This window comes from Ursus arctos, unplaced genomic scaffold (genome assembly GCF_023065955.2).
Source record: "Ursus arctos isolate Adak ecotype North America unplaced genomic scaffold, UrsArc2.0 scaffold_17, whole genome shotgun sequence".
In the NCBI taxonomy this organism is placed as follows: Eukaryota; Metazoa; Chordata; class Mammalia; order Carnivora; family Ursidae; genus Ursus; species Ursus arctos.
Window position 1 is genome coordinate 4,673,660 of NW_026622841.1, and position 144,179 is coordinate 4,817,838.

A 144,179-nucleotide genomic window follows, 5' to 3' on the forward strand; every position below is an offset into this window, starting at 1 on the left:
ACCGAATTGTGTGTCTGTGGGGGGGGGGCACTTTGGCCCACGTACATGTTCCGTTCCGCATGAAGCTTTCCGTTGCTTCATGTACTGATCTGTAGCAGTGTGGACCCGAGTTCCCGTCCCCCACTCCTCTTCACTTTGTTGTGCACACGGTCCCAGATCTGGCTAGTGGGGGCCCCTTCCAGCTGCTGCTGTGTTCTTTTCACGCATCCCCATCAGTCAGTGTGTGAGCACTTTCTCGTGTTTTGGCATAAGATGATGTAGGTCTCTTGCATGCATCCTGGCCCAGTCCTGGAATCACCCAATTCTCCAGAGAACCTGGTTCCTTTTAGTGGGAACCAGACCCTGGGAGGTGAGTTAGGCAATAGATGTACACACACACACACACACACACACGCACACACACACACGCTTACATCCATATTTGTTTCTCCATCCATCCTGTGAATTAGCAGCCATGGTTCTCCTTGCTGCCTCTGCACTGGTCCAACAGTGCAGGCTCACTCCCGGCTCCTTCTTTTCCATACCTGATGCTCTCTCTCCAGCAGTGAGAACTTGGCTCCCCTCCCTTACGTATGTGACAGCTGGATCACTTCCCCACAGGTGACCAGTCTCTAGCCGCCTCCTCGCACAGCCCCCCTGACCCACCGGAGCTCCAACACCTCTCCCAACAGGCCAGTGGAGCAGCAGCCTCCTTCCTCCCTATCTGCACTCCAGCCCCCGAGGCAGCATTGCCCCTGTACTGACGTCCTCCTCCGGCCTTGAGCTCTGACACCCTCACCTCCCTAGACACTCTTCTCGCTGTGCTCAGGGACTGGCCCCCCACGCCGGGCACAGTGCCACTGTAGGCATCCTGCTCCCCATCACTCTGCCCTGGGCCCCCCATTCTCCTCCCCCACCCCCACTCCCACCCCGATTTAGGGAGACACCTATCGTGTTTGGTCACAACAAATGGCTTTTTCTTCACGCTGATTTGTTTCTGCAGCAATGGGGCCATGTTTCCTTGAATAAGAATTCCATGCTGGCCTCATGTCATTTTACCTTGTCACGTCTCCTTCAAACCCGCAGTCTCCAGAATCCTGTGCCTGTGTTACAACACTTGCATAAGACATGGCGGAGCTATGCTGCCTTCCAGGGCTCCTACCTGCGGCCCCAGGACTGACACGCACCTCTAACTTCCTTGCCCTCCTTCAACCACAGATGAAACCCGGAGCCACTAACCCTTCCCGGACAGCCCGGTCTTCACGAGAGGTGAGCAGCCCATCCACAGCCCTTCAGGGAGCTGAAGCTCGGGTGCCCTTTGTGGGCTGAGCTCCTGGTTCCGTGAGATACAGCATTGATCCAGCGCAAATGGATTCTTGCTTCCGTGAAGTAGCGGCCTCCCCCAGCCCGAGTTTCAGGATTGCTACCATTCTTAGAGTGACGACCACAGATATCCTTCGCAGCAGTCCAACAGAGCAGGTCTTCTCTCCCTCAAACTCCCTTTCCCCCCTCCCCCTTCTGTGTTCTGTCATTGTAGCTCCTCCTTTTGCTGCCTCATGTGTCGGCCTGTGGTCCCACATCAGTTGATTTGAACTCACTGCCCACCATCTCGTTGATTACTCCCTCTGCTCTCCTTTCACGTGCTTCCTTGAAGGTCTCCGGTAACGTTCCTCTCTGTGCTTCTCTTGTTCACACCCCTGAAGGACCTGCCACTGCTCCCCATTCACTGTTTGGAGAGAGCACCCCTATTTGGGCTTCTGGATTCATTTCCTGGGGCTCCCATCACAAATCCCCACAAACCGTGGCTTGACACATCACGTGCATTCTCTCAGCGCTGGAGACCGGACGTCCCAAACCAAGGTGCTGGCAGGGTTGTCCTCCCTCCACAGGCCCAGGGGAGGGTCCTCCCTTGCCCCTCGCAGTTTCTGGTGGCTCCAGGCACCCCTGGCCTTGCAGCTCTGTCCCTCCAATCTCTGCCTCTCCAATCTCTGCCTTCGCTTCACATGGCCCTCCTTCTTCCATGTGTCCTTTTGTGTCTCTTATAAGGATGCTCTCATTGGACCTCGGGCCCACCCTAACCCAGTATGACATCATCTCAATCCTTACCTTAATTACGCTGCAAAGACCCTCTTTCCAATTAAGGTCACATTCTGAGGTTCTACATGAATGTGAACTTTGGAGGACACTCTCTAACTCACTACAGGGTCAGTATTGAGGCTTGTCTTTGCTTCCCAACATCCATCCTGATCATGGTGTCTATCAGGCCATTGTTCTCCACCCACAGACAACCCTCAGAAAGATGGCCATGTGCATTCTGCACTCAGGGCTCAGCAGATACTTGGTGTGTGCATATGAATGGCCTATGGTTCTAGTTTCCAGGCCTGAGTTGTGCAAAAGCCCAGCAGCTTCAGCTGGCTGACCTCTATCGCAGCATGGCTGACACTGAAGTTCAGCGTGTCTGTTACGAACTCATTCTTACTCTGTCCCTCTGTCCATCACTGCCATTCAAGTCCACTTCCCATCTCCTCTGGGGTGTCAGACGCATGTGAGTTTTGTAATTGTGGAGGCTGAAATTCTTAGGCTCATCTATGGTATAGCAATTTGGGAATTTATGGCAATAAAAGAGAAGCCGCATTCTATTATAGGCTGATTGAGGAAGGACATTCCAGGGGATCCTTTCCTTTTAAGGAATATTCCTTTTGGGTAAATTACGAAGTTAGACCAGAGTAGCTAAATAATGTATTATTGTAAATTATTATGTTGTTCACAGAAAAATTAATTTTTTTTTTTTTACTTTCCAAGTATGGAAAACTCCGGACACATGGCTATCACTAACTAGAGGGAAGGTCATTTATACAGGGCAAATAATAAGAAAACAAGATAGCTTTTTAAAAATGCTGTTTGACAAAGCAGGAGGCGGATGAAGGGCCCACTTTTTCCTTAAAAATAGTTACATATTATTGTGGTGGTGTTGAGATTTCTCCTATTTTCTCATTTCTACAGTATTATTTTGCATTTTGACATTGCATACCTGGGTTACATGCATTAAACTGTCCTTGGAAAATAAAATTGAATTCTTGTTCTCACACATTCCTATTGTATAGAAAAATGTGACACTGCTTTTAAAACTTGTAGTCCTAGGGGCACCTGGGTGGCTCAGTCAGTTAAGTGTCCAGCTCTTGATTCGGCTCAGGTCATGAGATCAGGGTCGTGAGATCGAGCCCCGCGTTGAGCTGTACACTCAGTGCAGAGTCTGCTTGTCCCTCTCTCTCTCTGCTCCTCCTCCCGTTCACACTCACTCTCTCTTAAATAAATAAATAAATAAATAAACAAATAAAATCTTTAAAATAATTAAACTTCTAGTCCTAGTCAATGTGAATAGTTATTTTTGAGCAAAGTCATGTACGTAGCTAGAAGCAGTAATTGAAGATTATGTTTGAGTCATGAGCTTCCCATATTCCAGGCCCCATGCTCAGCTCGACATGTGCATTTTGCCTCTGACCCTCACACTTCTTGGTCCTCATGTCACCTGGAGGTAAACAGGTCACTCAAACAGATTGAGTGACATTATCTCAGCCCCGTGAGTGGCAGAACAAGGATTTCATTCCTGAGTCTGGCTGGCTCTAAAGCCCATACCCCTAACTACTTGACTATAATTAATTAAATTAATTAATTTAGTAAAGTCCAAATCGTAGTTTAATACTATCTTGATTTTTACAGTACTGTCAAGATTTCTCAGAAGGCTTCTTTCCCTAGCGAGTGGGAGTGTAGGTTGTCTGATAATTGATTTCTACAATGTTCCTGCAGCTATGCCTAGAAGGGAAGCCACACCGAGGGCCGTCTTTCTTTGTCCACTGGATGGCCCTGTGCTCCTGGTGTCGTCCTGCTTTCTGAGTGGGAGGGTGAGGTCGGGACCCTGTCCCCGACTCCTCATGCTCCTGGGCAGCAGCTCGTGTCCTCTCACACGTGCAGACAATCACAGGGCAGGAAAACAGGACTTAAATCGCAACCATGCACTAGAGTCATGGGAGAAGAGAATGATGGCAAGAGAAATGTTATATGCGGAGTGCTGAGTGTGAGGATGGATTTCACAGCAGAAAAAAAACCCTTCCTCCCATTCAGGCGGTAAGTTTTGGAACGTACTTGAACCCTATGACAAGGCTTTAAAGCAGACGTGCTAAACGACTTTAGTACTTCTCCAAATCTTTGTGCTCATTATAATCTCAAAGGAGGGCTTTGAATGGCATATTAAAAATGCTTCAGAGCTAAGGACTTATTTCCTTTCTGCTATGTAAATTATTTTGACCAAAAGACAGAATCTAATTAAGCTAAAGCCTTTATGCACATTAAACTAGTCAATCTTCCTTCTCATTCTTCAAATATGCTCAAATCCGAAGGCTGGTCTCCCATAAATTGTAACGTACTGTTGGTTTCTACGAATACAACTTAATGTCGCAATTTCCATAAAAGCCAAGGGCGTTTCTAAAGCCCATTGCAGGTAAGCAGAAAAATCACACATGGGATATCCCTCTGGCAATCATGTCGCGGGGTCTTCATGGCCACATCTGTAAAAGGCGGACAAAGGCCTGGATTGTGTTTTTGAACTCGAAAAATTCCACTGCGTTTTAACCTTGAGCAGATGGGTGACGCTGGCTGTCACCAAACCATCTTTGGTGGTTTCTGACCAAGCCTCTCTCGTGGTCTCCGTCCTGGTCCAGCACGGTAATTGTGGACTGGTATCATCTGTGTTTAAATGGTTTTCAGGCGAGAAAAGAGGCAGCTCTATTAAAGTCGAGGTTTTGGGGGGTAACTTGTGAATTATATAGTTCATTACACACTCTCTATCACTTTTTGACCCTTGGCTCTGAGTGGCTTTTCCAGCACCTGGAGCTCAGCGAGGCTCAGCGGGCGGAAAGTGGCTCTGGAAACCTCTCCTGGCGCACAGTGCGCAATTTCCCTTCCCGCGTACCCGGCGCTCCGCGGAAGCTGCGTTCATGGCAACTTGTTTTGCTCTCACCAGGTGTAGCGCAATAATTTACCTCTGCGGCAGGTAAATGTCCTTCCGAAACGGAGTTACCTTCTGCGCGCCGGTTTTTATTCAATTACCGCTGACGTGGTGTGAGCAGAGGGGCGCAGACCCCTGAGCAGGTGGCTGTGGGGGGAGTAGGACCCGCCCGGTGGCGTTCTGGAGAAGCTACAGAGACCCTGGGCCGCCTCTCTCAGAGATGTGCATCCCGCCATGGGGAGCTCCTGCAATCCCAGCCAAAGTCCTTGTCCCCAGGAAGAAGACTGGCCAGTTGGAGAGACAAAACCAACAGGGAAACCCAGAGACAAAGAGCTTGCTAAGGCAGTAGAGCCGGTGGTGGGCGTGCCCTTGGCCAGTTGTTTCTAATTCATCCATATTACGGAAGGAATCCATTAAAAATGACAGATTCTTGGGCCCTGTAATGTTTGATTAACCCCTCAAAAAAGATGTCTGTGTTCTAATATCTGGACCCTGAGATTGTGACTTTATTTGGAAGAACTCTTCTGCAGGTGCAATTAAGGATCTTGAGATGGGTCCCTCCTAGATGATAGAGATGGGCTCTAAATCCAGTAACGGTGTCCTTCGGACACACAGAGAGGAGGCATTGTGACAAGGGAGGCAGAGACTGGACGGGTGCCACGGGAACGAACTCAAGCATGCGGACCACCGGACCACAGCCCGAGGCGGAAGGAGACAAGGTAGGGTTTTCCTCGGTGGGGCAAGCCGTGCCGCCCGGCCCCGCCTGGATCTCGCACGGCTGGGCTCCGTTTCCGCCGCCGCAGGCCAAGTTGTGCGGATAGGTTTCAGCAGCCGCAGGAGACCGTGCGGCGCCACCCTCGGCCCCCTGGAAGCCTTCCCGTTTCAGAAAGCACTAAAGCTCTTCTGATGATCCGGTGGTTTTGAGAAATACCCTCGGGGTCATTGGTCTGGCTCAGACGTTCTTAACACCTATTGTACATTGATTCCCCGGAGATCCTAAAATCAGGGATGCCCGGCCACACCCCAGACACCGATTCGGGTGGCCTGGCGTGGACCTGAGCCCCCGTGACTATGACACGCTCTACTCTGTGATGTGAGCCTCCGGCTGCCGGGCCGCTGCAGGTGTATGTGTCCTTGAGGTGGAGCCCCGGGTTCCCGCTGGACTTTGACCCCAGCCCTGCCCCAGCCGACCTGGGAAACCGCCCAGTGCTGGGTCTCCCCGGTTCCGACCACCTTGCTTACCTGCTGTTTCCTGCCCTTTCTCTCTTACCCCTTTACACGGAGGTACCATTTACATACAGAACGAGCAGTTGGTAAGAATTCTTGAGTTTTACAGTTGCGTATTATCTATGCAATCATTACCCCAGAATGTTCTGGATCCCCTTCCGGTCACTTCTCCCATCTCAGACAAGTGAACAGTGCTAAGATCTCTATCAGTACACGTTCGTTGTGTGTGTTCCCCTCCTGTAATGTGTCTTCTTTTCTCTGCCTAGTTTAAACCGTTCCCTTTGCTTGGTTTCCATCGAGTTGAGCCTGACATACCCACGTGTAGCTTCTTTTTAAAAAATATTTTATTTACTTACTTTAGAGAGAAAGAGAGAGTGGTGGGGAGGGACAGAAGGAGGGAGAATCTCAAGCGGACTCTGCCCCCAGCAGTGAACCCAACTCGGGGCTCCATCCGGTGACCTGAGATCATGACCTGAGCTGAAATCAAGAGTCCACTGCTTAACCTACTGAGCCACCAGGCGCCCCCCCATCCGTAGTTTTCTTGGACTTTTGTCTCTCCCTGAGCTTCTTGGATTTGCGGGCTGTTGCTTTTCACTAAATTCAGGATTGTTTTTGGCTATTGTGTCTTCAAGTATTTTCATTCCTTCCCCTGTTCAGGTCTCTCCTTCTGGGTCTCTAATTTTCCGTCTTTAGAGAATCATCTCTGTGCTAACCAGTCCCAGAGCTGTGTCTCCAACCCTGACCTTTCTTCTGAGGTCTGAATTTGTGGCGCAATGCTGGATATCTGTGTATCAGCGGCATTTCAAATTCCAAAACTGAACTTAAAATTGTACTCCCCAAACCTTTTAACCTTTGTATTACAACTTTTATATCCAACTCTGACACCATCCTTCTCCTCAAATGTAACATTAGACACTTTAAGGTAGTACTTTCCAGACCGTGTTCCTTGTGACTGTTCCTCGAGTTGTAAACACGTATATATTTTGTGTGTGTGGGGGGGCTGGTGTGTGTGCATCTGTTGGGAGAGGTTCTATCCTCGAATACATTTGACACTCTACATTCTAACTTTCCCTTAGATGCTGACCATTATAAACTGCCACATAAACGCCCTTAGAAGTTCTGCAGTCGAGAAGTCTTTTTTAACTTTGTTTAAAAGTTAAAATATCATTCAGCATTTTTCAAAATTATTTGACCAATAATTTGGGTCAAAATCTGACCAATTTTTTAAAAAAATAAAATAGAAAATCTAATAAAATCCATGGAGTGAATTTTGAGAAATATTACCATAGGACTGTCTTTGGCTAATCTCCTACTATGTTCCAGTCCTCATAAATTCTACTTTCTAGAATCTCCCAGCTCTGTTTCTGCCTCAGTATCCCCATTTCCATCACCTCTTATGACCATCACACAGCCTCTGAGCAAGGGCCTCCCCTCTTTTAATGTCTTGCCTCTTGAATCCAGTCTTCCCTTGGCTGCCAGAATCATCTTCAACACCAGTGTGTTTCTTAAAAGCTTTCAGTGGTTGCCCTTACCTGGAGAAGGAAACCCAGTGTCCTCAGCCAAGGAGCAACTACTCTTCCTTCATTGGCAGCCCTCGCATCTTTTATCCAAGCTCCATCCCCAGGCTGTTATGGGCTGAGTGGGGGGCTTTGGAGGGAAAGCAAGTGGGGCCACAGGTTTCTGGGTAGGGGTGAGTTGGGCAGGACAATGGGGTGGGGTTTGTGCCTGGGAGAGCAGCCTTGGGAGCACAGGGCTGAGGGAAGAAAGGACAGTACAGCCTGAGACTAGAACCACCACCAGGTACAGAAAGAACAGGAGGATGAGGGCTGTGCAAGGACAGGGTAGGAAGGAGGGAGGAGCTGGGCGGAGCTGGGCGGAGAAGTGGCTCCTGCAAGGGCTGAGACAAGGCGGTGACTGAAGATGAGCTGGGCTTTGCTGGGCACTCCTGCGTGCAGACTCTGACGGTGGTGACCAGGCAGACATTCCCACCCCCACCTGCAGCTGCTTCCCTCCCCTGAGCTTGTGGTCCAGCCCACCGATGGCATAGGGCCCCATCACTTCATTTCCACATGGAAACAATGTGAAGCCTTCCCCAGTCCCACCCCTGACATGTTTGATGGTAGAGCTGCATTGCTTCTCTTAAGAAAACTAGACCGAGTCCCTGGTTCTATTATTTTGAATAGAAAATAAACATTTAAGGAGCTGGTCTGAGAATGAGATGGGGTCCTGGTGTTGGCATTAGGGCATCGTGGGGTGCTCTGGATCCCTTAGCTGACTTCAGGAATTCTGTGCTTCTTCCAACTGGCGAGATGAATCCTCACCTCTCCTGATCCAGTGAGACCCACAAAATTGAGCTTTCCTGATTTCAATCGACAAGAAGGAACATAAATGTTTGTCAAGAGGGTCTGTGGCTTGACATAAGTCTTTGTTATAGTCTGTTAAGGAGAGAACAGGGAGAAGACGAGGAGGTAAAGGAACAGGAGAGGAGATGAGAGAGAAGAGAAGGAGAGGGTCAGAGGTAGTGATGGAGAGAAGGGGACGCAACAGAGGAGAAAACGTGGAACCTAGGGCTTGATGGACTTTAAACGAGAGCAGTCGCATCCTGCTGTTTCCTTGGGGGACGAGCTTCTGTTTGAAGTCACCTGGATAATGAGGTATTTGGCTCCTGTTTAACTATTCTGCAGAGCTCTGTACGCACCGGAATCCTGAATCTCTCGTCGAAACTCAGTCAGTCTGCAGGTGCCCTTTGTATAGCAGGAGTCCCGCAGCCCACTTGAGAAGCGTCTGCAGGGTTGCAACCACAGGAGCCAAATCAAGAACACTTCAAAGACGGATGCAGTCAAGCCAAGCACTGCACTTGCTCCCGTGGTCAGATGCCCCCACTGGTATTCCCTCACGAGAGCGCCGAAAGCCACAGCCTCCAGGTGGCACAATTAACGAGAAACTTCTGCACAGGTCCTTAGCAAACGCACCGGCATTCCTGGATTAAGTAAAATAGCAATAAAGCTAGTCAATATTAATAACACAAATAATGATGCAATTGCATTTGGTAAGGACAAACATGAACATTTTTATAATGCTTTGAAATGAAAAATAATGAGCCTATTATAGATGTATATTATTTTAAACTACTGAAATGGCATACATTATTTTTATGTATTTATGTCCATTTCATATATCTATAGGCTAAATACAAATTTATAGCAATGACTGTGACATTGAGCTTAATTACGTTTATCGTTTTTATCTGAACTGTTGCTGAGGAAGATTAACAGCATTTACTGGCGGTCCGTCACGACAGCAGCCCACAGCTTCCAGGAAAAGCAGTTGATATTCATCATCTGGGCCAAAGACAAGGGGTCCTGTTTGGTTCATCGAGAAATCAATATCTTCCTTTAGAGTCTCCTCTGCAGACAGAAAGCCATAGGCCTCACTCAGCATTTACTTGTTGATAGCATTTACTTATCTCCAGAACAATACTGACAATTCTGGTGAAATAAACGAGCATTCCCACTGCTGCATTCTCGTGTGATGGGAACAGTAAGTGAACATGAACAATGAGTTCTCATAAATGAGACCCCTCTTGGGACTAGAGCATCATTACTGACAAAAACCATTATGATCCTTCTCTTCACTCATCACGCCACTCCCATGACTCGACGCCACAGCTCACGCCGGATGACAGTCGGCGTGCAGTCAGTGCGGGGCTGGACACCCAGGGCAAGGAATGAAGTCTGCGTTCTCTATTTGATGAATTTGACCTTTTCAGCTTTACTTTTTTTTTTTTTTAAAGATTTTATTTACTTGAGAGAGAGTGAAAGAGTGCGAAGTGCAGAGGGAGAGGGAGAGAGACTCTCAAGCAGACTCCAAGCTGAGTGTGGAGCCCAACACAGGGCTCGATCCCACCACCCCGAGACCATGACCTGAGCTGAAACCAAGAGTCAGATGCTTAACCAACTGTGCCACCCAGGTGCCCCAGCTTTTTTACTTTTTTTTTTTTTTTTTAAGATTTTATTTATTTATTCGACAGAGAGACAGCCAGCGAGAGAGGGAACACAAGCAGGGGGAGTGGGAGAGGAAGAAGCAGGCTCATAGTGGAGGAGCCTGACGTGGGGCTCGATCCCGTAACGCCGGGATCACGCCCTGAGCTGAAGGCAGACGTTTAACCGCTGTGCCACCCAGGCGCCCCCAGCTTTTTTACTTTTTAATCCCTCATTTCTCAAAGTAATAAATGGAATTGATACATGTTAAACATTGTTTCATTTATTTGCATTTCTGTTAACTGTTTTTGATAAAAGCTCTTCACAGATTCTGGGAATAAGGGGAAAGGATGGAAGAAGGAGGAGAAAGAGGCATTTTATAATTTATCAGAGATCTTAGTATTATGATTATAAACCAGAGAAGCGCTGACTAATATTTTTCTCAGTTGGGTGGGGAATCTGGAAAAAGGATATTGGTGGAAAAGGGGATACAGTGCCCCAGCAAGTCATCTGGGGGTCAGGGAAATTTTGGGGGAAACTTCCCTACAAGTTACACATAAATAACTGACCGCTGGTAGCCTCAGAGGAGACGTGGGGTCCCCAGGTGGGGTCAGGATGCCGCTCTGGACAGTCAGTGGGTAACTGCAGAATCTCCATCACATCTGACAAATACAAATGGTTCTTCTGAGCTGCTTCTGCAAGAGTTTTCAAGTAAACGTTCACAGCATTTGCACTGCGGTCAAAGAAATGTTTTACCATGAAAATAACAGAACTGTCTCGGGTCAAATCAGTAGATAGGAATGCAGCCATTTACTGTGATTCTAGTATTCTAGTATTGATCAGAATAGTACTTTCTTTTCTTTGCATTTTTGTTCTGTCATGTTGTGAAGTAAGATGTCTTACAAGTTGCTTGTCCCATAAACCATGTTTGCTGCCATATATAGATATACACCCTGAAGAGCGGTATGTCTTCCTTCTGCCAGTCCTGCTCCTGGAGGCATATCAACCTTCTAGAGGCATCAGGTTGACGTTATTTTGATTGTTACTGTGTTTTCTGATGCAGGGTTGCTTGTGGACGTTAGCGGACAGCATCTGCAGGTTTTGTGGTTTTCTCTTTGTTAGAGTTGGCTTACCAGGAATTCTGCAACTTTTCAGCTGCCTTCTGAGTAATGTGTTGCATTAGAACTATGGATGTTTCTTTTTTTTAAAAGATTTTTTAAAATTTAATTTTTAGAAAGAGAGAGCGTGCATGTGCACGAGCCGGGGGAGGGGCACAGGGAGAAGCAGGCTCCCCACTGAGCAAGGATCCTGATGCAGGGCTTGATCCTGGGACTCCAGGATCATAACCTGAGCTGAAGACAGGTGATTAACTGACTGAGCCATCCAGGTGCCCTCGAGCTATGGATGTTTCTAAGGCTTCAGTGTAACAAACATTTTTCGAAAACCTACTATTTCCAAATAGCCCAAGAATAGGAGGTCCAAGAATGGCAGTGATGCCTTCTCTAACTGGCAGCTGCAATATTGTTGAAACACCTTCCACACGGCCTCTTAGAATCCTTACAAAACCCGTAGGCAGTTGTGTTGTCTTCATCTGAGAGACGAGGTAGCTGGACTCTAGAGGTAAAGGAGCATGAGCGGCAGCATGAAGTAATGCTTGAACACCAAGTGCAAATCCCTGGTCCCAAGGTCACACAGAGCAGATGACTCTGGCCGACGCTTTTGGTTGCCTCCAGAATGGCGGGTCCCAAAAGATATGTCCACGTTCTGATCCCCAGGACCTGTGAGTGTCGTCCTATCTGACAAAAGACGTGATAAGTTAAGGATCTTGAAGCAGCAGATTATTCGGTTCAGCCTTGAACGGGCAGCACCGAGGATTCTCTGTGCTGGGCCCCCGTGGGATCGAGCACCGCCAGCCCCGCGCTTCACGCACCTGCTGTGGGGGTTTGGTCACGACCTCTCGCACGCGAGGGGCCCGGCATTGACCAGCTGCATGGCGATCACATGGAGCAGGAAGGAAAGCATTATTTCCTTAATGGTTCTCCTCAGTCTGTCACCCACTCCTGTTTTCGGGCGTATTGTCTATATGCCGCGACTGTACGTGACAAGGGCTGGGAGATGCAGAGGGAGGTGAACCATCATGGGAATCCCTGCAGGTTGGTTCCAAACCCCTAGAGGGTAGCAGCCTCGCTCCCTTGCTCCGCACAGGTGGACCCAGGAGGTGCAGGAAGAGTGAATTGAGTGAGAATTCCTGTTTCTGGCTACTGGGACTAAAGAAGCCCCATGCCACCCCCCCCCCCCCCCCCCGCCAGTTCCATGGGAGCCCCGGTCAGCCCACATGGCTGTGAGGCCCAAATGAGGTAATGCGGGTAGGAGATGCTTTCTGCTCCACAAAACTAGGGCCTGCAGCTGTGGGGGATTTGGCTTTTTCTGCGCTGTACAGGCATGGCCATAAAATATGCCTTGTGGCCCCCGTTTTTGTGGAATTTTATGGAATTCTGTAGGTGGCTTTTGAAAATGCCCCCAAGGAAGGAGACATCTTACCCAGTAAAAGCATAGCTTCCGTGACCTCTTTGGTAGGAAAGGGATGTGCACATGGCCCGCTGTTGAGCATGAAGAAAATTCTGCGTAGCCGAGAATATTTACTAGTAACACACACACACACACACACACACACACACACACACACGTCTTAAAACAACCTGTCAGCGAAGCTTGAACGTAAGGGCGTGAAGCAGTGAGCCCGCGGAGGAGGGGCTGGAACAGACGCGGCATGAACGCAATAGCCAATCGGCTGGTCCGGGGGAAGGAGCCGTGTGGGGAGCTGGGGAGACTCAGGCCGAGCTGGTTTTCGGGGAGGGCAGGAACTAGGGGCACAGACATTGAGGAGATGATTCTGACCGCCCAGCTGACGGCTGCTAGGAGCACCTACCACGGCAAGGGGGCCGTGGGAACAGGGGGTAGGAAGTGGATTAACACTAAGGAGGAAGGGGTTCCTGGGTGGCTCAGTCGGTGAAGCAGCTGACTCTTGATTTCGGCTCAGGTCGTGATCCCCGGGTCCTGGGATTGAGCCCCGTGTCATGCTCCCTGCTCTGCGGCATCTGCTTGAGATTCTCCCCCTCTCCCTCTGTCCTTCCCCCTGCTCACACCCACACACTCTCTCAAATAAATAAAAACCTTTAAAAAACAAAAACACTAAGGAGGAAGAACAGATATGTCACCGAACTTGTAGCAGCAGATACAATTCAGGATACAGAAAGGACAACAGCGAAAGAAACAGCTATAAAGCTATTACAGTGAGGAAGAACAGAAAACAGGGTCTTCGCGTACCTGCCAGTGCCTGGGGTTTGGGGAGACTCCAGGATTTGGCTAACAAGGTAAATCGAATCGAGGGCTGAGACTAGGCTGAAGGACCCACTCAGGCCTGGAACACAAGCCTGGTGGGGGAAGTGGTCTCATGTTTCCATCCGGAAATGTGTGACAGGCACGGCCTCCTCTGCTCCGGGGGCCGAGGTGCCTTGGCCGGTGGGCCCTGCTCGAACAACATGCCACAGATCGGCGCAGAAACGGCAGACGTTCATTGCCCGCCTCTCTGCAGGCTGGGGGTCTGAGATCAGGGAGCCGCAGGGCCCAGGGAGGCTGTCTTCCGGGCCGCAGACTTCTCGCTGTGTCCTCACACGGTGGGTGGAAGGCTTTAGGAGGCTCTCTGGGGGCTTTTGTAAGAACGCTAACCCCATTCATGGGGCCCACGCCCTCCCAGCCTAGTTGCCTCCCAAAAGCCCCACGGCCTAACACCGTCACCTCGGGGGGTTACGATGTCAACATACGAAGTCTGGGGCACACGAGCATTCAGACCGTAACACAGGGTGACTGGAGTTGTGTATCAGTGTCTTTCTTCAGGCTTCGGTCCAAACCTGCCCGTCTTTTGCTCTTACTGTTACGGGTGTGTGCGCCCGAGGTGTCTAGACGCCCAGGGGGAGGAAGGCCTGCGTGGGGGACGGCATGCGTTTTCCACTTTTCTGAGCAGTGCAGAGCGCGCCCCAGCAGCGGGGAAGAGCTCCTGCCCTCCATTCGCTTCTTTACTGATGTCGGAGTGTTTCCCGATTTGGCAGATGGAAACCAGGAACCCATGCGGCATGTTCTTGATTTGGGTGAGGCTGAAGGTGACCTCAGAAGCTCGTTAGCTCCACGTTCTCCTCTTCACTGCGGACTGTTCTGGGATGGCGCCCACTTTCACGCTAGGCTGCTGCTTGTCCACTGGTTGTTTTGGGGTTCGTTGTAAGTAATCCTTTCTTTGCTATAAGGGCTGTAAAGTGTTCTCATTAGTGGCTTTTTTTCCCGGTTAGGTTCTTTTTTTTTTTTTTTTTAGAGATAGAGCGCGAGTTGGGGGAGGAACAGAGGGAGAGGGACAAGCAGACCTCGTGCTAAGCGCAGAACCTGACGTGGGGCTTGATCCCGGGCCCCTGAGATCACAACCTGAGCCAAAATCAAGAGTCAGACGCTCAACCGACTGAGCCACCCAGGTGCTCCCCTAAGTTCTGAATCTTAAGATCAATCTTTTTCTTCATGGTTTCTAGTTTTGTCTTACAAAGCCCTTCCCGCAAACGTCCCAGATAATGTAAGTTGTAGGGTGTTCATCTACGTGGAATGGAGGCTTGTGTGGTGTGGAGCAGGGAGCCCACTGCCTTTCTTCCCCCCCGGGTACCGGATGCCCCGGCGCGGTTGGTTGAAGTGCATCCTTTCTGGCGCGTCACCGGCTTCCACGTGCTGTAGGTGTGAATAGGCCCGTGGCTGCACGAAAGCGTCACTGCACTGCTCACTGCCCCCTTCCCGAGAGCACTGCCTCTGGCAGGCCAGCCCCTCCCTGATCTTCGTAAGGGCTCACCATCTGCGGGGAAACAAGCCTGCTCTCCTGCAGTGCTGCGGCCTCACACTCACCCACCCGTCTGCCTCGTCCGTTCCGTCCCTGTGACTGTGGTTGCACGTCTGGCCGGCTGCCATTTTACACACTTTCCGGGGCTGGTCTCACCCTGGCCACCACTCCCTGGTCAGTCTCTCTCTTGTCCTTTGGAGGCTATGGCAAACCTCCTCCCCCTCTCCAAGCCCCAGCCCCACCCTGAGCATTTTCTCAACTTATGACATACTCAGGCTAGCCAGCTGGGGGTGCCTCCAAACTTGTCCCCCGCACAGACGCCCGGCTCCCCCCAGGTCTGCGCTGAATCCAGTCCCCTGGGACTTTGCTCTATTGTTGTCCCTTCCTCCCTGCATTTGTGTCTCCTCCCTTGCTTCCTTTTCTTTTGCATGTCCCAAAATTTCTTTCCTCTTTAGCAACCCAAGAAAAATAAAAGACAAAACAAGTTCAAAATTCAAAGCAGAAACACGAATCTGTTCCTTAGTGTCTGTTAACCATGATAGGGGGTGGGGGGATTGCGAGGTGGTGCGCCCTCCCCACTCTGCCCCTGCGTGCTGTCATAATAACTGTCCTGCTGGCCTCTTCCCCGGCTCTCATTCTTCAGGCAGCTACCAGTTCTTTCTCAACTGGAGACACAGTACCTTCCACTCCTGCTCATTTCTGATGTTGTCCACTGCTACTGAAAAAAGCCTTAACCCTGTTGTCACAGGATGGACCAGGCCCCCCCCCCCCCCGCACCCGCCTGCCCCACAGATAAAGGGCATTTCTAGATCTCTCCCAGTGCAGTTACTTCACAGTCACGTGATTACACTCTCGTGAGGATCACTTTTCTAGGTTGCTCGTAAATACTTGAGGTAAAAGAGAGTTGTCATCTCCCAGAAAGACGCTCTACATACAGGTGCACCAGGCCCATTGGTCTCCACACTCCTTTGGGAGTTGGGAGGGACGTCTGTTCTAAAGGATGTGGGGACACTCCATGATGCCATCTGTGGTCAGATGCTTGCACCTGTCCTCTCGTTGTCATCCTAACCAGCCAGGACGGTGAGGTCTGACACGCACCTGCTGAGGGCCCAGTCCCCCCGACCAGCGGGCGTGGGCTCCTCCCACTGCACACAGCGTCCCCACGCACTGAGGACGCAGTACAAGACACACGGCAGTACTACAGCCTTCCTGCAGGCATTGTGTAGGGTATGCTTATCATGTGAACTTGTCGTTCGAACGTCCTGTCCCCAAATGTCAGACTCCGGTCTACGGAAGCAAGCTGCTTCTGACATCTTTTTGTTAGTTTTGACTTTATTTCACAGATTTTATATAGTTATACAACATAAAAGCATAAAATACTCTTTTCTGTTATTTACATGGTGTAAAGTTTTTAATAACAAGGATTTCTTATCATGAAAGAGGATATTAACTAGAGCAGAAATACAGTCCATGATTGATTCAGGGATAGCATAAACTGTGTTCTATTTCGTGATTTTGCCCTCTACAAGAGAATCTCCAGCTCATCTAAATGCAGCGACTGCCCACTTCCATTCACTTTTCTGTGCTACACACTCTGTCCTGACTCATTCTACAGACTCGGGAGGAGCGGGGAAGAGCAGAGCTGGGGGTCCGCCCCATGCCACATCCGCCCAGAAGCCGTGCTTGCTGGGGTCCTGCAATCATCTCAGGATCGATTATCTTCGATGACAATAGTTCTTCTAGGGTAGGGCTCAAGTTCAACAAATATATATCGAAATTCATACTCGCCACTTTCTGGGTTCTGAAAAACAAACATATTTCCAGGTGTAGCTTTTGTCCCGCTGCCCCAGAGCCCTCGGTCCACCCGGTCCCCACACGATCCCCCACCTCCTTCACTTCGAGATGCACAGTTCCTTGCTTCCCAGGCTCGGAGCCCTGGATGTAGAACTTCACGCGCATGTGTTTCAGCCCATCCTTTACATATTCGATAAAACTGTCAAGAAAGCCAAAGAGCACAGCCTCAATTCCTGTCGTTTAAAAATGACCCCGAGCTTCCGGAAGGCGGGTGAAGTGTGGTACCTGACGTGCTGCCTCCGCCCGCGGCGCGTCACCTCCCCGTAGCCCTTCACGGGCTCGCCGAAGACACTGATGACCTGCGGGACAGACGCAGCGCGGGACTCAGTAAGGCCTCTGCCTTTCAAGCTTCCCGGGGAAAGATTTTGACAAACCAAGTGATTTTTTTAAGCAAACAAATCATTAAGCCTGGGACCCTTTCAAAATGACAACTCCAACGATGAAAAAACTGCTCCCCTAAGGACGGCTTTCCTGCAGACACCGAAGTCGGTGACTCCATGCTGTGACCCACGGCTTCACGACAGGTGTTCCTACTTCCCTCACAAACACCCGGCACAACAAAGCAGGCAAATGGTTAAACACACATCGGAACGTTTTCAGTGAGATGTATCTCATGGGGTCTAATACTCAGAGCTACAAGGACAAGACAATTCTCTGAGTCGCTAAAGACGGTGAAAGAAAACGAGCACAGGCTTCACCACTTCACTCTAAAGAACCTACGTTAGTACCTGTGTTTGCCAACTGAACAAAACCCAAGGCTTCTTGCTTTCAGGAAATGGTGGCTGCGCCCTCGCTTCATGCCCTTGACTCTCGAGAGCTTTCGAGGGAGCACGCCCCTTTCAGACGCCGGGGGAAGCCTGCAATAATCACCTCAGATCCAGAGGTATGGAACCATGATTCCTAACAGGAAAACTCACGACAGGGAAATGTAGTTCTTCTTGAGTTTAAAATGCAAATACTTTGGAGCCTTTCCAAAAAAACCACATAACTGGAACCTTCCTTGTTCCCTGCTCATTTCCCACTTACTCAGAGATGTGTCTCCCTGACTCCTCCTTCATGGGTCTCACGGACGGCCCAGAGTCCAACGATAAGAAATCAAGAGAGTTAAAGCACAAGGTGCTGCAGACCGTTAGCCTGCGGACAGGACTGGAGACTCGGGAGGACCAAGCGGAGATGGGGCCCCAGGGAACCCAGTCAGGGCACCTGCTCTGAGGGCACCTGTGGCTTCACACCTCTCCCCTCACAGAGTGCTGTGTGTTTCTCACGCACCTGGGTCTGTGCGAGAAGCCGCCCTGATAGTTTCTGGTGCTATCTGCTATTTTCCTTCCAGGCATGAGGATTAAGATTTCAATGAGCACTATTTTCCCATGCTGAAGCCCTCCACCCAGGGCGTAGGAAGTCTGGCGCTACAGTGGCTGTGCTGGCTTTCTGTGACCAGAAAGCCTTCCTTCTGGCAGGACCCCTAAGAGACGTGAGCAGCTGTTCTACATGGCAGCCTCCTCCTGGGGAATGCTTTGGGCAGGCTGTGCTTAAGAGCATAAGCTTTGGAGTCACACAAACTTGGGCTCAGGTCCTGGCTGTCCCGCTTTCAGCTCAGCAATTGTGGTTGAGCTCCCCCATCTCTGACGTGTCAGTGTCTCCTTCTGTGAACGGGAGAGTCATAGTATTGAACACAAATGGCTTCCGTGAGAGCCAAGAATGACGATGCACTGAGTGTAGTGCCTGGTCACAATGTGCCTTTAGTGAGTGTCACTAACTACTATCGTGATCGCGAGGTCATGAATCAGGTGTTTCACAGGGCTAGGAACTTACTGCAGGAGTTTAACACTCTGGCAAGGTCTAGGCATTTACTATCTATGACAGTAAGTGACTCTCTAGCATAATTAGGATGAAAACACCGCTACACAGACCTTTGGGTGGTCCTAAAGCATTTCAAGTACAGAACCGAGAGCTAATAACAATCACAATCCAACCGTCATGACTTTATTATCACATAAACATCACTAGTCTCAGAACCAATATGTATGTTCTGCCCCCACCTCCACCCCGGCTGGCATTTTTCCCCCCGATATTCACAGTGTGTGTGACTCCATCTGGAGGACTAACCTCGGGGTGTGATCTGCATTTTTCTAAGGCTTTCCCATAGATCTTATTAGGACTCGATGAAGAAAAAAGTTCTTTGAAAATTGTGTAAAACAAGCCACCTGCAAATTACAGAAAAAGAAGATCAAGCAAAGCAAGAGCAAGACAAGTGTTAAGTTAAAAAAGACTTGCGGGGTAGCTATTATACTTGCTGTGATCAACCTGTGACGGTGATTCCAAACAGCACCACTATCAAATAGGTAACATCTCTTCCAGCTTCTTTCACTGTAGAGAGAAAGCACGGCTGAGTCAGACGTGTGCCCGACAGGCGGGAACGCTCACGGCTTCACCACTTCTAGCGGGGGGACATGTGGAGTCGGGACCCCACGCGGGGGTCTTCGTGTGTTCCAGGGCGGCTGATCTCAAGCCTCCCTGTGAATCAGAACCACCTGAGGAAAGTTTTCAAAAGAACCTCAGAACTCTGGTCCAGGGATAATTGTATTTAGTATTATAATTTTAATACCTCTTTACTTTCTAAGACAAAGAAACACTTAAACAAGTGATCCAGGCCCTCGGCGTGAAAACACAATACAGACTGAGCAGCACCGGACACATTCTGCTGCTCACAGATTAAGTGTCTGCTTTGTCAACTTCCGTCCAAGGGATCGAAACAGGCCTTGACTCTGACAGTCACTTTCCCACCCTGCCGCCCCCACTGGCTGTGCACACAAACAGAATGGAATTTAGAACAGGAATTCACTTGGCCACAGATTTGTGAAGCGAATAAACTTAGAAAATGAAGAACCTGTCCAGATCCGGCTTCTTGACTGAGAAGGAGCTGCAGTGCTCTGCAGGAACGTGACAGAGACAACAGCATATGTGTATGGCCTCGATTAGGGTTTGTTAGGTCTCCCACATGTTATCACCTCGTTTTAAGGGACCTGGACCTTCTGGATTTTGGCTGTCCTGTACAGTAACCACACACCACACACGGCTATTTGAGTTTAAGTTTACAATTAAGTTAACTTTAAATTAAATAAGCTGTTCCTCAGTCACACCAGCAACACCTCAAGTGCTGAACAGCCACACGTGGCTAGTGGCTACCACACTGAGACCGCATACAGACAAAACATTTCCATCACTGCATCATTTTATTTGGACAACGCTGTTGTGGACATTCTGCAAAACATCACACTTGTCCATTCTATTTATGCCATCATATTAGTCGGAGGCAAAAGTAACAAGGGGCATGTGTGTTGGATAGCTTGGTAAACACATGTACTCCAAGTGTGGGGGATGAGCCCAGAAAACAGATCCAGGGCTCATTGAACACGTAAGCAAAACTTGTAGGGGTACAGTGCATGGGGCATGCCAAGACACCCATCCCTAAGAAAAGAAACTCCTGCATCCTGTACATCCTACCACGATGTGTGATAGGTCCCTCTGGACTCTGTCGCCTTTGAATGGGGTCCAGATGAGGACAAGACTCTGCAGCAGGACCCATGTGCAGTATAAGCAGCACTGTTGCTGGAGCCTGAAGGCTTGACAGACGCTGTTTGACAGTCTGTGCCTTTGTCCTCTGCACACAGGCTGTTCATTCGAGCTGAACTTTGAATTGTCCCTCACCACGCTGTTCAGGCTATTATGAATGAATGAGTCTGTTTTTTACGTATTCAGCAGATTACAAAACAATTGATAGGATACAGTTTTTTGTTAATGTTGTCAAAAACTGTATGTACGAAATGACACACAGCAAAATATTAACAATAGTCATCTTTGCATGGTATAATCATGGATGTCTCAACCATTTGTTTCCTTTTACTTATTTTTTCTACAGGTTACTTGTGAAATGAAGAAATAAACAATAAACACTAAATTCGTTAGCTCATCTATGAAAATTTCTCTCACTTTCCCTGACAGAATTACATTTTGCTTTTCCTATTATCTATGTTCTTTTTATTGCTGCCCGTGTCACCCGGAGGTAAACGATGCTTTGAACATCTTTAATTCTGTAGCATGAAGAATCTATCTCAACATCTGGGTACAGTAGTCATTCAAAAGCAGTGCTGAGTTGACCTACATGAACTACTCCCTATGGATTACGCCTCAATAATACCTATTTATTCCACCCAATTACTCTGTATCTATTTTACACTCCCTGCTACTCTCTCTGCAGCACAATTACTGTGTTTTCACTGTTTCAGACTCTGTATCTACTTTCTTCCTCACTAAATGCTAACCTATTTGTGTGCAGGAATTCCTTGGCACACCCATTAGCATCTGTTCAAGTGTTAAGCATAGAGAAAATGGAAGCTCAAGAATACTCATGAATGGTTGTTCTGAAGAGCACTGACCTGGCTATTAGGAAATTAAGATTAGGAAAATGTGGTTTTAATTTTCAGTTGTGTGAAACGGGTAGGTGTGCCTCATACATATGAGTTTTAATGTCTGACGGAGTGAATAGTTAATTCAACTGAGATGAAAGGACATCTCTGAAATCTAACTTATTATAAACTTCTAAACAATGGTTAAGTTTTATACAGCTCCACGCTTAAACTAATAAAAGTTGACAAAAATTTTCTAGACATAATTCAACGAAGTTATGTAAAAATCAACTTTGAAATCTGAGTTCAAGTCTGTGAAGAAAATTGTAGGTCTATATTCTCAAATTCTGAACTGTGTTGAAGGGTCCTACCTTTTAATTTGTGTGAACTGTTTTTCTATCTTTAGCACTGAACCTGTGTGAAAGGACAGTGGTAGCTCTCGTCACGTTTGTTCAAAGACTGATCACTCCCATTACCTTTCTGTGACGTTGAGACGACGGTTTCCCCTCTCTGACTGTGCACAGACACTTGTTTGCTGCTGTCGTTCCCTGCCCTCTGGGCGCTCTGCCCCTGCGTCCAGATGGTTTTCTGGGTGACTCCAAGGATACACTTGGGTGGCACCGCTTTCTTTCGCTCTTGCAGACCCCAGCTCAAGCTGGGCGCAGTCTTCAAGCAAGCTTTGTTAAGCACTAAGTGTGGCGGGAACAGCCGCTTCCCCGACGACCTGCGCAGCTTCTCCGCACACTGTGCAGCTCGTAAAAAAGTACAAATCATGATCACGGAAAACTGCTCCGCTTTGGAAAGGTGCCAATTTGGAACAGCAAAGCTTCACTACCCAATACACACGCGCAGCCGGAGTGTACTCAGTGCTACACATTCACACGGGTGATTCTGCACGGCGTGTTCGGCAAAAACGTTAGCTTCCTAAAGAAGCTGTGTCCACCTCCTCTTCCCTTCCGTGCTCTTTTCACTCGAATTAAAGTGCTTTAATTACCTTCCGTACTGACATTCACACACTACCCGCCATGCCTCTGCAAAGTAACCTGGGAAACCTTGAGGAGTCTTGGGAATAGTAGTTTGAAGCCCTCACTCCTCCCAGAGTTACCGCAGCGGGAAAGGCAGAAGGACTACATCTCCCACAGTGCAAGGCGGCCAGAGGGCACGCGGCCCTTCCGCATCCTTCTAGAGCTCCCTACGCATGCGCTGCACGTATTTGGCGCCGCACGGGTGGGAAAGGAGTGATCGCGCAACAGGCAAAAATCGAATTAGCGATTACAAACTGGGTGTTCTTGTAACCCTTAGAGGGCTGTACGCTGGGAAATTCTCAGTCTTATTGTAGCTTTGCCGTTCCTTACGGGCAAATGATGTAGCCTTTGCGTTTCAGTTTCTCCCCAAGGAAACCGGACAGGAAGCAGCACAAACTTCCCCAGAGCCAACAGGTGGGGAGGGACGAGGCCGGCGCAGTGCCCAAAGCCAGTAGCCAAAATTCAGCGGTCCACTTGCTACGCGGCGTCCTCGGCATCAGGCCGTGGGGCGTGGGAAGAAGCAGGGCCCCAGAAGTTTCTAGAACCGCTTCTGGGGCCGGCGGGAAGGCGGTGTCGCCCTTCGCCCCGCCCCTACGCACACGCGCCGGCGAGCGAGCCGGCGCCGAGAGGGCGTGGCGCGGGCGGTGCGCTCCTCCCCCGGGCCACCGCTCCGCCTCAGGCGCTCCCGCCGGGTGTCCATGGCGACGGGACGCGGCAGGCTCCTGCAGCAGCACTGGCTCGGGCTCCGGGCGCTGCGTATGCCGCCCGGCGGCGTCGGCGCGGCCCCGGGGACCGCCGGGCCGGCCGAGTTCAGGTGACTGTCGGGGGGCCGCGGTCGGGTCAGTACCCCGCCACCCTTCTCCCTCTAGTTTCATTCGTCGGCATGGCGCGGCGCTCGCGGCTCTTCTTAGTGTGGGAGAGGTCTGAAGAACCGCGGGAGGAAATTTCGTTAACTGGAAACGTGCGGTTACCTCAAGTCCCGATACAAGTAGAGTAGCTTCAACGGGGAACAGTCTTCCTCCTTCCCTTCATTCAGTTCTAGACAGTGGGGGGAACTGGGAATCCTGGAGCAGCGCCTCGCCACCTTCTGCCGCGCGGATGCGCTTCACCTGCGAGGGCACTTGCCCATCACTGGTCTGCACTTGCAGGTGGCGGAGAGGGCACCAGTTCAGAACGAGCCCCCCCTTTTGTCCTCTTTATGAGTTTGTAAGTTAGGGAAGTAGAATCTACTCATCAAAACGTTACCTATATTCTTTCCCGCCCACGGTTTCCCGCCCAATGGACACAACCCCTAAGCAGATAGTTGGGGTGGGTGGGTTGGTCTGGGAGTGTGTTTTCCTGGGGCAGTTTCTGCACTTCTAACTTCGAGGCCTTCTCTGCGTTTTTCTTTTTCCTTTCCTCCCCTCTCCCTCTTTTCCTTTTTTCTTTCTTTCGGAAAGAGAGAGGTGGAGAGGGAGAGAGAGAATCTTAAGCACGTTTTGCGCCCAGGGCAGAGTCCCACCAGTCCCACCACGGAGCTCAAGCTCACAATCCTGAAGTTATGACTCAAGCTGAAACCAAGAGCTGGCTGCTTAGCAGCTGAACCACCCAGGCGTCCGGTGGGTCTGCGTTTTTAAGCAAACCCTGAAGGGATGCCTAATGATAGCCACCCATTGAAGTTCAGCCCCTAATCCCCTTCTGCCTGTTCCTGACAAAGTGCTGGGCTTGTGTTCTTGTCCTGGTGTCTAGAGCCCTGTCCCTACATTTCTCTTGGGCACCCTGGTTCTGAAGGGTGGTCCTCTTCTACAGTGAGAGAAGGCAGCTTTGAGGAGATGCGGGAGGGGCGGGAGGCAGGAGGCTGCCGCTACATCCCAAAAGATCTTTTAGCTGGACTCCAAGGGTAATGGTTCATTTCACAGTGAATGATCCAGTCTGTTAGAGGTATCAGTGTGCTATCATGGTACCTTATTAGGTTCTTCTCATTTTATGGTGAGTGGTTCCTAGCTTTATACCCATCATCTCAATTGGTTTGCCAGGTGCAAGGACAGTACAAAGAACAATTTGCATTCTTGAGGATTCTTTTTGCTGCAAGTCCTCATGATTTGTAAGATACAAAAAACTCATGCTTATTATGCCTTCTAATAAACCAAATGTCTATGTTTACATATAAAAAATGATTCTGTTATTTAGCAGTTCAATACCTTAAATTACTTTTTGTTTTTCCGAATCTCCAAGACGTTTTCCCATGTTCGTCCTAGGGTCCGTTATCCTCTTACCCTGGTTTCAGAAGTGGTTCTCTGCACCTTAGTATTATGGTAATAGTTGGTTCTTGAGAATAGCTGCAATGCTAGACGTACCACAAGCCTCGTGACAACCAAAACGGTGACAGTGCCTTCAAAACTTCTGTAGGAGAGAAACAGTGGCATTTAAATTGGAGCCTCGAATTTTAAATCAATTTGCCATGATTACTAAAATTAGTCTTTATATCTAGAGCTCTGCAAGTGGGGGGCAGAATGATTTTTATGTGATGAATCTTCTGTTACTTTGTAAGTTGAGTGAACTTCCTGGTGATGACGTAATTGGAGTGCCTGGCATGGGAGCCTGCATGTCAGCCTGTGATTTGGTGGTGAGGTCTGCATTCTTTATGGGAAAGAAAAATCAGCTTCCAAGAATGATTGCAGATGGTCTAAGTAGGTGGTGATTTTTATTGTTTCACTGCAGAAAAATTAGATTTTAATAAGGAATCAGTAGCTCCCTTTTTAACGAAAAAATGTGAACATGTGTAAATGTCATAAACTGTGAGAAAAATAGCAGAAGACTATCAGGTTGGCTTAATTTCTACTTGATCTAATTTCTTTGGTTTGTCAAATATCAAAAATCAGGCTCAGAATATAATTTTTTTCTTTTTTTAAGGTAAATTTTTTTAATATTGAATTTATTCAAAGCTATTAGGTGAAATCTATTACTTAAAAATAGTGTTTTTAAACTAAATGTCATCTTACTAATTATGTCAGCTAAGTATGCACTTAATTTTGTCGACACACAAACCTACATGAGGACATGCATGGAACTTACGGATTTGTTAATTGTGTGGCCATTGAAAATGTGCAGTTGGTTTATTTTATGGAGAAATGGAGATGTACTTTCAATAATACCAAAAACCATACTGATAAGATATAGAATATAATACGGTTGGAAGAGCTCTGGAAGGACAGTCAGGAGATGAGAGTCTCTGAAGCTCTTGGTCTCTAGCTTGGGACCTTAAATGAGTCACTATTAGACTCATTAAAACTATAGTCTTCTCTGATTTGTGAAATAGGGACTCATGAGGTCTATTTTAATTATGGAAAAGTAAAACAGCAACAGGTAGGCTGCACTGCTCAAACAGATAGGTGCCAGTGGGCAGGGAATGCATGGAGCATCCTCCTGACATGTAAAATTAATGCGGTGGCTTTGGGGGAAAATGTTAAGTAATTTAACTGGTAAATAATATAATACATTTGTATCGTAAGACAACCACAGATAAGTTATCCAGTAGAATGGAACATTTGCATTACTGTTTAAGACAAATAAGAGACTTCAAAGACCTTTTGAACTTTCTGCCAGCTGTGCCCCCAGATTTCAGGGCAGCTGGTACACCAGAATGGTGTGAATGCCTTTGGAACCACTGCTCCTGCCTGAAGGATTGTGCTATCAAACTGTGAGTCCAAACCTTCTCATGTATAGGATTCTCAGTTTTGAAATTAAAACAACAAAAATCCCACAGTTTATTGCATATTCAACATATTAAGAAATAATAGAAAGTGCATGGAGTTCTGTCCCTTCAATTCTCCAGCCCCCATTTGAAAAGAACCACCACGCAAAAAACTTTGTAACCTTGTAATTCTGTGAATCAGACGTATTACTGGTTAATACCTTGTCTTTCCTTCCAGACCTTTTTCCTTTGTGTGTGTTTACTTTTTCTCTTAAGAGATAAATTCAAAAATACACTATAAAAATGTAGTGTATCCCGATACAGCCTGCTATTTTCAACTGATGTTATTAATGTAGCAGGTATTTATTGACTGTATGCCAGGCATGTTGTGGGTTAAGAATCAGGAGTGAACAAAACTTATGCAAAAGACCTGCGGATGTGGAGCTTACAATTCCAGTGATGTGAGCAAAGTGGATAAGTAAGATGTGTAGTGATGAATGGTGATATGTGCTAAGGAAAAAATAGGAGGGGGCCTAAAGTGCGTGTGTGCACATGCGGCTTGTGTGTGTGTGTAGTTGGGTTAGAGTTTGAGAGAGAACGGCCAAAGGAGTTGTCAGTGAGATGGTGATACTTGCATGAATACCTGAATGAGGTGAGGGACCAAGCCATGCAGACATCTGGAAGACATCATGAGCTTGTTTCTATCTCAGACACTTTTCACCTGTGTTGAAACTGTCCCTTTAATTGGCTGAATGTTGTTCACTATTTGGAGCCAGGCTGTTGAACCAATCCCTGTACTGGCTTTGGAAGTTCGTCAGTGCAGACAACTCTGAGGTAGATTTTCTTGAGTCACATTTTTGGGCTCATTTTCTAGCTTTGGGATACATTTTGTGTAAGTGAAATTCCTGGCTTAAAAAAATACATGTGCCTTTTAAGGCTCTTGGTAAACACTACCAGATTTGGCTTTCCATACTGTTTATACCAATTTGTGCTCCCAGCAGTGAATGAGATGTTCTTTATTTGGTCTTTGCCAGTTTGCTAGATTGAAATGGATCAATACAGCATATTAATTTACTTTTCTTCGATTCCCTTGGAACGGACTTAGGGTGTAATAGATTTTATTATTTTTTTTGACACTTTTTGATTGCAGAAATATGTTTGGCAAAAAGATATTATCAATTTATTAATCCTTTTTTTTAAAAAAAGATTGTATTTATTTGTCAGAGAGAGAGCATGCGCACACAAGCAGGGGGAGTAGCAGGCAGAGGGAGAAGCAGGCTCCCTGTTGAGCAGGGAGGCTGATGCCGGGCTCATTCCAGGACCCTGAGATCGTGACCTGAGCCAAAGGCAGATGCTTAACCAACTGAGCCACCCAGGCGTCCCAATTTACTAATGCTTTTAAACAAATTTGTATTTGAGGACCCCAGCAGTATTCATTTAAGTTAAGGAAGCTTTCCTCAGTCTTCACATACAATGTCTATATATGGATCCCCAGACTTCTTGGCATGACCATTCATACTGGCAGGGTCTAAGTGTCACTGGCTGGGAAATCCGGGCAGATAGTATTATTTGAAGGAGTGGTAATAGAAATGCCTCTTACTTAAAGCTTATGTGTTAGAAACCTCTGTCAACTAAAGATATTTGATCTTTGAATATGCAATACAGATTGGTACAGAATTTACAAGAAGTTAACCACTTAAAATAAGGAGTGCTTTTAAATCATTTAAAAATGTATATGTTTAAAATTTGTGTATTGTGTTGAATGGTGCCCCCCAAATTCACGTTCACCCAGAACCCTAGGATGTGATTTTATTTGGAAATAGGGTCTTTGCAGATGTCATTAGTTACTATGAGGCCACACTGGGTTCGGATGGATCCTAAATCAAATGTGACTGGCGTCCTTATAAGAAGAGATGGAGACACACACAGGGAAGATGGTTGGGTAAAGAGCGGGCAGAGGTTGGAGTTGGTCACCTTAGTCGCCACAAGCTAAGGAACACCAAGGATGGTCAGCAACCACCAGAAGCTGGAAGGGGCAAGGGAGGATTCTTCCCTAGAGACTGTGCAGGGAGCATGGCCCTCCCAACACCTTGGCTTTGGACTTTTGACCTCTAGGACTGAGACAATAAATTTCTGTTGTTTTAAGCCACTAGTTTGAGTCAGGTTGTTAAGACAGCCCTAGGACACTAATACAATTAGGAAATTGTGTTTCACTTCTTATTACTGTGTTAGAGCCAGGTCAGTGGAGTTGAAGCTTTTCTGTTGTGGAAATCTTTGCTTAAGTAATACTTTGAACAGATATTCAAAGATCTGTTGCATAGGTAGAATTCTCTGAATAAAAGGGGAGGCACTGCAGAGCTTTCCAAATGAGGGCTTCTTCTGCCCACTCTCCCTTCTTTCCTGTGCTGCAGAGCACAGATTGGGTACCCCTGGTTCTGCCTAACTTCTTTGCATTCCCAAGAACTCACTGGCACATTGAATGTCATTTGCTGGAGCTGGCATGCAGAGGCCTGGGTAGCCAGTGTTTCTTACGTGGTGAATTTGTTACCTCCCAGGATCTGGAAAGGTTTCCTGCGTCCGCCTCTCCCAGGTTGAGGTGTCCTCATGCAGCTGCTAGCTAATGTTTATGGTGGGCTTGCCATGACTAGCCGTTATGCAGCTTCTGAAGAGAAAAACCTATAAAAGGAGCACAGACTATTCTCTGGCTGCTCAGAAGCACATGGGGCATCACCAGGCAGTTTGAGTGTTTACGGATGTACACGTCGTGGGCCCATTTCCACAGCGGGTTTCAGGCTGTGCGGGGTTGTGGACCACACGCTCCCTGGGCCCCCTGCGGTAGGCGTGTTGGGGATCTAGCACCATCCACTGTTCAGATCCATCCCTGGGGATGGATCTTTTGTTCTTCCACTTCCAGAGAGACTCTTGCCCTTCCTTCCAACTTCTCATGACCCTCAGTTTGTCCCCAATTGTTGCCCATATCCTTTTTGATTGTTAGTCCAAATATATCCAGGCAATCGGTTTGGTAGGAAAAATGGGGAGTGCTAAACTTGGCGAACAACTACACACTCAGCAGTGGCATATTGGTGAACGGGGCACGTGGAAGCTCTACTCTAGATTTTAGTCCCACGCTGGGTGGGAGGCGGGTCAGGAATTGATGTGTGTGGTAGAGAAGCAGCTTCCAAACCTGTCCAAGAGAACCAGCACATCCTCCAGTAGTCCTGTCTGGGGGCTGCTGCCTAGAAACGGAAGGCTGTGGGCCCCGTGGCTTCCTGGGTTTCTGGGTAGGTTTCAGTCCCTACCAAGCTGCCATGGAGCAGTGGTGGTTTTGAGGGCTGATTTTAGTAAAAATTTATTTTAGGAACTTCTGAAAAGAGCTAACTGCATAAAATATTAAACCTTATTTCATTAACTTAAAAGCCGTTGATTGTAAGATTTACTATTTTTTTGTACCACTAAAATAATAGATGGCCAGTTAAAATATATTCCATTGAACGTAAGATACTTAAAATGTGAAAAAAATTGGAGGATTGGTGTTTCTGTGGCTGTGATGGCCAGAGCTAGCGTTGGAGCCAGTTATCATCCCTCAAAGACCAGCAAGGTTGTAGATTATGTGGGCAGTTCTGGTTCACAAATCTCAAGTTTTTCTTACTTGATTGATGCTGTTTTTTTGTTAGGTTTCTGCTATTGTATGGTTGAAGCTGGCCAGTTGATAACATTTTATTTTTATCCTTTTATTCCCTTAAATAAGTTTTATAGCACCTCATTGATATGCTGACAGCCTATAAAAGCAAATATTCAGTCTTCTAGTTTACTACACTTGAGCTTAGCTAAAAGGCCAGAAGTGATTAATCTTATGTTTAAAGCACATCAGAATAAGTCCAGTTTTTAGGTTTACTTACTCAGGACACATGGAATGTTTCATAGTCCCTTGCCTGTCCCTCCCCACTTCCTTCTTTCTTTCCTTCTTTCTCCCTTCTTTCTCCCTTCCCTCCCTCACTCCCTCCCTTCTCCTTCTTGTCTTCCCCTTCCTGAGGTGAAATTTCACAATGAGTCATTTTTGGAGTTTATGAACCCTTTACGGTTTTGTAGAGGGGCCTGGACAGGTCACTTGTCATTATAACTTGACTTTTCCGTCTTTTTTTCAGAAAGGGGCTGGGTGCCCAGTGTGCTGGAAGCACTCCCCTGAGACAGTGTGCTGGGCGGGGAAAGCGCTGTGAGCTGCCCTCCACTATGAGTCCCGTGTCTCTGGAGAGGTGAGTCGCAGTAGTTGGCGCTCTTCTGGGGGGCTATGGGGTGGAGTTCTTAGAGAAAGTTCCAACGCTGTACATACCAAGCTGCTGTTCTGAGCTGAGAATAGAATTGCGTGGGAAGAAAGTACAACACGGAGAGTTTGCTATGAGTCATCAGCCTGTCAGCACTGTCATTATTAGACTAGGTTTATGAAGCGAACTTCTGAAAGTGACAAGTAAATTTTCCTTTTTAAAAAATGTGCTTCAAAACTATTCACGTTCTAGTTGATAAAGACCCTTGAAACAGTGGAAAGGAGATTGAAGTGTGTTCTTCTAAAAGCTCCAGAGGTCTCTCGGTCTCATAGCTTCCAGTGCTTTGGGAGCTCATTTTGCCCTGGCAAGGTTCTGCAGAATCCTTTTTTTGAACTAATTACTTGAAATTGATGCTGCATTGCCTGTGGGTTTGTGCTGTACTGATGCTTCTGGGGCCCCAACTCTCTCCTAAGCATTGTATGGTGTCCTGAATGCGTGGGGTCCCCGCAGACATTTACAGCGGGGGAAATAGGGTACACATAATCTGCGTATCGCAAAATCCAGATTCAAACCTAAGTTACCTGGTTTCAAGTTTCGGGCTTTTGATACTATAACTCAGCTAACAGAGTACATACTTTCAGTGTGTTTTTAAAAAGAAATGAAAACTAAAAAAGAATTAAGGACAGCAATTTAAGCTTTAGACCCTATACTCTGAGAACTCGATCTGTCATACAATAATCTGATACGGGAAATAGAACGAATACTCATTCGGTTCATACATCCATCAAATATTCGAGGACCTTCTCTGTACCAGACACTGTGCTCTGACACTTTGAGCTTCTTGGACTGTCCTGCCTCTCACTTTCCAGTCTCCTTCCCCATCCTCCCCCACCTCCATCCGCTGCAGTATGAAATAATTAGAATCGCACACAAAGTGACCCAATATGGGTGTGGATAGTGATTGTACTGGCCTTGAGGAAACCTCATGAACAATAATTAAGAATGTCTTTGATCTCTGCTGTTCTAGCTATAAAGTGGGGGTTTTCTGCTTTTGCTAGAAGTACAGGGAGAGCACCCCCCTTCATTATGTTAGTCTGCTGGGTAGGAGGGTGAACCTCTCTAATGGCCTTTGAATAGGATTTTAGTGCAATTAAATAATTCTTCCTGGATAAGATTTGCCAGATACTTTTCTGAAATGTTTTCTTTAAGCCCAGCTCTACATTTTTTTGGATTATGATGATTTAAAAAATAACAACTGAATTTTTGTGAAACAGTTGAGTCAAAATATGAAGCCTGTGTGCAGCGGGTTATCCAAGTGCTCACAAAATGTGTTTTCTTGCAACTTTGCCGTCTACATTAGCAGCCTTTTGTCACTGAAAGTGTCTAATTTATTGACTCTGAATGTAAGGAATTTCATTTGGCAGGAGGGATTTAATTAATCCCTAAGCAAAACCGTTTGTTTAACAATCAGGGAGTCCCTGGCTAAATCTCTCCAAAGCTGGGGCGCCTGGGTGGCTCAGCCATTAAGGGTCTGCCTTTGGCTCAGGTCATGATTCCAGGGTCCTGGGATCAAGCTCGCATCGGGCTCCCTGAGGCTCCCTGAGGCTCCCTGAGGCTCCCTGCTCGGTGGGGAGGCTGCTTCTCCCTCTCACACTCCCCTTGCTTGTGTTCCCTCTCTCTCTGTCAAATAAGTAAAATAAAGTCTTAAAATAAAAATATCTCAAAGCTTTTGAGTAGGGGTAGCTCTGACTAGTGACAGGGATCAGGCATGTCTTGCATTCATCATCTTTTCTCTGAGGAGACACTTCATTCTTTCTCAGTATTATCAGAATCTTAGGACTGATTATTTCCCTATGAAACATTTGATAACCTGATTTTCATCATAATTTAAAAATTTAACATAGTTGAGATCACAAATGGAGAGTAGGGACAAGCTATTTTAAATTGGCCAGAGGATTTTTACTGCCTCAGTTCTCTACCCCCCCCCCCAGTCTTCTCTGGCTTGATTTCTTCCAGCCTCAGGTTCAAACGTGCCCATCCCTGACTTCCTAACATTGGGGAGGCTTTCTGGACACATTCACATTCTGATAGTTGTTTTGTAAAAGTGTAAGGTCATAGAAATACATGGGGTGTTGAGAATGCAACTCAATGTCATTTATTTAGGCAATAAATGAGAAAGGAAGAGAGTTCAGACAATCTTAGAGGGCTTGGTGTCTCCTTAAAGTCCCAGAGGAAGGTTTCAAGTGTGAGGACGTGCAGGAAGAGGGTGCGTGAGGGTGGTATGGGTTAGGTGGAAAATAAGTGGATATTTCCTATTCCATTTTTTTTTTAAGGAGGAGGAAGATTCTGTGTTATTTTTTAATTAAGAGCTAAGAATGCATTCTTTTTTCTTACTTCCTTTATCTCACCGAAGAATGATGCATACTTTCATGAGGGAGGTAGGGAAATCCTGCCTGTGGATTCACAGCGTGTGAATATGAGTAACGTGCCAAGGAGGTTAGCTTCCCATGCCCTTGGGTCTCTGGATTCCTTTAGGTCATGAGGCTTGTGATAGCAGGGTGTTTCAGTTGAGAAACCACTGGAAGATAACAGCGCAGTTTGCCTCTCGGACAGGAGGGGTGCTGGTCACCTTCGGTTTGGAGGTGAACAGCCATTGTTTTCTGGGTAACTTTTAGCTCAAATGCTTGCCCGCTTCTCTGATCTCTTCCCTTCTCTCAGTATACCTTCAGAAATCTTGCTGAAGATCTTTTCCTACTTGGACGCCGTGACCCTGCTGTGTACTGGATGTGTGAATAGGCACTTTTATCATCTGGCCAATGACAAGTAAGGAGAAAACCAAGTCTCTCTTTCGTCTTTTCATGTTTTGGTGGCAGTCATGAAAACTCGTAAGACCATTTTAACCATTTTTTAAATTTAAAAGAATTAATTTTGAAAGTATTTTTGGACACAGAGGTAATATGTCTAATGGTCAAATGATATTTTCAGTGATTTGTATTTATATGCTTAAAGAGAAGGAATCTCTTTGCATGAACTGAAAAAGATCAAACTTACTATTGGCGTAGCTGTTGTCTCCTGTATGGAAGAATATGTTTCTGTCTGTGTCAGTAAACACACAAGAAGGTTCAGTGTGGATTCAAGGGAAATAAGCCTGTTCTTGACAGTAGTTCTAGAATGGATGTAGAACAATTTTTGTCTCTTTTTTATGACTCTTAATAAGAGGTGAAGATATTCACTAAAGCAAAGAGCAGTAAGGCATTTTTCATGAAAGAGGTCAATTAAATATCCCAAACTATAGCTTTTTGGAGGGTTCTTACTTTAAGGATAGAGCTCCAATTACTCAATAAGCCGATAACTTATAAATTTCTTAGTTTCCCTAAATATCATGTCTCCCCACTGACCTTCACAGGTCCAGATGATGCAGGCACTGGGCCTTCCGCTGGATTTGGGGCCATACCTCCAGTAATGTTCCTTGCATATGTTTACTATTAATTATGCGCCCATCCCACCTTCTTGGGAGTTGTCCTTTAAAAATCTGAGCTTCTGATGAAGTTACCCTTATGTTTGTTTTCTTGTTATAGGAAATATCTTAATTGCACACATTGAATTTTATTTTATTTTTAAAAATTTTTATTTATTTTAAAGAGAGAGAGCAAATGTGTGTACAAGCAGGAGCGGGGGAGGGGGGAGGAGGAGAGAATCTCAAGCAGACTCTACCCTGAACATGGAGCCTGACAGGGGCCTCAATCCCACTCCCCTAAGACCGTGACCGGAGCCAGAATCAAGAGTCAGGCACTCCTGCTACTCCTCCTGCTTGAGTGCATGCTCTCTCTCTCTGTCAAGTAAATAAATAAAATCTTAAAAAAAAAAATAGGAGTTAGGTGCTCAACCGACTGAGCCACCCAGGTGCCCCTGCATATGTTGAATTTCATTTTTAAGAGTCATTGTCTGATTTTATAGTTAGACTTCAAAAGGGGCATATAAACACTGTTTATCAGAACATTAAATTGGCCCCATTCTGTCCACAACTTGTTTGATTGAAGTTTGCGTGTGCCTGGCTGGTAGTCAGAAAGCTAAATATGCTCTTGTCCTCAAATCCACCTTAGTCTTTTAACAGGATGGGTGATCAAGAAATGAATGTGTTTGGGTTTTGAGTACTTGTTAGAAGCATCTTGTACTTGACATTTGTATTTTATAAATAATCAAGCGGAACAGCCTGCACAGGATTTTCGTTCTATGAAATGTTCTTTTTAGGCTTCACTTACGGTGAATACGGGAAGCTGAGGTGTGTGAAAGTGGTTCTCATGCAGACGTTAGGTGTGGTCATAACTGAAGGTGTGTGGGGTTTGGGGCTCGCGCTCTGCTCCCCTCCGCCGCAGCGTTCGCTCTGGGAGTTGGGAGTGCTGTTTGTGCACAGGAATAGATCGGCTGCCGTTCGTGCAGTGCCAATGTGAGAGATCTGCGAACACTTACGTGGAGTAAAATGACGAGTAAAATAAATTTGAAGAAAATATGAACAAGCTTTTATGTGAAGGGAGTTTTTAAAAGTGCCTACTCAAGGGATTTTGGCGAAACAGTTTCAGATTTACCTTGATAGACTCAAATCATCATCATTTTGCAACTCTTAGCTCACATATGAAAGGCCAGACATTTCAGAACTGGGAAAATAAATACCTGAGGGCAGAAAACTTGGTGGTAAAGGATTCGTGGGGTGAGAAATGATTTGAAAGTGCAGACTAGAAAGGGCGTTGGTAGGGTAGGCATTGATTCTGGGTGAGTTGGCTGGGAAGTCTGTGTACTGCCTGCATCAAGGAGACGCGTGTGCCAGTGGAATGTCTGCGAGGTGCTCCTTGCTGCTGCGGTGGTGACTGGCTGACCGAGCACGGGCTAGGCTCTGGAGCGTGGGGCATCGCCAGCGGGTCTCCGCCAGTGCGGGGCATGCCTTCTCCTGCTGGCCACTGGCCAGTTCATCCCATACCGAAACAGAAATGTGGAGACATAAATTAGCATGTCATTACATTTATTTATGTAAAGCTCACCTTTCACCGTAGGAAATTGATTGTAACCCTACCTCAGTTTCCCCCAAGAGAAGTTTCTTTCTGTCCCTGAAGGAGAGCATTGGCCGGGAGAGAGGTGCCTTGGGCTCCCTTCAGCCCCTGCTAGCTGCCACTGCTCCTGTGACTTCTCCTAGGCCTCTGGGTGTGATGGGCGGGAGGGGCACAGGCTGTGACTCAGAGGTGAATTTGGATTCAACCTTGTGGCTCGCTGGCTCTCTGCATTTGGAGAAATTATTTGGTTTCCTCAAGTTCATTTCTCTGTTAACTAAAGAGGCTGAGAAGCACAGGGGATGGGTGTGTGAGCTGGTTGAGTCTGCGTGCGACAATCCTGGGTCTACCGTTTCTTCAACATACACAGACTGGCTGGGGCCAGATCTTTGCATCAGGGCCTCACTGCATTGTCTGTTCAGTGGGGACAATAATAGTAGCTACTTCATGGGTTTGTTGGTAATTAGTTAACATTTACAAAGTACTCAAATAATGCTTAACACAGTACTTAAAAAGTACTAACTGTTGTTGGTTTTTTCTTCATTTTTTTCATTCATTATGCAGTGAATTTTTTCACTTCTCTTTGTGCAAGCATAATGTGTTCCTTGTGGAAAAATTAAGACAGAAATCAAAAATAGCATACAGTTCCATTGCTGCTGACATTTCTCTGTGTGTGTATGTATATATGGTTCCTTTCCAATCTTTTAAAAATGTATATACTTAAAATAACACAATAGGAATCACCTTGTATATTTCTTGTTATTTTTCTATAGTCTGTTCCATTATTGCTGTAGGATGGCAGTGGTTTGGATGATGCCAAATACCGTGAGATCACTCATTTTAACTTGATCCTGGGAAGTAAGCTCTTCCTTTTAGTACGTGTTTCTGGGGTTGGTGAATCTGAAACACTTACCTCAAACTGCAGTTCACTTTAACACATGAGCAGCTGTAAAATGTTCAGTGTGATTTATTCATGGACTCGGACTATTTAAAAATGATCGTGCATCTCTAAGCTAATGCATTGCTACTGCAGGGGCATGACAATGTCTCTTAGTTAATGTAGTTCCTCTTCTCCCCCAGTTTTATTTGGATCAGAATCTATTCAACTGCATTTTCACCTAAAAGATCTAATTGGAAAGTTAACTCAGCAGAGAAGACCGCTGTATCTATGAACTCACTGTCGGTTGAGGATAAAGAACCTGGATATTGGAAGAAAGAATATATTACAAAACAAAGAGCATCTGTAAAAGCAGCGCTAGCTCAGGTTCTCAAACCTGTCAACCCTTACACAGGCCTTCCAGTTAAAACCAAAGAGGCCCTCAGGTACCCAGCACCCTCTTGAGCCATGGGCATGTTCCCATTTAACACTTCCATGCATGTCGGTGTAAAAAGAAGGATGGCGTAAGCTCAGGGTATTGAGTGTATAAGGACAAATGTACGGTTTATGCTGTGAGGGACTGTCTTTTGATGTATTCGTGTGGTCCTGTGTGTCTGTTAGCTGTATACCATTTCCCTATTCCATATACATGGTCTGCAGTTTTTATGAAAAGCAGAAATAACCTAGTAATCTGCTGTAATAAAGCAATGGCGTCCAGAGCTTCCTTCCTTCTGGGCAGAATGGGGTCTTGTCTGTGTATGCTAGTTCTGAGAACATGGTTGATGTTCAGTGAATGTTTGTGAGGTGAGGAGAAAAGCTCTGTAGAGAGGACCATTGATGAACTGAAAATTTATGTCAGGCACTTTCTGAGAACTTCAGCTTGGACTTTTCAGGAGCTAGCAACTTTAGAGATGATACGTGAAATTGACTTTAGCATTTTTTTTCTGCAATGAGGCAATCATTTTTAGCTTTTCTTTCTCCAGAATATCTGGTTTAGGTTGGGTAATTATATTGAAAGAAAAAAATGGAAGAGAGTACATCATGGAGCACATTGACCTTTCCGTAAATGATTCATCAGTGACGGTTATGTGGTATGGCAAAACTTGGCCACAGCTAGCCACGTTGTCAACCTTAGATTTGTGTGGTGTGACACCAGTTTTCATGGACCGATCTAAAACCCCCTCCAAAAATGGGTAAGTACTAATTCAATAGAACCTTTGGGTGAGAACATCTTATGCGTAAATACTAGTCGCCATCATTCTTGTAATTTAAAAATACCATCAGTGTATTTTAGTTCGATTGCATCTTAAAGACTTCTCTTGCATTCTGGATCACTATAGAGCAGAAAAAGAATGGATTTATAACATTTATGATTAGATCTAAATTTAGGTTCCTCATACCTTGGTTGTCTATAACAGAATAGTATTCTAGTTAACAAAATTCCTAGGTGATTGATGGCTAACCTTTTGAGCTTTTTAGTTTTAACCATTTTAACACAAAGATATATCTTTCTTCTTTAGTAAATAGTACTGTAATCATAGTTTAAACATTAGGTTATAAGATAATTATTCTTATTTTTATATTCCTTTCTGTTGAACTGACTGGATGTGTAACCTTGTGCAAATAGCTCAGTCTCTGTGTGCCTCAGCTTTCCCGTGTGTGGAATGGGGTGATGATGATGGCGAGGAGTATTTAGCATGCACGGCTGCCGTGAAGAAGATCAGAACGTTTCACTGTTAAGTGCACCAGTCAGATCCGTGTGTGTCACCTTGCTGATGTGCATGGGGTCCATACTTAGGGGCTCTGTGCTGCGTCCACATGCATTACTAGTCTCTCCTGCTCACTCTTCTGGTCATTAGTCGCTTTCTCCTAAAAGCCAGGTGCTGCCTGCTGTAGCATCCTGACCTCCTGAGCAAGCAAGTGCACCTGCATAAAAGGCACAGTGAACACGGAGGTACAGAGGTCCTAGCTGCCTTCTCCAGGGTCAGTTTCCTGCCCTCGACTGCCTCCTTTACTGCCCAGCATCCTTTGACGTTGCTATGGCATGTACCACGTCATTGTTCCTACCAGCCTGTGTGCTGTGTTCCACCCCTGGTTTCTCTCACACGTCCCATGTGTCCTTGGGATGGGAAGTGTTGGCATGCTGGGGCAGCGTTCTTTCCTGGCTTCCCTGGACATGGACACATTTTGGCAGCTTTGTAACCCAGAACCTTGTTTTAGCTTCTGCTCTCTGGTGCTGATTCTTTGAGGATTGTTTCAGTGATTAGGTTTCTACTTTTTGTGCTGGGAACACAAGAGCATTGGGCTTCTTAGTGATGACAAAGCCAGGTCTTATCATATTCTGAAAATAACTTTAATGCTACGAAGAATAAGATGTGAATGATTTTCCCTGATTATATTACTGAAGATATTTTGGAAGCATGCTTACATTTTTAAATGGTACCTTTATTTGGATAAATCTCTGAAATTTCTTATGGTATCATGATAGACACCAGATTTTTTAAATGTAGGATTTAGGTTTTATGCACTATGAAATGATGTTTGGAGAATCAGTCTGCCATCTTTGTACTAATCTCACTGAACGATATATGACTTGACATATCATGAAATATTATTGATAGGCATTAGGACAACATTATTAACATCCATTAACATGGTCATGGAAGACGAAGTGGATAGTGTTGAATTGTAAAGCTCAGTTAAAGATACTGTGCTCCCGAAAACTGCCATCCGGGTCAGAAGTACTACACTGCACAGTGAGTGAGGTGCTAGAATTCATTGGGAAAATTGATTTAGTGTAATTTATTTCCATTAAAACTCAGTGGACTTCGGCTAGCATTTTATAACCTGTGGAGAACAGACACTGAAAGTGTTTTTTAGGAATCTCTTTTGATGGGCTCTTTTATTGCAAGTTGGAGAGCAAATGCCCCATCTGTGTGACAGCAAAGGAGAAACTTGGTGATTGTTATTTGGGTCCTTTTTCTTTCCTCCATGAGAAGTTTTTCAAGAGCAGTGAAAGCCTTATTTATGTAATTTGCAATCTGAATTTTCCTGTAATTTATACCGTTCTAGTCAGACTCATTAAATTTTCTCCTCTGCAAGTGTTCTCCATTCCGTGATTTATGCTATACTTCTCCAGATTTGGGATGAATGTTGAGTAGATATCAGCCTTTATTTCTCTCTGTATGGCCTGTGAGGCCAAGACACGTGAGCTCTTAGCTGGTTCTCTGTTTAAACTGCTCTGGAGCCAGGGTGATGAGTATTCTCCTTTCGGGCCCACTGAGGAGTGGGAGAGGAGGGTTTTCACGCTCCGCCTGGCCTCGTCTGTCCACACTGATAATCGTAGACGCAGTGGCTACCATTTCTGAGCGCCTTAGGGTTGGATCTAAGGTTTACTTGATGGTAGACTTAGGTTCCTAACCCTGTGTTTGGCTTCCTCCCCGCATACTATGCGGGGAATATTTTTAGGTCACACATCACACACGTGCTCGCTGACCACCTCTTCCTAACTGCTGTGGTTTTCAGCACAAAAAGTCCTTTGAAAATTGAGGGGGAGACCAGGGTAGTGTGGAAGCTGCAGATCTGCTTCTGTTGCTTAAAGCCTCCCCCTCTCATGCTCCCACTTGGAAACAGTGCCACTGCAGAACTCCTTAGTTTTCTGATTCTTTTACCTAGTGAACATTTGAATACCTGTCTCCTGACAGCTGCTGTCTTAGGTGCTGGAGGAGAATGCTTGAATACCATGTGGCCCCAGCTCCTTAGGGACTTGCCTTTAATGCTGAGCTATGTTAATTCACCACTGAGATCTCATCTCCTTTATAATTTCCTGAACTATCTCTAGATCCCTGGAAATGACAGACATCTATGTTTACCATTATAGTGCTTATAGAATGTTTCCTTCTGTTTTGTTTTGTTTTGTTTTTACCTCTTATGATGAATAGCAGAGTTGTGTTTCCTTACACATCTGAGTTGTTACTTACTCTTAGACACTAATTCTAATACAGAGTTCACCATGGATCTCCTTCATGACAGTACTCAGGATTTTGGTTTAAATTCATTTTCTAATATTAAAATTTTCACCCTGAGTTATCCTTGATCGTAACTTTGAAAGGTATGTATATCTGCTGTCAGACAGCCTACTGAGACCACCTGCTTTTTTTTGTCATTTAAAATATTTCATCTTTGCTTAGGCATTATTTCCCTTGATTAGGAATACACATGAGAATCTACTTTTGATGATAGCATTGTGCTGGGCTCTGAGGGGAAGAGGAGAAAAGATGATTCTTTCTCACCCTTATGATTCTTCTACTTACTTCTGACTGGGCTGTTGAGTTGACAGTAGGAGCGAGGAGGAAGGGAAGGAAAACAGAGTTGGGCGAGAAATTTGAGTGTGTCCATTTCCCTTTGATTTATAGGAGTTGTTTATGTCCCCTGACCCTCCACACACCATTTATTAGCAAGGTGCACATTATTAGCGCGCTCTTCTTCGAAAGTATTTTTAGATACACTAGACAGAATTGATAACACTCCAGATGTGAAAGCTCATTTCTCTCTTTCCTTTCTTTGGCATGGATGTTCAAAGACCTCGGTGGCATTCTTTAATTGCAAAGTACAATCTGAGTAACATAACTGAATCCACCATGATTGGCTGGGACAGACTCATTCGGATCTTCTGTCTACACCCAGGCCTCCTGGTGGGCCTGTGGAAGGTAAGGTTCGAGTCCCTGCCTGTACTGCGCCATCTCCCTCTCAGCTCCATGCTGACTCACCAAATGTGAGGTCCCTCCAACTTCCCACTAACCACATTCTGGTTTACGCTCTCACAACTTCACTTTCCTAGCTAAATGACCCCTGTTCTGTGGAGGCCACTTTGCTGTTCTGCCGTCACAAATGACAGGCGACCTGTTCCTGCCTGCATGGTTTTGTTCGTGTTCTCCCTCTCACGTCATGGGAGTCTCCCCCTTTGTCCTTCCCGGCAGTCCGTGTTCCTTCCTCCTCCTTTCCCATCTCATGTCTGCCAGAGTGTCTCTTACCAAGTGTTTACCCAGTCTCCACATGGGTTTCTGATCCTGTACGTGTGGCCTTGAGTGTAATCTGCCCTTCAGGGGACAGTGTCTAAAGAGTTCTTTCCCACTAGATGAGGTTTCTTTTCACGGGGTGAGGCTGTTGGCTCGCTCCCTCCTCTGGGGTTACTTTCTGGGCCATCACTTCAGTGAAGAGCGTTGACAGTGTGATGTTCGTCTATACACCACATGTGTGTGGAGATCTGTTGACCTTGGTCTGTGGGGGTTTTAAGATAGAAGTTCACAGATGTGATGCTGAGAAGAACAGTCCGCGAGTCTGAATGATGCTAGACAGAACGAAGATCTGCGGCATCATCCTCTCATCATGCCTTTGTCTTTCTCAACCTGCTGAAGCAATCAGTTTGTCTATCCCTCCCTCGCTCTCTGCGTGAGGTTGACTTGTGGCCCAGGCAGCAGCTGGCTTGCTGGGCATTTCCTTGACTTGAGTTCATCAGTCTGTGTTGGCCCACGTAGTTATGAGGACCCAGGTCAGTCCGACTGTCCTCTGGCTGGCTTCTGGAGCGTGGTGCCTCAGACCGACCATTCTGGGTTACCTCCACCAGTCAGTGTCAGCTGTGAATTTGGGGAGAAATGGATGTCTGTTCCTCTACAGTCACATTCCCACTGGCTTTGCCAAGTCAAGCAGGTACTCAAGAGAGGGAGCTATGCCACTAACGTTAAGTATTTGTGGAATTAATCTCGTGTATGTGAAGTCTTAACCAGTATTGCCTTATCTTGGGAAAGAGTTTGAGAGAACCTGTTACTAACAATGTGTATTTTCACAATCGTGTATAATAGAGTATTTTGGTATTTCACAAGTGCTAGGATGTTAACGTTTTGGTACTGCATGCTCTGTATTTGGGTGAATTGTGGTCCTGCTGTCAATACGACATGTAAGTCTTACGGGATAGTAATAATGTATTAGCAGTAATAATGCATTAGTACTGTGGTAATCTTGCAGTTGTAAGAAACTGCATCTGTCTGTAAGATGAATGTGCTATGATCTTCACAACGACTTTTGAAAAATTAATATATTTCAGTTGAAAATGTATTCTTTCTAATTAACTTTTCAGAGGGAGGAAGAACTGGCTTTTGTTATGGCAAATCTTCATTTCCATCACCTTGTGGAGAAGAGCACATTAGGCTCAGCCACTGTGTATGTATTTATATGTGGGTGTATTAAATTTTTGTAGTCAGTGTAAAGGATTAGAAGTTGATACCATCTTAATATCCTGAGAATAGCTACAAAGATATTCTGTTTTTAATCAGTAGCCACAAGCCAACAGGCATAATTACTTAGCTGTTGTTAAAATAATTGGATTATTCATGACTACATATTTGCTTTATTTGTTCTGGGTTAAGGATTATGTCCTCAGTAGAATGTTATTTATGGGGGCAGGATAATGTCATTACTGCAAGATGCCAGTGCATCAAGATGCTTCCCATTCTTTGCACTAATGTGAGTTTTCATATCTTGCAAGGCACGCAGACCCATGGCTGAGTCGGGTCTGCATATGTGTTTTGCTTGGTCAACACAGTGTGTGTCATTCAGTGAATTTGAGGGTCTTCAGATGAGGAATATGCTTTTCATTTCTCGACTGCTCTCATACTCATTTTTAAAAATTATCTGAAAAGTTCCTGAATGCTTTTGAGTTTGTTACCTTACATAGTAAGGTTTTTCTTACTGAACAGATCTTCATTCGTCATCACTCTGGGTCTTCTGCCTGGGCTTCCGATCTGTAGGTCTGCTGTGTGGTGCACTTCCCTGCTGAGCAGCTCCATCCTCTGGTCACTGAGACCTCCAAGGAGCAGAGCTGTCTTGCAGAGCTGCTGTCCCAGGGCAGATCCCAGAGACATATTCATCCGTGGTCCTCTTGTGGATACTTATGGAACTCATTCCTTCACCTGTTTTTATAGAAGTTGGTGAAAGGAACACAAAGTGGTTCTCTTGAGTTCCTGGTGTGGGACATTATTGGGAGCCCTGCAGAAGATTGATGGGAGCTGGTGTTAGGATGGATGTTAATTTTTTTAAAGAGTATTTTCAGTTTAAACATTTTATCTCTGGTGTTGACAAACTTGTGTGTATGTTTTGTTTTGCTTTTTAGCCCCTACGAGCTACCTCCTCATACCCCTCTTTTGGATGACAGCCCAGAGTACGGACTGCATGGCTACCAGCTCCATGTTGATATGCACAGCAGTGGGATTTTCTACCTGTGTGGTACATTTCGCAATCTCTTTACCAAGAAAGGTGAAACTAATTGAGTTTTTGTTTCAGTATGAAATTAAAAGGTTGGAGACAACAGGGGACCAGTTTTTCTATCTGAGTTAAGAATTGTCTCTTCACTGATCATCTGTTGGCACTGTCTTCCCATACCCATACCTCATCGTAGGACTTGTAAAATCCCACGGCTGGATCTAGTCTCTTTAGCCTTGGGCTCCGTCTCCTTCATTACCATCTCTCTACCTTCTGGAATATTCTCTACTCATCTTTTCTGCTGATACTTTCCTTACTGTTTTGCTCTGCTGTGCCTCCTCCCCCTACCCAAAACTTCTTCCCTTCTTTCTCAAAGGAATTCAGTAAACTTGCCCACAGGGCCAGTGTGGTATCTGTCCAGGATAAGAATAAAGAGAAACCACCCTTCTGTATATACTGCAATCATATTTATCATGCTCACCAAAGCTGAGACAGAGACAGGAGTAGGCTAAGAGGGAGGAGACCTCAGTTGAGTGAAAGGGAGGAAGGAACATAGAATGCCCCCTGTTCTGCTTTGTCTCATTGTTTCCTCCTTTTTTTTTTTCCCCCTTAAAGATTTTACTTGAGAGTTGAGAAAGGGAGAGAGCACAAGCAGGGGGAGCAGCAGAGGGAGAGGGAGGAGCAGGCTCCCCGCTGAGCAGGGAGCCCGAAGTGGGACTCCATCCCGGGACCCCGGGATCATGATCTGCTGCGCTGAAGGCAGATGCTAAACTGACTGAGCCACCCAGTCGCCCTTCAAGTTAAACATTTTTGGTAATATTTTATAGGGGAAATTTTATACTTCATTTCTGAATATCCTGATCCCTGGAATTCTTTCATTTAATAGATTTGACATCCATTACTAATCCTTGCCTGACTCAGTTTCTGTTAGAGTTTAAAAATTAGTGATTTTCTAATTTTTGGTGATTTTCTTATTAATGGTGATTTTCTCATATTTCTACATTTATTAGCTGGGATTTTCTAAGGAAATTCCCCACATCAGCTGGTGAACTCCTGTAGTGGCAGGGTAAATGACCTTTCTCTTTTGACCACCAATGCTCAGATTAAGGAATTGATGTTATCTCACCTCCTGTGGTGGAAATTATTTTGAGTGCACGCTCTCTCTTCTGTCTTTGTTGTTTAGTGTCATTGTGGACTCTTGGTTTTTTATTTATTCAATAATTTATCGACAGTTACCGACATTATTCTTTTTGAAGCTAAAGTTGTCCCATAGTTTGATCAGTGGGATCTACTTCAAGCTGGCTTCTGTGCCCTTTTGATACGCCCCCTATTAGTCTTTGAGTCTTTGTTTTTTGACTTAGGAATTCTAGGTTTTTCTATACTTGTTGGCATTTTTATTAGAATTATGTCAAATGTATATGTTGCCCTGAGGTGAATTGACATCTTTGTTGTTGAATTGTCCTGCCCAAGAATGTGGTATGTCTTTCATTTTGTTCAAAAATACTTACATGTCTTTCAGGGTATGTCAGAATTTTCTTCATACTAGTTTTGCACATTTCTTGTTAAGATCTTTAGTATTTTATCTTTGTTACTTCTCTTTCATCGTATCTTCCAGTTGTAATGTTTTATGTGGCTTTGGTCTCAGGCCACTTCATAGGGTAAGTTGGGAAGTATTCTTACCTCTTGGATTTTTTGGAGGCTTTTACATTGAATTGGTAGTTCTCATTAAATTGTTGGTGGAATTCACCTGTGAAGCCATCAAGGCCTGGAGCTTTCTTTGTGGGAAGGTTTTTAACTACAGCTTCAATTTCTTTTATCAATACAGGGCTACTTAAGTTAATCTGTTTCTTCTTGAGTGAGCTTTGTTATTTGTGTCTTCTAAGACATTTATCTAAATATTAATATGTTAAGATTGATCAGTGGGTTAAGGAGTTTTTTGGCTTGCTCCTATTATAGATTTCTCCATGAACGTTCACCAAATAATGGCACCTATATCCATTATTTTATTAGAGGTTGCAAAAATGATGTTTCCCTAGTTCAGTCATTCTCTCAGTGTGCATTATCTAGGATCCTTCTGTAAAGAAAAGTTTTCTCTTATCAACTATTTAGTTAACTGAAATATGATTAGTACAGGAAGGGCAGGGCACATGCTTGAGTCTTTCTCTTTACTTACAGAATAGTGATTAATGTTCTAACAGTCTTCAAAGATGACTTAGAGGGTTTTTTTTTGGGGGGGGGAGTATTATTATGAACTAATAGATTAAAAAATGTAGCTAATGTATTTTAGTCTATTTTTAGTCATTACTCTTTTTATAGTTATTGAGATGCTCAAATTGTCATCTTCTCCTGTGTTCTTTTGACATGACTCTAGTCATCTTTGGTAGCTTGCTTGTACTCTAACATGACCAGATACCTCAAACTGATCTTGTTTGTTTCTTGTGCAGATCTGAAATTATCCATTTTTCGTAGGAGCTCTGGTTTCTTTTAGTTCTACTACACTATGGTATTTAGAAACCAGGCTCTGGATCCTGGAGATGCACGTTGCTCTTGGGTTTTCATTCCTTTTAGCATTTTCGGGAGGCAGTGCTAAGAAGTTTGTAAATTTTATAATGGGAAGAAATAAATCATGCATACATTTAAATGAAAGATTTTAAGGTTTTTAATTAACTTCCCTGACTATATACTTGTATCTCTTTCTCATGCTGAAAGTCTTTGTCCCAAACAACATCAAAATATATAATAATTTAAAAATAGCAGTATTGATATTGTTACTAATAATGAACTCACTGAATGTTCTTTTAATTAAGATTTTCCTGTGGCTCTTTATGGGCTTAAGATACATCATGCCAGAGAGTTAAATCACCTAAAGTAATTCTCTGTGTGGTTATGCTACCACTTTGACATACAATCAGAGTGATTTGTTTCAGTTGATTTTTTATTTTTCAGGATTGCTTTCCTTCTATTTTTACATTGAAAACATTTACATTCCACATTTACATGGTTTATAGTTGAAACTATAAAGAGAGTTTCAAATGAGAGAGGTTTACTTCTACCCTTGTCCTTCATCCCTTCCTCCAAAGGTGACCCTGTATATTGGCCTTTGGTTTAGTCTTCAAATGCTCTTTTCTGAGTATATAATGCTATACATCAGTGTATTTATATTTCTCCCAGTTTTTCTAAAGAGGGCATACTATACTCCTTTTTAAAAGTTTCTTGCTTTTTTCCAGTTGGTAATATTTTCTGGAGATACTTTTTAGAACGACATAGAGATTTTTCTTGTTCTCTATTTTTAAACCCAGCTATATAGGTAGCCGGTTTGTTAATGGTTTCTTTCTGTGGTTTCCAGTCTTTGCTATTACACATAGTGGTATAGTAAATAAATGGCCTTTTTCATACATCCTTTTATATTTTGCCAGTTTGTCTTTGGAATACTTTCATTGGAATAGGATTGCTAGGTCAAAGGGCAAATGCTCATATGATTTTTTTTTTTTTTAAGATTTTATTTATTTATTCGACAGAGATAGAGACAGCCAGCGTGAGAGGGAACACAAGCAGGGGGAGTGGGAGAGGAAGAAGCAGGCTCACAGCAGAGGAGCCTGATGTGGGGCTCGATCCCACAATGCCGGGATCACGCCCCGAGCCGAAGGCAGACGCCCAACTGCTGTGCCATCCAGGCGCCCCTATTTGGAAAGAGACTGTCAAGTTCCTTTTACGTGGGGGGATTTCTTTTCTTTTTTTTTTTTTTAATATTTATTTATTTATTTATTTATTTATTTATTTATTTATTTGACAGAGAGAGAGACACAGCGAGAGAGGGAACACAAGCGGGGGGAGTGGGAGAGGAAGAAGCAGGCTCCTGGAGGAGGAGCCTGATGTGGGGCTCGATCTCAGAACGCCAGGATCATGCCCTGAGCCGAAGGCAGACGCTTGACTCAGCCACCCAGGCGCCCCAACACGGGGGGATTTCTAACCCGATGGGGATAGGAAATTAATAAAATATTTTATTACTGGGGATGTTTGTTCTAGGTTTGTATTATGTATTCATACAAGGTAGTTTAGTTAAGGAACTTTCTATTCCTAAAGTAGTTAGATTAAAAAAAATATTGGGAATGGTTTTTAGAAGTTGTCAATACATCTTTAGGCAACTATTGATGATCATGATTCTGTCTCCTTTATGCTATTAATGTAGCAAATTTCCTCAGTGTATCTTCCAATGATAAACACCCTGGAACCTCTGACAGAAGCTTCTCATGTCATATGGATGCTCATTTTTAAGCTACTGTTGGCATTTAGTGTTTTCCCATTTACACTCACAGATTATTTATAGTTTCATTTTTTAAATCTGTTTCTGATCTGGTTATAATCAGGTTTTCCACTTTTCATTGAATCAGTTTTTAGTATTTATATGATTTCCTAGAAAGTCATCTGTTTTCTTCAGGTTTATTTTGATCTTTTTCTGGCTTTTTGAGTTGGCTGCTTGTTTAATTTTCAGGGTTTCTTGTTTTTCTTCAGCACCCTTCCTGCTATGCCCAGAATCTTGGTGTCTGAATCGGGGAGGAACTGAGAGGTGATGTAGACAATGAGTCTTGGGCTTGAGTGTGCTCTGCAGCCTCTGCTCAGGGCCCTGCCTGGGAACAACCTGCCCCGCTTTATAAAGGCGTGACAATTCTGCCTTACTTCTCCGTACTTCAACCCTTTTAACTTTATTCTGTTATTTGAAATAGAGAATAAAATCTCATCCCTCTTTCTGGTATATACTGTTGAGGGGGCCACTAACGTGTGGTGTTCTAGCCTCAGGGTGCAAGTGCGGGTGCCCTCTGGGCCGTGTTAGTGGAGAGCTTGTTCTGTCTCTGGGAGGATGTCCTCAAGTGCCCTCTCACTTCCAGTCTTTCTTATCTGACATGATCTTTGCTCTCTTTGAGAGCCTGTGCTGTGTCCTCCAGGGATTAGGGCTCCTAGGTCCGATCTGTTTTAGGGAAGTATGTAGAACTTCAGGAGAGGACTCACCCTCTCCTAGTTCTGAACAAATACAGCATAACCTCAGTTAAGCGTTGTATGCATTCCTTATACCTGAGCTGTGCCCTTAATAAGGAGGACGATAGCACGGGGGAGACTTGTGGGCTCTCATTACAGGTTCTTGCTGAATGTTTTATGTTTATATTAATTATTCAACTTAATCTTCATAGCAAGCCTGTGAGTTGGGTACTATTTTCTCTCCCGTGTTATTGGTGAAGTGGCTGGAGCTGGTAGTGTAGGTCAGTTCTCTAATGACACGCAGCTCACGCCTGGCGGAGCGCTGTCTGCACCTGCACGGGCCAGTCTCCAGAGCGTGGGTCTTAAACACTGGGCTGTGCTGTCTTCCGTGTATTTGTACTTTCAGTGGCATGCTTCTAGAATACGTGTTGTTGTGTGTGTTACTCGGTCTGTCTTTTCTAAGTGTTGGCATCCTAAGGGCAGTCAGGAAGGGGCCTTCTCTGCGGACCTGTGGGGGCAGCTTGTAGCCACTTTTCTGTTAATGCTGGTAGCCCGCTGGGAAGGCCAGGTGATTATACAAGACCCAGGACTGAGAGAGATGGAGGAGGTTGGGAAGCTGAGATGGGGATAATTAGAAAACGGATTTCCTCCTTGAGAAGCCTACACAAGCGAGAGGCATTTCCTCTGCGTGTGGTTCTGCGCTCAGGAGTCAGCAGAGGGCGCTGCTGCCATCGGCGTCCTCTCACATTTTAGGAAAGTACAAACTGGTATGTCCTCTACAGTTTTTGAGAAACTCTCTTGTGGTACCATGTGGTATATTTAGTAAATTCAGCCTATGTCATTGCAGTTGGGATGACAGCACTTTGCTCTGCGTTTTAAGAACACTTTCTGTCCCTATCAAGGATAAAATGTTCTATCATCATGTCCCTAACTTTGAGGAGGCTCTACCCACTGTGTGTTATGAGTGAGACCTGAGAAACCTGGCCTGATTCTAATGAGGCTGTCTGTAGGGAGTGGAGGAAGTAAAGGGGGCAAGGTAGGATTTATCCGATTCATTCGTCAGCAAACAGTTAGTGAATGCACGTGTGCCAGGCATAGGGCACAGATGTGTCAGATACGGTGCCTGCCGTCCTTGGGTTGTACAGAGAAGCCTGCTGAGCCTGGAGACAGGCACATGCGGGGCGCTAGGGATTCCTGGAGGGTCCTCCGAAGGGCAGACCAAATGACCAGTGCAGTGTTCAGACAGGGTAATGGGCCCAGACCAGTTAGCGGGAGTCATGGGGCATGGAAAGGGCACAGCTTTAAATATGACATAACTTATAAACGGAGTCTGAATTTCATGATTGTGTAGGGTCATTTCCAGCGTTCCATCTTTAAATAAGAATTCTGAGGACATATCATTTTAGTCCACAAATTCACTGCAGTTTTATTAAAAAATCCCAGTGGGAATTTATGATGCAACTTGCAAAGTTGAATCTAAAATCTATTTAGACATACTCATACGCATATGGAATGGCTGACAAAATTTTTGTTTTAAAATTTTAATTGTGAGATAATATATTCTTTCCTACATGTGACGTGTGTACAGGCTATGGAAAAAAAACAGTAAAACCCATGTAGCCACCCCACAGAGTAAGAAATCGACCATTACCAGTAAGTAACTCTGAACCTACCTGTGTGTCCCTTCCTACTGGTTCTATATATTGTGTTAACCACTGTTCTCTGTATTAACTGTTCCCTTGCTTTTCTCTTTTTTGTAATTAAATTCTTTGTATTATGCACTGACACAGAGAAATGCATAAAACAGATTATCGTAAAGCAAGCACCTGTGTGATCACCACCCAGGTCTTGATTAAATTTTGAAAATGGATACAGAGACCTGGCCTTACCTCATGTTAAACCCACTAACCAAGAGTGTGTGGTGTCACTGAGGCGGAGCAGAGTCCCCGTATGCACATCTTTTGTGGCTCCAGAGTCTTTTATCAGATTATTCTCACAAATGTGGGGCGCAGAGCACAGCAATTACTAGCTGCTTTAATGAGTTGTACCGTGATATCCTGGTGTATCTGAGCATATCTTCATCTTTAGAGAATGTGTGTGTGTTTGTCTAGAGTGGTGGTGTAGCGTGCGTTGTATAGAACCATTTGCCTAAGATTGGCTGAGAGGCTCTTTAGAACGGACTCTGCAGGGAACACACACAATCAAAGGATTCGCGCCAGGTTCATATTCAGACGGGCACAAGCCCAGTGAAACAGCAGAGTGAGCTCTGGCCAGTTGAGACGCTCTTCCTCTCCATCGCAGTGTCTTCTCTGAACACGATATCCTTTGTTCTGTTTCTTAACTCTGTCTCATGGACTTTGCTCCAAGGTCCTTTAGTTTTTTTTTTCTTTTTACCATACTTGTTACTGCAAACAAAACAGAAGACCCTGGTTAGTTCTTGGTGCCTGGAGTGAGACTCCTGACACACGGAAGAGATCAGGCCTGAGCTCGTTTCGCGGGAGATCCCCAGGATGAGCAGTACCTCCGTGGCCCCCCAGCAAGTCCCCTGGGTTCGGCAGGGCTGTCCTCATTCATTTGAAGCCATAGCTAATGCTCCTTGGCTCTGGATCCCAACACTGGTCTGGTGGGCTGCGTTCCCAGGCTGGTGGCCACCCCGCCCTGCTGTATTTTTCACTGGCCTTCTCCCTTTCAGATCAGAGTGGGCTCTATTCTGGAGCGCTCAGGGGTAGCCTACAGCCTTGTTGTATAAGATATTGCTCAAGCTTCCAGACGTTATTTTCCCTCAGTCAGACACTGTATTGAGGGGTAGGAGTCTCTACCTCTCAGCACTGCCTCCTAGTGAATAAAAGGATCTGTGTCCTTTCTTCTTTCCCTAAAGGTTTGACTCCCCTTCGGAACTCTGTCATATTCCTCCCCCAAGGAACCTGGGAAGTTTTCTCTCCGTGTTTTTATGTGTTCTGCCACTTTGACAAGTCATGGCTGGATTCAGAGTTATCTAAAAGGATCCATATTATCTGTCTTCTTCAAAGAAAAATATATGATCCCTGTACCTGCCATACTTGCTACCTGCTTCTTGTGTATTGTCCCTCAAATCAAGCTGAAAGGCAGTTTAGGAGAAGAAATATTTTGTCACCTGAAGTGGATTTATGAGAGGCAAGGGGTCGGAAGGATAAACAGTGAAAGAAATAATGAAAGAGGGGTTTGTGAAACTGTGAGTTAAGCTCGTAGAAGTGCCTCATATGTTTCTTTGCATTCTGTGTTGCGTTCTTTCGGAAATGTGGGTGGACTGCCGGCATTGGGTCTCCAGGACCAACCCCAGGTTCAGTGATTTGTGGGGGGACTTTCAGGACTTAGGATATAGTAGTATTAATGGCTAAGGTTTGTTATGGTGAAAGGGTATAGAACAAAATCAGCAAAGGGGAGAAGGTGTGTGTGGGGACGTGCAGAGGAAAGCGCGCTACAGGGGAGTAGCCTGGGAGGTGCTTATTTTCTCCCAGAATGAGTTGTGAAAACACGTGTGAAGGTTGTCTGCCTGAGAATTTCGTTTAAAGACTCAGCCCCCAGGTTTCTTACTGGAGACTGGTCCTGTAGGCTCCCTCTGCCTGGCACTACTGATGAGGTCGTAGAATATAGGTGAGGTTCAGTGGGGTGGAGTCTGGAGCCGACGACCAAGAAAGAATTCATGAGACGTCTTTGGTGCAAAACGGTTTATTAAAGCACGGGGACAGGACCCGTGGGCAGAAAGAGCTGCTGCCCCGGGTTGTGAGAGGTGGCTGATTATATACCGTGGGGCTCGGGGAGGTGAGGAAAAAGGGAGGCTGAGAAAGCACTTTCATAGGTCAAAGAAGATTCGCAGGACACTGGAGGCCTTACTATTGTCAAGCTAACGTCATTGACCCCTTTAGAAGGTGTTAATAGTAAGATAGTTGGCAGCTTCCCTGGAGAATGTTACTTTCCTCCTATCACGTGTCCTTATCAATGGGCTGCAGATTTTATTTACATTTCCTTCTGCCTTAGCTTCCCTCAATTTTATGGAGGGGATGGTAATGTTAGGGCTTCAGGAAACTGAATTATGGGTCTCTGGAAGTTAGGCTATTGATAAGAAAGCTTCTTCCTTGTAAATCACTAGGACATGTGTAAACTGAGGGAGACCCAGGCCTCCCAGGATTGTGATCTCTGTCAGTTAATCATTTGTTTTTCTTTTCCTTAGCTTTTGGGCAGCCAGGAGTGCTGAGGAATGTTGCATACATCTGGGGGGTGGGGGTGGGTTGCAGGGTGTCAGTTCTGCTTTGTCCTCAGCTTGCCTTCTGTTTCCTCATCACTACCACCATTCCAGACCCTCAGAGGGACGGACGCTCACTATAAACCACGTGGTTGATACAAGCTGAGGACACAATGAGCCACTCGTATGGGTTAGGAAAGGTGAGGTGGAAACATTCTGGAATCCAAATGCCCAGACAGCCATGGGCCAGCTTTGCCAGCAGGCCTCCCTGAGCGCAGACAGTGCCAGGGCTGCTGTGTTGACTCAGCTCTGCACAACTGTCCCGAGCACTTCCATGGGAGTGTGGTCCAGCCTCTGGAAAGAGCAGGCAGGAAATACTGCAGCTGCATTTTTGAAGTGTAAAGAGAGCTTGAAAAAAAACATGATCGGCAATGCAAAGTATGAAGGAACGTGTATTTTTTCTTTGTATCAAGCTAATTATTACCAGTTTTCAGAAGCTGAAGGAAAAGCGTTTTGCCCAGGACAGCGTGTTGTAGCCTTTTTGTCAGGATTGAGAGGGACAGTGATAGAAAAGAAGCAAAGGGAAAGGATTTTTAAAGTATGCTGCTTTTGTCAAAATTTGACTTTTCGAATTGTTAGAAAAATGCACTTTAAAAACTACTGTCTTTTTATTATAGGATTTGAAAATTCTGAGTATATATAAGTTTATAAAGAAACAAATAAAAATCACCAAGGACAACTATTGTTTATATTTTGGCCCATTTTCAAATATACAGCTATATTTCTATCTGTAGACCACATTACATGAACAATGGCATACTCTGCCTTTTCCCCTTACCGTATTACATTGTGGGCATTTTCCCATGTCACTAAATCGTTTTAGCAAATTTATCTTGAAAAGATGTATGACCTCCCATTGTTTGGTTTTATCATGATTTATTGACCCATTCTCCTAATGGGCCTTTCCATCTCAGTTTTTCATGATTGTAGCGCTATTGTGATGAGTGTTATTTTGAAAAATATTGGATGATTTGACAGGTGAGAGTGACAGCTGATTGTTTTATATCTGCATGTGTTTTGAATGTTAGTTTGACTATTTACAGAAGCCATTGACTACAGTAGAGACGGGTGGTGGTTGTAGTGGCCGCTGGGTAGGCTGTGTGTAGGGGGGTCATAGTCACAGAAGCCACCTCGCTGCCGCTTCTCACAGGCACGTGGCCGTGGCCAGTTGTCAGTGTCCTTGATTGCAAAGTGTGGCCGTGTCAGAACCTGCCTTCCAAGGTGTCTGAGGGCCAGGGAGGTACTAGGGGCGCCTCCAGGATGCTTGGCCTGTGCTGCTGCTTGTGAGATCTGTTTTTACATTTCTCTTCTGATTGAATCTCCCTGTGCTTGTTTGATTAGTTCCTTTGTTTCTGCTATTTATGGGAATTGTATTCATTGAAAATATTTTCTCCATTTTGTCTTTAGCCTTTTAATTTAGTGTATATTGTTTTTTGGATCTCTCAAAGGTCTTCAGTTGTATGTAAATCCACACTTCCTTTTGATTTACATAAAATGTATGAAGCCTAGGGATTCCCAAACCCTTCCCTCCTAGGATTCTTTCCTTGAGAATCAACGCCCCTTCTTCTTATATCCCCACCAGGCAAGAAGATATTTTGAACTTTACTTGTGTATTTTTTTTACAAGTTTATTTGCTTGTTTATTTAAGTCATCTCTGCACTCAATGTGGGCTCGAACTCCTAACCCTGAGATGAAGTCACATGCTCATTTGGCTGAGCCAGCCCTGCACCCTTTGTGTGTTTTCTTATGGAATTACGTGTCCCTCCCCCAATATGAAATTTCTTACTAATGAATTTTTATCTAAGTTTTCTCTATTATTTAAATCCAGTTATTCTTTTAGATGTATTTAATAATCACTCAGCCAGATTTAAAAATATCTCATTTGGATTTTGATCAGATTTGCATTAAATGTGTATGTTAATTTGAAGGTATTGATCTCTATTTAGGGTTTCAGACTCTATCACTGCTCTTGGGAGAAGTGTTCTCTGTGTGGATGCTCCACTCACTGATGCTTCATTTTTGTGTTGTCATTGTGAGTAAATTCTTTCAGCTTATGTTTCTGCGATCTGTTAGGTTCAGGCTATATCCTACAGCGTTTCTGCAATATGCTCTTCATTAAAATACTGATTAAATAATAACATGTCCAGTACTTAACTCTGTAAGACACAACAGAAAATGTTGAGGGGAGAAAAAGAAGGTATGGGTTTCAGAAACTTCTCTTTCCTCCAGAAGAGTGGAGTTTCAGCTGTTCAGCAGCAGAACCCGATAATCCCAGATAACCTCTCTTTAAAGAAATTCTACTTTTAAAGTTTTAATAGTTTGTTTCAGATATTTTTCATATGTAGCATGTTATCTCATTTTTACTGTTGTGATTCCAAAAATAAATGACTTGTTTTGTTCCCTCCGTCCATGTTTCTAGGTCAGATTATTCTCTCTAAGCATTTATCATAACAGGAAGAGTTAGAAATAGTACAGTCCTGTCTGGGTGGTGATTACCTATGAAAATTAGAACAGATAATTCTTTACAGCATCTTCATCAGTGGTGGTTAGTACATTTTTCCTATTTTGTCCATCTGGTGAGCCATGATGAAAAATCAGCATTGCAGATCACTGTTCACAGAACAGGAGAACCCACATCTCCATACCTTTTATGCCGGAGCTCATCAAGAGTTGAAATACTCTGCCTGGAAGTAAGACAGGCCATGTGATTTGTGGGACCCGGTGCAAAATGAAACTGCAGGGTTCCTTGTTAGAAATGTAAGGATTTCAAAATGGTGGCAGCAGAGCACGGGCTGTGTCTCTGAAGCTGGCCCTGCAGAAACACAGGGTGTGTGGGGGAGGCCTCTGTGCAGGTCCTTCTTCCCTTCTCTTGCTGTTCTGGACTCTGACGTCTGTGTGACATTCGACCTCAGATTTTGATTTTTTCTTTCTCTCTGGAGATTTGAGTTTTTAAAATAATTTAAAAGAAAGGATTATGAGTTCTTTGTTTTGTGTGTATTTTCACTTTCAAGGATATTGTTTAAATAATACAGTGTGTTTTTTTCATGGATATTTATTAAGGCAGTTGTGAAAAAGATAGTCTCTTAAAACAAGCAGTTTGAGGAAGTTACATCTAATAAGAAACATAAGAAATGGGTTTCCTAATTTTTCCCCTGGTGTGAATGTAGTTGTTGTTAGAACCTTAGACTGTCAGGATGTTGAGCTTAGAGCCACTTCTCAGATCACAAACATGTTACCCTCCCTGATTCCTGTGCCTTCCACAGACCTCTTTGAGGTTCTTATTCTGGTTCTTCGTTCCCTTTCTGGCATGATTTTCGGGGCACACAGCCTGGGTTACATGTTCGGTGTCAGTCACCTCAGAACCCCTTGTTGCCCTGTGGCCTCCCTGCATCGATAACTAAAACACCACTCACCACGACACCACTTTCTTAACTTGAATGTGCCCTGGTTCCTTGTGTCTATTGGTGCTGTCAGACTCCGACTTACCCATTATTGAGACTCAGAAGTCCCTTAATCAGCTCTCGTTAAGTCCCCTTTATATGTCATATGAGGGCTGTTTAGATCTGATCGCTTCCTCTTCTGCTCTGTTCCTTGTCCTTGGGCTCACTACCTGCTGTGCTAAGAAACACTGTCACCTCTGTGCTTCCTGATCGTCCTCTCATCTGCTGTCACATTGTCACTATATTGCAGTCTCCTTGTATTCTTGGGTTCCTGTTTCAGAGAAAAAGATGTCCCACTTCTTTCCAAAAAGTATATCGCAATTTCTATTCCTAAATATATCTGCTCCTGCCTCCTCTGGGACCTGTATTTAGCCATTTGTGTCTCAGCATCATCTCAAATCTGTTTTCCCATCTTATTTTGTTTTTCACTTATATTCATGTTTTCTGATTCAAAAATTATTTTAAAAGGAAAAAAAAAAACAACTTCTGATAAAAAAAAATTGGTTGGAAACTACGGAAAACCTAACCTAAAACTGGCTTAGCAAAAAGGATTCATGTTGTTGAAAAACCCAGGGGAAGGTTTTATTTCAGACAGTTTGGTGCGAGGGCCTATTGCCTGTCAGTGGGACTGGATATGTCTAGATGGCCTGTCTGTCCCTCCTCGTGTCTCCCATTTTGAGTCTTCCTGCTTCACTGTATTCTGAGTTACACTTCCTCCTTTCAAGGCAGCTCCGGCTAGCTCTAGATCTCATGTCCTAGTGTGAGGTTCTCCTTTCCAGCACCCCCTTCCCAAGAGTCTCATTTCATCTCCTTGGCTCTAGTCGGCTTAGAAACTCATTCCTGACTCAGTCATGTGCCAGGTGAATGGATGCTCCATTTCTGAGCCTGGCCGCTACCATCTGAAATATGGGGACTGACCTGGGCATGTCTCAGAGGAATACTAGAACATGCTTAGTGAGAATGGCAGAACAGATGTTGGAGAGCCCAAAACAAATATCTGTATACCTTCTTCTTAAACATCTTTGGAAAGACTAGCCTAGAAAAAATAACGCATACTCAAATTGATTGGATTCGTAGAAAATTGGTCCACAGGCATGGAAAATAGAACTGGGTCTTGTGAAAATCCCACTCTGAATTTTTACATCAATAGAAAAAGCCATTTTGAAACATTATTGAATTAATGAGCGCTGAGCTTTTAAAGAGTCTAAGTACACACTTATCCTGTTGAAAATCAAGTTTATTGTCACCACTACCAGGAACAATACTAGCAGCAAATGTAGCCTGTTAGGGTTCTCGCTAGTATGAAAGAAGTAGAGACTCTGTGGCTCAAAGACCTAGGAGATTTTACTGAACTCACATTCACCAGTTCTGGACTTGGGAGGGAAATTGTCCTACGGACTTGAGAGTTCTACTTTTCCAGTCTCCTTCCAACATAGCTCCAATTTATTTCACTCTTGCAGCCCGTACAGCAAGTGAAACTGGGGGAGAAAGTCTGATCCTCATCATGTTCAGAGACCTCCTCTCTTCTCATAGTCCATGATCTGTGACTGTATTTAGCTCCTTAAATTGCATGTGTATTAGGGGTTTGGAAAACATCAGAGGTATCTGAAAATAATTAGCTGAGAAAAAGAGAGAAACTATGTGTTTGCCTTGAGAAGATTTATGTTAGATGCTTAACACGGAAAGGGGGAAATAGTCAAGATTTTCTCACCTAAAGAGCGAGGGCCTATTCTATTTGATCATTAGAGTCTAATGACTTTTCCATCTTGTTATTAATTACTCCTTTGTAACGTTGGTGTCTCTGCAGCTTTAAATTGTTAATACTCAATGGCAAATATTTTTGAGTTTGTAGGGTCTTCCTGCCTCTTTACCCAAGATTTACACACCCACCTGAGAGTTGCTTCCTGATGTCCAGGCATTAAGTCATCTTACTACATTGGTCTCTCAGATGGAGCTCTAGGGCCCCACTGTATTCAGTGCCCGCTCCTCGGGTTGCCGCGTTTAGTGAGCCTGTGTTGCTTTTCCTGCCTCAGGCAGTACTGCTCTGATTTAACCCCCATCCCTCTTCTGCCTGTTTGCCTTAGGAAAATCATTCAGTCAAACCAAACAGTCAGTCTCTCCTCCCAAAATTCTTTACTTCCTGCCTTTTCTATGTTCTATCTATGGGGCAAAAAATGAATTCTAATCATAGCTGAGAAATGAGGAATGTTATTAGTAGTGCCATTAATCGCGCCATAGAAGACATGACCTTTATTCCCAAAGACTATAGGTTATTTTAGGAAACATCTAACATGCAGAAACAATCCAGTATAATTAAATGTTCAGGTGTATGTGCAACAGGGTTTAGAAAAGGAAGAGATTAGTGTAGGCTGAAAGGTGCTATTAGCTATGGAGGTGCATGTTGAAGTTTGAGGGACTAAACTCCCTAAGGGAAGAGGAAGAAGATCTGAGGACACAGATTTGGGCATTCCTAGAGTTATCAGTCAGATAGGAAAAGAGCAGCTAGTTGTCATAAGCAGAAGGAGGCCTTCAGAGGAAGGCTGATAGAGCTGCTAACAGCTCACCTTTATTGAGTGCTACTTTTTTGGTAACTTTTTGTTTTGGTGTAATTTCCAACCTAGAAAAAGTTACAGGAATAGTACAAGAAATCCCACGTACATTTTTCTGATTTTTTTTCACCATAGATTAGTTTTGCTTATTCTAGAACTTTATGTCAGTGGGATCCTACAGGATGTACTCTTTTGTGTCCAGATTCTTTCTTTCAGCAAAATTCTTTTGAGTTTCATTTATACTGTTGCAAGTATTGATAGTCATTCGTATTTATTGATGAGTGATATTCCATTGAATGAATATGAAGGATTTCCTTCTTTTTTGTGGCTGAATAATATTCCATTTAGTGTGTGTGTGTGTGTGTGTGTGTGTGTGTGTGTGTTGCATGTTTTTTTGATATGGTTTTTTATATGTGTATTACATATTTTTTTCCCATTCATCTGTTGATGGGCACTTAGGTTGTTTCCATGCTTTGGCTATTATACATAATGCTGCAGTGAACATGGCAATGCAAAGGGTTTTTTTTTTTGTTTGTTTTTTTTGTTTTTTTTTTTACATATTGATTATATTTCCTTTGGACAAATACCCAGAAGTGGAGTTGCTGGATCATATAGTAGTTTTTTAAAAACATTTTTGAGGAACATCTGTACCGTTTTCCATAGTGCAAAGCGTAACTTAGTGTAGCTACTTACCACCGACAGTGCATGAGGGTTCCCTTTTCTCCACATCCTCACCAATACTTGTTATTTCTTGTTTTTTTGTTTTTTGTTTTTTGTTTTGTAATAATAGCCAATCTGACAGGTGTGAGGAGATACCTCAGGGTGGTTTTGATTTGCATTCTCTGATGATGAGTGATGTCAAATATCTTTTCATGTGTCTGTTGACCATCTATATGTCTTCTCTGGGAAAAGATCTATTTAGATTTTCTGTCCTTGTTTAAATTGGATTTTCTTTTGATGTTGAGTTTTATAAGTTCTTAATATATTTGGCATATCAACCCCTATTGGCCATATTATTTGCAAATATTTTCTCCCATTCAGTAGGTTTTCACTTTGTTGATTGTTTCCTTTGCTGTGTGGAAGCTTTTTAGTTTGATGCAGTCCCATTTATTTACTTTTGCTTTTGTTGACTTCGCTTTTGGAGTCAGATCCAAAAATGTATTGCCAAGACCTGTATTAAGGCGCTTATGTTTTTTTCTAGGAGTTTTATGGTTTCCGATTTTACATTCAAGTCTTAATCCATTTTGAGTTAATTTTTGTATATTGTGTAAGGTAGTGGTCCATTTTGTTTTTATTTTTGCATGTGGCTGTCCAGTTTTCCCAACACCATTCATCGAAGAGACCATCCTTTCCCCACTGTGTTTTCTTGCCTCTTAATGATATCTTTTAATGATCAGAAGTTTCTCATTTTGATGAAATCTAATTTATCAGTTTTTTTTTTATTTTGTAATTTTTTTGGGGGGAGTTAAAAACTTTTGCTACTCTAAGTTATAGAGATCTTCTTTCCTCCAGTTGTATTATGGTTTTAACCTTTACATTTAGGTCTATGATCCATCTCTGATTAATTTTTGTGTTAAGTATAAGGTAAGGGTTGAGGTTCATTCTGTTTTTCCATGTGGATAATAAGTTTCTTGTCACCATTTGTGAAAAGACTTTCTCACTGAATTATTTTGATGTCTTTGTCAAAAGTCAATTGCTTGTAGAAGTGTTGGTCTATATTTGGACCCATCTCTTCTTTTGTGTTCATCTATTTGTGTGTCTTACAGTGACGCCACACTGTCTTTTTCTTCTTCCTAAGATTGTGTGGCTATTTTAGGTCCTTAGTATTTCCATATGAATTTTAGAATCAGATTGTCAAATTTTATTATTTACTTGTTTTTCTATATTGATTCTTTATAAATTATTTATTAAAATGCCTGCTGGGTTTATGATTGTGATTGCATTAAATCTGTAGATCATCTGGGTAAATAGATGCATTTATAATTATTGAGTCTTGTAATCTGTGTACGTGGTACATATCTACTTTCTGCCTGGCGGTAGGCTTGGCTCTTTAGATAGAGGAGTATTGTTGATAAAATGCATGTAAGGTGCTTAGCACATTTAGCCTGGGATATATAATAATCTATCCGGTAATGTTAATATGTATTATTAGTTCCATTAATCTTCACAAAGCCTTATAAAGTACTTTCTATCTGTGTCCTTATTTTACTAGCTTAGAGCTTGACCATGATTATGCAGCTAGTAAATGGCTGGGCAGGGTTTGGAATGAAGCCTTCATGACTCTAAAAGCCATGCTTGTAAGTGAATGTTACTGGAAGCCAAGGGCAGTGAGCCTTGAATTTAATTTCTCTGTATTTTGGGGATGATCTTATGCTTTGGTAAGTTAGAATTGGAGTTTCTAACAACAGAATTTATTCTGACTGGTTTAAGCAACACGGGAATTCACTAAAGGTATGTTAGCTCAAGTGAAGGAAGCCAGGCCACTTATGACGTAGTTATAGGACGATCTGTTGAGGGGAGGGGAGTGAGCGAGCCTGGAACACACAGATGCAGGAATTGCCACAAATCTGGGGGAGCCAGAAGTGATTCCTCGGCAAATATTGTCAACGAATTTGTAGATTTTTTAAATATTTTTTTTATTATATTATGTAAGTCACCATACAGTACATCCCTGGTTTTTGATGTAAAGTTCGATGATTCATTAGTTGCATATAACACCCAGTGCACCATGCAATATGTGCCCTCCTTACTACCCATCACCAGCCTATCCCATTCCCCCACCCCCTCCCCTCCGAAGCCCTCAGTTTGTTTCTGAGTCCATAGTCTCTCATGCTTCACTCCCTCCTCTGATTACCCCCCTTTCTTTATCCCTTTCTCCTGCCGATCTTCTAGTTCTTATGTTCCATAGATGAGAGAAACCATATGATAATTGTCTTTCTCTGCTTGACTTATTTCACTTGGCAGTATCTCCTCCAGTGCCGTCCATGTTGCAGCAAATGTTGAGAACTTGTTCTTTTTGATAGCTGAATAATATTCCATTGTATATATGGACCACAGCTTCTTAATCCAGTCATCTGTTGAAGGGCATCTCGGCTCCTTCCACGATTTAGCTATTGTGGACAGAGCTGCATATGGCCCTTCTCTTCACTATGTCTGTATCTTTGGGGTAAATACCCAGTAGTGCAATGGCTGGATCATAGGGTAGCTCAATTTTTAACTTTTTAAGGGACCTCCACACTGTTTTCCAGAGTGGCTGTACCAACTTGCATTCCCACCAACAATGTAGGAAGGACCCCCTTTTCTCCACATCCTCTCCAGCAATTGTTGTTTCTTGCCTTGTCAATTTTTGCCATTCTAACTGGCATAAGGTGGTATCTTAGTGTGGTTTTGATTTGAATTTTCCTGATGGCTAATGATTTTGAACATTTTTTCATGTGTCTGTTAGCCATTTGTATGTCTTCATTGGAAAAGTGTCTGTTCATATCTTCTGCCCATTTTATGATTTGTTTATTTGTTTCTCAGGTATTGAGTTTAAGAAGTTCTTTGTAGATCTCGGATACCAGTCTTTTATCTGTAGTATCATTTGCAAATATATTCTCCCATTCCGTGGGCTGCCTCTTAGTTTTTTTGACCTTTTCCTTGGCTGTGCAGAAGCTTTTTATCTTGATGAAGTCCCACAAGTTCATTTTATCTTTTGTTTCTCTTGCCTTTGGAGATGTGTCGTGAAAAAGTGGCTGTGGCTGATGTCGTAGAGGTTGCTGCCTATGCTCTCCTCTAGGATTTTGATGGATTCCTGTCTCACATCGAGGTCTTTCATCCATTTAGAGTTTATCTTTGTGTATGGTGTGAGAGAGTGGTCAAGTTTCATTCTTTTGCATGTAGCTGACCAATTTTCCCAGCACCATTTATTGAAGAGACTGTCTTTTTTCCACTGGATGTTTTTTCCTGCTTTGTCAAAAATTAGTTGCCCAAAGAGCTGAGGATCCACTTTTGGGTTCTCTATTCTGTTCCATTGGTGTATGTGTCTGTTTTTGTGCCAGTACCATGCTGTCTTTGTGATCACAGCTTTGTAGTACAGCTTGAAATCCGGCATTGTGATGCCCCCAGCTTTGTTTTTCCTTTTCAACAGTTCCTTGGTGATTCGGGGCCTTTTCTGGTTCCATACAAATTTAAGGGCTATTTGTTCCAGTTCTTTGAAAAATGTCATTGGTATTTTGATCGGGATAGCATTGAAAGTGTAGATTGCTCTGGGTAGCATGAACATTTTAACTATGTTTATTCTTCCGATCCGTGAGCATGGAATATTTTTCCATCCTTTTCTGTCTTCCTCAATGTCTTTCAAGAGTGATTTGTAGTTTCTAGAATATAGGTCCTTTACGTCTCTGGTTAAGTTAATTCCAAGGTAACGTTTGATTTTTGGTACTATTGTAAATGGGATGGATTCCCTAATTTCTCTTTCTTCAGTCTTATTATTCGTGTATAGAAATGCAACTGATTTCTGAGCATTGATTTTGTATCCCGCCAGATTACTGAATTGCTCTATAACTTCTACTAGTTTGGGAGTGGCTTCTTTTGGGTTTTCCATATAGAGTATCATGTCATCTGCGAAGAGAGACAGTTTGACTTCTTCTTTGCTGATTTGGATACCTTTTATCCCTTTTTGTTGTCTGATTGCTGTTGCAAGGACTTCTAGTACTATGCTGAATAATAGTGGCGAGAGTGGACATCCTTGTCGTGTTCCTGATCTTAAGGGAAAGGCTTCCGGCTTTTCCCCATTGAGAATGATATTTGCTGTAGGCTTTTTATAGATGGTTTTTATGAGGAATGTACCCTCTATCCCTACACTCTGAAGGGTTTTAATCAGGAAAGGATGCTGTATTTTGTCAAATGCTTTTTCTGCATCTATTGAGAGAATCATATGATTTTTGGCTTTTTTCTTGCTGATAAAGTCTGACACTGATAGATTTGCGAATGTCGAACCACCCTTGTATCCCAGGGATGATTCTCACTTGGTCATGATGGATAATCCTTTTAATGTACTGTTGGATTCTATTAGCCAGGATCTTGTTGAGAATTTTGGCATCCATATTCATTAGGGAAATCGGTCTGTAATTCTCCTTTTTGATGGGGTCTTTGCCTGGTTTGGGGATCAAGGTAATATTGGCCTCATAGAATGAGTTTGGTAGCTTTCCTTCTGTTTCTATTTTTTGAAATAGCTTTAGGAGAATAGGTATTATTTCTTCTTTGAATGTTTGGTAGAATTCCCTGGGAAAACGATCCTGTCCTGGAGCTTTGTTTTTTGGAAGGTTTTTTTTATCACTGTTTCAATCTCTTCATAATTAATTGGCCTGTTTAAAAAATAAATTTCTTCCTGTTTCAGTCTTGGTAGTTTATAGGTTTTCAGGAAGTCCTCCATTTCTTTAGATTCTTTATTTATTGGCATAAAGCTGTTGATAAAAGTTTCTAATAATCCTTCCAGTTTCATTGGTGTTGGTTGTGACCTCTCCCTTTTCATTCATAATTTTATTAATTTGGGTCCTTTCTCTGTTCTTTTGGATAAGTCTTGCCAGTGGTTTGTCAATTTTATTTACTCTTTCAAAGAACCAGCTTCTAGTTCTGTTGATCTGCTCTACTGTGCTCCTGGTTTCTAATTCATTGATTTCTGCTCTAATCTTGATCAACTGCTTTCTCATGTGTGGATTAGGCCTGTTCCTCTGTTGCTGTTCCAGCTTCTTGAGGTGAGAATATAAAAACTGCATTTTAGATTTTTCTATTCTTTTGAGTGAGGCTTGGATGGCTATTTATTTTCCCTTTAGGACTGCCTTTGCAGTATCCCATAGGTTTTGGACCGTGTGTTTTCATTCTCATAAATTGTTTAAATTGATTTTTGATTTCCTGGTTTATCAAATCATTCTTGAGCAGGATGGTTCTTAGTCTCCAAGTGTTTGAGTTTCTTCCAAATTTTTCCTTGTGGTTGAGTTCCAATTTCAAAGCATTGTGGTCTGAGAATATGCAGGGAATAATTTCAGTCTTTTGGTATCAGTTGAGACCTGTTTTGTGACCCAGAACATGGTCTATTCTTGAGAATGTTCCATGGGCATTAGAATAGAATGAGTATTCTTTGGTTCTGGGGTGTAGTGTTCTATATATATATCTATGAGGTCCAACTTGTCAAGTATGGCATTCAAAGCCCTTATTTCTTTGTCGATTTTCTGCTTAGGTGCTCTATTTCTGATAGTGGAGTGTTGAGGTCCCCTACTATTAATGTATTTTTATCTATATGTCTCTTTATTCTGGTTAAGAGTTGGCTTGTGTATCTTGCTGCTCCCCTTTTGGGGCATATATATTTATAATTGTCATATCCACTTGTTGGATACATCCCTTAAGAATAATATAGTCCCCTTCTGTATCTCTAAGTATATTCTTTAGTTTAAAATCCAATCTGGCTGATATGAGAATTGCTACCCCAGCTTTCTTTTGAGGTCCATTGGCATGTAAGATGATATTCCATCCCTTTACTTTCAGTCTGGATGTATCTTTAGGCTCAAAACGAGTCTCTTGTACACAGCAAATGAATGGGTCATGTCTTTTTATCCAATCTGCAACCCTGTGGCACTTTATGGGAGCATTTAGGCCATTTACATTGAGACTGATTATTGAGAGATATGATTTTAATGATGCCATGTTGCCTGTAAGTCTTTGTTTCTATAGATTGTGACTTTCTGTTCTTTATCACTCTTGTGGCCTTTTTGCTTTTATAGAACCCCCCTTAATATCTCCTGTAGGGCTGGTTTCGTGGTTTCGAAATTGGTCAATGACTGGCGATTCTGGAAGGTCTTTATCTCTCCATCAATTCTGAATGACAGCCTTGCTGGATAAAGGATCCTTGGCTGCATGTTTTTCTTTGAATGAGCTTTAAAAATGCCCCCCCCCATCCCTTTCTCTCATTCCAGGTCTGTGTAGACAGGTCTGACTTAATTCTGATACCTTTGCCTTGGTACATGAGAAATTTCTTTGCCGTGGCCACTTTCAATACTGTATCCTTGGATCTAATATTTGCGAATTGCACTATGATGTGACATGGCGTAGGTTTGTCGTGGTTGAGCTTGGGAGGGGTCCTCTCTGCCTCTTGGACACGAAAGCTTGTTTCCTTTGCTAGATTAGGGAAGTTTTCAGCTACAATTTGTTCAAATATCTCTTCTAGACCTCTGTTTTTCTCCACCCCCTCGGGGATGCCGATGATTCTGACATTGGAACGTTTCATTGAGTCAGTAATGTCCCGTAACTTACATTCTTGAGATTGGATTTTTTTGAGCCCAGTTTCTATTTTAGCTTTCTCTTCTACTAACCCATCCTCCAATTCGCCGATACGTTCTTCTGCCTCATTCACCCTGGCCGTCAGAGCCTCTAGTTTTGACTGCATTTGATTCATAGAATTTTTAATTTCTGCCAGATTCGCTCTCATTTCCACCCTTAGAGATTCTATATTCTAATTAACATTTTCGTTCTTTTTTCAAGTCTACACATCATCTTGACCATTGTTACTCTGAATTCCATTTCTGATAATTTGGTTATATCCATATCCATTAGTTCTGTGGCAGAGGCCACAGACTCATTGTCTTTTCTTTGCTGGGGGGGATTTCTCCTTCTCGTCATTCTGATGAGGAGAAGTTGTGGGGTTGTCCAGAGCCCAAATTATTGACCGGGACCCAGGCAGTGCACACTTGTTTTATAGGGACCTTAAGGATGTGGGCTTCTTGATTTTTCAGCCTCCCTTCTGGGTGAGGGGCCAGCCACGCGATACTCAGGCAACCCTGTTTGGGTAGAGTCTCCGTGTCCCCTGGAGGGGGGATGGGGATGGGCACACTGTGAGTCAGTATTTCCAGGCTTTTGTTCTCTGGCGGCTTTCCCTGGCGGTTTGCTGTGCCTCTTCTGAGAGTCAGAGCATCAGTAGCCAAATGTCAGCCTTTGTCTCAGAACAGAGGGATCGCAGACCGTTCTCCACTGGTGTTCGGCCACTTTAACTCTGTTTCTGTTGGTGCTGCTCAACCCTGCAGCATCCCGGGATGTGCGCCCCACAGCCGGAGTCCCAGCCCTCACTTCCAGGGACCGCGTGTCTCTGTCCTTTGTGTTTCTAACACCGCCAGCCGCCCCTGCGCGCTCCTGGAGCTCCCGGTCTCAGTCTGGTTCCAGTGAGCGCACCGGAGCTCCGTTTCAGTCTGGTCGCGCACGTTCCCCGGCTCATGGTCTCAGTCTGCTCTCTCGCGGGTGCTGGTCCGCGAGTCCGCCACCTCCCCTGTGCAGGTGGCTACCGCTTCTCGGCGCCCGAACTCGGTGGCTCCCTCCCCCTTCTGTTAATCTTCCGATATCTTTGCTTGGCTTCACGGCTCCCTGCTTCGTACCTCAATACTCATCTCTGGAGATGTTTATTTGTAGAGATCCAGATGTATCTTCCTGCGTCTCAGGCTGATTCCGTGGATGTTCAGGATGGTCTGGTACCTATCCAACTTGACTCCGGGGACCGGCTGAAAAAGGGGTCCTCTACTCCTCTGCCATCTTAACTCCTTAATTTGTAGATTTTTCTCTATTGGCAGAAATACGAAAGCAAAACTTCATGAAAATTTAAATCTACATTATAAATTCTCAGCTAGTGTTTAAGCATATAGGTGATTATGTCCCCCCTTTTGTATATGTTTTAATCTATTATAAGATCCATCTTATAATAGACACATAATGTTTGAATCATGTGTCTGCCACTTACCAGTGGTATGACCTTGGGTGAGGTACTCTTAATCTCTCTGTGTGTCCTTCTTTCACCTGTGAATTCAGAAACCTGTGATACCTAATAGTAGGATTTTAAGATATTTTAAAGTAGTCTTTTAAGCTACTATACATGAAGTGCTTATTAACACAATGGCTGGTGTACAGTAAATTCTCAAAAAATATTGCCTTTTTTTATATACACTTTTTTACATGTGCATTCTGTGTGTGGATTGTTCAAATGTAGGGTGAGCTTAACTTTTTTCTCTTACAGATACAAGCACTTACAGAGTGTGCAGAGAGAGCTCTGACCTTTCAAGATGCTGCAAATGTTAAAGTTGTTCTAAAGTGGGAGAATATTTGGTAATAAAGTAACAATGGTCCTTGCTTCCGCAGAGATTTCATGTTTATTAGCTTAGACAATTGCCATTGAGATGTTATTGGCTGTTGTACTTTAGGGTCCTTTTTCTGCAGTGTCCTGAGGACAAGCCACATGGAAAATGAACTCGCGGTTTTCCGTACGGCATCGTCTGGCTGCCAGCACACATGCCAGCCGGTTGGAGGTCTCTCGATTTTGCACATGGCTGTGCAGTAATAGAGAGCAGGGCAGAGCCACATCTGGTCCATTCAGAAAGTCATTACCATGTCTCCTCTGAGGCTTCACTTTTCACAGATTTCCTCCCGCTTCCGTCGAGCCCTGCCGAGGTGACAGTAGAGCTGTTGCCTGGGAAGGGTCAGTGTCATTTGGCATTGGCTCCCGCACCGGGGGAGAGGAGAGAAGCTGCATGGTTCTTGCTAATAACTCAGCAGTGAGGGGACGACGTCGTGGGCTGCCTCTGTCCTTGGTATAGAAGGGCTCCCAGCACCCTCCTACAGGGCTGGAAACTCTGCTCCAAAGGGTTCTCTCACTTAGAGCCATTCCCGTGTCACAGAAGGGGCTTCTGGCAGAGTGGCACTAAGGCTCGGCTTAAGTGACAACACTGCAGAATTTCTAGGGGCGAGGCAGCCTAGCTTTGGCTTTGTTTCAACCCCTGAAATAACGCCCCTAAGGTCAAAGAACTTTTGTTCTTCCCCTTTCTACTGTCTGCTTTGCCCTGAGACTCACATCTTGCCCTTGCCGAGGTGTCTCTCTCTGAGGAAAGCTTGTGTGCACGTGTAGGAGCTGCTGCGTTGTCCTGCGTGCTGCACACTTTTCAGGGCACATTAAATGAGAGTGTGGAGCTCATCATCGCAGGAGGCTCAGCAGTACTGGAGGCTCTCTGAGCTTCAGGGCCTTGAAGAGTGGAACTTGTGCGCCTGGGTTGTGATGGGCTCTTGCTAGTGGCCAGGTGGCTCTTAGTCAGCATTTTGCTAGTCAGAGGAAGGGCAGGGCCTCTGGTCTCAAACTGTTGGTAGCAAGCGCAAGGATTTTTACTTACCAGTAAGCATGCGAGAGATGTTTTTTCCTTTTATGTGCGCGGGGCTTCTCATCTCTTCCATATTGCCCTGCTCTCAAGCTCCTCAGTCCTCTGGACGTTGCCCTCCTTGCTCCCCCACATTTCCTGTCTGGACCACTGTGCCATCCGCTTTCCGGGAAGCTCCACAGTTCTTGTGTACTGTTCGTACTGCTGTTACCTTAATCAAATCGGAAGAACGTCGGCCCCCTTAGCAATCTCTCATCAGTGACAGGTGAGATCCAGGTTCACCTCTGGCATGTCCCCCTACCCCACTTTGAGATCGTGTTTCCAGAGTACACACTCATGTCTCTGTCTCTGGGCTGCAGGTATGCCACCAGCCTCAAGCCAGATGCCTGCATCCAGGATGTGGCTAGATGAGGCATTCTTTAGGAAGCAGCACGCCTAAAGAGTCTTGACTTGTCCTGCATGGGTATGTCGTAATTTGAAAAATCTTAAATCTTTTCAGGATCCATTGAAAATGGATATGTGAAGCTTGTTGTTATAAGTTTTAAAAATAACACAGAACACCTACCTCTTATTGGGAAAGTTGGCCTCTCTTGGAGAACTGATATTTTCGATGGCTGTATAAAGGTAATTTGTTGTTTTATTTTCTTAATGTAACCTGGTTTCTGTATAATAAAAAAAATCTGTCAATGTATATCTATGATACTGCTTTTAAAGTCCTAGCTTTACTGTTCTAATGTCTGAAGATATGCGCACATTCTCTTAGCTATTGACAGCCAGTTGATTCATTCAACAAATGCTTATTGAGTACCTTGTGTTTTTTGTTGAGTGTGGGGGAGCAGGAGTGGGGTAGCATGCAGCAACGTTTTTGTACCCCTGCCCTCCCTTGAAGCCCCTCTGTCTGTCTGTCTTGTGGAGAAAAAGTGGAGTTCTAGGCTGGACCAGGCACGTAGCATTTACTCAAAGTCTTAATTGCTCTTGCCCCAAGTTCTAAGTCAGGATACAGATAGTTCCTTGAATACCCTTCCTTGAACAGTTACAGCAGTTTGCGCCTCATCAAAAATTAGCCACATGGATGGGGGAGTTTATTTAGTGGTTGGGCGTCGGCAGGGAAGGAGGGAAGAAGAGGAGGCGGATGAGGATGGGAGCCCTTGAGACGTAGTTTTGTTTTCTTCTGTGATCTTGGGCCCATGGCTGCCCCTGGTTCTCATTGCTCTCCATTTTTGTTTTGTGGGTTGAACAGGATTTACGTATTCCCGGCGAGCCAGTGGGATCAATGTTCAGTAACATGCCTTTATGCTGCCATACAAATGTGGACACCTTGTTAGAACAATTACCGGTAATGACAAGAGCAGTGTTATCATCGAGGGTTAAAAACAGTTAGTTATCATTAAGTATTATCTCTTGAGCCACTTGCTATTTGATAAAAGGAACTGCTTTATTAATCCTATTTATTTGTAAACAAATATTTAAACTTTGGTACAGATTATTTTTATATACAAAAAAATATTGTTTCACGTCTTTAAGAGCACAGACCTTTTTTTTTAATGGGTCTTATAAAAATATGTACTGAAATAGAATATTTAAGTCGGAGTAGACCTTGAGGTCCAAGAAAGGCAGAATTCAGATGTGGAAGACTTAACATGTCTGTGTGATTTTAAAAATGATGTAATTTGTTCTGTGTTTTCTGGTATTTGGAGCAGGATGAGAGCTGAGGGAGGGAAGTGGAGAATTCTACAAAGAAACAAAGCTCTGTCCCCACTCTCGTTGTTACACACAGTCTCTGGGGGGACTTTATGTAGGGCAGACTAAGCTGTGGAACAGACTATCCTAAATAGCATTTTAGCTGCAAATGCGGGGACAGATTTTTTACAGCAACCAGAAGCCGAAGGTGTAGCTTCAAAATGAGCTCCAGGTGGTGATTCTGTAGGTTGCTAGACCGACGTGACTTGGGAATGCATGTTTCCAGCAAAATAGCTCTATCTGAAAATGGGGTTTGGAGTCCTTGAGGTCGGGCATGGACTGCGTGTCCTCGCACACTCTCCCCCGCAGGTCCTTCTCCCAGCTGGGCTCTGGGGGAAGGGGGAGCGGGCTCCACAGCTGCCCCCTCTCCGTGGGCCTGCTGCAGCTGGGCAAGGTCCATCTGTATTTTGCTATTCGTAATTTGGGTTTGGTACTGGGACTAAGATGTCCTCAGAGTTCCTAAAGAAGAAAAGTCGAGGTAAGTGATGTCCTGTCCCTTGTGTTCACCACCCAGATCAGGAATTTCCCTCAGGCATCTGATCAGTGTAACTATAAAACATGTTTTAGGAAATTTCTCTCAAGGAGTTAAAAACATTTTATAAACAAGGGTAAACTGTAAAAAGTTTCGTGGATACATGTAGCTATTAAAATCCCAAAAACAGAGCGGCATCCTTGTGGTGGAAATTGTAGAAACAGCCTCCGGGATGTCGCTCAGCATGCCATCCGGGCGCAGGTAGTTCGGAAGTGTCACCCAAGTCAGTGGCTCCGGGCCCGGGACGGATGTTAATGACCACGATACTGACAGATGGAGGAGCTGCCTGTTGAAGTGGTGTGTGGTCACGGATGGGCTCTTGGAGCACCTCCTGCTTTACTGCTCCCAGAGGAATCTTCTCGTCAGAGGGGCACGGGAGTGTGAGGGCTGCCCCGGAGGTCGTTCAAACCCAGCCTCCCTCTCACCTGAGTGCTTTGAGTCCAACGTCAGCAACGCTTCATTTTATATGGGGATTAACTGTAAACATTTAAAAACATCACGTTAAAAACTGATGAGTTTTTCTTTTTCTTTTTTGAAGTCGGATTATGATTCCCAATACATTGTAGAGCTGCCTGCCGGGGCTGCTGTTAGTCCTGAGTCCGCACAGGCCCGCTGCCCCCTGGCTGGCTGCCGTGCTGTCTTGCAAACGCGGTGTGAATAGCCCGGGTGATTGGCCCGCTGCTGGCTTCAGTAGAATTCGGTATAATTCAAACCCAAACACTCTCCTGCCCCGCCTTCTCTCCATTCCTATCAGGAGTGCTGGTGGATGGAGTTTCCTTTGGTAAGGCTCTTCTTATGTCCGTTTTTTGTACTTTATCCTTTCCTGCCTCGGCACTTTTTATGTTATTTTAATGTTACTTCTAGATCTCTATGGAGCTCTGCATCCGTTGTAATTCAAGCTAGCTATCTCAGTATAACTGTGGTTGTGCTTTATGCAAGAATAGTGAAGCCTGCCGATGGGCGTGTCACGGGTTCAGTGTGTGAAGGTGGTTGTGCCCACACTGCAGCCCCCAAGAAAGATGCCCTGGCTGGCTTGCTGCAGTGCCGGGTGACTGAAGGCGTTGGCATCTTGGGAAGAAGCCAACACCCCTGGTGCACGAAGGAGGAGGCAGCCTCTGTGCTCTGTGAAGCAGGGTTCGGGTCATGCGCTGAGACTGGAAAGGGGTGGAAGAGCTTCCCCCATGTGACCCGGCTCCCTGCTCAGCAAGGAATGCACCAGCACCAGAGGAGGGAGGGAGTGGCAGGAGGAGGGTGGAAGGGAGGGCTGGGGGGCTCACAAAGGGCCTCACAACCCAGGGTAAAGAATTTGGCATTGAGTTTGTGTCCTGGGAAGCTGTTAAAGGGTTGTATGTGCCACTGTGTGCCGGGTGTTCCGTAGAATATGAAGGAATTGGAAAATGCTAGGCTTTTAGAACCAGGAGAGCTTCGGGAGATAGCTCCCAGCTCTGTCTGGCAGCTGAGGGGCCGAAAGCAGACAGAGGAAGCCGGTTACTGAAGGGCGCAGGGCTCGTGAGAGGCATCCCTGTCAAAGAGTTCTTACACTTCTTGACCGTTCCTCCTTGATTTCCTTCTCCACCTTCCTGTGAAATGTTGGGGCAGCCCAGAATGTCACCTTCTCCTCCATGCTCTCCTCCTTGCTCATGGTTCTAGCCACTGTGTCTGTGCTGCTGGATTTTGATGAGGTTTTAATTAACAAAACTGAGAGCCTGCTAACCCAGTCGTGAAGATAATGAAGGGTGATGGGTTAAAGAAAGGCTTGGGTCCGCGTGACCACCCGACCAGCTGTATTATCTTGGGCGTTGACATGGCCATGGAGCTTCCTTCATCAAATGGCCATGATGATAGCTGTTTATTCCAGAAGGGCTCTGGCTGCCTGAGCACAGACAGAGACACATTCTAGCTCTCAGGGTCGGCTTTGGTTCCCCCTGTTCTCAGCCCCAGTGAGCCCTTCTCTGTGGTCTGTGAACTGTGGTCCCTGTTCTGCCAGAAGCAGAGGGTGTGATGGGTGGATGTGTGCTGTTCAAGGACCTAGAAGGGCATCAGGACCAAGGTCTGGTGTAGGGCTCCGCAGGCTGTCTCGCTCAGCAGCCCCCACCTCTTGGGGCAGGGGCTTTTGGCTCTGGTCTGTACTCTCTGCTGTCGGGGGCAGGGGATGGTTCATGTTGGCTGGCTCTTTACTCCGGTGTCCTCCAGAGGCAGGAACCACTTCTCATTGCTCACTTAACTAGACCATCTCTCTCTCTCTCTCTCTCTCGTTTAACTTTTGGAATGTTTGTGTTCCTTTAATTTCTCTCTGAGAAACACTTTTTTGAGTCAGGACTCTTCGGCCTGATCATACTCAGGTCCAAATGGTTAGTGCTGTTGGCCACATTTAATTGTGTGTAGATCTCTAAAGCAGCATTTATGCTGACATCTAGGATATCTTTATGTCTCCCTATGTAGTATCTGTAATATCTGTGTGTCTATAATTAGGTTGATATCAATGTTCATTTTATGCAGATATCTAAGAGTAAGCATTTATATTCCAATTAATAAAACACTAACACAGGGCACAAGTCATGGCAAATAATGAGCCATTTCTAAAAAGGGAAGTGTTAGAAGATTTTAGCCTTGATACTACTTCATAGTTTCTTGAGAAGAATAATTCTTGAGAATTAAATAGTATATGTAAACTGCTTGAGTTAGTGTCTGATAAATAGAACATGTTAAAAAATACAGCTAACATTACACACTCATGTTCATTTCATAGCAGCATTATTCACAAGAGCCAAAAGGTGGAAGAAACGCGCTGTCCACCAGCAGCTGGATGGATACACAGTGTGCTGTACACATATGATGGACAGTTGTCCCACCTTACAAAGGAAGGGAATTCTGGCACATGCTACAACATGGGTGAACCTTGAGGGCATTATGTTAAGTGAAATAAGCCAGACACAAAAGGTCAAATACTGTAGGAGTCCACTTACATGAGGAATTGAGAGTGGTCCAGTTCACAGAGACATTGAGTAGAATGGTGGTTCCCAGGGGCTGCGGGGGCGGGGGAGAGTTATCATCTAATGGGTCCAGAGTGTCGGGCTTGCAAGATGAAAAGAGCTCTGGAGGTAGAGGGTGCTGATGGCCGCACAACAGAGTGCATGTGCTTAATGTCACTAAATACCGCTTAAAAATGGTTACGATGGTAAAGTTTTGTTGCTTGTGTTTTACAACAATTAAAAAATAAAGGTAAAACTATAGTTCGTTAATAATAATCATTATTAGCATCTCCCCCAACTCAAGTGCCCATATAGCTGTGACTCTTCACGGGGCCCTGTAGACGCAGCACGTCTGAAATAGTCACATTTCTCCCCAGACCTGCTCTTCTGCAGCAATGGGAGAAAGAGTAGGAGTTAGTGCCCCCTTCTCCCCTACCCTCACCTCCAAATACCAGATTCTGCTCAGTGTGTCTTGTAAATACTTCTTCCATCTCTTTCCTGTGAGTTACTACCACCGACAGCTGAGGGCTTGGTTTACCATCTCTTCGCAGGCGTGTAACCATCACCCACATGCCTGTGCTGTTCTCGCTGCCCCCACCCCTGTTTCATTGCTCTTGTGTTTATCGGAGATGCATTTACTGGCACTGGTGGCTGCTTGCGATGGTGGAGGTGATGACAGATAGCCACCCTGCCGCCCTCATGACCCTGTTGGCCCCTAGCGCCCCTGGTTCCTCCAGTGTTTCTTGCTCTCTCACAGTCCTGGTGTGGCCCTGATGTCGTCTGTAATACTGTTCTCTTTTCTCCCCTCCTGCCCCTTTCACTTCATCCTTCATGACAAGGCTTCATTTATACATTTGTACATGTATTAGTTAGACCTGGAAATCAGGTCCAATTTGCCATTTTGTCCTTACACTCATGAGTATTTATGTTTATTTTGTAGAGTTGTTCTATAATGGACGTAACCCTTTTGGATGAATATGGGAAACCCTTTTGGTGTTTCAGTTCCCCTGTTTGCATGAGATCTTCCGGGCCCTCTGATGGGCCTAACTTCTTGGGACAGACTTACTATGTTGACTATGTGGACTCGGAAGGAAGAGTGCACGTGGAGCTGGTGTGGATCAAAGAGACAGAAGAATACTTCATCGTCAGCCTGGTCCTTTATCTGAGGGTAGCAAAAATAAACCACTGGTTTGGGACAACATACTGAGTATTGGCAGGAGGTGGCGAATTATTGTTGCTGTTTGTTTATTTTGGACTTACGAGTTGTGTTCTTGGTGTTGGAAGTTGAAATAAAGCAGTAGTCTGTTTGATGCCTTCTTCTTTCACATTAGAAATTATGATTCCTGGGTCATTTTAAAGTTAATGTTTAGAGAATTAAGTTAAATTTTAAAAACATGAAAATAACACGTCCAATGAAAATTCATTTAAAATAAGGAAAAAGATATTTACCTAACTTTTGTCCTTACAATTTAAAAGACAAGGAATTCTGCTTAAGCATGTGATCATGTGATCACTGTGTGTGTGATCAATGAGTGTGTATGTGTGTGCATCTGATCACTCTGTACACGTGTGTGCACACACGTGTGTATGTGTCCACGTGTGTATGTGTGTGATCACTATGCAGGTGTGTGTGTGTGTGTGTGCACATGCCTGTGTGTATATGTCCGTACACATGTGCGTGTGTTGTAGAGATAGAGGTTTTTTTTTTTTATTGGCTAGAACCCAAAATGAAAGAGTATATTTAAATATCAACTTCATGGTGCCCATTAAAATGAGAAAGTGCTATATTCGTGGCATTCAGCAGCCACATTATTTATGTGAAAACTAAAGTTTTCACATTTATTTTTGAAACTATTTAATGAAACTAAAAGTGCCTACCTCACAAGGTAAGATGTATCTGAAATTATCAGAAGAAACTGTTATTGCTTAAAAGAGCAAAGTGTGATACAAAAGCAGTGAAGACCCCTAGCTGGACATTAGTGGAGACCCAGATGGATGAGTGAGTGGTGAGCACTTCCTCTGCAGAATGTTTTAACAGAGAGCTGACAGACACTAGGGTGGCAGATGGGGGTAGCATGCATCTAAGTCTATGTGGCTTTTTTTTTTTTTTAGGGATTTGGTTTTAAATTAGTTTTAGATTGTATAGATTATTTTTTGGTCATGTTTTTATCTCCTACTTAAGGTTACTCTCAGAAGTGATTTCTGAAATGCTGTGTTGCTCCTACAGGGGTGCGTCGCCTCCTCTCTTATTTTCCTTTCTCATCCTGAGCTATCTGATCAACTCTCTCTCTTGAGGGGTGAGTGTGTGAGAGCTGCTTGAAGACAGCAATAAAAGGTCTGGGACAGATATTAGGTTCTTTGCCAAATAAATGTGACAGTACAAAGGACTCCTGCCCTGATGCCGTCCCTGCTGTCCTGACCTCTGGGGCCTCGGGCTGGAGCCCTGGGAAGGGAGAACTCTGAAATCAGGGTCAGAGTGGAGAGCAGGGGACCATGTTATTTTGTGCTACTGCTAGAGGGGTGCAGAGCACCTGCCCCACCTGGGTGAGCATTGGGTGATGGAGAGGCAGTGGGTTGACTCATGAAGAGGACCAGGCATCAGGAAAGGCAGGTGGCGGATGCCACATGTCACCTGCAGGTAAGAATTGGAAAACAACCACTAAACAGTGTGTGGTGACACCTGGAACTCATTAAGTTAAACTGTGGAGGGTGTAGACGTCATGGAAATGTCGGACTGAGGCAGAGCCAGAGACAGAGCATGGTTCTCTTTACCCCCAGGGGAACAATATCTGGATGGAATGGGCAGCCAGGTTCTTCTGTGATCGTGGTACAGTGGGGAATCTCGGCCCGGCCGTCTTGTTAAACTCCTGTCCGTACTGAATTGAGTATGTGTGTAATGTCTGCCTGCCAGACTGCTAGCCCTGTGAGCAGGACTCAGCTGTCTTGTTTACTATTCTATCTCCAGCATCGAACAGGATGCCAGTCTCTTAATACTCAGGATTTGTTGAATCAACAGAAATTATTATAAGGAATATACCAGCAGCTATGGGAGCATGAAGGAAGCAGGCATAAATTCTGACTTGACAAGCCTGGGAGCCCTTCACATCTGAGTTACCTCTGGGTAGTGCCGGGGGAAGGGTGAGCGAGGCCGAGGAAGGGCATTTACAGAGTCATGGCGTTTGCAAGTGTCTTATCAGAGCACCCTGTGCGCACCACACGTCACCAAATGGTGCCAGAAGACCCAGCCCTGCCCTCACCTGCCCTTTTGTGGGTCTGAGATAACATTCAGCTGTTAAAAGCTGTTTCTTCTCAGATTTGCCCCCATATTTCTAAATAACATTTTTCTGTGGCTGTTTCTGGATTTGTCAATTTTGGACATCTATTGATTTAAGGTGGATAAAATATAGCTTTTCTATTCCAGCCACCTCCTCTCTTGCATCATATCAAATACAGCAATTTTATATAAGTTGTTATGGTTTGTTAATTACAACTGTGATATTTTCTACAGGGTCACAGAGAGTAATAGGGCACTTCTTATTTTTCTTGGATAAACCTTTTTTCTGGCATGGTTTTAGTGAACCTTAAATTTTCCAAGAAGTTCAATATTTCATATGTTGGTCAATTTTTTTAGTATTTTTTTCTAAGTCAATCATATCAAATAATCTACAAATTCTATTTTTTCCCCAGGCTATTTCATTTCCAGAGTTCTGCCTCTGTTTCCTTTAAACTTCCCCTTTGCCCTGCTGGACAGCTGTCATCCTGGGAAGTTCCTGTGGGAATCTTATTTTATGGTCTCTTGTCTTCCTCTTTCTTGATTTATATCTTTTCTCTCTCTTTTTTTTTTTTTGGTGGTGCACATTCTCCTGCACCTTTCTAAGAAAAGTGACGTGGGAAAACACATTTTGGTCCATGAATTCCTGAAAACGTCTGATGGATAGTTTAATTGGGTACACACTGTAGGATGACAAATGTTTTCTCTGAGAACGTGAAGACAGTTTAAACCTGTGTGCATATCCTAGCATTGCTGTTGATGGAGATCCTGCCATTTTGATTGTTCTTCCTTTGTATGTGACCTGTTCTCTTTCTCTTCTCTCTCTGGAAGCTTTTAGAATTTACTCTTCTTGCTTGTTATTTCAAAATTTCAAGATAATGCTTGGAGTTAATCCTCTTCATTCATTATGGGTTGTTTAAAGAATTTTTGTACTTCAATTCTAGATTTTAAAAAAAGTATTTTCTCTTTTTCTCTAGCTTTTATTAATCAACTGTCATCCTTTTTGAATTGATTCATCTTTTCCATCTTAGTCTTTTGTTCTGCTTCTGGAATATTGTCTCAATTTTGTTTTTCAATCTTTCTGTTGAAATTCCTTTTTTTTATTTTGATGATTTGGTCAGGTTTTTACTTTATAAAAACGATTTTTCTAGTTCCTTATTAAACATTTTGTACCTGTCTCATAAATGCAGTATTTTCCTAAACACAGGGGCTGGCGGACCTTTACTGTGAAGGGCCCGAGCGTAGTTAAGCCTTTGTGGGGGACGTGTGGTGTCTGTTCCATCTCCTTGTCCGAGTCCCCGCAGCTCGAAGTCAGCTACAGATGGTGCACAAGTGAATGGGCCTGCCTTTGTTACAGAAACCTTTATTTACTAAAATGGGCAGGGGACTGAATTTGGCCCCAGGCCGTAGTTTGCAAGTCCAGCACAAAAGCCTCTGAGGTTATTTTTAGTTTTCAACAAACTTCATCCTCACCATTTGGCAAAACTTATAGGCAAGAATCCTCAATGGATGCGAAAATTCGCGGGTGAAAATATAAGAAACAAGATAGGGGGGCGCCTGGGTGGCTCAGTCGTTAAGCGTCTGCCTTCGGCTCGGGGCGTGATCCTGGAGTTCTGGGATCGAGCCCCATGTCAGGCTCTTCCGGTGGGAGTCTGCTTCTTTCTCTCCCACTCCTCCTGCTTGTGTTCCCTCTCTCACTGGCTGTCTCTCTCTCTGTCAAATGAATAAATAAAATCTTAAAAAAAAAAAAAAGAAACAAGATAGGGACATAGTCTCAGAGTGTGTTGCCACAAGGTACTTGCTGTCAGAGAGGACAGAATAGTGTGTTCACAGTGGAGGGACCTGGGGAGACAGCCCATTCTTCCACTGCTCCCCTCTGGCCAGATGCCACCTCCTCACCTTGGCACACCGTGATTGCACACTCTGCCATGAGGAGACCCTTCTCACCCTGCCAGGGCCCCAACAAATCATGTCTCGGTGTCCCCCACTCCTGCACGTGCAGCCTCCTCTCCCCATGTGGGCCCAGAAACATCACAGTAGGGCCACCATTTTATAAGATTTCAAGAATCTTTTGATGCTTGGACACAACATACCAATGTTCGGATAGATGAAAGGCAGCTCCATATAAGGGAGGCAGGGCCATGCAAGGAGTTGTGCCCGGGGACAGGGTGACAGCACGCTGGAACTGGAGGGGGCACCTTGTGAATGAAAAGCCCGGTAGGGATAGCTAGGTTTCAAAAGCTCCCTGTGGATTGGTAGATTTGGGTAATCCTCTGACTCAAGGGCTGTCCCTGGTTGTCTGGTGCCTGGGGGGGACGTTAGGACAGGTGCATAGTGGTACCAGAGGGTGAGAGCCCCTCTGGGAAGGGAGCTGGGTGGGGTGTGGACTTAGCCACTTAGGAAGGGGACTGACCTGCTTCCAGCCTCAAGACTGGCTCGGGCCAGCAGTAAGAGAAGCCCCAAACCAAAGCAAAGCCAGCCATACTACAGCCACTCCTCTGCATGGATGTCCTCACCACCCTCCTTAGCCTGTTCTCCCTCACCGGGCTGCTTCAAGTGAGGAGCCCTCCACATCCTGCCTGGAGTGTGTGGATCCCCCACCCCACCCACTGCAGGTGCCCACCTCGTTGGACCCGACTTCATGGCTGTAGGAATCAACAGTGGGGGAAGGGCAGGCGTTGCTCAAGGGTTAAGATATATTAGTGTGTGTCATAAATGCTCACACATTATGCCCAACCTAAATAATAAACCTTTTAGGGGGCTGGACATCTTTGTATCATATGTAGTGACATTAAGTTGTCAGACACATAAGATAAAAGCCTTTACTCATCATACTCCTTTGAGAGGAAGCCTTTTGACTGTAAAGCAAGAGGAATTACGCTGGATGTCTTAAATACAATGAGGATGGAGGCTCACAGAGTTAAATCAATTCAAGAAAAGTAACAGGTACAAACTCTTAATTATGCAGTTGGCAAAGGAAACAAGTGTGAGCTACACCCAGGAAAGCATACCTACCACTAGTGGAGAATAAAAGGGACATCTTTTTATTTCAGGTGTACTCCAGATGCAAACTCTTGCCTGACTTGAAAGCAGACCAGAGATCTGACCTGCCTTCTTAAAGATGATTTTTACGTGTGATCTGACTGTTGTCTCATTGTCATTAACCTCTGATAAGTCTGATAGTAACTGCTGCAGAAAGAAAATGCTCACATGAGAAAATCATTCTGCAAAATGTTTTCTAACGCCCGTAGTGTAGAGAGTGTGCCTTTAAAGAACCGACGTAAAGGTGTGGGGCTTACACACCGAGGTACATTTTGCATGTGGAACATCACATCATCTTCACCATAGGGTGTCTTTTGTAGCCTCCTGCGGCTTCATGGAGTAACATCTGGATTTTCCTTGAGCTTCCGCGAGGCAAGAGCTGGGCTGCAGAAGCCCCTGGGGCTGAAAGCCACCTGCGCTGAGCACAGCTCAGTAGGATTAAGCACAGGGAAAGAAAAGGGGACCGCAGGGGCCCTGGAGAAAGGAGGAGCCGCTGAAGGCTCCTCTCCCAGTCGGTGCTCAGGGAGGCAAGGCCCGCCAGGCTGCGGGCAAGGTCGGGGAGGAAAGGGCTGGTTGGGCACAGCTCTAAACAGCGGTGGGCCGCCTTCAGCAGAACAGGAGAAACAAGGGGACTTGGGCAGGGACTCAGCCTCACACACCCATCATTTCAGGTGTACGTAAAATTATGTTTTGTTCCTGAAAATGATGCACAGGAATGCGTTTGTGCTCTGAGAAATGTGTCACAGTCACATTTACCTGTAGTCAGATTTTAGAGTCTTACCAGACTGGTTCAGCCCCAGCCTGGACAGCTGACCTTAGTTAACCCTCTCATTTACCTTCTGGCCTCTTGGGGTTATAAACTGAGCTCTGGGAATTGCCCCAAAGGCAGATGTTTGTTAACTGGTTGACATATAGTTATATGATTGAATCACAGTGAAATGGGTATAAAAAGTACATTCATTTTTATATGTCTAATTCAGAAAAGTATCCATACACTTGAGATGAAATACCTATGATCTCATACTGACTTGCTGTTGTTTGGGGAGAAAGTGAGAAATTCACCATGAAATAATAACTTTCATTTTTTAAAAATTGAGAGCTTACTGTGTGCCATGCACTGTGTAACAAGACTTACCTGTATCTTTAAAATACTTAGAAACCCGGGGTGCCTGGGTGGCTCATCGGTTAAGCATCTGACTCTTAATCTCAGCTCAGGTCTTGATCTCAGGGTCTTGAGTTTGAGCCCCACATTGGGCTCCACGCTGGGCATGGAGGCTATTTAAAAAAAAGAAATCCTCAAAACCCCTGTGGGGTAGGTGGTGTGCTAACAACATTGTGCGATGAGGAGCTGAGGTTCAGAGGGGTTAAATGCCCAGAGGTGCACATGTGGTAACAGAGCTAGGATTCTCCTGTCTTGGAAGCCCGTGCCTGACTATTGCTGAGGACAGCTGCACGTCTGTGGCACTTACTTTGGGAAAAGCAAAATAAGGTTCCTGGGAGACAATAAGGTGTTGTACAACTCAATAGCAAAAATAACTTTAAAAAATTTTAAAAATGGGCAAAAGACTTGATAGGCATATGCCCAACAGATATATGAAAAGGTGGTCAGTATCCCCAATCACTAGGGAAATGAGAGTCAAAGCCACAGTGAGGGATCACCTCACACCTGGAAGGATGGCTGAAATAAAAAACCAAGAAAATAGCAAGTGTTGGTGAAGCTGCAGAGAAACGGGAACCCTCGTGCTCTGTTGGCGGGACTGTAACACGGTGCAGCCACTGGGGAAGACAGGATGGAGGCTCCTCAAGGAATTAAAAATAGAACTACCATATGATTCAGAGCTATCATAATCCCACTTCTGGGCATATATGCAAAGGCATTGAAATAAAGATCTCGAAGACGTTTCTGCACCCCCATGTTCATTACAACAGCCAAGATATGGATGCTATCTCTCCATAGACAGATGAATGGATAGAGAAAATGTGGTGTATACAGAAAATGGAATATTTTTCAGCGTTAAAACAGAAGGAAATCCTACTATACGTGGAAGAATGTTTGAGACATTATGTTAAGTGAAGTAAGCCAGTCCTAAAAGGACAAATACTGATGATTCCACTTATATGAAGTTTCTAAAATAGTCAAGCTCAGAGGAGAAGAGAGTGGAGCAGCCGTCAGGAGCTGGGGGAGAGGGAAGTGGGGGAGATGTTCAGTGGGTATGAAATTCTAGTTATACAAGATGAATAAACTTGAGAGATCTGTACAACATGGTGTCTATATTTTACAATATTGTATACTTAAACATTTGTTAAGAGGGTAGATCTTAAGTGTTCTCACCACAATTAAAAAAAAAGACAACATGGGTAGTATTTCCATGTGGTAGCATCTCTGATAGGCACTCAATTCAGGCACTGTTCTTTTTTTTTTTTTTTTTTTAAGACTTATTTTTATTTATTTTAGAGTACGTGTGAGCAGGGGGAAGGTCAGAGGAGTGGAGAGAGAGAGAGAGAGAGAGAGAAAATCCTCAAGCAGACTCCCTGCTAAGTGTGGAGCCCAACACGGGGCGTGACCCCAGGACCCTGAGATCATGACCTGAGCCAAAATCTAGAGTTGGCCACTTAACCAACTGAGCCACCCAGGTGCCCCAGACACTATTCTTTTATTCTTTTAGAAACAGGATCTTCTCTTGTTAGGAAAATTTGTGCTCTCTTGGTAACTTTTTTTTTTTTTTTTTAAGATTTATTTATTTATCTTAGAGAGCATGAACAGGAGAGGCAGAGGGAGAGGGAGAGAGAATCTCAAGCAGGCTCCCTGCTGAGCCCAGAGCCTGACATGGGGCTTGATCTCATGATCCTGAGATCACGACCTGAGCCGAAACCAAACCAAGAGTCTGATGGTTAATTGACTGGGTCACCCAGGTGCCCCCCCACCCCCATTTTAATAACTCTTGCTGAGTATTCCTCTCCATGTTGTGCCAACACCTGTGACTAAATAACTGTCAAAACGAAATGTGAGTCCTGGGCCATGGTTCCCCTGACTGGGCGGTGCCTCGTGTACTCCAATCCCACTTGGCTCCACCTCCGTTGTTGTTAAAGGGAAGCTGAGGCAGGTCCTAGAACAGCGGAGCGGGTGGAATGATCTCTGTCACGTCCGTTTAGGGGATTTTAGTCAGTCATGGACGGTTATGCCTATGAAAAACAAAAGAAAAGTCTTACTATGCATGTGTAAATAAAGCAGGATGTTTGGACTCTACGATTTTAGCTGCAGGGATGTTTCGGTTGCGTACATTCTTAGGGAAAGTTGTCCTTGGTACAAACAGTAAGCCCAAAAGAAGACGGTCGCCGAAACTTCACATAAAAATAGCGCACCTGGAAGAAGTAATGAGCACTTAAGAAAATGCCTAGTGGCAAAAATGTTAATTTGTAAAATTTTTTTAAAAAATATTTTATTAATTTATTCGACAGAGATAGAGACAGCCAGCGAGAGAGGGAACACAAGCAGGGGGAGTGGGAGAGGAAGAAGCAGGCTCATAGCGGAGGAGCCTGATGTGGGGCTCGATCCCGTAACGCCGGGATCACGCCCTGAGCCAAAGGCAGACGCTTAACCGCTGTGCCACCCAGGCGCCCCTAATTTGTAAAATTTGATAGGGACCGCCAAAAAAAAAAAATCAGTGAGTCAGATTTGTGTTGTGAACTGTACACGGAAAGGGTTTGGCGCTCTGAAGAGGGACTGGTGCGCACAGTTCACTTACGCGGTCTGGAGAGCCCAGCAAAGGGCTGTGTTGGTTTAATAGCCTTTATCGTTGCTGTACTTCTGAGGAAAATGTTTTTATTGATAAACAGAGACTAACCATCCTCAGGGTTGATATGGTGGGGTTAAAGACCTTCTGTATTGATTTAAAACGTCAAGGACTTCTTAGCTGCAGTGTGCTTTAAGCTCAGCAAAAATTATATATTTTTTTGTAACAGGGACTAGATGGAAAAATGGACAAATATATGCAATTTGATTTGTTGAAGTCATGGAATTATGAGTACATTTTATGTGTAATTCTATTAATGTTGCTGTAATGTAATAAAATATTTAAAAACCTGAAATTTAGTTTGCGGCTGCATGAACTCTGTTAAATTCTGATGTAACTAGACTCTGGAGCCTGCAATAGAAATTATTTGATCTTTTATTCACATCCGGCTGACACCCCGGTAGTCCTCTGTTGCCCCCGGTTCTCGTGCTTTTCCAATACAGACTGATTTCTGGCCTTTGATTAGGGCACAAGAAATTGCAGTTGTCATGGAATGAGATGCTAAGTGGTGTATCTCTTACAGATTTATAAACCCTGGCCACCCATTTTCCCAGAACACGATACTTTCTTTCTGTAATAAGATTCTGTTGGCCACTGTTCCACAACTAAATTGCTAATTTGCCCTATTATTCGTTCTGCTCAAGTGCAATGAGTGGTCATGCAAGAGAGATCTGTTTCTGAAGCGGCTCTCTAAAATGGCTATGCTGATGTTTCTATTTACTACGCGCTCTGTGTGCAGCTAAAATAGGCCCGCGTGATGCCCGACCATAAATTGTAGGCTCTTCTCTTCTTTCACAAGGAGATAATTATGGTCCATATATAACTATTTTTTACAGAGATCCTCAAAGCTTGCCACAGGAAAAAGTCCCCAGATGGCAAAACTTTGTTTCATCGGGAGGGAGGCAGGGGAGCAAAATGGAAAACCTTCCACACGGTAATAGGAAAAGGTTAAAAGTTTCATTCCGGAGGCAGAGAGTGTAATGTAATCTCATGGATTTATGTTACCATTCACATTTATTCCTCAAGGGTATTATTAAATTCGGAAGTGTAGGCACGCATTTTAATCACTGTGATTGATGTTAAAAACCGAATAGCAGAGAGCATCACTTCTGCGTATGGCATCCTTCCCTGCAATCTGTAGATGGTGACTTAGGTAGGAAATCGTTCCCTTAGTATTCTGGAAGGGCTTGAAACTTGGACGGACTACTGAGGGTTGCCTTCAGTTCTTTAAAACGTGGTGGACTCTGTGAAAGCGGCGAGATTATTGTGTAGCAGATGAAGGTAAACTCCGTGTTTCAGACTTCAGTGTGAGCCCTGCGGAGTTTTGACGTGTCGGTTCTGCTTGAGCTCCAGCGAGTACGTCACATTTAAGGGGCGAGCTCTTGCTCATACTTTATGGCACTCATTCTAAACCACAGATAGGAAGCTTTTCCCCCCTCAACAATGACCAATGATCCAAACATGTATTGTGCACCGGCTCAGCGCGGGGCCCCGACCTGGGTGCTGTGGTTACCAAGATGACAAGAGACGCTCACTACCTGATAAAGCGGACTGCACAGCTCTCCCAGGCCTGGCTCCGAGCCAGGAAAGGCCGGGAGATGAGGTCTGGCCGCTAGTGGAAAAGATGCCTAATTTTGTGTGTTTAGTAGCTGCTCAGTAAATATTTGTTGACCTCAATTACAAGTGTGGGCAGCAAAATCCATCTTACCTGACATTACCATCTAGCTGCGTGATCTCTGGGCTGAGATCTTACGCTGAAACGGCAGGTTTTCTGCCTCCGCTGGGACTCTGGTCCCCTGGGAACTGCAGTCTTCGACGGCACCATCTCATCTGCTAATGGTCCTTGGAAAATCTCCATACAAGTGAGGTGTCTCCCTGGGGTTCATAGTGGGTTGTCTTACCCGTCACATTGGCCAGGTTGGAACACTAACCTTGGTGCCGCCGTGAAGGGATTTTGTAGAGGTGGTCAACACCTACGGTCATTGGATTCTGAGTAAAGGAGGTTGCCCTCCATTGTCTCTGTGGGCCTCATCTATCACTTGCAAGTAAAAACTGAGGGTTCCCAGAGGAGAAGGAATTAGGCGTCAAGACTGCACATCCGCAGACCCTGTCTGACTTTCCCGTCTGCGGGCCAGCCCTCACAGAGGAGTGAGCTATTTCTTAAGTTCAGTCACAAATAAGCCTATCTCCTATTGGTTCTGTTTCTCTGGTGATCCCTGACTGACACACCATCCCCACTACCCACTGGCTGGGCCCTCTCCTTTCTCTGTCATCCTTTCTTCCTCTTGCTGCTTGACGCCCATCACGTGTCCCCTGTGCTGTCAGCCCCACTGCAGCCCCCCACTCAGACATACAGCCTCCTGAGGGCCTGTCCTGGGCTCTGGAGCTGCCCTTCTTGTTTAGAATCACATTTCCCACCCAGGAGGGCCTCAGGATTAGATGAAAATGGGGGCACATCCAGTGTAGCTCACGTCTGAATCAGGGGAGACTCGTTAAAACTCCAGTTTCTGGGCCTCACTCCCAGAGTTTCTGACTCACAACACCTGGAGTGGGGGCCATGAATCTGCATTTCTAATGGGCTCCCAGATGAGACCAAGGCTGCTGCTCCCAGGACCCCACTTGGAAAACCCTTGGCCAGTCTCCAGTCAGCCACACATAGCTGACCATGGCACTAGAGGACAGGAACCACAGCAGAGGACAGGAAGGAACTCTTTCTTCATTCAGGGATAGAGTGAGGGGGGTGGAGAGGGTGATGGTCAAGAAGATTGGGGGTGAGGGAGCGATGGGGGAGACCTAGCATGGGGCAATCCTAGGAAGGCCTAAGAAAAGAGAAGTAGAGGCTTGGAATAGATGATTTTCCCTCTGGGGCAGGGCCGGTGCATCTTTTTGTTCATTATTCTAGCTCATCAGGACTCAGTAAGTGTGCATTGAATAGACATACAAGGTCCCTCTCTAAAGTCGTGACCAGATGTCAGACTCCTATGTAATAATATCCGGTTAGGGAAGAAAGAATTTTCCTTCTCGTATCTGCCCTGAATCTATCAGGTGATATTTGTACATTTCCCCCTGAGAAACTGCTGCTAGCAGAAGGAAGCTGAGAGGTCATTCATTCATTCATTCATTCATTCACAAAATGCTCACTCACTAAGCTCCTAGCACATGGGAGACATCATTCTCTATATGCAGGGGATATTCCTGTCCCTCCTTGTCTTCAAAACATGCACAGCCTAGCCAAGGGATCTCTTGGGATCTGTAATCTCAAAGGAGGGAGAGTCGGTGCTCTAGCTGAGCCAAGAAGTCTTCTTACCTGTTTACAGTCTGATAGAGCAGCGCTGGCTACCCTCGCGGGCCGTCCCGGAGTAGGGAATGTGCTGTCTCATTGGGTGGCAGAGGCTGGAGGTAAACATCCATGGTGCTTGATGCCAAGAGGTTAAAGCTGTTCTCTCAGTCATCCCATAATGAGTATACGCTGTTCTTTGAGTGGGCCATTGTACACGTTCGGGTTGGTGAGAATCAGCATGCCCTGTATAATCAGAATGGGGTTCTCCAAAGGAGTAACTGAGTGCTGGAAGTCAAAGCATCTGGTGTAGTCCAGGCACAATGCAATGTGACGGACGTCGTCCCTGTGTAAATTTGATGGGAGGCTGAGGTAGGTGTGGAGTCAGTGGCTCGCAATGACAAACACATAATGCAGCTCTTACTGCACCCTCCCTCTCCCCTCCCTTTCCACCAGACACATTAACAGCATTCATTTCCCGTGAAAATATTCCCTCAGAGTTCTGAATCATAAATCAAGGCCACCAGGAATTCAGCCTCAGGTAGATAGCTGCGATCTTACTGTCCCACTGGTGCAACGTGGAGTATGACAAATCACATGGTAATGAGAGGAGAAATTCCTTGTGGAGCTCATGTACGCCCTCAGAAAGTCCAGTAGAGGACAGGGTCCGATTCGGAGCAACACAGGAGAAGCCACGGCTATGGGCTATGATAGAGGCAAGGGAGCCTATTGGATTCAGGCTCCTTCTCAGGTTATTAAATCCAGTATGACAAATATTTACTGAGTACATAGCAGGTACAAATTATTACCTGTCTCTACAACATTTACTCTACCAAAGTCTGTAATAAAATTTGTCTGTGATTCAACAGTAATTGCCCTGTTTTCAACCTTCAGTGTCTGTTTAACTTGAAGATACGCCTAAAATTTCAGAGCTCAAATTAAAGTTCCCGGACACCTGTCAGTGAGGAAATTGAAAGTCCCCTTGAATTAAAAATGGGTTCATAACTCTGGTTTCCACTTGCGGTACTGGAATCTTAGAAAAGTTGTTCCATATGAAAGGAAGTCAGTTGTGCCCATCCTGGGATCGGAAATCCGGTATATATAGCAGCCAGCTGCAGATGGTCTGGACGGCTGCGGCGCAGTTCTCTCCCTCCTCCTCAGCAGCTAAACTGTGAGCGCCTCTGAAGGAAGACATTAACGTGTGGATGAGGAAGGCAGGATGCAGCTGAAAACGTTCAATTTTAGAAAGTGAGGAGCATTGAGATTGCGCCGAGGTTAGAGCGTTTACCATAACCATCTGGGCATCGAAGGCATGGACGCACCCTGGTCCTCACTCTGCGGTTCACTTTCTCAGTGACCTCTAGGATGTCCTTTAGAAGGGAATCTTGCTGACCGAGATAGCATGCTAAATAAAGCCCACAGAGGGGACATGTTGAATTGATGAAGCTTCATTCTTCATTAAAGTTTGCCAAAGAGATGACAGTAACCACCTGATGTCATCCTTCACATGGTAGGCAGTCAACAAGTGTCCAACCCCAGTGAGTTAGTTCATCAAAGTGCGTGCGATTATGCGCGTCTTCCTGACTCGACGCAAATGATTGAGCCGCTAATATCCATTAGAGAAATGGTGCTTTCTTTATGTGATCAGGCAAGTTATTGTTAGAGGGCAGTGAATACTGGAAATTGTGCCCAAGTCTCTGCTCACAGCACATTTTATGGTTGTGTGTCCAGAGAAGTTAATAGCTACAGTTTTGGAAATGTAGCTTTCGTGAAATTCCTCAGCCAGAGTCAGCCTCTGGGAGATACACATGATTGGGATGGAATTCACCTAAGAAACATTGGGATAAGTCCTCCTTTAGCAATCTGTGAACCTTACAAATGATAAATCACTGCCCCTTTCATTTGCAGAATTACCTCTTAGGTTACCAGCTCTGCAGACCTTGTGGCATAGGGAGGATGAGATTAGAAGTTGGGAGAGCTTGTCTGTCTCTGAGAAGTAAAAAAGAAATGGGTAAACACTGACCTATGAGGATGACCTTTTCACTTATTACGGTCCATAGCTTAAGATACAAGATAAAGATAAATTGAGATTATGCAGTGCTACTATTTAAAACAAAAGCTAAGAAGCAGCTAAGGGGCATGACAAATATGAAGTCAGGTAATTGATAAATGACTCCTGCTTGGAAAGCTAATGAGATAATTTCCCTAATGTGTTGTATTCCTGCAATCTCTTAGAATTTTAGGGTTTGGTGAAAATAGCTTTGTCTACTTTCTTCCTGTTGAGGGAAGTGACCTTTCTGTGGCTGTTGGCAAAAATTTCATTCCAATAGCCAGAGGTCACTGAAACAATGAAACACCTGTTTTCAGGAGACTACGAGAGCAAGATTTGGCGTAAATGCACTTCCCTTCCCAAGCTGGAGACAACACAGGATTGGGGCTTCCCTAGGGCAAAGTGCACATGTGAAGGCGAATCTGTTTGCTCTGATAATCATCCCTATATAAGCATTGTTTTTATTTTAAAAAGTTCTGTGTGACATCCATTTTCTTGTACTGACATACATGTTAGCAAGCTTGACTTGCGACATGATTGACAGTTAGGACATGAGGGAGAGACTGCTGCCCCATCCGGTGCCACTTCACCTTATGAAAGAATGCCTAGAGGCCTTATTTTTTCCTCCCCAAATTGAAATAGACTTCTTAGATTGTCATGGAGTATAAAAGCAATGCATGTTTCTTGTAAGTACAAAACGAAGTACCACCGGGAAAATAAAAATCACCTTCAAAGGGTGAATATATAAATGATATTAACAATGAACAAAAAAGGACAAAAGTACTGATGTGGCAGAGATTGAAAATATGAGAAGATTACGAACTAATTTATTCAATGGAAAACAAAGAAAACTAATGACTTTTTAGAACAAAAATTGATTTAATAAGAAATGGAACATGTGAATGAAATAAAATCATTAAAGAGAGTCAATACTCAAAAATCCATATATTAAAAAACCCTCACTAAGTTTAAAGAATTTAAAACTGATTTTTCACTTTATGTTCAGTAAGGACCAGATAATACCAACATTTTGCCAACTGTTCTGGAGCATGTGAAAACAGAATGTTCTCCAATTCATTTTTAAACAATTTAAAAATCTTTTTAAAATTGTAAATTATAACACATATAGAAAAATTGCATGAAGGAAAAGTGTACAGACTGATGAACTACTATGATTCAAAACCCTGCATAACCCCCACGTAGTACTGCCCTCACCCCACAGGTCCCCAGGTTCCTTCCCAATAAAAACTCTCTGTCTTTTCTCTAAAGACTACCACTACCCTGACTTTTAGATTATCACATCCTTATTTTTCTCCATACTTTAATAATCTAAGTATGCATTCCTAAATGCCTTAATTTTGTCCATTAGTGAACTTTGTATAACTGTTTTAGATAAAAGTATAAGGTAGTGCGGGAAGGCTGGAAAAAGGGGAAAAAAATGACTAGAAAAGAATACTCAAACTGTTATTTGCAGATGATATGATTTTCTACATCAAACCCCAAACTAACCCATTGGAAGAGTATTAAAATTAGAGACTTCATCAAAGCTTCTGGATAAAATGTCCATGTGTGAAGTTTAATTAAATAATGTATTATTTGTAATTGTCAAAAAAAAATCCACCCAAAACCAAAACAAACAACTCTATGGCCCTTGGGAACAAACTCAACAAAGGATACATAAGACCTTTATGGAGAAAACATACAACTTTCTCAAAAGACATTAAAAAACTGTAAATAATTAGATTTTTCCTTTTTTGTAGATGGAAAGACTTACTCTAACAATGTCAGTTCCCAGTAAATTAATCTACAGATGCAATCTAATTGCAACCTCATTGCAAAAATATTTCATACTTAATAAGACATTAAAAAGACATATGGAAAACTGTAGGACTAAGAATGGAGAAGACAATTTTGAGGAAGAAACTAGCAGACATACTTTTAAGACTTATTTTGTAGCCAAAGTAATTAAAACAGTGTTAAATTAGCTCAAAGGTAGAATATTGATTTACAAACACACAAAGTTGGGAACCCAGAAACAAAATCATGCATAATGGAAACAATTTATGGTAAGGTAGAATTGTAATTCAAATGGGAAATGATGGGCTCTTCAATAAATGGTGTTAGGACCATTGGAGACCTTTATGCAAAAGATTAAAATTAGACTCCCTATTTGGGAGAAAGGATCCAAATAAAATCGTGAATGAAAGAGGAAAGATTACAACCAACACCAAAGATATACAAACAATTACAATAATATAATTATATGCCAACAAATTAGGCAATCTGTAAGAAATGGATAAATTCCTAGAAACATGTAAACTATCAAAACTGGAACAGGAAGAAATAGAAAACCTGAACAGACCCAAAACTAGCAAAGAAAGGAATCAGTAGTCAAAAATCTCCCAACAAACAAGACTCCAGGGCCAGATGGCTTCCCAGGGGAATTCTACCAAACATTTAAAGAATTAGTACCTATTCTTCCGAAACTGTTCCAAAAAAATAGAAATGGAAGGCAAACTTCCAAACTCATTCTATGAGGCCAACATTACCTTGATCCCAAAACCAAACAAAAACCCCACTCAGAAGGAGAATTGTAGACCAATATCCCTGATAAACATGAATGCAAAAATTCTCACCAAGATACTAGCTAATATGATCCAACAGTACATTAGAAGGATTATTCACCATGACCAAGTGAGATTTATTTCTGGGCTGCAAGGATGGTTCAACATCCGCAAATCAATCAACATGATACACCACATTAGTATAAAGAAAGGATAAGAACCAAATGATCCTCTCAATAGATGCAGAAAAAGCATTTGACAAAATACAACATCCTTTCTTGATAAAAACCCTCCACAATGTAGGGATAGAGGGAACATACCTCAACATCATAAAAGCCATATATGAAACACCCACAGCAAATATTATTCTCAATGGGGAAAAATTGAGAGCTCTTCCCCTAAGGTCAGGAACATGACAGAGATGTCCATTCTCACCGCTCTTGTTCAACATAGTCCTGGAAGTCCTAGCCTCAGCAATGAGACAACAAAAAGAAACAAAGGCATCCAAATTAGCAAAGAAGTCAAACTTTCATTCTTCGCAGATGACATTATATTCTACGTAGAAAACCTGAGAGACTCTACCAAAAAATTGCTAGAACTGGTACAGGAATTTGGCAAAGTTGCAGGATATGAAATCAATGCACAGAAATCTGTTTCATTTCTATACACTAACAATGAAGCAGCAGAAAGAGAAATCAAGGAATTGATCCTGCTAACAATTGCAGCAAAAACCATAGGATACTAGATATAAAGCTAACCAAAGAGGTAAAAGACCTGTACTCTGAAAACTATAGAACACTTATGAAAGAAATTGAGGAAGACACAAAGAAATGGAAAAACATTCCATGCTCATGGGTTGGAAGCATGTCTATACTACCCAAAGCAGTCTACACATTCAATGAGATCCCTATCAAAATAACACTGGCATTTTTCACAGAGCTGGAACAAACAATTCTAAAATTTGTATGGAACCAGAAAAGACCCCAAATGGTCAAAGTAATGTTGAAAAAGAAAACCAAAGCTAAAGCCATCACAATTCTGGACTTCAAGCTGTATGACAAAGCTGTAATCATCCAGAGAGTATGGTACTGGCACAAAAGCAGACATAGATCAATGGAACAGTATCGAGAACCCAGAAATGGACCCTCAACTCTCTATGGTCAACTAATCTTTGACAAAGCAGGAAAGAATATCCAATGGAAAAAAAAAAGTCTCTTCAACAAATGATGGTGGGAAAACTGGACAGCTACATGCAGAAAAATGAAACTGGACCGTTTTCTTTTCTTTCTTTTTTTCTTCCTTTCTTTCTTTCTTTTTTTTTTTTTTAAAGATGTTATACAGAGAGAGAGAGAGCACAAGCAGGGGGAGTGGAAGGCAGAGGAGGAAGGAGAAGCAGGCTCCCCACTGAGCAGAGAGCCCGATGTGGGGCTTGAAACTGGACCATTTTCTTACACCATATACAAAAATTAACTCAAAATGGATGAAAGACCTAAATATGAGGCAGGAATCCATCAAAATCCTAGAGGAGAACACAAGCAGCAACCCCTTTGACCTTGGCTGTAGCAAATTTTCGTTTGACATGTCTCCAGAGACAAGGGAAACAAAAGTAAAAATAAACTATTGGGAGTTCATCAGGATAAAAAGCTTTTGCACAGGGGCGCCTGGGTGGCACAGCGGTTGAGCATCTGCCTTCGGCTCAGGGCGTGATCCCGGTGTTCTGGGTTCGAGCCCCACATCAGGCTCCTCCGCTATGAGCCTGCTTCTTCCTCTCCCACTCCCCCTGCTTGTGTTCCCTCTCTTGCTGGCTGTCTCTATCTCTGTCGAATAAATAAATAAAATCTTAAAAAAAAAAAAAAAAGCTTTTGCACAGCAAAGGAAATAGTCGACAAAACCAAAAGATAACCTATGGAATGAGAGAAGGCATTTGCAAATGTCTTATCAGATAAAGACTAGTATCCAAAATCTATAAGGAACTTATCAAACTCAACACCCAACAACCAAAATATCCAGTTAAGAACTGGGCAGAAGACATGAACAGACATTTCTCCAAAGAAGACATACAGATGGCTAACATACAGATGACACATGAAAATATGCTCAACATCACTTGGCATCAGGGAAATACAAATCAAAACTACAATGAGATACCACCTGACACCAGTCAGAATGGCTGAAATGAACAAGTCAGGAAACAACAGATGTTGGCAAGGATGCAGAGAAAGGGGAACCCTCTTACACTGTTGATGGAAATGCAAACTGGTACAGCCACTCTGGAAAACAATATGGAGGTTCCTCAAAAAGTTAAAAATAGAACTACCCCATGACCCAGCAATTGCACTACTAAGTAATTATCCAAAGGACACAAAAATGGTGATTTGAAGGGGCACATACACCCCAATGTTTATAGCAGCAATGTCCACAATAGCCAAAATATGAAAAGCGCCCAGATGCCCATCAACTAATGAATGGATAAATTCCATACATACCATGGAATATTATTCAGCCATCAATAAAGAATGAAATCTTGCCATTTGCAATAATGTGGATGGAACTAGAGGGTATTATGCTAAGCCAAATAAGTCAGAGAAAGACAAATACCATATGATTTCACTCATATGTGGAATTTAAGAAACAAAACAGAAGAACATAGGGGAAGGGAAGGAAAAATAAAATAAAGAGAGGGAGGCAAACCATAAGAGACTCAACTATAGGAAACAAACTGAGGGTTGCTGGAGGGGGTGGGTGGAGGGATGGGATAATTAGGTGATGAGCATTAAAGAGGGCACTGGAGTAATGAACACTGGGTGTTATATGTAACTGATGAATCACTAAATTCTACCTCTGAAACGAATAATACATTATTTATGTTAACTAAATCAAATTTAAGTAAAAAAATTAAAAATAAAATGAAATAAAATTAGACCCCCTACTTTACACATGCACAAAAATACATTCTAGGTAGACTAAAGACATAAACAAAATTTCACATTTGAAATGAAAACATCAGAGAATATCCTCAGCGTAGGGTGGGATTTTAAATAAAAAGACAAAACAACAGAAGAAAATGCACATCAAATTGACTACATGTAAAGGAAATTCATAAACAAGTGAAAAGACAAACCATGGACTGAGAGATGTTTGTAAAACATATAACTGGTGGATGATTAATATCTAGAATATATTAAAACTCCTTGAAAGCAATAAGCTGAAGACTAGAAACTTGCTAGGAAAATGACACAGGATATGAACAGACAAGCCTCAGGACAGGACAGATGGACGGGCACTAAACAGTCTACCTCAGTGGTCATCAGAGAAGAGCAGATTAAAACCTGAGATACCATTTCCCACTCTTCAACTGGAAAAAATGTAAAGATCTGACAATTTCAAGTTTTGGTCAGAATGTGGAGCCTAGAAACTCATTTGTCCTGCTGGTTTGGGTAAAAATTGGTATAGTCACTTTGGAAAACAAATTTGTGTTCTCCAATAAGGTGAAAATTGGCATACTCAACAATCTAGCAATTTTATTTCTAAGTGTGTATCAGGGGGAGATTTGTGCACATGTGTACAAGGAGAGATATGTTTTAACACTGTTGTTGGTGATAGCAAGAAATTGGAAAATTCTTGTATGTTCATCAACAAGAAAATTAATTTTAAAGTTGTGGAATATTTATGAAACATTAATATTATACAGCAGTTTAAATGAACGAACCAGAGGTACATGCGTGAATGTGGATAAATCTCAAAAACCTAGTATTATAGTATGATACCATTTGTATAAGGTTTAATACCTTCCAAACCAACTCCCACATATTTTATGGAAATATACATTTACAGAAAGTATATTTAAGACATTAAAAATATTCATGGGAAAGATACCCTTCAATTCAGGTGAGTGGTTAGAGAGGGAGGTAGAGAAGGTAAAGGGACTAAGAATACTTAAAAAAACTGATATGAAGCCAATATTGGCAAAATATTAAGTGACTAAGTGATATGTAAAGGTATGTTTGAAATATTTTGTACGGAAGTTAAAGCCCTCATCAGTATGTATTATATCTCTATCTATACATCCATCTACCCATGCACCCATCCACCCACCATCCACCTATCCATCCATCTCTATCTATCTATCTATCTATCTATCTATCTATCTATCTATCTATCTATCATCTATGTTACATTTTAAGATCTTTTAGTGTTCCTTAGTAAGGACATTACATATTCATAGACTTGTATTAAAAAGTGATTTCCCAATTATACTTTAATGTATCTAAAGTTTGGTTTTATTTAAATTTTTAGAAATCTTTGTAATGTACAAATATAGATACACCTACAATCTCTTTCACTGCATCGGTTAGCAATTCTCAAGAACACCATGAAAGAACAAAAAGTGGGTGGAAGTTGCTACCTCTGACTTGCATACAATCTCTTCCTAACCCAGCCCTTTCATGCCAATTCCCCATACCTGAAGGTCTCTGCAGAGGATTGTTGAGCCTAAATGAACCCTCAAATATACAGGCACACTTCGGAGATGTTGCAGTTCAGTTCCAGACCACCTTAATAAGTTGAGCATCATGATAAAATGAATCAAATGAATTTTTTGGCTTTCCAGTACATAAAAAAGTTATGTTTACACTAGAGTCTAGTTAAGTATGCAATAGCAGTATATCTAAAAAACCAATGTACCTACCTTAATTTAAAAATACTTTATTGCAAAAAATTGCTAACCATTATCTGAGTTTTCAGTGGGTTGTAATGTTTTTGCTGGTGGAGGGTCTTGCCTCAAGTTGATGGCTGCTGACTGATCAGGGTGGGGGTTAGTGAAGGTTGGGTGACAGTGGCAATTTCTTAAAATAGCAATTAAGTTTGCTGTTTTGATCAGCTCTTCCTTTCATGAACAATTTCTCTGTAGCAGGTGGTGCTCTTTGATAGCATTTTATCCATATTAGTTCTTTCAGAATTGGAGTCAATCCTCTCAAACCCTGATGCTTTATCAACTAAGTTTAAGGGATAGTCTAAATCCTTTGTTGTCATTGCAACAATCTTCACAGCATCTTCACCAGGAGTAGATTCCGTCTCAAGAAATCACTTTCTTTGCTCGTCCAAATGAAGGAATTCCTCACCCGTTCAAGTTTTATCATGAACTTGCAGCAGTTCAGTCCCAGCTTCAGGCTCCGCTTCTAATTCTATGTCTCTTGCTGCTTCCGCCCCATCTGCAGTTACTTCCTCCACTCAAGTCGTGAACCCCTCAAGGTCATCCATGAGGGTAGGAATCAACTTCTTCCAAACTCCCATTGATGTTGACAGTTTGACCTCTTCCCATGAATCACAAATGTTCTTTTTTTTTTTTTTTTTTTAAAGAGAGAGAGAGAGAGAAAGCATGAGTTTCTTGGGGTGGTGGCGGGGGGTGAAGGGGCAGAGGGAGAGGAAGAGAGAGAATCATAAGCAGGCTCCACGCTCAACAAGGAGCTTGACGTGGGGCTCGTTCTCTTGACCCTGAGATCATGACCTGAGCCAAAATCAAGAGTTGGATCCTTAACTGACTGAGCCACCCAGGTGCCCCAATCACAAATGTTCTTAAAGGCATCTAGACTGGTGAATCCTTTCCAGAAATTTTTCCATTTACTTTGCCCAAATCCATCAGAGGACTCACCATCTATGGCAGTTGTAGCCTTCTGAAATGTTTTTCTTAAATAATAAGACTTGAAAATCAAAATTACTCCTTGATCAATGGGCTCCCAAATGTCGTGCTAGCAGGCACGGAAACAGCATTAATCTTGTTGTATGTCTCCATCAGAGCTCTTAAGTAAGCGGGTGCGTTGTCAATGAGCAGTAAAATTTCGAAAGGCATCTTTTTTTCTGAGCAATAGTTCTCAACCGTGGGCTTAAAATATTCAGTAAACCATATTGTAAGCAGATGTGCCATCATCCAGGCTTTGTTTTCCCATTTACAGAGCACAGGCAGAGTAGATCTGGCATAATTCTTAAGGGCCCTAGGATTTTTGGAATGGTAAATGAGCTTTGGCTTCAGTTTAAAGTCACAGCTGCATTAACCCCTAACAAGTCAGCCTGTCCTTTGAAGTTTGAAGCCAAGTGTTGACTTCTCCTCTTCATCTAGGAAATTCCTAGGTGGCATCTTCTTCCAGCAGAAGGCTGTTTTCATCTACGTTGAAAATCGGTGGTTTACTGTGGTCACCTTCCGTGATGACCTCAGCCCGGTCTTCGGGGAGCTCGCGGCAGCTTTTACAGCAGCACTGATGCCTCCCCTTGTACTTTGTTATGTTATGGAGACAGTTTTTTAAGCCTCAGGAACCAACCTCTGCTAGCTTCCAACTTTTCTGCTGCGGCTCCCGCCCTCTCAGCCCTCACAGAACTGAAGAGAGTCAGGGCCTCTCTCTGGATTAGGCTCTGGCTTAAGGGACTGTCGTGGCTGGTTTGATCTTCTATCCAACTGTCTTCCTCTCAGCAAGAAAGCTGTTTGTCTTTCTCATTCCTCTGCTCCCTGGAGTAGCGCTTTTAATTTCTTTCAAGAACTTTTCCTTTGCGTTCACACCTGGGCTACTTTTGGTGCAAGGGGCCTGGCTTTCGGCCTGTCTCAGCTTCTAACATGCCTTCCTCACTAAGCTTACTCATTTCTAGGTTTGATTTAAAGTGAGAGATCTGTGACTCTTCCTTTCACTTGAACACTCAGTGGCCATTGTAGAGTTATTGATTGTTCCAATTTCAGTATTGTTGTGTCTCAGGGAATAGGGAGGCCTGAGCAGAGGGAGACAGACAGTGGGAACGACGGGTTGATAGAGCAGTCAGAACACACACAAGATTCGTCAAGTTCTTCATCTTATGTGGGTTTGGTTCATGGCGCCCCCAGACAATTACAATAGCAACATCAGAGGTCAGTGATCACAGATCACCGTAACAAAGATGATAATAACAAACAAGTTTGGAATGTTGCTAGAATTACCAAACGGTGACCCAGAGACACGAGGTGAGCAAATGTTGTTAGAAAGATGGTGCTAATTGACTTGCTTGAGGCAGGGCTGCCACAAACCTTCAGTTTGTAAAAAAAGTGCAGTATCTGTGAAATGCAAGGAAGTGGAGTGCAATAAAACGAGGTATCACTGTAAAAACTGGATTGAGAAAGTGTGATTTGAGTTTTAAGATACACATTTATCAGACCGAGGAGAGAACAGTGGGGTTGCAAACATTTCCATCACTTGCTTGGACGTCTTTTTCTTCGTACGTTGGATTACCACACGAGGCTACACTAGTTAGTAGTCACTTATTCCTTGCTTTGAAGAGAACTACTCTGTGTACCTTTGATCCGCCACAAAGCAAGAAGCAGGCTCTGCTTTGAGCAAGGAACCGGGGAAGCACGGCTGAGTCCTTACTTGTCATCAGAGCTGTGCTGTCCCTTCCAGATTTGACTGGGAGGAACGGCAAAATCTCATTACGACAATTACGGCCCTTGAGTCACCCTGGGGCTGATCGTGATTATGTACCAATTTGCAAAGTCATTTTAGGTGATGGGCAAGTCAAGTGGGCTTGTGGTGAACCCTGCATCACGGCTCACGTCCTGCTGCTCTCTTGTCGGAAATGTTCTTCAAGGGCACTGGCGTCAACTTTGGACTCTCAAAAAAGACACCTGAAAATAGGACTGTGCCACCTTGCAGCAGAAAGGTGGAAATTCAGATGAAAATGTTGAAATACACCTAACCTAATATCTGCTACAGCTTTCTAAAGCTCCCAAAGATTCTTCTCTGAGTTACCAGTGCATCCCACTGCAAACACAGCACAAGCTGATACTGTCCGGCCCCCCAGGGAGAGGTGTTCACCGCATCTATTTCTGGGTACAGCTGGGAGGTTCAGTCCTCTTGGATGAAGGGTGATGCTGATGAGTGGAGGCACGCAGGCTGTTTGGGCTCCTTTCCTTCCTAGAGCACTGATAAACCACAGTGCCTGGCACACAGTCAATACCCAATACAAATGTAATTTATTTATGATGAAATGAATAAAAATCCATTATTAATCTGCCATCAGTCTGACTTGATTCAGTGAGTAACACGTTAGTGGCTTTTATTTCTGAACATACTGCGGCCTGTTTTACCAAGCTTGGCAAGTTCTTTAACACTCTTATGCTTTATGTAGGTCAAGGAGATAATTGCTATTTAATATTTGAAAAGCAAATAGATGTCATGGATAGTGGAGGACCGTCTGAGGCTTTGCATTTACAGCCTTGTTATCCCATGTCCCCATTTTATTCTTTGACTTGTCCTTTTGGTTCTGACCATGGTTTTGCTCAGTGTCCATCAGAAGGCCCTAAAGAACCTGGAAAGAATAAATACAATGATGTCTCTAACGGGCAGGTGCTTGGAGAAGATGAAGACATTTTATAAGTGAAAGATTTTGGCTTTATAATTTGGGTCACACATTTTATTAGTAGCTGCACGAAACGGAGAATCACCATCATTTGCTTTTGGTTGCCAAGCCCTGCAAGTGGCAGGCATGGGGAAGAGAAGGGCCTTCCACTGGGGCCAGGCATGGAGTGGGGTGGGGGGTCGGCTGGAAGCAGGGACAGAAGAGGAAAGATTACAACTGAAGGGTCCAAATTGAGAAACTTTGGACCTCAAGGAAACCGTCTTCACCCTCCCACCCCCAGCCTTTGCATTTTACCTATGTCTGTTGCGTATATTGAAATAAGTCACTTTAAAAATCTGCATTTCATTAAGAAAGTGCACTTTATAAACACATAAAACTAGGAGGATGAAGTGGAAAGTGGGAACACTGTGGAGTTCAACAAATCCAGGGTCAAATCATAACCTTGTCAGGTCCCTGGATGTGATCGGGGCCACATCCTTCGCTTCTCCCATCCCGGGGCCATCACCTACCAAATGGAGACAACCCCTGCTGCACGGGCGTGAATCACTGTCCTGCCGGCACGTGAGTAAGGCCCCTGTGGGAGGTGCCTGCTCTCCAGCTGTTCCTCTGCTCTTCCACAGGGACATTAGGAAATCTGAATGGATGTGAGGCCAAAGGCTAAGTAAAGGGGGAGCTAAGACTCTTTTGACCTGCTGACTACCCAGGGTTGGGTGGACGGCTTCCCATTCGGATGAGTTGTGTGCGTTTCTGTGATGGAAGAGTGGAGGGGTGCACTTTTAAAGTTTAACTTTGGCTTTCTCAGTTATATTGAAATGGAAGCTGATGGCGCTGTGATTTTTTTCTCTGTGCTGGACATGTAGGTGCTGTCTCTGCTGTGTGGTGTGGATGCCACAGCCGGTCTGCCTGGGTCAGGACAGGTGCAGGAGGCAGCCATGACTCCCGTGGGCCCCCAGGCTCCGGGCATGCTGGGGGTCCTGTGCCTTTGTGGGGCTGCATCACACAACAGCCTAGTGACACCACACTCTGTAATGAGCACGCTGAGGATTGTAGGAGGCATATTTCATGAGACTGCGTTTCTTAAAATACATATTATGACTGCTGCTTATATGGGGGTGTTTAGAGTGGTCTGCCTATCATTGTCTGGTGTAGTGCTTCTTATTTCTTCTTACAAGATAAGAAAGGGAAAATATGGAGACATCTATTGCGCTAATGAAGGAGAAGACATACAACGATGACAAGGAGGAAGGGTAGCTCTGTGTGCGCATGTGTGATAGGGAACACACTGATGACTTTGGAGACGAGAAGCGGGTATATAAATCCGAGAAAAGGCAACAGGATAAAATTGAAAACGTTCTGTGGTCTTCTCACCAAACATTTTCTCCCTAAGTTTTTAGAAAAGAGGGGTTTTTTCATTTAATTTTTTAAGGATACCTGTTTATTTTGGGGTCTCGGTATACTGATCTAAATGGAACAGAATGGAGAAAAAATTGCGATAGAGATCAGATAAGTTTTAAAGTTGAAGAATATCTGTCATGTTTGGGAGAAATCACCAATAGTTATTCAAGTTTGGTTTTCATTGCAAGTGACCTTTGACATGGAGGCGAGCAGGCTGGTGGAATGGTCGAAGCATTGGTTTTGGCATCTCCGCTCTGCCTACCCTTCACTGAGCAACCTTGTGCATGTGATTTAATTCTCTGAGTCTCACTTTTGTCATTTGTAAAATGTCATCTGTGTAATGACAACAGATTCTTCACAGGATTGCTGCATTAAATGAGATGGGAAGCACCTGGCCTGTAATAAATGTCTGACTAATAGAGTTATTATTTGCATTACACGGGGCGTCGTATCACAGTGAATTGTGTCTGTGGATCATGACTTGGCTGTGCACCACACTGACACAGGCTAGAATGCAGACAGTGAGCAGAATTGGGAAAATTCGGATAACAGAGGCTTGGGAAGCTGAAAGCAACCTCATTGTAAAATTTGGCAACTGCTGGTGTGATCCATATAAAATGCATGCTTTTCTCTTATTTTGCATGCCTTCTGATTTAAAATAAGTCATCATTTAAAAATTTGTTTGCTTCATTCATTTGGTTATCTCCACTAGCACTTACTGAGGGCTTCCTGAGTAGCATGCTGTGTTCTGGACACCAGAGGCCTGGAAAAAAGAGGAGGAGAAATACCAAGATGAACAAGGCAAAACCCTGGCCTTGGAGGTGCCCTGATGGATGGGGATGCGCTCACGGAAGCCTGTGATCTGCATGTGATCTCAGTGTGGAGTGAGAGGGACTCCATGACAAGGAGGGTCTTCTGCCTCTGCTGGTGGGGAGCTCTACGGGAGAGAGAAATGGCAGCAGAGCTTGTTGAAAATGGCCAGGAAGACTTGGAGACTGTTGCCGTGGAGGAGAGAGACTGAAGGCTTTTAAGCGGTGGAAGGTTCTGGGGGAAGGTGGCCGAAACGATCAGGCCATTTTCACTTGGTAATCGGCACTTCCTGGAAGGTAGGCTCCTGGCCTCTCCCTGGAGGTCACATTTCAAAGAGCTGGCTACCAGGTCCTTGAGAAAGACATTCCTGGACTGTGGCTGGGAGATTTACTTCTCAGAGGGGCAGAGGAAGAATTTACAATGACAAGTTTTCTGAAGTAAATGCTCTAAGGAAAGGGAGGTCAGGGGCTAGAGTCGGGAGAAAACCTGTCAGTTTCACTGGGTGGAGGGGACTGTCGGTGACAGTGGGGAGGGCAGGGAAGGACAGCCATGAGAAGAACCATGAGGCACAAAGGCCCAGAGGAACCTGAAAGCCACAGCTTCTCTTCACTTTCTCCTCCACTGCTTCCTAAATGCATGACCTGGGCCAAGGTACTTAAGCTGTGAGGTTCAACTTGCTAGTGTATAAAATGGGGATATTGTTGGAAGGATTAAATAAATCATACATGCAAATGCTTAGTGGAGTGCCTGGGACACGCTAAGTGATAATGTGAAGGCTTTTTAACGCTGTCGTATGTAGATAAAACGTGAACCGTTTGGCCGTCTTAGTCGCGGGTCTGGGAGCTGGATATCTGCACTGGGCCGGGTGCTGGGCGGCCGGGGTGAGTCCTCTGAAGGAATTTGGTTTCTGGGGGTGCCACGTGAGAGATTTAAGTAGGGTAGTGGCACGGTGACATTTAGAGCTTAGAACAGGAGGGCATGCCTGAAGGCATTACGTACACGAAGCAGGACATGTCTTATTTTCACTTTTATTTTTGAGAATGAACTTTTTTTTAAGTATTAAGAAATATGTTTGCGTGTTGTGTCATATCAGTTAGTGAAAAGGAAAACCCACACATACCCAGGTAATCATGTGAATAAACTCTGAGGACACATTTGATAGACTTCCATACTGTTATTAGTCACGTTTTTGTTTTCTGTATTTTATGGTGTTTTGACGGTCCTGGGAGCCTTGCTAGATGTGGAGAGACCGCCCCTTCCTGGGCTCCTGATTTCTCGAGAATCCCACACCCCAACCACCTCTGACCTCTCACACCCCCGCCAGTATTTCCTCTGCCCCTGTCACCCCCAGGACCAAGTTCTGGACAACTGGAGACCACCCCCATAGACCAAAGCCTGCCAGCATTATTCAAACTATCCAATCCTAAACTTACCTACCCTGCCTGGCCCAGTTCTTCCTATGGAAAGCACGGTAAACACTCCGGTCTGTGCTTCCTCCTTCGCTCCTTCTGCCTCCTAACCGACCGTGGTGCTTCCCAGGTGCCCCCGTGGGGTGCAGCGTGCCCCCCTCTGGGAACTTCCTAAAACTTCTTCCAGTGTCATTAAGCTGTCCATGTTGTCACTCAGTCACCTGTGTAACCTGAATCCCGGGAACAATCATACACATACCTGTTCCTTTGTCTACTCTCTGTGCTCTTCTTCCCCTTCTTGTCCAGTGGGCGAGGGTCCCTGGGCGCACGCTCTGCCTGTTTGCCTCTGAAGCTGTCCCACTCCGGATGGGCTCACATTCACCGGGCATGTGGCGCAGCGTCTCAGTGCCTCCGGGGAGGCTGTGACACAGAGCTGAGGAAATCTGTTCATGGTTCTGCAGGCCGGAAGTCCGAGAACAGGGGGCCAGCGTGGTCCAGTGATGGTCCCCTTCTGGGTCCTGCTTCTCGTGGCCTCACAAGGGGAAGGAATTAGGGAGCTGTGTAGCATCTCTTTTATAAGGATACTATTAATGCTATCACAGGGGCTCCATCCCCATGACCAATCACCTCCCAAAGGCCCCACCTCCTAACACCGTCACCTTTGCGGGCTGGGATTCTGATATATGAATTTGGGGGGGGGGCACACATTCAGATCACAGCCCCCAGTGTCTGTCCTCAGCACTCCTGGGGCATCACATGGCTGCTCCAGCTCTTGTTCTTGGGCAGACCGGCTTCCAGTGGGATGCCTGCCACCCTGGTTCCTGCAGACCCAGCCTGTGTAGGGTCAACTTCCTTCTCCCACTTCAGGATGACTGAGAGTAGGGATACCCGTTTCTGCATGTTGGAGACTGGCTCCCATGACAGAAATAAGTCTGAGTAGTATAATGTCACATACAGAAGCAGCCTGCCATCTGAAGTAACCCCAGATTTGGATAGGGAATTGAAAAAATCAGTTAAATGGGGGGAATCGTAAGGACATGTTTGCATGCATATTCTAAATATTTTAATTTAAAGCAATATGTACTTTCATTTGCTAGTCTTTTTTAAGACTTTTTTAAAAAAAGATTTATTTATTTGAGGAGAGAGAGAGATCGAGGGCAGAGAGGGAGGGGCAGAGGGACAGGGAGAGAGCGTCTTAGACTCTGCACTCAGCGTGGAGCCCAAACCAGGTCTCGACCCCACCACCCTGAGAGCACAACCTGAGCCGAAACCAAGAGTCGGATGCTCACCCAGCTGCGTGGCCCAGGTGCCCCTGCCAGTCCTTTGATATCGGATCAGTCTATTCTTTGAGTATAGGTTATTATTCTGTGTCATCTTTCTTGTACAAACCACAAGTGTGTTTCACCATCTGTGAGTTTTAGTTTTGATTTGTTTAATGTGGATCGAGAACTTAAAGACACTTGCAAAGGAATCTGAGCTCAGAGTCCCTCAAAGAACAACACGACTTTTGGTTAGTTGCAGAGACTTAGATTCACTTAACACCCCAGGTTGTAACTGACTCGTCACGGTCTCTGCAGGGCCCTTTGGTTTCACTCTGCGGGGCGGTTGTGGGAACCATGTTACATTGTGGGGTATGGTACAATACCAACGGCCACTCCTGTTGCCTCCGCCACGGATACCCGTGTGTGTGGATTAGCCCGAGGTGTACATATACCCTTGTCAGATACCCGGTGATAGTGATGGTTAGTGTTGTTGATTTCCCGACATGGTGCAGATCCGTAAACCTCACTCTCTTTCTTACTTTTTTTCTCTCCACGTTTTTGGTCATCTGTTCATACTACTGAATATATACCTAGTTTGTTGCTTTTAACTAGAGTGTCATGATCCACAAACATGTATTTTCCCACATATTTCTTACTTACTCCCCCGTGATAGATAGCACATCAATTACATTACATAACAAAACGCTTGGAAGTTTGTGCCTTACAACAGCTGTTTTACTTGCTCACAGTTCTGTGGGACAGGCCTCTGGCTGAGCAGTCTGGTCTCACCGAGGGCCCCTCGTGTGGCCGCGGTCATCTGTGGCTCGCCTGGGCCTCGGTAGTATAAGGCAGCCTCACGATTGTGCCGACCATCCACTGGGCTGCATGTTCCCGCAGGATTTCCAAGCCCTGACGCTACTGTGAGGGCCCGTCCGTGGGTGTCCTGCCGCCAGAATTGTCACATGATTGTGTACCAGAGTCAACTGACTCAAAACCTTAGAATTTTCTGTAAAAGTTAAAAATTACTTATTTTTCAATTGTTGGAAATGGTTCATAATTATACCTAGCATGTGATTTTCTGATTTGTCACCAAGATGGTCACTCTTGGTAAAAAGAAATTTTTCTCACTTTCCAAACTTTTGTGGTGACTGCGTATCACCCAAGTCCATAAGGAATGACGAATGTATCTGTATCGGACTTATTGTGAATATGACACTAGTCATCCAGGTAGAAACTGAAAAATTTGGGCTTCCTCCTTTTTTTACTTGCTGGGCCATTTGTTTATTCACCAGACTCACCCGCTTGGCAAATAGTTATCGAACACTGTTTTGTACTGGGCTATAGGAAAAATGTAGTTGAATGAGACACTTTGTTCTCCTAAGGAAATAATAACCCAGATGGACATGTGACACGTTCCTAAAGAATGAAAACACGAGGCAGAGCCAGATCGGCGGCAGACGGGAGTTTTGGACCAAGCACTGTAAGACTTGGGGGAGCAAGCATTTTCTTCCAGCTAGGAAGGAAGGAACTAATATTTATTAAGCAGGTACCATGAGCCCCAATCCTTTCTCCGTGTACTGGATGGGCTGTGCACATATGATGGTCAGAGGACGTGAAGAGGGGACTTCTCAGGGGGACGGAGTGGATGAAGGCAGGGGTGGAGGTGGGGCACGGCCTGCTGGTGAACTGGGGAGTGAGCAGGCACAGCCGTGGATTAACAAGATGGGAAGGTGTGTACGGGTTGAGAGCAGACCCCAGAGGCCCTGGGCACCAGGAGGTCCTTTGGACATTACTTTGTAGGAAGTTGGAAAATAACACAGTCTTTTAAGCAAGAAAATGATGTGATCAAAATTCTGTTTTAAGAAAATTAATTTGAATGAATTCAGAGTTTGTTTACAGCTCCTTCCTAAGGTGGGAGAAACTTAAAAGGACTGAAGAAGATACTGGAAAAACAGAAGAGTGGGGCAATCTCCTAGTGGGGAAAGTGGTGCAATTGAACGTAGCCCCTGCTCCAGGATGACCCTGCTTGGTTCTCCTCTCTGTTTCATCATTAGTGGTGATCAGCTGGCTTGTTATGCATTTACTTGTTCAAAGTTTGCCCCCACCTCCACTAGAATGGAAGCTTGGGGACCTGTCTATGTCATTTGTCCTCAGGGCCAAGAACGGTGCCACACACACAAGAGACAATGCTTGATTACATTTAAAGCTAATCACGGTTCATGGAAAACAGAGAGGTAAGAAACACTCGAGTCCTAGTTTGATTTGATTTTCTCCAGTATGATTGGGTTTGGGGATGACTATGGAGAAATACCTAATTTCTGTATGGAGTTGTGCCATTTTCAAGTACTCACACATTTTATTTATGCCTCTCAACAGTCACAAAAGCCAGTCTAAAAGGCAGACATTCTTTCACTCAACATTTATTGAGCACTTACTCTCTGCCCGATGTTGTGCTATGTGTTGCACAACTGAAGGTCTCAAAGTATGGTGGAGAAAACCAATATATGCAGAGAACTGTGATATAATATGTCTATGTTAGTAGGTTCTCCAGAGAAACAGAACCGATAAGATGTGCATCTATATAGAAGGAGATTTATTACAAGGAATTGACTCACACGATTATGGAGGCTGAGATATGCCAAGATCTGCTGTCAGCAAACTGGAGACCCAGAAGGGCTGATGATGTGGTTCTAGTCTGAGTCCAACAGGCTCGACACTTAGGAATAGCCATGTTTCAGTTTGAGTCTGAAGGCAGGAAAAAACCCAGTGTCTCAGTTTGAAGGTATGCAGGCAGGAGGAGTCCTCTCCAGAGTCATTCTTTTTGTTTTTTTCAGGACTTCAACTGATTGGATGAGGCCCACCCACGTGGGAAGGGCAGTCTACTTTACTGAGTGTACTGATTTTAATGTGCACGTTATCCAGAAATAGCCCCACAGACACACCAGAATCACATTTGACCAAGTGTCTTTGCACCTCCTGACGCAGTCCAGGTGACATATAAAGTTAGCTATCACAATGTCCACTGTTGTTATAGAGATGTAAGCCAGGTTCCATCCCAACGAATTCCTTCTTGGGCAATTAGAGAAGCTTTGTAAAGGAAGTGAAATAGAAATAGTTGACAGATACTACTATCATCTCTGTTTTTTAAAGGAGAAAGGATAGATTCAGGGAGATTAAATAATTTCCCACCATACACAGACAGGAAGTAATAAAGCCAGGAGTTGAGCCCACATGTTCTGATTCCAATTTCATATTTTTGCATTATGTAGAGTAAGCAAGTTGGAGAAAGAATTATATTTTAAGATAGAGCAAGAACATCCAACTTAAAAAGATTTGTGATTCAGATCTTAGTTCAGTTATACCCTAAGCTGCCAGAGGGATTTGTGAAGGTCCTATTAGAGTCATAGTAGGACAGGTCTCCCTTCCTCGCACACCCTGCCCCCGTGCCCATCAGCCCTGTCCCTGTGCTGGTTGTGGGAGGGGCAGTGGTGGGCCTGGGCTTTGGTACTTGGGGTTTCCCAGGTGTCCTGATTTGGCGGTAGGTGAGGATCTATGGTGGTGATAGAACAGAGTCTTGTGGCTCCCAGCTAGGGAGCTCCTCCTCCCAGCAGGAGACCTTTGGGGTGTTGGTAAGTGTTCTGTCCCCTCTCCCCCCCAAAAGTTCATTTCTCATGTACATCTCCTTTATGCTGTTTCTGTAGACTGGACTTTTAGCTCTTGCCCGTTCATAACATCAATAAGCAAGTGGCTTTTCAGTGCAAGATGTGTCCTCACCTCTATGTGAGCTTCCGTGGTCAATGCCCAGCATGATCCACTCCGGATGGATGCTTTTTAACTTTCAATTCAAACTCTTCAGGTGACAATAAAATCCCGTTAGCACCCCCTGGGTGAGGTGCCCACTCTGGCACGATGCTAGGTATCTCCTAGAGCCACCCCAATACAGAATGCAAATGGTATTTTAAAGAAGGGATGGGCTAACCCGGCATCTCCGATGTGTTTTTACAAAAGTCCTACCTCTGACTTCCTCCTGGGACCCCAGGATACTTATCTCAGCAGTGACTGATTGTGTCTGGGCATTCATCCTGCTCCCCCTGGGAACTCCACTATTAGGACTCCACTTTCTGGCCACTTACGGTCCTCAAGAAACCACAGAGGCCTATAGGATGTTAAGTGCATCCTGCTTAAATATTGCTGAACTATAGAAGGAGAAAAAACGTAACCTCCACTCCTCCTGAATCTGTAGTCAAATCGGTGTTTCAGCTCTTCCTGCTGTGGATTCTCAACTGCCGTCTGAAAGGAGCGTTAGTCATCTTAATAACGTGAATCAATCATAAGCCCAGCCTGCTGGACAATATTGCAATCAAAACAACAGAGGCTGAACTGTTCCAGCCGGAATGAGAACATACGAACGTAGCTTAACTCAGAAATACTGCAGCTGCATCCGACAGAGCTCCCATCAAAAGAGACTTACAAGCCAGAGCTAAATTTCTTGGCTGTGAAAAGTGCTTTTGTCACTAAAGGGATGTCAGCACTGTAATTTCAGACCCAAATAATGAAAAGAATAACAGTAATTATGGACATTTTGTGACCGGAACACTTCCAACCAAATGATACAGTTGAAGTTGTATCCTTTTGAACCAACTGAATTCTGTCTTCTGTATCAATTTCTGAAGAATGTAATTGTTATTAATAAGACATTAAGAGGATATCATTTCCTTCAACGGTAACTTGATCTCTCTGTAAAAGTGAGTTATTAGAACACTTAAGAACTGTATGGGAGTCTGCAGTCTAGAGATGATTCAGTGTTTTTTCCCATTGCGGGCATATTTGATGCTTTTGAAAAATGTGCCTGCTTCTTTTTATCCCCCCCCAGTCTGCTTTAAATTATATGGGAGTTAAAACTGCCTCTCTGTTCTTTTTGAAGGTTTTTACAACAACTTGCTTTTTGGAATGACTGAGTGACTTTAGAATTCTCTCTGTAATTGACCCAATCGTTAGGGAAGAACAGAAGGCACTGTGAATTGCATGCCAGGCCCTGGGTAGATGTGTTCAGATTATGCGGTTTGTCCTCACAGCACCCCTGGAAAGTAGGTACCACTCTTCCCACTTTTACTAATGAGACAACTGAAGGTCACATGGCTGATAATGACAGAGTGTGTGTGACACTCAGGTGATCTGACACCAGAGGCCAGCCTCTGCCTTCTGGAACATTCCTCTGCCTCTGCCCCTTACAGTTATAATTAGTCACTAAGCAATTGCAGTCTCACTTAGGTCAACATGTGCTCTCACACCTGTACACAAAGTATGGTGTAGGACAGACAGGACAGGCAGTGTGGGCATTCTGCACCCCAATCCCAAACCCTCTCCTCCTTAGAAAGACCTAACCTGAGCCGCGAGCCTCTCCTGTAACAAAGCAGCCTCTAGACGTTAGCAGCTAGTGGAGCCCTTCAGGGACATTGCAGGACTCGGTGCAGCCGTAGGGCTGCATGCAGCGCTGGGACAGAACCCAGGCCACAGTAGTTAGGCAGCACTCTCCCCTCCTCATGCTGACATTGGGGGTGAGCCAGTGAGGGGTCTGCAGAAATGGTTCACTGGTGAGAACACAGGATAAGGGCTCCCGTGCAGAAGACACTGCACCAGAGTTGCCTGCGGGCCCGGAATCTGCCTTCCATCCCCTTATGGCTCACCTAGCAGGAGCAGAGACAGGCCACAAACACCCGAAGGAGCTGGGGCTGAAGCACTCCATGGCACAGGACTTGGGAAGGGTCTCGGAGTGGGAACTCTTCCCGGGGGCCAGGTAATGGGGGCTTTAAGCATTTGTGCAAAAATCTGTGGGCAGGTGAGTCATATCTGTGTGTGTGTGTGTGTGTGTGAGCACGAGTGTTCCAAAGAAGCCTCTATTCTGTGTCCTTTTTGTATGAGTGCCAGCGTCCCCGCTATGCTGTACTTTTCCTTTGAAATTGCCCTTATCCTAGTAACAAAACCTGCCTCTTCCAGCACAGTTTGGGGCATCCTTCCTGTGACGGGGGCACACAGACCTGTTCTCACATCTTGTGACACCCTGCCTCAAAGGGGAGACTAACATCAGCCTTCAAGGAGTCATGGTATCACGGTTCCAGAAGATGCTGGGAGAAGCCTCTGGTGGTAGCAAGACCCTGTTCTCCATGAGCAGGGAGATGGTAAAGCCCTGCCTTCCTTTACTGACCCAGAGACGGGAGAAGGAGAGAAGGAGAGAAGGAGGGTGCTGGCAAACTCTAGATACCATGGGGGACTGAGTGCCCCATGGCCTGCAGCACCCGGAGCGGGTACGGGGGTCTGCGAGGTGGCTGGCCAAGAAGCACCATGCAGGGGCAACAACCACTCCTCCTCTTCCTCGGGAGCAGATCTCCCCCCAGCTGCTCTGCTTGAGCAGGTGTGCGGCCGCATCTCCCCCACCCCCAAACCTGTGCTCACTCTTTAAGCCCTCTTAGGACACATCTGAGAGCCGGGGGACTGCTATTGAAATGTGGTGGGCTGGGATAGAGCCCCCTCTCCTGCGCCATGCTGTGTTCCCACTCTTTCTGTCTTTCCGAATAAGTGGAAGAGAGGCTAGAAGGGACGAGCTCACCAGAAGTGTGCAGCATCTACCCGGGATTGTCCAGGGAAAGGATGACCTGACTGACTGCCCCGCCCCCGGGCAGCTGTGTTTCTAAAGCGGGCACCAGGGCATCAAGTTCCTTTACAACATGCACTCTCCCAGGCAGGCATTGAAAGCAGGGTTTAAATCCTTGTCCATTTAAAAACTCCTGCGTTATGATCAGTTTTTTGTGATGGTGAAGACTTAACCTCTGTGGTTTCCCGCGCTGGGGGGGGGGGGGCAGGTTGCTGGGTGCCCCGCCTGTGTGTTCACCATTCAGCAGGAGGCACTGGCTGCAAAGGCAAGAGGTGGCTGGGGGCTGGCTCCAAGCCCTGGGTGGGGCTTCTCTTCATTCCACCCACACAGTAGGTCCTTCACCTCCCAGACATGTCCAAGGAGGGTCTCTGGCTTCTTGGCATCAAGGATTGTTGACAGACTAGGTTCTAGGCGTATTCTTTTCTGAAATGACGCATGCCCAAGTCACCGGTAACTAGAGAGAAGTGCTCCTGGTGGGGAGTAAGATGAGTGGAAAGGCAGCAGGACTCTGCCGGAAACTCTAAGGAAAACCTCAAGGGCCAGGAGGGGCACCCCACGATGGAATGGGCTGGTGTGACCCGTTTGCCTGGAGCAGTGGCTGGGCCAGTGGAGGTCACCCCTGAGCTGGAGGGGATGGGGAGCCGCTGAAGGCCTTGATTAGGGACTGGCATGATCAGATGTGCTGTTTAAGAAAAGGACTCCTTCAGCAGTGCTGAGGGTGATTAAAGAAGAGAATGGAAGGGGAGAACCAAGGGCAGGCTGTGGCCATATTGCAGACTGAGAGGGGACAGAAGATTTGGGAGATATTTTGGAAGTGAAGTAGACAGAATTTCAAAATCTGGCTTCTGCTCCCTTGTTTCTTTCTGCCACTCCCTCCTGTAAGCGTGCACTCTGCCTTCCTCTCTGCCCTTCCCTCCTGCGCATTCTGTTCCATCTAATCCGGCTTTCCGCACCTCTCCGTTCCTGCCTTCTTGGACACCTTGTATTCCCACCGTGCCCCAGCTGACCTCGGTTCATATCCTGCCCTATCATTTTATGCCATTTATTATGGCGATAATGACTTCTGTTTGAATTTCACTGGACTCTTCTGTCTTCCCACTGGAACGTGAGTGTGGCAGAGCCTGTGATTGCAGAGTCTTGTCCACTGTTTTATCTTCAAGGTCTTGCCTGGGGCCTGGCTGGAGGCCTCTGTGCAGAGTGATTGTAGGCACGAGTGTGCAGGAGGACAGCTGGGTGGTCAGGGGGCTCCGGGGCTCCTGGGGGGGTCACTGAGTAGCCAGTAATGCCCCCCCCCCCCCCAGCACGAGGGCATGTAGAGTGAGCAGCAGGCTCAGGAAGAAAGACCACGGTCGTGGGTCCGATGTGTCATGTGGGCAGTGCTGCCTGGGGGACATGGAGGTGGACGTGATGATCAAGAGTCTTGCTAGATGGTTCGGCACACAGGGAACTTGGGACTGAAGATACAGACCTGGGAACTCTCTGGCATCACTGTGGTACTGGAATGAGCTGATGACACTGAGAGAATATTCTCAGGGAGACAATGTTTTTGTGACTGGGGCAAGTATCTTAACCTCTTTGAGTTTCCCCGTTTGTCAGCTGAGGCTACTACTACTCGCCTCTAGCTCTTGTGACCAGTAAACACCTGTAAAAGCTGCGTCTGCCTGGAGCTCAGGCCAATAACGAGCACACAGCACACACACTGTGAATGGGAGGGAAGAAATGGAACCCAGGGCGATGTTTAATGGGCAGGGGAGAGTGTCCAAGAAAAAACAGAAAGATAGGAGTGACGCTAGCAAAAACCTAGTTGCTTTTTTTTTTAAATAATAATGTGAAAATGCAGCATAACTCTAAAGTTATATTTGTGGCATTCTCCTAAACTTTAAGTCAAATTTAATTATTTAGATTTTTTATTTTTTATTCTCTATTTATTGTATTTCAAATAAGTAAAGCTAAAGAAAATTTTTGATGAAGTAATTTTGAAAAATTCTGTTTATGTAGCATGCCATGTTATAAAGGATGTTTGCTCAGATCTGCTTTTTATTTGATTATATTTGCTTATCTTTAGTGCCAAGAGTAACGTTTCACATAAAACTTTTCACATATGACTTCTGAAGGCTAGTAGTATTTTATTTACTTAAAAATTAACTTGTGTAGAAGAGGAATTTGAGAATTAGTTCCTACTGCTGAAAGTTTATAGTATAAAATAATGGTTTTAGAGGTTTTATCGGGTTGAAATGTATTTTCTCAACTAATGGCTTGACCAAGAAGTGATTTACAGTTTTCTATAAACATAGGTAACAAGTGTAAGTGGCAGGTAGAAATGCTCTAGAAACGTCCTCATCCATCCATGTGATTTTAAATCAATGGATTGTGAAATTCTTCTGTCAGAAAAATTGATTATGACTCTTTAGGCCCTACTACAAAATTATTCCTGTCATTCATGTATTAAAAATATTCTTTCCATCATGTACTTTTCCTGGTAGCCTTGTCGATTTACCCTTGAGTGTCAGACATTGTATTCGCCATTATCACACAGTTGGGGCAGCAGAGCACGCCAGGCATGGGCATCTCACGCCCGGGAAGAAAGGTCTGACCCTCTATTAATGAAAGAAATTAAAACGAGAACCCGACCGTCTTTCATCTACCAAATTGGTAGTGAGTAATAAACAGAGTGCCTGGTGGTGTGAGATCGTAGGCACAGACATGACCATCCTCTTTCACAGCTGGTACTGGTGTAATTGGGATGAGTTTTGTTCAAGGTAGTTTGACCAGAACTGTAAGAAAACATTTAATTCTTAGAGGCTCTAATTCCATATCCAGAATTCATCCAAAGAAAGTGAACTATTTGGGCACAGATTTGTATATAGGCCCTCTCACTCTGGATGTCGCATATACTAGTGAAAATGGAGAAGCCATCTGCTTGCTCAGCAGTACAAGAATCCTCACACAAACCACAGAGAGCCACACACGGAGATGCTGTGTAGCCATTAAAAGATCACATTACGGAAGAATGTGACTATTTAGTGAAAATGGAAAGTGTTTCTAAGTGACAAAGGCAGAGTACAAAATAGGTTTTGAATATGCATATAAACGTACCTTCATGCATACAGAAATTATCTCTAAGGATCAAGTCCCAGTTGTCTTTTGCTGTAAAATAGCAATAATCTATTATTTCTCATGATTCTGTAGCTTGGCTAGGCTTCGCTGGTGGTTGGGTTGGGGTTCCTCTGCTTCTGGGTTTGGCTGGGGTCCCTCACAATGCTCTGTTTCTCTGGAGGTTGAGCTTGGCTGGTAGGTCCAAGAAGGCTTCACTCCCAGGCCTGGGGCTTCAGTTTTCCTCCATGGGGCCGATCCATGTGCCTAGCTACAGCTTCCTACAGCAAGGGGATCTGGAGTAGTTGGGCTTTTTACATGGCGGCCGGCTTTTCCCCAGGGATAAGGCAGAAACTGCCAGATCTTTGAAGGCTACAATGAAAGCTGACATTGCATGGCCTCTGCCCATTCTGTTGGTCAAGAGGAATCATGAGGCCAAATTCAAGAGGAGGGTGGAGCATATGCACTTTCAGGGAGAAAGGAATGATAGCAGCCATCTTTGGGTACTATCCAATGCAACGTACACCCGAATTAAAAAAAAACAACAGTTTTCTGGAGGTGGTGTGATTATACATTTATAGATATCTATATCTATATATATCTGTATACTTTCTGTCTCCTTCATACTTACACTGAATTTCTACTTTGTCATCAAAAACAAAAAACAAAAACTTTCACTACACCAAATTATAATTCCATGTATAGGGTGTTATAATAGGGTTTGAATCACAACGCTGTTATTTACTTAATTTGAGCTGGCTAGTTATGTTTGCAAAGCCACAGTTACTTCATATGCTAAATGAGGATATTAATACGATCTTATGATATTTACCCAAAGGATACAAAAATACAGATTTGAAGGGATACATGCATCCCAATGTTTATAGCAGCATTATCAACAATAACGAAACTATGGAAAGAGCCCAAATGTCCATCAATGGATGAATGGATAAAGAAAATGTGGTATATATATATATATATATATATATATATATATATATATATACACACACACAATGGAATATTACTCAGCCATCAAAAAATGAAATCTTACCATCTGCAATGACATGGATGGAACTAGACAGTATTATGCTAAGCGAAACAAGCCAGTCAGAGAAAGGCAATTATCATATGATCTCACTCATACATGGAATTTAAGAAACAAAACGGATGAACATATGGGAAGGGAGGAAAAAGGGAAAAGAGGGAGGGAACAAACCATAAGAGACTCGTGAGAACAAACTGAGGGTTGATGGAAGGAGGTGAGTGGGGGGGATGGGATACATGGGTGAAGGGCATTAAGGAGGGCACTTGTTAGGATGAACACTGGGTGTTGTATGTAAGTGATGAATCACTGAATTCTACTCCTGAAACCAACATTGTACTGTATGTCAACTAGCTAGAATTTAAATAAAAACTTGAAAAGAAAAAGACTAGTAAGACCTTATGAGAAGTAAGACAAGGTCTATAAAGTGGCCAGTATGATGCCCACCTAGAAAATGCCCAATAAATAATAGTTCCTTATTTTCTCTACGTGGCATCTTTTTTTAAGTTTTGATATGCAACTGGCATAGCATCACCATGTTCGTATTTTGTTTTTGTGTTTTCTGAGCTTTGTGATTTCGCAGATCATTTTATTCATATCAGTAACACAAACTCATATTTCTTTTCTTTGGTCATGGAGTATTTCTCGACTGGAGAGGAATCCTGGAATGCCCAGTCTCCATCATTAACTGCTACTTATTCAGGTCTGCAGACCGGTCCAGAGAACCAACGTGTTCTCTTACAGGTGCTTAACCGACTGAGCCATCTAGGTGCCCCAGGATTCTTGCTTTTGTTTGATAGCTAAATAGACGTGTGGTTTTAGGAATGCCATTTTCTCTGTTTTGTCTTTGAAATATTTAAGATGGGAGAGATTGGATGAAGGTGATTTCTAAAGCTTCTTTCAGCTTTAAAATATTGATTCTACCAGTTTAAGCTCCTGTCAAGAAGACTAGATGAAGTGTATAAAAGCTCCACTTCTTCTGAGTGAGAACTGGAGACTAATGCTTACCAAGGGAACTGGCATCATTTAATGGATGGGGCAGCAATGGGGTGTCGGACACTCAGTCTCTATTTTAAATATTACCACTGACCTGCAGGTTGACGCTTGGGAAATTAAATCCTATCTGTGTGCTTTCCTCCCTTATGGATCTAAGAGCAATTTTTCTTCTTACTCAAGAGGTTGTTATGAGATGACTGTATCCAAAGAATGACATTTTCCCAAAAAAAGATGAGATTTCTAATGGCCAGGAGATGATATTTTACTGTTAATGAAGACTTCTCTGGAAAATAACCAAAAATTATAGCTGTAAAGGTGAATCAACGCTCACTACGTAGACCTAGAAAGACCAGCACGGTGGTAGTTTCCACAGGGTCTCCGGCTTTTGTCTGCATCTTGTCACCGAGACCACTCTGAACTTATTTATTTATTTTTTTTAAAGATTTTATTTATTTATTCGACAGAGAGAGAGACAGCCAGCGAGAGAGGGAAACAAGCAGGGGGGAGTGGGAGAGGAAGAAGCATGCTCCTAGCGGAGGAGCCTGATGTGGGGCTCGATCCAGTAACGCCGGGATCATGCCCTGAGCCGAAGGCAGACGCTTAACCGCTGTGCCACCCAGGCGCCCCCACTCTGAACTTATAATTGTACATAGAAACAAACATTTCGGGGGGTCACTGGGAATGAACAATGTTGGAAAGGCTGTTAACAAGTTCTCTACTTAGGAACTATGCTCCTGTCGTAAACTGACAACTTTTGAGACATAAGATATTAACATCAAATCATATTTTATGGTTTTTTACAAGCTGAAAAATCAATTAATACAAGACATAAATAATGATGCTGGTAATAGTAAATGGAAATTAATCAGTGACTCTATCTACCTACCTCTGCAATGGGATACAATTTCACGTCCAGCAGTTAGGTAAAAATGAATGATGATACCCGGTTTTGGCAAGTTGGGGCAGCAGAAGGATACCTTTCCACGCTAATTGGTACATACCCTTTCCAAACAATCTGCCTAGAAGAAACATGCATCTTTTGATCCAGCAATTCTAGTCCTGGGCATCCTAGAGAAACCTTGTGCTTACACAGAGAGGCATGTATCACCATGTTTATAACAGCATCGCTCAACCCTGGAGAACTCTGGAAACACTCCACCAGCAACAGATTGGACAAATAAATTCCGGTATGTTCAGACAGCAGTGAAATGAACTATAGCTACACATATCAACATGAAGGAATCTCACAAAATTATAGCATTAGTTTGCTAAGCCTACCCTAGCAAAGTACTGTTGGCTGGGCAGCTGACACAACAGAATTTTGCTGTCTTCCAGTTCCAGAGGCTGGAGGTCCACAATCAAGGTTCTGGAGGACTGGCTCCTTCTGAGGCCGTGAGGGAAGGGTCTGTCCCGGGCCCCTTCAGTCTGTAGACGGCCATCTTCTCCCTCTGATTCTTCCCATCATCTCTCTTCTACATATGTCTCTGTGTCCAAATTTACCTTTTCCATAAAAACACTGGTCATATTGGATTAGAGTTCATCCTAACATCCTCATTTTAACTTGCTTACCTCTGTGAAGACCAGGTCTCCAGATAAGGTCGCATTCTGAGGGGACTGAGGGTTAGGGCTTCAGTGGCTGAATTTTGACCTTTCACTTCAACCCATAATAATTATTCTGTATATTTTATAATCAGGTTATGAATATTTATTTGTATTTATTTAATTAAAATATGTATGTACACCTGTCCACCATGCTGAGGAGGAGATCCATGGCTTTCAAAAGATCCTCAACAAAGTCTGTGACCTTCAGAAAGTTTGGAAACTCTTGCAGATTGAAAGTGGAACTTCTACTACTATTACTTTTACTGCTACCGCCACCACGACGACCACCAGGACCATCACAGTGCTGCTCTCACTACTAAAACTAGAACCAGGGCGGGTTGTTAAATGTTAGGAAGCTCGGAAGAAAGGCATGCAGGATCTTTTTTGTAGGGCATTGAACAAGTAGAATGCTCGTCTTTGAAATGGCTTATATGTATTACCATGGGAAGTTATTTGAATAAATCATCTCGTCACGTGACTTCCTGTCTTTAAGAAGGATTAGTCAGAGCATCTCAGAAATATAGCTATCCAGTTTTCCATGAGAAATCTGCTCAGAGCTCTTCATTTATCACCTCACATTTTGTCCTGAGTGTGTGCTTTTGGACGCAGGAGATGTCTAAGATGATCCGAGGGCGATCACGTGGTGCCCACACTTGTACGGAATCCTCGCCCGCAGGGTCGGCCTTGAGGGCCGCTGCTTGCAGCTGTGCCGAGCGGCAAAGCCGGGGAGAGTCACCTTGCCGTGTGTCGCTGCTCTTGCTCTGGCGCTGAGCATCTCTGCTGTCACGGACGGGAAGGGCCCTACTTGGTGCAGACCTCTGGCCCTCAGCAGTACCGAGCTGCGGGCTCTTTACTTCGGGACTTTATAAAAAAGGCAACGAAGATTTGTTGAGAATGACTAAGCTCGTACCCTGAAGGAGGAGCCATCTAATTTTTACTATATATTAACTTACGTATGTGAAGCAAGCCCTATAGCGATCCCCAGGGCGTTCTGATGTAGACGGAGTATCACTGTCCTCATTGCCATGAACTGGGGCTGAAGTCAATACTGTGGAGTGGGGGTGGGTCACCGAGCATGCAGCTCTGGAGCGCGAGGTGTGGGAGCCCTGGGAAAGGAGGAAAAGCCGTGGAGCACCCAAAGCCCACGTTGTCAGAGCTGAATGTTCCAAAGGCCCATATGTGCAAGTGCACCTGTCTCTTATGGACATACCTACATGAAGTGCACTTAGCAGTTACGAGTTGTTTTAATTGACAGCATAAAGGCCTTTGGAGGATTCTAGTTCTTTTATTTCATATGTGTTGAACGGAAGTGAACTTGATTCCATTAATTAGGACCGAGAACCTACATTTGGAACTGTGCTGGGGGCAGAGGCTCTCCAGCTCAGTAGCATCACGAGGAGAACTCCATCGTGGGGGGAGGTCTTGGGCAACATGTGGGGGCTCCGAGTGGGGAGCCCACAGAGGCAGCACCAACACCCCTGCTCGGTATCCTCTTCCCTTGGTCACAGAGGATGGTGTCGGCCCACACAGATGTTGGGGAGTCAGAAGAAAGTGGGAGGGGATAAAGGGAGAGCCTAGGAGGAAGGGGTGTACCCCCACTTCCCTAGTTTCTTTTTTTTTTTTTTAAGATTTTATTTATTTATTCGACAGAGGTAGAGACAGCCAGCGCGAGAGGGAACACAAGCAGGGGGAGTGGGAGAGGAAGAAGCAGGCTCATAGCGGAGGAGCCCGATGCAGGGATCGATCTCAGGACCCCGGGATCACGCCCTGAGCCAAAGGCAGACGCTTAACCGCTGTGCCACACAGGCGCCCCCCTAGTTTCTTTACATTTAGTCATCTCTCAGCTTTATCTATGCAGATGGCTCTTTAAATTCTTGTTAAATTCATGGAAAGTTCCAGTGCCCTTGTTAAATTCATGGAAAGTTGCTAGTTTGAAAAATCATGCACACTCCCATGCAATATACTTAAAGAATAAATTTACTTGCTTTATGGATGCAGAAGTTGTATTTCAGGCAAGAAAGCTCCTTCGCAGCTGTGGAGGAAAAGAAAAATTTAAGAAGTATTGTTGAAAAAATGAAGGAATTGTATTCTTTGTTTTAAGCCAAAGGAGAAAACTGAATGTTTTAAACATATGCAGTACTGAAAAGCACTGTATTTTAAAATAGACCACGGTGTGATTTAATCGTCACTAATGTGGAGTAGAATAAATTTTGAGCAGCTCCCTGCCGTGCTGACTGTGTTTAGTTCAGGATTTACTACCTTTTATTATCCTCGGAGAGTATGAAGTCTGAATAAATTACCGCTAGATCCTAGCCCTCCGCCTTCTAACTTGTTTTGCTTCCTTATAATTGCTCGTAGAAGAAAGACAGACACAGTTGGGTGTGTTACATTTCTTGGAAGGTGTGTTTTGTTCACAGAACGCAGGTGCGGCGTGCGATGATCTCACTGTGCTGCTTCACCGTGAACTTGGGTGGGTTCCGTATTTGTACTTGTCAAGAACAGTGCCTGGCAACTTGGGCATCACAGAGGAGGTGGTCATTATATGTTGCTGCCCAGCTCACTAGCTGACTTACTTAAAAGTCAACATGTTGGTGGCTTTGGTTAAGTAAGCTTTCAGAGGCAACATAACTGGGGCTTTATGTAAGCAAGGATAATGATTCCTTGAGTGAGTCTCAGTGCTGGGACAGCCTCTGCTGGCAGAAGAGAAATGTTTTTATAGGGTGTTTTGTGGAAGGCCAGGAAGCTACAAGCCCATGCCCGAAATCCAGTGGTTAAATTATTAAAGAATTCTTTCTTAGTATTAATACAAATGCATCTAAGTGGTAAATTGCTTCGCATTACCAGTATGAGCACCTTTGTGTGAATTAGTTGTCAAATCCTTTCTTTCTTTCTTTTTTTATATTTTATTTTATCATGGTAAGAACACAACATGGGATCTGCCTTCTTAACAGATTTTTAATACAGTATTGTTGACTGTAGGCATCATGATGGTTAGTGGGTTTCTAGGCTTGTTCATCAGTCTTAACTGAAACTTCATGCCTGTTGACTAGCACTGCACCGTCCCCACTCCCCCCAGCCCCTGACAACTACCAATCTACTCTTTGATTCTGTTTTAGATGCCTCATATAAGTGGAATCACGCTTCCTCAAAAAATTAAAACCAGAACTACCATAGGATCCAGTAGACCCACATCTGGGTATCCCCCAAAGGAATTGAAATCAGGATATGGAGGAGACGTTAGCACTCCCATGGTCGTTGTAGCTCTGTTCACAACAGCTAAGACACGGGATCAACCTAAATATCATAGAAGATGAGTGGATAAAGGGAATGTTATGTATACGTATGGCAGAGTACTACTCAGCCGTGAAGAGCAAGGAGCCCCCTTGTTTATGGCCAGCCCCCAGGGAGAGGAGCCCTGGGTAACCAGGCTAGAGGAGTGCACCCCCACCCCCTATACTCTAAGGGCCCCTCTCCGTGCTGCGCTGGTTGTGAGCTGGTGTGCTCACGGGTGTTATTTGCCTCCATCTTCATCATCTACCTCTTTCCACTGGATGTAGCAAGAACTGTGTGTCTAGTTGGTTTCTGGGCCTCCAGTGCCTGGCACAGGGCTGACCCCACGGAGACCAAATCCACACCGTCGGAAGGGTTCGTCATTCTGTTAGCTGAGCCGCAGAGCCTCCCACGGTGAGGGGGGGACCTGCTTGATTTGCACCGATGAGACAGGACCAGGATACAGGGCATCCCCGACCAGCATGCCCTGACCTTGGCCTTGAGTGTGACAGTGGTTTCTCCTGCAAAGGCAGCCCCCAGAGGACGGTCGCCCCTCCACCTGCCCACCGGCTCTGCTGCGGCTGCCTTGCAGGACAGTTCCTGTCTTCATCCTAGAGAAATGACGCCCGCCTTGGCCTGTTTCTTTTTTCTTTTTTTTTTTTTAAGATTTTATTTATTTATGTGACAGAGAGACAGCCAGCGAGAGAGGGAACACAGCAGGGGAGTGGGAGAGGAAGAAGCAGGCTCCCAGCGGAGGAGCCCGATGTGGGACTTGATCCTGGAACGCCAGGATCACGCCCTGAGCCAAAGGCAGACGCTTAACGACTGCGCTACCCAGGCGCCCCTGGCCTGTTTCTTTTAATGGAAACTCCTTAGTAGCCCTGCAATGAAGGGTTGTTTTGTGAGTAACCAGCTCCGTGGGACCTCACCCTAAGAAATAAAACTGAGTGATCGAAAGAGGGAGCTGTGCCACTCGTTGGCCCTGCAGCGAGACGGGAGCTGTGGAAGGGAAGAGCCAGAAACCTAGAGCGGGAAGCCTCCTGGAGATGAAGTCCTTACACCCTGGGTCTGAATGTAACGCCCACCAATGAAGAAGGTTGAAACCGTGACATGAGGAAAATTTGCAGTGAATCTTTTTTTACTATTAAAACAATGGATTTCAGCTTTCTGTTTCCTCAAAAGTGTACAGATGAAAAGAGAGATTCTTAAAAAGTGTATTCACACTTATCATGCATGAACTGTCCTTCTGCCTAAAACTGTTGGTGCGGATTTTCCATAGATAAGAAAATCTCCATGATTTTATTTTTTTATTATTTTTACATTTTTTATAGATTTTATTTTTAAGTAACGTCTACACCCAATGTGGGGCTTGAACTCCCAACCCCGAGATCAAGAGTCACACGCTCCACCGACTGCGCCAGCCAGGAGCCCATCCGCGATTTTAGTCTCCATGAAAAGTAGCATTTGGGGCGTCGCTCCTTGGGGCAAGGAGACAATATACTCATCGAAGTTAATACTCATGGCTCCTGAACAGAGTTGGTGAGAGCTCGTCAGCGCGGGTGGCCGGACCACTGCTTTGATTTGTCCCATAAGCCTGTGAGCTTCGTGTTTGAACCTAAACCAAGTTTCTGAGTTAAGTGCTCTGAGTCCGGAATTTGCTGTTGACCTTGCTGACATCACTTACCTCCCAGCAGCCCAACTGGCGGCTCTGTGGTTATCTCCCCCACGTAAGAAGACAGATGAACGCTGGGTTCACTGTCATGATGAGTGCTTTTCAGAGCTTTATGGAGGTGGTGGGAGGCAAGAGCCTGGAATATTTATGAAGCTTCTTGATTGATTCTTTTACATTTGTTCTCAAGTGACAATTCCAGCCATCTACTGAGACAGGCACATATCTATTTAAGGGAGCACCCTATTTTGGAAATGTTATTTTTTTTTTTTCCTAAAAGGGTAAGAAACTTTAGCAACATTTTTTTTTTTTTTTGTTCCTAGAGAACTTTGTCAACTTGATGACGGTTGACAGAGAGGAAAGTTTCAGTGAGCACTGTAGCGTCATTGGATTGGGGTTTGGAAGGACTCTTGGAAGCATTTGTGCCAGCTCTGGAAGAGGCATGCAGGGAAGTGAGGTGGCTGGGCAGATGGAGGAGTGGAGATGGTATTTCCCAACCCCAGGGCTGCTCAGATTCTCTCGCCTTCGTTTTCTAAATCGTAGACTCATCATTCCCCACCACCCTCCTGCACTGCGCCCTCCCTCAGAGAATTTCAGTGTTGGTTAAATCTGGGCTACGGGTTCTGGAACGGGGTCTGAGGACTTCCAGGCTCTCCGGGAATTTGCTTCCTGTACTGTGGAGGCACAGATTTGTGCGAAACATACAGGTCATCAGATGGGCACTTGGCAGGCCTAGGGTCTATAGCATTCATTAGGGTCCCTCAGAGGAAACCGTGACCTAAAAAAGCTTTAGGACCCCCAAAGTAGGGAGAGGTAGGTGAGCTCTGGTGTTTTTATTCATTCCTTCAAGTAGCTTTTTTTAAAAATTATTTTTAGTATTATTATTTTTTTTAGTGAGAGAGCATAAGTAGGGGGAACAGCAGAGGGAGACGGAGAAGCAGACTTCCCGCTGAGCAGGGAGCCCAGTGTGGGACTTGATCCCAGGACCCTGGGACCATGACCTGAGTCGAGGGCAGACGCTTAACCTCCTGAGCCACCCAGGGACTGCTCAAGTAGCTTTTTAATAATACTGACCTTGTGTCTGGTTCTGTGCTGGCTAATTGGTGCTCTGTAGTTCTGGTAAAAGAGTTGAATGTTGTCCCCAGTTGGGTCACCTTGAGTTTCTGTCTATTATTGAATTTCTCTCTGTTATTGCCACTTCCGGTTCATCTACTGGAGGCAGAATACTTTATTTCATCTGATTGAAGCATCCTTAGGAACGTGTACAGTTCTAAACCTCCTGGTCTTCTGGGTATGCACCAAGTTGAAAAGTGCTAGAAAAGCCAGGAGGAAGGGGCACATGGAACCACCATGCCTGGTACCTTCAATCATTGGATTCAATCACTGAAGCCATGTGGGCGGCTCGCCATCAGTCCCCATCCTGATCTTCCGCAGACGCTACCCAGTGTGTCTCGGTGACTGGGAACAAAAGCGTGCAGGAGCCTTGTGATAGTGGCCTTGCGTCTTTGCCACAGGAAGGGACATTGTAGGCAGAGCCTTGTCCTGGAGGCCTGGCCGATCATGTCATATGTGCATGTGGCTGCTGAATGGTTGGTACTTATAAGATATTAGATAACTTCGCAGCTACCAGATTTGTAGTTCCTTTTAGATCCTTCTGGCCTGAATTCAAATGGATGAATCAGAGAGATGTGGCGTTTGGTCTTGGCATCAGTTTCTTTACCATCTCGAAATCCTTTCAAAACTTTTTTTTTTTTTTGATCTAACTTTCTCTAGAATTTAAATCTATAGGAATATCTTTGGGGCTATAAGGGAGCATATAAAATACAAAGTATTTCTGTTCATAAGAGCCCTAGACTCATTTCAACCAATCAGTTGACAAATATTTACTGAGAACCTACTATGTATTGGGGTCACACTGGTGAGGAAGACAAATTTTCTGTCCAGACTCTACCTTTTAGACAGGAAGATGGGTAGAAAACATGTAAAAAATAAATAAGGTGATAGTAATTTAAAAATAAGGTAATTTTAGATAATGGTAAGTAGGAACCAGTCGGAGTTCTTAGTAGCAAACAGCACAAATTGGTCAACTGAAACAAAAAAAGAAGTTTGGAAGGGTGTCAGGTTGCTTCCAGAATCTACCAGAAGGCTTGGTTAGGAGTAAGAGAGGCAAGGCACAGCCAAGGCCCTGTCATAGAAACATGCGCCTCCCCTCTGGCCTATCTGCACTGCACTGCCGAGGCTGGAAACACGCTGCCGCTAGACTCTTAAATCCACCCCCACCAGCCCCTGGCCCTTCAGCTACGGGCAGTACCTCATGGGTCAGGGTCCCAGGTGGCCTCTGCTTAGGTCATGGGTGAATGTTCCAGCTCCTGGTGGATGGGAGAGGGAATATCTCCTCTCCCACACCTTCAGCTTTGCAGTAGACAGACACCTTGTGACCTCTCCATAGTAGGAAGGGATACTTGGATATGTCAAGTAGTGGCTCAGACAGTAACTGGGGGAGGTTGCCAGAGATCTCTTCGAGTGGGTAACATTTGAGCTGAGGTCCATGTGATGACAGGAGGCAGCAAGTTGGCCCAGGAGGGAGCATTCTATCCAGAATATCCAGAGACAGAAAGGAGCCCCCCAGAGAAAGACAGAAGGGAAGCAGGGGAAAGCTGGTAGGAGTCTAAGAAGGAGGAAGAGGATGGGAGGGATGAAGTCAGGGACTTGCAATGTCTCCTTGTGCAGGACCTTGCAGATCCCAGGAAGAGGTTTAGCTTTTACTCTTTTTGTGGTGGAAACCATTGCAGGTTTAAACGTTACTCTATTTGTGAGGGAAACAGTAACCCAAGGATGCCGTGAACCACCTAGCGGCTTGTACGTTGACCACGCTCTTGCAGCTGTCCAGGTGAATGATGATGGCAGCTTGGAGCAGGTGGAAATAGTGCAGAGGAAAAGATGTCAGCCTGTGGGAGAAGCCGATCTGGTAGGGGCTGGAGGTGGCCTAAGGTGACGATCAGTAGTTGAGTTTTAGCTGTGCTGAATTTAAAACAATTCTTACCTTCTCAAGTGGAAATGTTAAGGATGCAGATGGATATATGAATCTGGATCTCAGGGAAGATATTGGCATTCAGATTTGAGAGTCCTAGCTGAGTAAATGGTAACTAAAGCCACAGACCAGGACATCACGAAGAAGAGTGTGTAGAAGAGGGATGAGGGAAGTGTGTCAGGAGAGGAGGGTCTCAGAGGGGGCCAAGAAGGAGGTGCTAGCAGGTAGGAGGGTTCGCAGGTGAATGTGGAGTCATGCAAGCCTAGAGAAGGACATTTGTGCTGGATAGCTAGAGCACCACTTTTAAGATAAGAAATTCACTTTGGTTTGCATTATTTCAAATAGGCATTGCTGAAACATTTTGCATTTTTTATATCACAAAGTTATTTCCTTCAGTGAATTTTATTTATTTATATTTATATTACATTTGCTTCCAAAAAAGGATTTGAGGCAATTTGGTTTAAAGAGATATTAGAGGAAAACCATTAAAATACAAAATCAAACCGATACGGAAAGCAGAGGAAGGTAAATACTACCTGTGCTCATGTTCCATATACTGGCTTACCGTGACTATTACACTTAACTCAATCTCCCAGCAGCCAACATCGAAAGGAACAGGTTGGGTTATATAACTCTCTTCAGCTGTTAGGAAGAATGCCCAAATTTAAGGGAGACAAATTATTTCCAAATGCTGCTAAAAGTAAGTTGATTTTGAGTCACCCCATACATAATGGTAACAGCATGTTTCCCAAATAACAGTGCCCGTCATTATTTTATTCTCACGCAAGCTCTTTAAGGTAGATTTCATGCTCATTCCCATGTCATAGATGAGGCTGGGAGAGGGTAGGTGGCCAATATCACAAAGCTGAGAGGTGGTGGAGCTCGGATTTGAACTCAGTTCAATGTGGTGCCGGCACTTGGGTGCTGAGCCACCAGGCCATCCTGTTACCATACTGTGGCACCGTGTCTTATACTGCCACACTGCTGTCCTGCCACTGGGGTGCTCCGTCACCATGCTATACTACCGTCTTCAGGGCGGACTGCTCCCCCTTTATTTTCAGTTGCCAGGTGGATATCTTCAATTAAATGATTACAGGTATCTCAAATTCAACTTCTCCCAAACTTGTACGCTTTAGTTCTTCGGAGCTGTTCTTCTTGTATTCTTGGGTCATGGCCCCATGTACTGTACAGTCATCTTTGCATCCTTTCAACAATAAATGTGCATGATGAAGGTGAATTGTTAGGTGAAGTAATCACACTAGACAATGAACTTTGTTGGTAGTGACTGTATCTGTCCACGTAATCCCAGGTCCTTAGACACTCAGTGTTTGCTTGTTGAGCAAATGCGATTACTACACACTTGGTTGTGTGTAATTGTAGCCTAGTACAAGACATGGAGAGAATAAGGGTAAAGTGAGGCTGGAAAAGATGGGTGGGGTTCAACGGTGAAGGTGCCTGGAGGTACACTTCTAGCATCTTCCCCACCCTCCCCCACCACTCCCTTTACCCAGCCACTCCTTACCTTTCAGATCTCGGTGTAGACATTCCTGTCCCTGGAATAACACAGTTTTCTCTAGGAAACTTCTCTCACTTCTTCTTGGAAGCTACTCTGACTACCCTCCCACCCATCCCTCGCTTGTTGGGCTAGGAGTCTCTCCTGTGTTCCCTTAGCGTTCAGGGCTTCCCCTACCACAGCGCTCCTCGCTCAGTCGTGCCAGTGCCTTTCTTCTCCTTGTCTTCCCACATTAGAACAAATGCTCCTTGTGGAAGGATGTCTGGTGGTTAATGCTGCCAACTGGACTGTTGGTTGGTGTTGTCCCATCACATCGTCCTCCTCCGGTCTGGACTTCCTCACAGCATGGTGCCTTATCTGAGGGCAAGAGTCCTAAGTGAGGAAGGGAGAGAGAGTGTAGGAGCTGTATTGCCCTCTGTGACCTTGCCTTGGAAGACGTGGTGTGCCACTTCACCATTCTCTAGTAGTCGAGACAGTGACTAAAGTCTTCCCAGTTCATGGGGAGGGGACATAGACCCCACCTCTTGATGTGGCTGGGACAAGGTCATAAAGTCACACTGTAAGAAGAGAACAGGAAATGGGAGGTATTTTTGTGGTTCCTTTGAAGAAACCAGCTGCCACTCTAGCAGTAGTCTCAGAACAATGGAAGCCAGGGTAGACTTGAACATTCAGTGGGAGGACAGGAAATACGGCCACACACAAAGATTATCCCTGGAGGAGTTTGGCAGGAAAGAAGAAAGAGATGGGACCATGTGCTAATCATAGAATGTTTTTATGTATGTGTATGTCATAATTTCTTAGTGTGTCCACTGGGTTACCCATTGCTAGTCTGGTTTTGGTCGATGGATATATCTGTGACCATTAAAAACTAAAAATTCTGGGCTTTTAAGAATTCCTATTATTATTAAATGTTTCCTCCAGATTCACTAAATTGGGAAGATTTTGTGATGATAAGTTTCTTTTTAGGTTCTCTGCTGGCTGTCTTTGACAGTAGGAACCCCAAAGAGCTAAACCTTTCGAGCCCAGTTGCTGATTGGTTTTCTATGTTCCGTTGAGCTGGCCGGTTCCTCAGAGAATAACAAAGCAGATAAGGCTGTTCTTGATTTGTAACATCTCTTTCCTGTTGAGTGTTGGAAGGTGGAGGAGGGTCCGCGATGTATCCTCCAGACTGAGAAGTCACTTTAATACCGAAAAACAGAGCAAGCCATGTCATACCATTTACACAGTTTTATCGGGGTAACTTACTGGCAGGGGCAATCGGGCCGGAGGACGGGGTGGTGATCCAGGGCACTACACACTTGCCCCTATTCTCTGCCCCCATGCGCACCTTAGTCCCCAGCTTTTATGGAGCAAGGGGCATGGTGAGGCCACAGCATAGTCCCCTAATATGGTGTCCTCTATGCGCCAGAGGGGAGAACAAGATGGAAGGCCAAAGATGGAGTCTGTCGCCAGCATGTCAGCAGGTTAGCGGGATTCATATAGACCCTTGAGCAAATGTTTACTTTGTGGCTAATTTGAGGCAGTGTGCTGAGGTTTTTACCCATCCAAGAGACTTTGTGCATGGTTTTACATCCTAAAAGTGACCACACTGGGGTGCTTGGGTGGCCCAGTCGGTTAAGCATCTGCCTTCGGCTCAGGTCATGATCTCCAGGTCCTGGGATCAAGCCCTGTGTCTGGCTCCTTGCTCATCAGGGAGTCTGCTTCTCTCTCTCTCTCTCCCTCCGCCCCTCTTCCCTGTTCTCTCTCTCTCTCAAATAAATAAATAAAATATTTTTTTAAAAAAGTGACCACACTTCCTACCTAAGTCAGTGCTCTTTGACATGGCAAGTGAGGGGCTGAAGGACGTTGCTTTTTCTGACAATCTCAGGTCCCAGTCCTTGCCCTACACCCCACCGTCAGCCACTCTCGACTGTAAGGTGTTCCCTGGAGACACTGGCTGCTGTACCCGCACCCCTCTGGGCCTGTGTGTTGCCCTGCCCTTTCCTCTCCTTCTCACGTGGCCAAATAAACTCCTGCAAGACATGGTCCCAGTGTTGCTTTTCATTTTCAGGGCTGATTTTTCTTCCTCTGAACCCTCACTGCACCTATGGAAGTTTTTGCACGTTTGCTGTGATCTCTGGGCTCATTTGCTGTTTACTATTAGACTGTGAAGTCATTAAGATGGAATTCTACTTTATTTGTTTCTCCCCTGCCTTGCATGGTTCCTGGCGTGGACCAGTAGGTATTCAACACATCTTGTTGTACACATAAAGGCGAAATTAATTATGTTTGAAACGTTTGGTGCATTAAATTGTAATTTTGGATAATTGGTAATCTGAGGATGATAGCCACTTCTCAGCATTCAGAATATTTTATTTTACAACATGTAAAATGTGAGATGGAATGAGTCGATTAATCTTCAAAAGTTGACAACACTCATTTAATTCATGCCCTTAACATTCAGAAGGGCACTACTTACTTTTGGGCTTTTGTGTGTATGTGTGTGTGTGTTCAATACTGAGGAACTATTTTATTTCAATTCCTCTTCTCACAAATATATATCTTAGACCCATGCAGGAAGAAAACAGTGACTCCGTGGCCATGAAAATGGTTGGCCATGACCATGTTAAGGGTCAGGTAACCAGGAGAGATGGAAGAATTAAAATAAGAGGGGAATATTTACCAACCATTCACTCATCAGCCTGAATCTTGCTATTGAATGATGTACTAATTCAGAATGCTTTTCTAATAATCTCTTTTTTTTTATATGGCAGTGAACTAACTGTGTGTATGTAATATAGGTGGGTGGAATGCTGAGAGCATGAAATGTATTCACGTGTATCCCTACAATAGTCAACTAGCATGAGGCAAGCATAGCACATGTCGAATAAGGCAACAGGACCTCCATGTGAAATGAAAAGCTGTAGGGCTGCTGGTCTTTCCTGCCTTATTTTTATTATTTTAGATTATGGATGCAGCTCAAGTAAATAGGCCTTTATTGCAGAGGATTTTCAGATGCCTGGAAATAAGACAAACTCATTTATTTTAGCATTAATGGAAGAAACCTTGACATGGTAGCCATACTGTCATAAATGTTTTCAGTGTGAGCAATAAGACACATTGCTTTTTGTGGTGTCTTTCTGGATTTCTATTAAACCATAGTGACAGGTGGAATATTGTACCCAGCATGTCTGCTATCCAGATGAAGGAGAGGGTTAGCAGAAAGTATATAATAAGAAAAAGGCAAGTTCTAATTTCTTTTTCAAAAAGCTTTTCAGCAACCTTGACACAGATTATCTGCAGGATGTTTTATGCTGAGCATAAGGAACTCTTTTTGGTAGTTGGGAATCTTTGTTTTTATTTCAGAGAAAAAATAATGTTCAGGAGATCTTGGGCTGAGAGATTTAGATTGACAAGAAATTTTACTTCAATTTCCAAGAGGATCGAATAACTTGGAAACACTTTAGAGTCCATAGGCTTGGGGACACAAACAATTCTGGGAAGATGGCAGACCAAAAGGGTAGATAATAAAAGCCAAAAAAAAAAAAATGTGTTTCAAAAACAATCACATTTCGAAAAGCAATACAGTTTATTCTTGTTTTATTTTGTTGTTTTAATTTAAAACAAACATGAAACAATCTTAAATTTACAAAGAAGTTGGAAATACAGTACAAAGACCTTTTATTTTCCTGACCTGTTGGAGAATCAGTTGCCAACCCGATGCCCCATGACTCCTGAATACTTTAGGTGTATTTCCTATATAACGCAATCATCACCTTCAGGAATAATACTGGTATGTTATCACTGCTCCATCCAAGTGTCACTGGTTGTCCCAACAATGCCCTTTGTGGGAAGATGGTCCGGTCCAGAATCACAGGTTGCCTGTAGCTGTCCTGTGTCTTTAGGCTCCTTCAAACTGGAATGGTCCTTCAGATGTTCTTTTCTTTTTATGCCCTTGACACTTTTGAAGGTCACAGGGCAGTTGTTTTAGAGAGTACTTCTCAATCTGGGATTGCCTGCTGTTTTGTCATGGTGAGATTCAGATTATCCGTCTTCGGCAGGGACGCCCCTGAAATGCTGCTGTGGTCTCAGTGCACCCTCTGAGGCGGCGTGCGATTCCCAGTGTCCCATTTCTGATGGCGTTCACTCGGAGCACTTGGTGAAAGCATGACCCGCCAAGCTTCTCCCCAAATAATTACTCTTCTCCCCTTCTATATGTTACATTATTTAAATAACCCCTTTCTCATCAAACTTCGGCCTATTCATGTATTTTACTGGTGAGCATGGAATCGTGATTTCCCGTTAATTCAGCAGGTTATAATTCATTACTGTCATTTATTTTGATGTCCGCGTTGTCCTGGATCTGGCCAGAGGGAGCCCCTTCATCTCCCTCCTTGCCGTCCCGATACTCTTCCACCTCCTTCTTTGAGCATGTCCTTTCTTTCTGGCACAACAAGACGTTCCAGGCATTATCTTGTCCTTTTCCTGCTCCAGCCCTGGAAGCCACTCTTTCTATATCCAGTGCTTGCTCTTCTTAGAGGGGAATGGTGTGTTTAGAAACCAAGGGCTGGGCACAAGGTGTGTTTGCTGCTTTTGGGGCAGAACCCCTCCCAGACCGTCTTAGCGGGCAGAGGTAGGGATGTGTGCGTGTGAACACACACACACACACACACACACGGATTTGTATTGTAAATTTTTGTGTAACTGCTTATCTGTCTATTCTGTTTATCTCCCTACCTTCCAGTGGCACTGATCCCTCCATCTGAATCTAACACTGTTTTCTTCATTTTCGTATGTGTACATCTCTTCTCTGATAACGAGCAATCTGTCTTCATTCTCCTGAACATCTTTCCTCATTTGGGCAATCTCCCCGTGCGTAACCATTCTCCCATCACTGCCTCCCACGAGCACGGAAGCTCTCTCCCTGCTCAGGCTCCCACCCTGCGAGCTGGCCATCCTCCTCTGTGGGCACGCTGCGCCCCGTGCTCCACCCCATCCCAGCCTTGCATCCCTCTCAGGCTCCCACGCACCACTCTGAGCCTCTGGAGTTTCCCTCCTCCCTGGTCCCTTCTCCCTGTGGGGCTGTGAGCCTCCCTTGGCCTCACCTAATGGCTTTCTGGCTGCACTGTTGAGGAAGAGAAGAGAAAATCAAGAAGTGGAATTAAACCACTGCAGGCTAGCAAAGTTTTGCAGACGGGAAGGGCAAGAGCCAGTGTACAAGAACTCAGAGACGCATGCGCAACCCGGCTTTGAACGCGGTACCCTCTAAGAGCTGCCAGTGACTCCTGTCGGGAAGGAGTACTGACCAACCAAAAAGAACCCCTAGCTGCGATTGTACACATGCAGTGCTCTAGAACACGCGAGGCGCTCGTCCGTCCCAGAGACACTGATGCCCCGAGGCTGCGAAGGGCAGAGGGGCTGCCCAGAGAAAGGGGCCAGCAGTATCGAAGGCACAGTGTGAGCCAACACAAATCGTAGCTTTGTGGCACGAATGGTCCACGCAAGAGAGATGAAAGGGCCCGGGGAGGAAGGGATGCAGCTGCCAAACAGCATGATTCCAGAGGACATGTAGGCTGACTGTAGAAACCTTTCCTTCCTTCAGGCCTTTACCACATGCCGTCCAGCCCCTAGCTCTGGCGATGTCCCTGCAGTGGGTGCCTCTCCCACCCTGCGTAACCTCTGCAGCCCTTCACCCTTGTGGACATGCTGGGTGTTGGTCCTCTGCTTTCCCCACTGACCTGCCAGCTCTAGGATAGGAGGGGGTGTGCATTGTTGACTGCCTCAGCCCCCCCCGTGCCCACGACAGCACCCCAAAGGAGTCATTGTTAAAAAAACTTAAATGAGAAAATGAATGAAAACATAACCAGGGAGAAAACACGGACACTGGGTTGGAAACAACCTGAGAACAAGGGAGTTTCAAAGAGGTTCACTTCTGAGCAGGCCTCGACAACCCCGAGAACATAATTATCAAGTAAACCAAAAAAAAAAAAAAAAAAAAAGCATAAAGACATGCATGTTTTTTGTTTTTGTTTAGTCTGCCTTCATTTAATGATTTTTTATTATGTTAGTCAACATACAGTACATCCCCGGTTTCCGATGTAAGGCTCGATGATTCATTAGTTGCGTATAACACCCAGTGCACCATGCAATACGTGCCCTCCTTACTACCCATCACCAGCCTATCCCATTCCCCCACCCCCCTCCCCTCTGAGGCCCTCAGTTTGTTTCTCATAGTCCATAGTCTCTCAAGACATGCATGTTTAAGCACGAGAAAAAGAGAACACTGATGTATTAAAAAGAGAGTAACTTTACAAAAATAAATAAAATGAGAGTAGCTTTTGATCTTGTTTCTAAAACAGTGGTGGTTGAAGTGGGATTGGTAAGTCCAGGGCCTGACCAAACGTACTCTTCCCTGTGACTATTGAGAGGGGCTATTTCCAACACCTGGGGACCTCGAACATTTGCAAGCAAGCCCTGCCTCCAAAGATCCCACAGAGACCCCAACAGATTAGACATTTGAGAAGGAAGATGAATTAAGCAAAGTTCATTATGTAAAGCAGGATTAGAAATGTATAATGATGAAATTTCAGGGTACTCAAGTCTGCAGAACAAAAAAGAAATTCAAACAATGCCTCATCATATAAGAAATAAAAAATATAGTAATAGAGCATTAAATATCCTACAAATATAAATATCACATGTCAATACTAAAAGAATGCCACCAAAATAGTACTTAGGAAACTATGTTGCCTCGAATACTTGCATTTGTTAAAATATAAACACAAAGAGAAATAAATCAGGTTAAAAAATAAGAGCAGAAGTGAATAACAAGAAATAAACAGAACTGATGAGCCAAATGCATTTAGAAATATTAATGAAATTGATAACACTTTATAAGACTAAATAATAAAATGGCAAATAAATAAAATTAGAAACAAAAAAAGATAATAGTTAATAAGAAGGGAGACTGTTGTTCTCATCAGTGGGCTAATTAATTTGATAAATAGATGACATCATAAGAAATAAAATGTTTTAAAATTGATAGGATAGGAAATGCAGGTATTCATGAATTAGCAACACGAGTAAAATAAAAGTTACAAGCATAACGTATAAGAATACTGACTTGATAAATTTGCTGGAAAACTTTTCGAAGTCAAATATTTCATTATGACTAACTAAAGCAATTGTTTAAAACATTTTTAAAACGTTGGTCATTGTTCGTGTCATTTTTTATCTAAGCAAACAGGAGTGGGGAAGGTCATAACCAGGAAACCACCTTAAGAAATTCATTTTCCAGACAAGACACCATGTCAAGCATTTACAACAGAGGGGACCCAGTGGGATTAAGCTATTATTTAAGGAATGGAGATGCTACTACGAACCAGGTGATGGTGAGGCATCCAGAGATTAGCAATGGCAGGAAGCTGCTACCGTCCTGAGGCTGGAAGGACGAAGGAGGAGATGGAGCCGCAGGGCCCGTGGCTGAACGTGGCAGAGCCGGGAGCCCCGAGGAGCACACGCCCGCTCCACTGGCAGGCGCATAGCTGGCAGGGAGAGGGGGAGTGGGGGCCAACAGCCCCAGGACGGGCACGCTGGAGGACAGTGCTTGCTGGCTGAGCGTGCAGAGCTTCTTCTGCACGTACATCTGGCTTGCTGCACGGGGCGTCCTCTTCCCTGGCGTGCCTAACTTTGTACAAGTTGACGATGCTGCACATTTAATGACAGACCCTTCCTGGAAGCCAGCAGGTCATGAGCTGGCGTGAAGCCCATGATGCCAGGCTGGCAGCCAGGCCAAGGAGCATGAGAGCTCCAGCCTACCTGGCTGACTCCCGAAGTGGGCCTTGTTGCTGAGGTTCTAACTCTACAGACTTTGATCCCTGCTTGAAGGGATCTTTGACTGGATCCTGCCCTCAATCTTGATCCAAAGATCATGGTAACCCAAAGATCATGATCTCACATCCTTGCATGGAATTCCACAGACCATGGTAGTTGGGGGCAACTCCTAGCTTGAAACTCCTGTTGCCTTGTGTGCTGGAGCCTCTAGAAAGAATAAGTCTCTCTCTTCTTTAGTAATTACAGGTCACGGTGTGAAAGTCGGGTCCAGAAACCTGCTCAGTTTGTCTTATGGAGCCTCCCTGTCTCAAAGGCCGACCCCATGGGAGAAGGGGTTGCCCACAGAAGCTAAAAGGCTGCTATCACACGGGGCTTTTTGAGATGGGTGGCCTGGCCACTAGCTTAGTGGGGAAAGGACATTCTCCCCGGTTCTATAAGGGGCACCAGGACAACTGTGGAGTTTGGGGAGTGCTGGAGGATAAGTGCCAGGCAGCGTTCTCACAGAAGATGCTGGAAGCAGTGCTCCTGGTGGGGGTCATTCTCATGTGGCTTTTCTGAAACAGATATGAGTGAGGACCTCAGAGACTTGCTCTTCAGAATGCAAGGGTATTTCCTGAGGATTCCCAGAAATAAGTGAAACACTTTGATGAAGGAAACTATATTGATAGGGGCCAAGGGTTTAATAATTCTGGATATTAATGGAAATGTGACCTTATTATGCTCATAGCCTGAGGAGGTTTGGTGAAATTCAGATGTCTTATATAATTTAGATGCTAAGACATGGTCATAAAAAGTACTTTTACCAAAGGAAAATCCTAGGCCAAATACACATCTAAACAGATACAACAATTCTCTATAAAATTTTAGCCTATATAGTCCTCATCAAAAGAGGAATATGCTGGGGTCCCTGGGTGGCTCAGTTGGTTACATGTCTGCCTTTGACTCAGGTCATGATCTTGGACTCCAGGAATCAAGTACCACATCAGGCTCCCTGATCAGCAGGGAGTCTGCTTCTTCCTCTGCCCCTCCCCCTCCCCCTGTTCTCTCTCTCTCAAATAAATAAATAAAATATTAAAAAAAGAGAAAGGAATATGTTATCACAAGTACATAGAGCTAATGTATCACATTAATACTAACACGTGCAAAATAATACAATTTAATACCTACTGACACCTGCTGACGTTTAACAAGTCAAGGGGGTACTGCCCATGTGTGAGAGCAGGATTCAAAGTCATCCAGCATGTGTGAGACACAAATTCATCTCTGTCTTTGTATGTAGTGATTAAGAGGTATGGGCTGTCAGGAAAGATCGATTATATTGATATAGACTACATTCTGAGAAACGAAAAGTGTAGGAAAAAATGTAACTAGACATTAAAGTGAACTATCATTTGTGCCTAATTACCCCAAGGCAGAAAAGAGTCAATATGCACTAACAGCTTTGTTGATTACACTCTTATGTGCCATGCATGCAGCATGCTTGTCTACTCACAACTTTATGTAAATTAAAGGAAATACTGTGTGCTATTATTGAGATGACATGCCCTACTGACAGTGGCTTAATAGCATCACTTCATAAGAAGTTTTATATAGCCCTATTGTATATAGTATGTGATCTGTAAATAATTGATGTATCATATTAATATAGACTCAGCCTCCCCATAAATTTGACATTAATAAATTTTCCTCCTTAGATGTCTAGCGGCCAGTACAAAAAAATGCAGTTAGGAGAATGAGAAAGGAACCTATAAATGCCAATAAGGTCACTTATTTGGGGCTTATAAATGTTTTCTGTGTGTGACTTTTAAATTTTAGGTCAAGACGTGGGCAAGTTAAAGGTCATTAACCAAGACTTCAAAATACAAAAATACTACTGCAAATTTTATTTTTTATTAAAAGTATAATTTGTACATTATATAATATACAAATATAAACTATTTTCAAAACCCCAGAAAATTCCCTCATGTTTCTTTCCAGCCAGTTCCCCACCTGAAGCAACCACTTACATTTTTACCACAGTAGCTCAGTTTGCGTAATTGTAAACCTTCACATAAATGGAACAGAGAGGATGCTCTCTTTTGCATATGGCTTTGCCTAACAGTCTGTCACATTCATCTGTCTCGTCTGTATCAGCAACATACTCTTTATTTTACATTGGTGAGTGGTATGCCATTGTATGAAAATACAGTTTGGTTATCCATTCACATGTTGATGGACATTTGGGTTGTTATCAGTTTGGGGCTATGAGGCATAAAACCGCTATGAACATTCATGTGTGAGTCTTTTTGTGGACATAGGTTTTCCCTTTTTTTGAGTGGATGCCAAGAAATGGAATTGTTGAGACTGGATAGTAAGTGTATGTTTAACTTTATTTATTTTTTAAGATTTTATTCATTCATTCATTCATTCATTCATTCATTCGAGAGAGAGAGCATGAGCAGGGAGAAGGGCAGAGGGAGAAGGAGAGAATCTCTAGCAGACTCCATGCTAAGTGTGGAGCCTGACTCGGGGCTCAATCCCAGAACCCTGAGATCATGACCTGAGCTGAAACCAAAAGTCAGAAGCTTAACTGACTGAGCCACCCAGCCACCCCTATTTTAAATGATCAGAAACTGCCAAATCATTTTCCAAAGCAGTGGAACCATGGTCCCCTCCCACCAGCAGGCTTCTCCACATCCTTGTCACATCCTCGCCAGCACGAGTGAATGAGTCTTTTTCTTGATAGTCATTGTACCGCGTGCATCACCTTGAGGGAGAGACGCTGCTACACTCTCAAAAGAATGGGAGTCAGGAGCCGGGCTCAGATGGTGGCCCTGCCGTTTGTTAGTTACTTAAACTCATTACGTTTTAAAGAAATAGTTTAATTCCAGTATAGTTACTATACAGTGTTATATTAGTTTCAGGTGTACAATGTAGTGATTCAATAATTCTATACATGACTCAATGCTCATCGTAGGTGTGCTCTTAATCCCCTTCACCTATTTCACCCATCCCCCCACCCACCTGCCCTCTGGTAACCAACAGTTTGTTCTCTATAATCAAGAATCTGTTTTTTGGTTTGTTTCTTTTTTTCCCCTTTGTTTGTTTTATTTCTTTTATTTCTTTTTTTTTTTTAAGATTTTATTTATTTATGTGACAGAGAGACAGCCAGCGAGAGAGGGAACACAGCAGGGGAGTGGGAGAGGAAGAAGCAGGCTCCCAGCCGAGGAGCCCAATGTGGGACTCGATCCCGGAACGCCAGGATCACGCCCTGAGCTGAAGGCAGACGCTTAATGACTACGCTACCCAGGCGCCCCTGTTTGTTTTATTTCTTAAATTCCACATAGGAGTATTTGTCTTTCTCTGACTGGATATTTAACTTAGCATTATACCCTCTGGATCCACCCGTGTTGTGGCAAATGGCAAGATTTCATTCTTTTTTATGGCTGAGTAATATTCTATTATATATTAGTATATATTATATGTATAGACCACATCTTCTTTATCCATTCATCAGTCGATGGACAACTTGGGGTGCTTCCATACTTTGGCTATTATAAATAATGCTTCAGTAAACATAAGGGTGCCCATATCTTTTCAAATTAGTGTTTTTGTATTCTTTGGGTAAATACCCAATAGTAGAATTACTAGATCATATGGTAATTCAACTTTTAATTTTTTTTTCCTTACTGTTTTCCAAGGTGGCTCACCAGTTTGCATTCTCACCAGTAGTCCATGCGTGTTCCTTTTTCTCCACATCCTTGCCAACACTTGTTTCTGTGTTTTTGATTTTACCATTCTGATAGGTGTGAGGTGATATATCTTTGTGGTTTTGGCTGTGAAATACTAAAGTTTGAAGTAATTTGTGTCATTCTATTGTATTTTTAATGACTATGATTTAATATTATACATTTAACAAATTTTAACATAAGTCCAAAATAAAACCAAATTATTGTTGAATTATGAATATAGATTTTTGTTCAGAAAATAGTCACCACCACTTACATGGCATACAAATGGTAGAACTTTTTTATTTTACATTTAGAATCACTCTTTAGAAAAGTTGCAAAGGAAGCAGTGAGTAAAGTATCTCGTTTTAGTAAGTTGCTTATTCAGGTAAACACTGACTGCAAGGTGAATCTTAGAAGAACTCATGATTTGCCTGGAGTTTTCTGTTTGAAATGTGTAAGTGAAAGGGTACAAAGAGCTTCTCTTTGGAGGGCCCGAGTAGAGATGAAAGTGTCAGCAAAGCCTCCATGGAGGAACTGTATGAAGTGGATCAGGTTACGGATGGTTAGTAGAACACAGGGGTAATTAAAGTGTTGGGGAAATAGATCTGGAAGGGCTTTGCATGTTGAAATTTAAGTCTCTTTATGACGTGTTCTGGGCATGCTAATTCTTGGATGTCAACGAGCTATCCCAGACGAGGAACAAGACAACTAGTTGGAAGGTAAAAGGGAGATACTTTTTCAGAATCACGTGTGGTTGTGCACATGTACACACACACGTGCACACTATTAGTGATGCTTATGGAGGACCTTCTACTCTTACCCATACACGGAGATAAAGTTATTCATAAGATAACTCCAGTCCTCACGAACAACGCTGAAAGACTTGTGTCATTGTGGCACTTTATGGACGAAGTGACTGAAGCCAAGTAGCTTCCAAATCACACAGGTAGTGCCGAGCTGGGATTTGAGCTTGTGCCGTGCACACGGTGATGGAGCGAGGCGTGTCAGCTCGGTTGAGCTAAACGCACGGCCCAGAGTCGCTGATCTGTGCGTTCCCAGTTAGCGTGGGCTGCAAGGGAAGCGGCGGCTGTTTTGTAGCGCCCGCCTTCTCCCCGTTAATCAATCAAACACTGTTTGGTGCTGCTCTGAAGGGATTTGCAGGTGTAGTTAGAGTCTCTCCTCAATTAGCTTTGAGTTAATCAAAAGGGTGGTAATCCTGCATGGGCTGACCAAGTCAGATGGAAGCCCTATTTAGAAGAGCTAGGCTCCTCCTGAAGTCGAAGATTCTAGGCTCAGGGCGTGCTTGTGGGCTTCCAGCCTGCCCCGATGTTTCCTTGCTGCCTGTCTGCCTGTGGACTGCGCGTGAGGTCCAGCCTCTGTGATTTCCCTTCCCGACCGCCTGTCCTGTGCGCTTCAGGCTTCTCGGCCAGTCTCCGTAAGTGTGCAAGTCAATTCTTTGTTAGGTTCATCCTCCGGCTTTGGCTTCTCTGGCTGAACTCTGGCTCAGCCACCCACCACTGTGTTTCTGTGATAGTTTTCCTTTGAATCATGCTCCAAATGCGATTGTCTTTTCATGTTATATGTTACCACACATTTTTAGCTCTTTATGGTAGTCAGAAGCAAGATAATTTTTCACATACAGAGTATGTTCAAGAATGGAAGACAGAGCTTCATCATGGCTCATGTATCTCTACCGATGAGAACTGCTCAATCTTTTCCATGGGGCTTGGGAAATATTCTTAAATACTGAACCCAGAAATGGACCCTCCACTCTAATTTCCAACAAAGCAGGAAAGAATATCCGATGGAAAAAAGATGATCTCTTCAACAAATGGTGTTGGGAAAATTGGACAGTCACATGCAGAAGAAAAAACTGGGCCACTCTCTTATACCATATACCCCCCCCAAAAAAAAATAAAATTCAAAATGAATGAAAGACCTAAATGTGAGATAAGAATCCATCAAAATCCTAGAGAACACAGGCAGCAACACAACACCAGTCAGAATGGCTAAAATGAACAATTCAGGAAACAACAGATTTGGGCAAGGATGCAGAGAAAGGGGAAACCTTTTACACTGTTGGGAATGCAAACTGGGGCAGCCACTCTGGAAAACAGTATGAAGGTTCTTCAAAAAGTTGAAAATAGAGCTACGCTACGACCCAGCAATTGCACTACTAGGGATTTACCCCAAAGATACAAATGTAGTGATCCAAAGGGGCAGCTGCACCCCAATGTTTATAGCAGCAATGTGCACAATAGCCAAACTATGGAAAGAGCCCAGATGTCCATTGACATATGAATGGATAAAGAAGATGTGGTATATGTATAAAATGTGTGTGTATGAATATATATATATGAAAATATATGAATATATATGTATGAATACCACTCAGCCATCAAAAAGAATTAAATTTTTCCATTTGCAATGACACGGGTAGAAGTAGAGGATACTATGCTAAGTGAAGTAAGTTAGTCAGAGAAAGACAAATACCATGTGATTTCACTCATATGTGGAATTTAAGAAACAAAACAGATGAACATAGAGGAAGGGAAGGAAAAATAGGATAAAAATAGCGAACAAACTGAGGGTGCCTGGAGGAGAGGTGGGTGGGGGATGGGGTAATGTGATGGGCATTAAGGAGGGCACTTGATGTAATGAGCACTGGGTGTTACATGCAACGGATGAATCACTAAATTCTACCCCAAATTAATAATACATTATGTTAACTAAGCTGAATTTAAATAAAACAAAAATAAATAAAGGGGCTAAATATTGGGGGGGAAAAACATAAGATTTTCCTTAGGAGTCAGCACTCTGAATTCTATTGGGCTTGGCTCTAAGTTTGAAAACTGACAGTGTGTTTTATTTCTAAGCCTTACTGACATTTTATATTGGCTCTAATTTCATTTAGCATTGTGTACTTTTCTTAAAAATATTTCTTAAAAATTTCTAAGCCTTACTGACGTTTTATATTGGCTCTAATTTCATTTAGCATTGTGTACTTTTCTTAAAAATCTTAAAAAATATTAACATTAAAAATATTAAAAAAACAACCAGGAATAAGTTGTACCTCCTGAGCATTGAATGACACATTTAGCACGTCCTGACTCAGCAAAAGTGCCTTAGTTTTTTCAGAAGGGCAAGCATTTGGCTGTAATACAACTTAGTGAATGGTGCAGATAATTCAAAGTCAGGAGTAGAGCTGGTTCTAGGCGGTCAGTGAGCAGCAGGATCGTTGGTGATAACTCTAACAGCGTCTTGAAGAAGTGTAAATTTTTTGCCAATATCCTGTCATTGCTGCACTTCTGAGCTCGGTTCACTGAACAAACCCCATAATTGCAGTTTGGCTGGATGTGCCTCAATATCTAGAGGTTTCTGGAATATCTAATGTGATAATATTAAAATAATTTACTTTTGAGAGAGTGTGGAAGGAGACAGTTGGCCAAGAGCCCTGAGTGTTCTGCACATTCTTGCTGAGTGTGGCAGGCTGCAAGACTTATCTGTCTCCATTTCTAGACCTAGTCATCCAGGAGGTGAAGTTCATTGCTTACTCCCCAGAGGGTGGGGCACTGGCTTGTTTGCCGCTTGTTGAAGTGTTTGCTATTTGTTCAAGTCCTGGGCCTTAGGTTTCCTTCCTGTAAAGCAGACACTGTTTGCAGGATTTGTCTAGGCCAGCTGTCACCTGTGTGGGACGTGGGGAATGGGGAACAAATGAGAACAGAGAGCTCTGGTGACTGCTCTAGCCACGAGCAGTAAAGTCCTTTGTCTTCGACCAGGAGTTTGCCAGCTTGCATTAAATAGTAACAGGTTAGCCTATTGCTTTTAAGTGGGGTAAATTCTCAGACTCTTCAAATTTTTATTAAGTGGTTTGCCTTTTAGAACCGTGATAATGCTGTTTTTCTGTAGCAGTCAGTGTTGACCATGTTAAAGACCCCCACGACCAATCATTTCCAGAGCGCTCACTGTTTTGGATGGGAACACGCAGGCACCGTACTGAGAACTCCATGGTGGTGTAAATTAGGTATTTCACTGGGTGATGTGCAATGGAAAGTTAAGTGTTAAATGAGGGTTCCACGTTTTTCTCACATGAACGAGAAGTCTAGAGTTCATGGCTTACACCTGGTATGGCAGCTCTCTGGGGTCACTAAAGTTCCAGACCCCCGACTGTGTGTGTTACCACGCTCAGCATGTGGCTTTCCCTCAGAGCCCCACTTTCTCCTCCAACCTCTGACACCTTGTCCCACTACTCACCCTTAGCTAATGACTTTGCTTCTTATTTCACTTGGGAGGAAGTGGAGGGGAAGATGGAGGAAGAAGAAATGAGAAGTACTTATTTCAGAAACAGGAAAAAAAAAAAAAAAAGAAATACCAGAAATACCTGCCAAACCTCTGCTTATGTCTCACTAGCTAGAACTGGGGGTCTTGTT

The 144,179-nt window shown here is 44.3% G+C and overlaps 2 protein-coding genes across 2 annotated transcripts; one reads left to right on the plus strand and one right to left on the minus strand.

Moving 5' to 3' along the window:
* Window positions 1-16,375: 16,375 nt before the first annotated feature.
* Window positions 16,376-22,938, minus strand: TIMM21 (translocase of inner mitochondrial membrane 21). Its single transcript, XM_026496483.4, has 6 exons — window positions 21,798-22,938; window positions 19,220-19,282; window positions 19,022-19,119; window positions 17,141-17,214; window positions 16,949-17,054; window positions 16,376-16,862 (listed from the first exon to the last, which is right to left on the minus strand). The coding sequence occupies exons 1-6, from the start codon at window positions 22,093-22,095 to the stop codon at window positions 16,767-16,769; spliced, it is 735 nt and encodes a 244-aa protein (XP_026352268.1). The 5' UTR covers window positions 22,096-22,938; the 3' UTR covers window positions 16,376-16,766.
* On the plus strand, window positions 22,911-75,421 carry FBXO15 (F-box protein 15). Its single transcript, XM_026496482.4, has 10 exons — window positions 22,911-23,160; window positions 30,165-30,272; window positions 33,000-33,104; window positions 36,404-36,646; window positions 37,184-37,393; window positions 40,783-40,909; window positions 42,337-42,419; window positions 43,369-43,511; window positions 69,365-69,489; window positions 75,050-75,421. The coding sequence occupies exons 1-10, from the start codon at window positions 23,045-23,047 to the stop codon at window positions 75,314-75,316; spliced, it is 1,527 nt and encodes a 508-aa protein (XP_026352267.3). The 5' UTR covers window positions 22,911-23,044; the 3' UTR covers window positions 75,317-75,421.
* The last annotated feature ends 68,758 nt before the right edge of the window (window positions 75,422-144,179 follow it).

Excerpts from the sequence above, each read along its gene's own strand:
- TIMM21 (XM_026496483.4), bottom strand. The coding sequence starts at position 22,095 with ATGATTTGTACTTTTTTACGAGCTGCACAGTGTGCGGAGAAGCTGCGC. Across the intron at positions 19,120-19,219 it reads GTTTGGAATCACCGTCACAG|GTGGCTTGTTTTACACAATT; the intron begins GTTGATCACAGC and ends TGTAATTTGCAG. Across the intron at positions 17,055-17,140 it reads GGGCGGAGGCAGCACGTCAG|TTTTATCGAATATGTAAAGG; the intron begins GTACCACACTTC and ends CTTTCTTGACAG.
- FBXO15 (XM_026496482.4), top strand. The coding sequence starts at position 23,045 with ATGGCGACGGGACGCGGCAGGCTCCTGCAGCAGCACTGGCTCGGGCTC. Across the intron at positions 36,647-37,183 it reads AAAACCAAAGAGGCCCTCAG|AATATCTGGTTTAGGTTGGG; the intron begins GTACCCAGCACC and ends TTCTTTCTCCAG. Across the intron at positions 43,512-69,364 it reads CAATCTCTTTACCAAGAAAG|GATCCATTGAAAATGGATAT; the intron begins GTGAAACTAATT and ends AAATCTTTTCAG.